This window comes from Oncorhynchus gorbuscha, linkage group LG13 (assembly GCF_021184085.1).
Source record: "Oncorhynchus gorbuscha isolate QuinsamMale2020 ecotype Even-year linkage group LG13, OgorEven_v1.0, whole genome shotgun sequence".
In the NCBI taxonomy this organism is placed as follows: Eukaryota; Metazoa; Chordata; class Actinopteri; order Salmoniformes; family Salmonidae; genus Oncorhynchus; species Oncorhynchus gorbuscha.
The window spans coordinates 51,507,366-51,651,544 of record NC_060185.1 but is presented as its reverse complement, the minus strand read 5'-3'; the positions used below and the strand labels follow the sequence as shown (position 1 = coordinate 51,651,544).

The following is a 144,179-nucleotide window of genomic DNA, read 5'->3' as shown; positions in this document are numbered from 1 at the left end:
ATATTTGGTGTAGCTACATTTAGCAACCATGTACATAGCTATATACAATATTTTGTTACTATGCATACATATTATATTGCATTAAAAAGCATTATCACCATATTCACTGTATCTCACCACTATTTGCAGTTCAACTAAAAAAGTTAAGCATTAAAAATATTGCCTAGTCAGACCATTACTACTGTTCCAGCTGGCTGATGGGTGTTATTATTTAGGTAGTGTAAAGCGTAGCAGAGAATTTTCAACCAACTTGTCTATACTTTCTCAATTCCCAACATGGAAGACAACGCATTGCTTGTTGCAGATGGTTCATTTGAACTTAGAAGATGCTCCGTTATTAAATTAAATCCATTTTTTTTGCTCCATTAGGTAATCCAACAATGTGTACGCTGCCATTACATTACATTTAAGTCATTTAGCAGACGCTCTTATCCAGAGCGACTTACAAATCTTGCCATCTTGTCTATTTCAAATCTTCTTGAGACAGGTGGGTGTTATGCATGTCATGAGTGCGACTCAGAAATCTTGAATGGGTTGAATTGGGCTGGGTCCCAAACCCTGCACCTATGATCCAAATTAGAGCCAGGTGGGGCACCTGTACCTTTGGTAATGGTACTTTTGAATTATATAATGGAAAATTGTCCACATTTAATATTTCCTCAATCAACCCCATAGTAGAATAGTTTACCTATTCAAGCATGTCGCATTCTATGGGAGAAAATAATACTCTTCTGGGCGCTTTCAAATTGCGAGTGGCACTGGGGGAAAAACATGCATGCCCAGTCATTACACAGGTGAGCTACTAGCCCTTCTCATGACACCAATTTCAGTTATGATTAGTTAAGGGACAATGCAACGACCGCTGACGGAGCGCCGAAACTCTCTAAACTCACATAGGCCTATAGGGCCCGGCCTACACCTCACATGCGATAGAGGATTGGAAATATTTTGAATTTGACTTTCATATAAGCAAGAAATAATTGTAAAAATACTAAATATATTTACTGTATGTTGTTTTGCAAAGTTGCTTTCTGTTTACACCCGGCAATTTTATTTTCAACACCGACTAACAGACTACACCTCCTCCTCTTTAACTTAACTGGGGAGGACGTTTCTTACCTTGGTTTGCCTAGTGTTGTTACATTCTGCCGGGAGCAACCAGGACGCAACTTTGCTAAACTGCCTACAGTAAGTTTGCCTTATGTATTTACAATAGTTTTTCTCACTGATGTGAATGTTAAAGTTCCAAAGGTTTCCAAACCCGTATCAGAAGCAGGATTGGTAACGTTACAACAGAGCGTCAGTATTGTAGTTCATTGATCCAGCTGTTATATGCCGGATTGATTGAGAACTCTAACGCTGGGTAAGGCTTGAGTTCTAGAGCAAGTCAGCTGGCTACAACCTTGGCTGAGTGCCCCCGAACTAAAGACGCCCCCCACCTCACAATTTAACTACCGGTTGAATGACACTCACCCGTCTCAATCAATGGTAATATTTGAAATAGACAGATGGCAGCGTACACATTGTTGGATTACTGGAAGGATCGCCAAGTAAAGGTTGGTCGAAAATTCGCCTTTCCCCCTCAGTGTGGCAGTGAAGAGACCAGCCTGACCAGCCATTGTGACGAGCTCATGTAAACAAAACGTGGAGTACCTGGAGGCTTTCTTTTAATTGTGGAATAAGCATTTTGAATCGATGAACAGGGTCAAAATCTTGCTGTTGACTCAACTGCTGTTGTTGAAGTGTAGCAGCTTGCTGCATTCCAACTTGGGGAATCGGTCCACCGGGTTGTTGCTGCGCTGCCATTTTTGGTGAACTTCTTCTTCGGGGAAATTTTGCGGGGGACTACATTCTTTCATGGTGTATTGCCACCACCTACTGGGTGGGGTGAAAAATTAATGGCGTTTTGGGATAAATGCACAAAATAAGGTCTGTGGTAAGTAAACACGGCATAGGATTTGTTATACGTTTTGTTCTATGATATTTATCATCAGCTAACTTTTCACATTGTGAATGTAGAAGAATTAGTGTAATAATAAAACAGAAACCGCAAAGGCTTCATAATTCATAAAGGTCATATTATCTCATAGAACAAAGGGTATAAGATCTCCTGAACCTGTGTTAACCTCAAAACTTATTTTTTAGTGTTTATTCCAAAATTATATTCTTTCGCCTTTCATTTTTCCCATATGGATGGCTGAACGAACCAGATAACTTATTTCCTGATTTTAGGACTAAATATATTTGCTACAAGTGAAAAACATACCACAGTTTAAGTAGCTGCTCTAACAAAATAAACGTCCTCAAAAATAGGAGGCAAGAGCAGATGGCACCAGTGTGTGAACAACTCAGATATAAAGTGTTTTTTTCCCCCTCAAAGTTACCTGGATATCCTACGTATGTCAGTACACTCTTACCCTAAGCATTATGTAGCAAATAAGTCATCTCATTTGTTGTTAACCAAATACAGTAACAGTATAAGCCATAATACCCATAAAACCCAGCAGTCAAACTGGGAAATGGTTCTAATTGTTTTTCCACCATTCATTTTATCCATATGGGATTTTAGAAACACTTAAAATAAGTGCTGTGTTTCGTGATGGCTTACCCCGGTGTGACGTTTTGATAACTGTAAATCTCTATTGGACAAGGTGGTTTATCAATATACTTGCCTGTATTTACCCCCAACAACTGAAATGCTAATAAGTCTATCATAAAGAACTACAGATGCCATGGTGATCTGGATGAGAATGCTGAATCGAGGCAAAGGTAAGAATCTCTGGATTAACTATCTAATGCTAGGTAATGTAGTGATGAATAAATTGTCTAAATGTACACTACTGTTCAAAAGTTTGGGGTCACTTAGAAATATCCTTGTTTTTGAAAGAAAAGCCAAAAGAAATTTGCCCATTAAAATAACATCGAAATGATCAGAAATACAGTGTAGACATTGTCAATGTTGTGAATGACTATTGTAGCTGGAAATGGCAGATTTTTTTATGGAATATCTACATAGGCGTACAGAGGCCCATTATCAGAAACCATCACTCCTGTGTTCCAATGGCATGTTGTGTTGGCTTATCCAAGTTTAGCATTTTAAAAGGCTAATGTACCATTAGAAAACCCTTTTGCAATTATGTTATGACAGCTGTTGTGCTGATTAAAGCAGCAATAAAACTGACCTTCTTTAGACTAGTTGAGTATCTGGAGCATCAGCATTTGTGGGTTCGATTACAGTCTCAAAATGTCCAGAAACAAATAACTTTCTTCTGTCAGTCTATTCTTGTTCTGAGAAATGAAGGCTATTTCATGCAAGAAATTGCCAAGAAACTGAAGAACTCGTACATCGCTGTGTACTACTCCCTTCACAGAAACTCGCAAACTGGCTCTAACCAGAATAGAAAGAGTAGTGGGAGGCCCCGGTGCACAACTGAGTAAGAGGACAAGTACATTAGTGTCGAGTTTGAGAAGTCAATTGGCAGTTTCATTAAATAGTACCCGCAAGACACCAGTCTCAATGTCTACCGTGAAGAGGTGTCTCCAGGATACTGGCCTTCTGTACACCTATGTAGATATTCCAAATCCAATGGTATTTATCACATACACGTTATAAACATCTTTATAAACGCACTCACAGAGTCAGCAGATGTTAATGTGTGTGTAGCGAAATGCTTATGCTTCTAGTTCCAACAGTGCAGTAATATCTAACAAGTAATCTAACAATTCCCCAACAACTACCTAATACACACAAATTTTAAGGGGTGAATGAGAATATGTACATGTAAGTACAGTGCCTTGCGAAAGTATTCGGCCCCCTTGAACTTTGCGACCTTTTGCCACATTTCAGGCTTCAAACATAAAGATATAAAACTGTATTTTTTTGTGAAGAATCAACAACAAGTGGGACACAATCATGAAGTGGAATGACATTTATTGGATATTTCAAACTTTTTTAACAAATCAAAAACTGAAAAAATGGGTGTGCAAAATTATACAGCCCCTTTACTTTCAGTGCAGCAAACTCTCTCCAGAAGTTCAGTGAGGATCTCTGAATGATCCAATGTTGACCTAAATGACTAATGATGATAAATACAATCCACCTGTGTGTACTCAAGTCTCTGTATAAATGCACCTGCACTGTGATTGTCTCAGAGGTCCGTTAAAAGCGCAGAGAGCATCATGAAGAACAAGGAACACACCAGGCAGGTCCGAGATACTGTTGTGAAGAAGTTTAAAGCCGGATTTGGATACAAAAAGATTTCCCAAGCTTTAAACATCCCAAGGAGCACTGTGCAAGCGATAATATTGAAATGGAAGGAGTATCAGACCACTGCAAATCTACCAAGACCTGGCCGTCCCTCTAAACTATCAGCTCATACAAGGAGAAGACTGATCAGAGATGCAGCCAAGAGGCCCATGATCACTCTGGATGAACTGCAGAGATCTACAGCTGAGGTGGGAGACTCTGTCCATAGGACAACAATCAGTTGTATATTGCACAAATCTGGCCTTTATGGAAGAGTGGCAAGAAAGCCATTTCTTAAAGATATCCATAAAAAGTGTTGTTTAAAATTTGCCACAAGCCACCTGGGAGACACACCAAACATGTGGAAGAAGGTGCTCTGGTCAGATGAAACCAAAATTGAACCTTTTGGCAACAATGCAAAACGTTATGTTTGGCATAAAAGCAACACAGCTCATCACCCTGAACACCCTATCCCCACTGTCAAACATGGTGGTGGCAGCATCATGGTTTGGGCCTGCTTTTCTTCAGCAGGGACAGGGAAGATGGTTAAAATTGATGGGAAGATGGATGGAGCCAAATACAGGACCATTCTGGAAGAAAACCTGATGGAGTCTGCAAAAGACCTGAGACTGGGACGGAGATTTGTCTTCCAACAAGACAATGATCCAAAACATAAAGCAAACTCTACAATGGAATGGTTCAAAAATAAACATATCCAGGTGTTAGAATGGCCAAGTCGCAGTCCAGACCTGAATCCAATTGAGAATCTGTGGAAAGAACTGAAAACTGCTGTTCACAAATGCTCTCCATCCAACCTCACTGAGCTCGAGCTGTTTTGCAAGGAGGAATGGGAAAAAATGTCAGTCTCTCGATGTGCAAAACTGATACATACCCCAAGCGACTTACAGCTGTAATCGCAGCAAAAGGTGGCGCTACAAAGTATTAACTTAAGGGGGCTGAATAATTTTGCACCCCCAATTTTTCAGTTTTTGATTTGTTAAAGTTTGAAATATCCAATAAATGTCGTTCCACTTCATGATTGTGTCCCACTTGTTGTTGATTCTTCACAAAAAAATACAGTTTTATATCTTCATGTTTGAAGCCTGAAATGTGGCAAAAGGTCGTAAAGTTAAAGGGGGGCGAATACTTTCGCAAGGCACTGTATATGGATGAGCAATGGCCGAGCAGTATAGGCAAGGTGCAATAGATGGTATAAAATACATTATATACATGTGATATGAGTAATGTAAGATATGTAAACATTATTAAAGTGGCATTATTTAGAGTGCATTGTATGAAGTGACCCATTTATTAAAGTGGCCAGTGATTGGGTCTCAATGTAGGCAGCAGCCTCTATGAGTTAGTGATTGCTGTTCAGCTGTCTGATGGCCTTGAGATAAAAGCTGTTTTTCAGTCTCTCGGTCCCAGCTTTGATGCACCTGTACTGACCTCGCCTTCTGGATGTTAGCGGTGTGAACAGGCAGTGGCTCGGGTGGTTGATGTCCTTGATGATCTTTTTGGCCTTTCTGTGACATCGGGTGCTGTAGGTGCCCTAGAGGGCAGATAGTTTGCCCTCGGTGATGCATTGTGCAGACCGCTCCACCCTGTGGAGAGCCTTGTGGGCAGCGCAGTTGCTTTACCAGGCTGTGATACAGCCAGACAGGATGCTCTCGATTGTGCATCTTTAAAAGTTTGTCAGGGTTTTGGGTGACAAGCCAAATTTCTTCAGCCTCCTGAGGTTGAAGAGGTGCTGTTGCGCTGCCTTCACCACACTGTCTGTGTGAGTGGACCATTTCAGTTTGTCTGTGATGTGTACGCCGAGGACCTTAAAACGTTCAACCCTCTCCACTTCTGTCCCTTCAATGTGAATAGGGGGGTGCTCCCTCTGATGTTTCCTGAAGTACATGATCATCCTGAAGGCGGTCTCGTTGTTGTTGGTAATCAAACTCACTACTTTTGTGTTGTCTACAAACTTGATGATTGAGAGTGAGGCGGGCATGGCCACGCAGTCGTGGGTGAACAGGGAGTACAGGAGGGGGCTGAGCACGCACCCTTGTGGAGCCCCGGTGTTGGATGGTCAGTGAAGTGGAGATGTTGTTTCCTACCTTCACCACCTGGGGGCGGCCCATCAGAAAGTCCAGGACCCAATTGCACAGGGCAGGGTTGAGACGCAGGGCCTCCAGCTTGATGATGAGCTTGGAGGGTACTATGGTGTTGAAGGCTGAGCTGTAGTGAATGAACAGCATTCTTACATAGGTATTCCTTTTGTCAGATGTGATAGGGCAGTGTGCAGTGTGATGGCGATTGCGTCGTCTGTGGACCTATTGGGGCGGTATGCAAACTGAAGTGGGTCTAGGGTGGCTGGTAAGGTGGAGGTGACATGATCCTTGACATGATCCTTGACTATCTCTCAAAGCACTTCATGTTGACAGAAGTGAGTGCTACGGGGCGGTAGTCATTTAGTTCAGTTATCTTTGCCTTCTTGGGTACAGGAACAATGGTAGCCATATTGAAGCATGTGGGGAAAACAGACTGGGATAGGGAGCGATTAAATATGCCCGTAAACACACCAGCCAGCTGGTCTGCACATGCTTTGGGCCAGCAGCCTTGCGAGGGTTAACACGTGTAAATGTTTTACTTAAGTCAGCCACAGAGGAGGGGGCACAGTCCTTGTTATCGGACCGCGACGGTGACACTATTACCCTCAAAGCGGCCAAAGGTGTTTAGTTTGTCTGGAAGCGTGACATCAGTGTCCGTGACGTGGCTGGTTTTCTTTTTGTCGTCCATGATTTCCTGTAGACCCTGCCACATACGTCTTGTGTCTGAGCCGTTGAATTGCAACTCCACCTTGTCCCTGTGCTGGCATTTCGCTTGATGATTGCCTTGCAGAAGGAATAGCTACACTGTTTACATTCAGACATATTCCCAGACCTCTTTCCATGGTTAATTGCGGTGGATCGCGCTTTCAGTTTTGTGCGAATGCCGCTATCCATCCATGGTTTCTGGTTAGAGTATGTTTTAATAGTCACAGTAGGTACAACATCTCCAATGCACTTCTTTATAAAAGCACTCACAGAGTCAGCGTATAGGTCGATGTTGTTCTCTGAGGCTGACCGGAACATATTCCAGTCTGCTTGATCAAAACAATCTTGAAGCGTGGCTAGCTTTGAATGGTTCTTATCACTGGTACATCCTGTTTGAGTTTCTGCCTATAAGACGGAAGGAGAAAGATGGCGTCATGGTCAGGTTTGCCGAAGGGAGGGCTTTGTATGCATTGCGGAAGTTCGAGTAGCAGTGGTCGAGGGTTTTGAGCATGGGCGTAGCTCAATCAATATGCTGGAAGAATTTAGGTAGACTTGTTCTCAAATTTGCTTTGTTAAAATCCCCAGCTACAATAAATGCAGCCTCAGGATGTATGGTTTCCAGTTTGCATATAGTCCAGTGAGGTTGCTTGATGGTGGTCTTGGTGTCTGCTTGAGAGGGAATGTACATGGCTATGACTATAACTGATGAGATTTGTCTTGGTCAGTCAAATGGCCGGCACTTGATTGTAAGGAATTCTAGATCGGGTGGGCAGAAGGACTTGAGTTCCTGTATGTTGTTATGAGTACACCATGAGTTGTTAATCATAAAGCATACACCCCACCCTTCCTTTTCCCAGAAAGGTGTTTATCTCTGTCGGCGCGATGCATGGAGAAGCCCGTTTGCTGAACCGATTCTGACAATATACCCAAGAGAGCCATATTCCATTTTTTTTTAATCGGCTGTTTCCAGGTACAATAGTAATTTACAACATTAACAATGCCCACACTGTATTTCTGATCAATTAGATTTTTAATGGACAAAAAAATGCTTTTCTTTCAAAAAACAAGGACATTTCTAAGTGACCCAAACTTTTTGAACGGTAGTATATTTAAATGGACAATTCTGTGAACTGTTTTGGGCCAGTTTTAAATTGACATAATACATGTTAGTAAAGGTGTCAGCTAGAGATGACATGCAGGGATTTGCAGTCTTGCATGGTGTCTACTTTGATGCTAATTTGCATTTTCGAATCTGAGTAACTAGAGCTGAATATATTGATAAGTCACCGTGTCTGAAAGAGATTTGCATGGTTATCAAAACATCATGTCATGGTTAAATCAAATCTTATTTGTCACATACTCATGGTCAGCAGATGTCAATGCGAGTGTAGCGAAATGCTTGTGCTTCTAGTTCCGACCATGCAGTAATATCTAACAAGTAATCTAACCTAACAATTTCACAACAACTACCTTATACACACAAGTGTAAAGGAATGAATAAGTGATGGCCGAATATATGAATGAGTGATGGCCGAACGGCATAGGCAAGATATCCAATAGTTCCTCCAGACTGTATGTAATAAAACCTAAGATTTCCTGGGATAACAATGTAAAAATAACACAAACCGGAAGTAGCCTTCATGAAACACAGTTCTTATTTATTTGTTTCTAAAATCCCATATAGGAAAAATTCATGGTGGATAAAAGATTGGAACCGTTTTCCTGTTTGACCGCTAGGTGTATGGGTATTATGACACTCCCACCATTGGGATCTATTAAACGCTCTCTCATTGACCTACAAACAAAAACTCCTGGCTAGGTATATGGGAAAAAACGCTACCTACTGGAGAATATAGATTTCGGGCCCAATCATCCCCATTGCTTCGCCTCTTCCTATCTAAATATGCTCATAATACGTAAACTAAGAAACTCAACAAAATGCTCAGTCTTATTCAAATTACTTCCCAGATCTATACACAGGTTCCGGGGCCTTTTTGGTGAACATGCAAATCCAGCGAGAACATCAACTATCGTACTCTCGCGCATCAAAGCTACAGTCAAAATGGTCTATATCGTAAAAATTCATGAAAATAAAGTGCTTTTTGGGCTTAATTTAAGTTTTAGGGTCAGCCATGAAGTTAGCAGTGTGGTTAGGTTTAAAATCTGATTTTAAAAATGGTAGAAACGTGCCTAGTAAAATAAATAGGCGGGGTTTATGAATTTGTAACTGTGGTAACTTGTGACGACGATACAAGTCCGTGGAGAAAGGAGGCCCCTGGTGGTGGTTGTTTATAAGAAACCCCGTAGTGAATCGCTTTTCGTTTAATGCAACATAAATCCAAAATGGCAGGAGCTGATGGAGACGATTCTCTTTACCCCATCGCGGTTCTCATTGACGAGCTTCGTAATGAGGATGTGCAGGTAATCACCGATGCTCTGATCATAAGACGTTCGTTTGGGATATTATATTGGTGGTGTTTATTTTACTTAAACATGTCTGATTTAAAAAAGGATCGTTAACTAACGTTAGGCCTTTTGGCCTGTTCATGAAATCTCAGCCCTGGCGCACCCAGTCTGGCTAACGTTAGTTGGCTATAAGCGTGTTACATGGTGTGATAAATATCAAACGGAATAGCTGCATGTCGTATTTAGTTACTGTCAAAAATGTATAGCTAGGTAACTAACTAGTTTTTTTTGCGGTGTGTAAAAGTAACTGGTGCTAGCTAACGTTAGCTAGTTACTACTGGGTCACTTGTTTAGCTAGCTATTGTGCCGGGCTATCTATGCTACAGTCAGTAGTTAGCAGCGAACTAAGTAATTAACGTTAGCATGCGAATTGGAGCTAGATATAGCTAACTTGTAAATTAACCTAGCTACTTGTTTGTTATTGAAGTATTAAAATGTACAATGTACACACAACCTTACTGTATGCTGATTAGCAAGCTCATATATATATATATATATATATATCTGCTAATGACATAATTACATAAGGAACATTGGTTCCATAATTACAAGGAAGCATCCTTCCTTCATGTCCCGACAGTCATCCAGCTCCACCCTGGTAATGGAAGTGAGATGATCATTATTTTCATGTTGTAACTAACTAGTTAACGTTAGTTAGCTAACTACTGACATGGTTAGTTATGTAATATATCTGCATCTGGCTTTGGTGTCTGAAAGCATTACAAAACACACTTGTTATCTATACTCTAGAAAAAAAGTTATGTTGAGGAAGGCACCTAAAAGGGAATTAATTTCTCTTTGAAATGCTCATATCTGAAATAGTCTTCATAGTTCGCCTCACTGAAATGTGAAGAATCTTTTTATGGCTAATGGTGGCCTCTTTGTAAGTTTAATGTAATAACATCATCTGGCATTGTTTACTTTCCAAGTTGCGACTGAACAGTATCAAAAAGCTGTCTACCATCGCATTGGCCCTTGGAGTGGAGAGGACCCGCACTGAACTCCTCCCCTTCCTCACAGGTATGTCCTCACCTTAAGTCCCCAGTTACAGCCATCATGAGTCCAGACGTGTGAAAGGCTAATAATTCTGACTGAGTCAACACTCTTTAAAGAGATTCACAGGACGTTGCACAACCAGCTTTAGCATTGTCACTTTGCTGGAAATTGTTCTGAGATAGCATGCGTTGAAGCCAGTAGAATTGATCTATCTAATTGTGTTGTCATGCCAATCCCCCGTGCCCCCACTCTTTCAATTATGTTCAACACCTGACCTCTTGTAGACACCATCTATGATGAGGATGAGGTGCTTCTTGCCTTGGCTGAGCAGCTGGGCAACTTCACCATGCTGGTGGGAGGCCCTGAATATGTTCACTGTCTTCTGGTACGTATCTGTTAAAAAACAAATTTGGTATTGAGCATATAAGATGCATACAGATAATCAACATATAGACCTTACAACACAATTTTACAGAGTTAACCAATGCATATACACCCATCTCAACATATCCAGTCAGCTACGCTACATACACATACTTATGTCCCTGTGTTTTTCTCCGGCAGCCGCCGCTGGAGAGCCTGGCTACTGTGGAGGAAACGGTGGTGCGAGACAAGGCTGTGGAGTCTCTGCGTAAGATCTCCCAGGAGCACTCTCCTGTGGACCTGGAGGTGCACTTTGAGCCCCTGGTGAAGAGGCTGGCCAGTGGTGACTGGTTCACCTCCCGCACCTCTGCCTGTGGCCTGTTCAGCGTCTGCTACCCCCGCGTGTCCAGCACCGTCAAGGCTGAAATTCGCCAGTGAGTAGCTAGATCAGGAGAGTTGTAGTTTAGACATGATTAGCGATTGAAATATGGTCTTTATGTGTCCCCCACTATAATCACTAGGAGCATAATATTAGAATTGCGGACATTACTTTGTCTCATATCAGGGGTCCCGTGCCCCCAACTCCTGTAGTCACACATACTAGCCTTCCAGTCCCAAGTCAATCAAATCGGGATGTTTAGCTACTCTTTTTGTGTAGAGGAGATACAATGGAGTTATGGTCTGATGGTGGGTGGCATGTTCTCTCCACAGGCATTTCCGCACTCTGTGCTCAGATGACACTCCCATGGTACGTCGCGCCGCAGCCTCAAAGCTTGGGGAATTTGCCAAGGTTCTGGAGCTGGACTATGTCAAGAGTGACATCATCTCGCTCTTCACTGCACTGGCCTCCGATGAGCAGGTACATGCATGTACTCTACAAGCACACAGGGCGTTCTGTGACATTGTGGTGGGAAGTGCCTGGAGTTCTACCACACAATTCCTAAATCGACTGGCCAATAGAAATAACATGGCCATACATATTAGCTGTTTTTGAATGGGGATGGATTAATATTTCTGCGAATTCAGTAGGTAGCCCCACCTGGGACTCAAAACTGGGTCTAGCTATTGTTAACCCCAACGTCTCAGCAGTTACACCATTTTATTAAATTGGCACAGAATGAGAAATAATCCCATTGTCCCCCTGCCTGTAGGACTCAGTGCGCCTGCTGGCTGTGGAAGCCTGTGTGAGCATCGCCACACTGCTGCCCCAGGAGGACCTGGAGACGCTGGTGATGCCCACCCTGCGCCAGGCCGCTGAGGACAAGTCCTGGAGGGTCCGCTACATGGTGGCTGACAAGTTCTCTGAGGTGAGCATGTGGAAACATTGATATGCTGCATTTAGCCATAATGCCTCAAATATTTGCTGCTTTACCCAACCTGGAATTGATGCAATGGGGGACGACATTCAATGCTTCACAAGTGGTCACTTTAAAATGGTTATTTTAGTAGTTTTTAGAATGCCCATTTGTAGAGAAAAAAAAGGGGCATTTTGAGAGAATTTTCTAATTTGTCAGATATTTGCATGATATTTGCTGTCATTTTAGTCTAGGCGTTTATATTTTACGTTGCTTTACTGTATTGAACTTAATACAATGCTGCAAGGGGAAAGTAGGGTGGACATGGATAGCAGGACTGTTATGGGGCCCTGTAATGTTCTTAGTCCCCCAGTGTAGAACATTCTTAATGTCCTCATTGCCACTTAACTTCATTACACTAACACATTGATTGCTAACTCATATGACCTTCTGTTGTCATTTAGTATAAAATGGGACATATTGCCACTGTTCAATAATATGATGTAGAAGTTCAGTCAATCAATGTGAAAGCTTTCAGGATACCTCACACATTTTTTTTTTGTGCACCACACTTAACTGAAAGGTTTTCTACCACTTTCCCCCTCACCACCATGGTCTTTGGTAGCCTGGGTTCCCGACCTGAAATCCCATTAGTTTAGTGTGTTGATCAGCAAATCTCAGAGTAAGGTTTGAAGGTGGGATCATGTCAGAGCTGTAGATGGAGATGTCTGCTGGATGTTAATCGCTATGTCTGTGGTAGTTCCCTTGTCCAATTCAACAGTTTGCAGGAAACTTACACACAAATTAAAGCCTGGCAATGGCAAATAGTTTTGTGCACTTTCCACCTTGCCACCATGGACTTTGTAGCCTGTGTGTTCCCAACCTGAATCCCATCAGTTGAGTGTGTTGGTCATGGAGTCTCACACAAAGGGTTTAGTGGTGGATGTTAATTGCCATGTCACTGATTCCACAGCTCCAGAAAGCGGTGGGCCCAGAGATCACCAAGAACGACCTGGTCCCAGCCTTCCAGAATCTGCTAAAGGACTGCGAGGCTGAGGTCCGAGCCGCCGCTGCCAACAAGGTCAAGGGTGAGTGTATGGACTATATCCGCCAGTCAAAGAAAGCCTCAGTTGAAATAACAAATAACTGTTTGAATGAGAAGCTTTAAACGTCTAAAAGACCACAGTATTTATAAACCCCATTTCTTTCCTCAGAGTTCTGTGAGAACCTTCCAGAAGACAGCAGAGAGACCATTATCATGACTCACATTCTGCCCTGTGTCAAGGTATATATAAAAAAACAGCCACGGTTCACTTTTATCCCTCTTTTATTCTGCTAGCTTGTCCTGGTTTATTTGACCTGTCAATTTCTCACTTGATGGAAGTAACTCCTAGCACCCATGACTTACGAAGAGGCTATTAAAAAAGCATTCTTCTTAAAACATTGTTATTATTTTTTAAATCAAGCTGTCATGCTTTAGGTGAACAGTCATGTGTTCTGAAGTCGCGACAATGGAGTTAAGCTAATTATTTTGTTCAGAAGTGCAAATGCGCAGGCAGCGGATATTTTTAGACACCCGCAAATCAATTTCTAGCATGAGTGTTAAACTGATTAACCTGTTTTTGGCCATACTTTCTATAAGTGAACTTGGAGGATATTATGCATTGTAGTTTGGGGGCTTGTGAGGAGATGAGGACTTGAGCTCAGTATAGCCTTTGGACAGCAGGGGGCAATGTTGTATTTAAAATGTCTACCAAATCACCACAACTCCTATTCACTGTCTGTGTTGGAACACACTGGTTGGTTCCTGAGTTTAAATTGCATCCCTTTTGTTTAGGAAATATACATTTTGGGGAAACAGCTCTTCTAGGAACAACTCCAGCATAAAATGCAAAAGTACAATTTTAGCCTATACCATCTTTAGTCAAATCCCAAGTCCTTATTAACTGTTATGTAAAGCTGGTCCAAATATGACTGAAATATTGTATATGAGCTCGGTGCAGCTATTAACTTATGTCGGATAAATGACAAACTGTTTTCATGAAAGCAATTGAGAAAAGAACCAGTGGAAAAACACTAAATGACATTATATGGACACTGCTCATCAAATACAGTGGGGCAAAAAAGTATTTAGTCAGCCACCAATTGTGCAAGTTCTCTCACTTAAAAAGATGAGATGCCTGTAATTTTCATCATAGTTACACTTCAACTATGACAGACAAAATGAGAGAGAAAAAATCCAGAAAATCACATTGTTGGATTTTTAATGAATTTATTGGCAAATTATGGTGGAAAATAAGTATTTGGTCAATAACAAAAGTTTATCTCAATACTTTGGTATATACCCTTTCTTGGCAATGACAGAGGTCAAAACTTTGGTCCCAGCTCTCTGCAGGTCATTCACTAGGTCCCCCCGTGTGTTTCTGGGATTTTTGCTCACCGTTCTTGTGATCATTTTGACCCCACAGGGTGAGATCTTGCGTGGAGCCCCAGATCGAGGGAGATTATCAGTGGTCTTGTATGTCTTCCATTTCCTAATAATTGCTCCCACAGTTGATTTCTTCAAACCAAGCTGCTTACCTATTGTAGATTCAGTCTTTCCAGCCTGGTGCAGGTCTACAATTTTGTTTCTGGTGTCCTTTGACAGCTCTTTGCTCTTGGCCATAGTGGAGTTTGCAGTGTGACTGTTTGAGGTTGTGGACAGGTGTCTTTTATACTGATAACAAGTTCAAACAGGTGCCATTAATACAGCTAATGAGTGGAGGACAGAGGAGCCTCTTAAAGAAGTTACAGGTCTGTGAGAGCCAGAAATCTTGCTTGTTTGTAGGTGACCAAATACTTATTTTCCACCATAATTTGCAAATAAATTCATTAAAAATCCTACAATGTGATTTTCAGGATTTTTTTTTCTCATTTTTGTCTGTCATAGTTGAAGTGTACCTATGATGAAAATTACAGGCCTCTCTTATCTTTTTAAGTGGGAGAACTTGCACAATTGGTGGCTGACTAAATACTTTTTTTTGCCCCACTGTATCTCGTTCTTAAATCTTGGGCGTTAATAGGAAGTTGGCCCCTCCCCTTTGCTGCTATAACCGCCTCCACTCTTCTGGGAAGGCTTTCCACTAGATGTTGGGACATTGCTGCGGGACTTGCTTTCATTCAGCCACAAGAGCATTAGTGAGGTTGGGCACTGATATTGGGCGATTATGCCTGGCTCGCGGTCGGTGTTATAATTAATCCCAAAGGTGTTTGATGGGGTTGAGGTCAGGGCTCTGCAGGCTAGTCAAGTTCTTCCACACTGATCTAGACAAACCATTTCTGTATGGGCCTTGCCTTGTACACAGGGGCATTGCCATGCTGAAACAGGCAAGGGCCTTCCACAAAGTTAGAGGCACAGAATGCTGTAATGTTAAGATTTCCCTTCCCTAGAACTATTGTGCCTAGTCCGAACCATGAAATGGCCCTAAACCATTGTTCCTCCTCCACCAAACTTTACAGTTGGCACTGTGCATTTGTGCAGGTGCCAGATTAGTCTATCGGTCTGCCAGATGGTGAAGCTTAATTCATCACTCCAGAGAACGAGTTTCAACTGCTCCAGAGTCCAATAGCGGTGAGCTTTACACCACTCCACGCCGATGCTTGGCATTGCGTATGGTGGGCTAAGGCTTGTGTATGGGTGCTCAGCCATGGAAAAAGCTCCCGACGAACAGAAGCAGTATGCAACTCTGTAGTGAGTGTTGCAACCGAGGACAGACAATTTTTATGAGCTTCAGCACTCTGCAGTCCCATTCTGTGAGCTTGTGTGGCCTACCACTTTGGCTGAGCTGTTGTTCCTAGACATTTCCACTTCACAATAACAGCACTTACAGTTGACCGGGCAGCCCAAGTAGGGCAGACATTTGACAAATAGACTGGGTGGAATCCTGTGACGGTGCCACGTTGAAAGTCACTGAGCTCTTCAGTCGGGCCATTTTACTGCCAATGTTTGTCTATGGAGATTGCATGGCTGTGTGGTTGATTTTTATACACCTGTCAGCAATGGATGTGGCTGAAATGGCCAAATCCACTAATTTTGAAGGGGTGTCCACACACAGCAGTTTTGTGTGTGTATATAGTGTGAATGCCTGGTCTGTAGAGCACATTATGCTTCACAGCGCCGGGTCAGCTTGTGTAAACATATGATTCATTTCAACACAGAGGCTAGTTTGCACTTACCCTGTCCACAACGGCACCGTATTCTATGGGCAGGATGTTTACTTTATACGCCTCTTGAGGAACATTGTCATAGTGCTTCTAACTTTTTTTTTTCGATGCCACTTTTCTCCCGAGGGAAATATCAATGTAGCAGTAATATTGTCATATAATATTGCCCTATTTGAAAATACTTGATTTGCTGTCCCTGTCCACTGACATGTCTGACTCTTTCTCTCCTGACAGGAACTGGTGTCTGACACCAACCAGCATGTGAAATCTGCCCTGGCCTCTGTCATCATGGGCTTGTCCACTATCCTGGGCAAAGACAACACAGTGGAGCACCTGCTGCCTCTGTTCCTGGCCCAGCTCAAGGACGAGGTAAACACCAGTCACTACTTCTCCTATTCGTTCTGTTCATTAGGCACCAAATGGCAGAAAATAGGCTGAAACTGGTAGGGACTGGTTTCGACTTGGAGTTTGATCTGATCACCCCCTTAATATCCTCTAATGCTATTGGCCTTGTTCAGGATCAGATGAACCTGACTGGCTCCCTACCGGAGTATAAACCAAGGGATGACCCTGATAGGGTTTGAATCTTTTTCCTGGTGATAGTTGTTGTAGTGGTGTTAGGCTGTTTGAGGTTTTCATTCTATGTGGTTTCATTCTGACATATCCTTCCTAAATGTGGCCTGTATCACAGCCAAAATCCACATGAAGTAGGATTTACATACAGTTCCTTTGGAATTATTCAGACCCCTTGACCTTTTCCGCAGCTTGTTACGTTGCAGCCTTATTCTAAAATTGATTAAATTGTTTGTTTTTCTCATCACTCTACACACACTACCCCATAATGACAAAGCAAAAACAATTTTTTTGAGTAATGTTTCCAAATATTTTCAAATTAAAACACTGATCACATTTACGTAAGTATTCAGACCCTTTATTCACTAGTTTGAAGCACCTTTGGCAGCGATTACAGCCTCAAGTCTTCTTGGGTATGATGCTACTAGCTTGGCACACCTGTATTTAGGGAGTTTTTCCCCATTCTTCTCTGCAGATCCCGTCAAGCTCTGTCAGGTTGGATGGGGAGTGTACCTGCACAGCTATTTTCAGGTCTCTTCAGAGATGTTAGATCGGGTTCAATTCTGGCCTCTGGCTGGGCCACTAAAGGACATTGGGACTTGTCCCAAAGTCACTCCTGCTTTTTCTTAGCTGTGTGCTTAGGGTCATTGTCCTGTTGGAAGGTGAACCTTCACGCCGGTTGGAGGTCTTGAGTGCTCTGGAGCAGGTTTTCATCAAGGATCTCTCTGTACTTTGCTACGTTTATCTATGCCTCGATCCTGACTATTCTCCCAGTCCCTGCTGCTGAAAAACATCCCCAAAGCATGATGCTGCCACCACCATGCTTCACAGTAGAGATGGTGCCAGGTTTCTTCCAGACGTGATGCTTGGCATTCGGGCCAAAGAGCTTATTCTTGGTTTCATCAAGAATTGTTTCTCATGGTCTGAGTCTTTAGGTGCCTTTTGGCGAACTCCAAGTGGGCTGTCATGTGCATTTCACTGAGGGTCTTCCGTCTGGCCGCTACCATCAAGGTCTGATTTGGTGGAGTGTTGCAGAGATGGTTTTCCCATCTCCACAGAGGAACTCTAAAGCTCTGTCAGTGACCACTGAGTTCTTGGTCAACTCCCTGACCAAGAACCTTCTCCCCCGATTGCTCAATTTGCCCAGGTGGTCAGCTCTAGGAAGAATCTTGGTGGTTCCAAACCTCTGTTTAAGAATGGTGGAGGCCACTGTTGTTTGGGACCTTTAATGCTGCAGAAATCTTTTCAAAATGTATTCGAGCTCTATTGAGGGAGGCAGTTTCAACCCCATGGCTTGGTTTTTGCTCTGAAACGCGCGCGGTCAACCCTGGAACCTTTTATATAGACACGTGTGCCTTTCCAAATCATGTTCAATCAATTGAATTTGGCACAGGTGAACACCAATCAAGGATGATCAACAGAAACTGGATGCACCTGAGCTCAATTTCAAGTCTCATAGCAAAGGGTCTGAATGCGTATGTAAATAAGGTATTTCTGTTTGTTAAAAAATATATATATTTCTAGCCTGTTTTTGCTTTGTCATTATGGGGTATTGTGTGTAGATTGAGGATTGTTATTCATTTAATCCATTTTAGAATACGGCTGTCATGTAACGATGTGGAGAAGGTCCAGGGGAATATTTAAGGCACTGTATTTCTGGTGGCTTATTGATACTGGAGTGGAAAGGTTTGGGCAGATGACGCAAACTGCCCTGCAACAGAAATAAAGGTGCACAAATACACAGATACGATTGGCTGTCATCTATGGCAGCCTTACTATTAAAAGATGTTCTAGTTTGCCTTGCAGCCAACGCTGAGTTGACAGGGTTTGTGTCATAAAGGATTACAGTCAAAACGGACAACTGAGTTGCAAAACAGCCCGAATGACTCACGGATATAAAAAATAATCTGTTTTCGTCAATATTTCTACTCCAAATATTTAGTTATTGGGTTTTGTACTGTCCCTCAGCTGGCTGCCAACTCTGTCGTATCCTATTTGTTTCACAAAAAGCTTGATGTGAAATGTGTCTGCACATTTGGAGGCTAAGAACCAAGGGTCTGGGACTGGCAGCAGGAGTTGGGAACGAGCGCAATGTCTTTGGCAATTCTTTTAGCCGTTGTTGCTAATGTCATGTTGCGATTGGAGCCAAGAAAGGCGTCATTACAAGCAGATGGGGAAGCATAAGCAATAGCCCAGATTTTCTGTCGCAAAGATTTTTGCCACTGAAGAACACTTGAAATAAAAGGGCTTTCATTCTTGAAGGACATATGACATGTAATGTTCCCTAATGTAATTATCCCCACAACTCGTACAAGAGATCCCTCTCACTGCTCTCTCTTCTCTCACCCTCTCTTTCTTGCTCTTTTTCTCCATCCCCCTCTTTCTCCCTGCAGTGCCCTGAGGTGCGCCTCAACATAATCTCCAACCTGGACTGTGTCAACGAGGTGATCGGCATCCGCCAGCTCTCCCAGTCGCTGCTGCCTGCTATCGTGGAGCTGGCTGAGGACGCCAAGTGGAGGGTCCGCCTGGCCATCATCGAGTATATGCCCCTGTTGGCCGGACAGCTGGTGAGTCCTCGGTTGTGTCCCAAACGGCACCCTATTCCCTACATAGTGCTCTGCTTGTGACCAGAGCCCTTTCACCCTATTCCCTACATAGTGCACTACTTTTGATCAAATGTGCCATGCGTGTGTTCTGCAGTTCATGGTGGGCAAGTGCTGGTCACCAACATCATTATAAAAAAAATTCAGCTAGCTTTATTTGTGATTTCTATGTAGAAAGTAACACCCTCAATTACTATTCAGTAATAGTGTTTCTTCCACTGCGATGTTTGGATGTTATTTTTGGGGATTTTATTTGAAAATTCTTTAGAAATATATTCTCTACTAATCTCTACCCCAGGGAGTGGAGTTCTTTGACGAGAAGCTGAACACCCTCTGCATGGCATGGCTCATTGACCACGGTAAGATCCCCCCCACTAATACACACTACTCTCTGTTCAATGCATTTGACTTCTGTGTCCACACCGTGAGAAGTCGGCGGGAGTAGAAGGACTCCAACATTGGACAGAGGTGGGTCACGTCCCAGACGGATCATGTCCCATGCTGCTGTCTCAGCTAGCAGTTCTTCTCCAGCTTCCCTCCTCCCCCGCATCCTCTGGTTTGGGGGGAGAGAGAGACGTGTCAGGCTGCAGCTCTCAGCCTCACGGCTGTGCCAATGACAAAGGTCTGATAAGAACCCAGTGACTTGGACTGGGAGAGGCCAGGGAAATGCGCTCTCCTTAATGTCTCTCCTGCCCTCTCTGCTCTAGCTGAGCAAGTTAAATTCAATGTTGTGCTACCGCACGGCAAGGGATACCGGAGCATCAAGTCTAGGTCCAAGAGGCTTCTAAACAGCTTCTACCCCCAAGCCATAAGACTCCTGATCATCTAATCAAATGGCTACCCAGACTATTTGCAGTGCCCCCACCCTCTTCTACGCTGATGCTAGTCTGTTATTATCTATGCATAATCACTTTAATAACTCTACCTACATGTACAAATTACCTCGACTAACTGGTGCCCCCGCACATTGACACTGTACCGTTACCTCCTGTATATAGCCTCGCTATTGCTATTTTACTGTTGCCCTTTAATTATTTGGGGGGTCTGAATACTTTCCGAATGCACTTTGTCTGTGAGTAACTGGCAAATATGGGGGGGGGCGTGTTAAACTATGGGGACTGCTTTAAATTAGTGGCAATTTGATTATAGGGGAAGCACTGCAAAACATCAGTCAAAACAACACACGTTACCAACGAGCCACCTGTGGTTCTCCACTTGGCAGCTTCTTGTTATTGTTAAACTATCTGACCATTCAATCATAACTCACACCTTTCAGCCAAATCGATGCGCGCATCATATTCGTGACATTGTCAGCCAACCAGTCTATAAAGCCTTGAACCGCAAGATTGAATCTGTTGTTGGCCTATCGCTCGAGTGCATCTTTAGTAATCCTGTTTAGAAATAAATGTCTTCTGAGAGCTGTCCTCAGTGTTTAGACTAGGTTCTGTTTGTCCTCAGAAAACCTGCTTAAATTTCAGCATGGAAGACTTTAGCTCTGGTCAACAGTTTTTCCAAGCTACAGATCTAGGATCAGGATTTCCTCCCCCAATCCTAACCTCCTAAATGCGAAATTGACCCATTGTCAGTGTCGAAGCATTTTCTCCGCTATGCATAACGCAATCTACCTTACATTACCATATCCCCCATTTCCCTTCTGGCTTTATGGACAACCATCATGGCTGTAGAATAGAAGAAACCGGATGCAGATGCGTCAATAGTTGAACATTCCCTATACATTTGTCAGACACAGTCCAAATACCTGTACTTGAATTTTAAATAGTAGGCTAAATATACTGAACAAAAATATAAGTGCAACAATTTCAACAATTTTACGGAGTTCATATAAGGAAATCAGTCAATTGGAAAATTCACAAGGCCCCAATCTATGAATTTCACATGACTAGGCAGGGATGTGGTCCAGGGAGAACATAGTCCAACTCACTTGAGAGCCAGACCCAGCCAATCAGAATAGGGGTTTTCCCCTCAAAAGGGCCTTATTAGGTGGAGGTCCCATGCCTGCGTGGTCGGCGTTTGTGAGGCCAGTTAGACGTACTGCCAAATTCTCTAAAATGACGCTGGAGGCAGCTTATGGTAGATAAATTATCTGGCAACAGCTCTGGTGGACATCCCTGCAGTTAAATCAAACAGTCTGTGTAGCTATTTGATTAGATGTTCAGGAGTCTTATGGCTTGGGGGTAGAAGCTGTTTAGAATCCTCTTGGACCTAGACTTGGCGCTCCGGTACCGCTTAACGTGTGGTAGCAGAGAGAACAGTCTATGACTAGGGTGGCTGGATGGCAGGAAGCTTTGCCCCAGTGATGTACTGGGATGTATGCACTGCCCTCTGTAGTGCCTTGCAGTCAGAGGCTGAGCAGTTGCCGTACCAGGTGGTGATTCAACCAGCCAGGTTGCTCTCTGGTGCAGCTGTAGAACCTTTTGAGGATCTGAGGACCCATGTCAAATCTTTTCAGTCTCCTGAGGGGGAATAGGTTTTGCCTTGTCATCTTCATGAATGTTGGTGTGTTTGGACCATTCTAGTTTGTTGGTGATGTGGACGCCAAGGAACTTGACACACTTGACACACTCAATATGCTCCACTGAGCTGTTGTCAATGAATAGCATTCTCACATAGGTGTTCTTTTTTGTCCAGGTGGGAGAGGGCAGTGTGGAGTGCAATAGAGATTGCATCGTCTGTGGATCTATTAGGGTGGTATGCAAATTGTAGTGGGTCTAGGGTTTCTGGGATAATGGTGTTGACGTGAGCCATGACCAGCCTTTCAAGTACTTCATGGTTACACGTGTGAGTGCTACGGGTCGGTAGTCATTTAGGCAGGTTGCCTTAGTGTTCTTGGGCAAAGGGAATATGGTGGTCTGCTTAAAACATGTTGGTGTTAGACTCAGACAGGGAGAGGTTAAAAATGTCAGTGAAGACAGTTGCCAGTTGGTCAGCGCATGCTCGCAGTACACGCCCTGGTAATCCGCCTGGCCCTGCGACCTTGTGAATGTTGAGCTGTATGAAGGTCTTACTCACATCGGCTGCGGAGAGCGAGATCAGTCATCCTGAACAGTTGGTGCTCTCATGCATGTTTCAGTGTTATTTGCCTTAAAGCGAGCATAGAAGTAGTTTAGCTCCTCTGGTAGGCTTGTGTCTCTCGGCTGTGCTTCCCTTTTGTTCTTGTAATGGCTTGCAAGCCCTGCCACATCTGACGAGCGTCGATTCGGTCTTAGTCCTGTATTGACACTTTGCCTGGTTGTTGGTTCATCGGAGGGCATAGTGGGATTTCTTATAAGCTCCCGCTCCTTGAATGCGGCAGCTCTGGCCTTTAGTTCAGTGCGGATGTTGCCTGTAATCCATCCCTTCTGGTTGGGGTATGTACGTACAGTGCCTGTGGGAACTACGTCATCGACGCACCTATTGATGAAGTCAATGACTGATGTGGCGTACTCCTCAATGCCATCGGAAGAATCCCGGAACATGTTCCAGTCTGTGCTAGCAAAGCAGTCCTGTAGTTTAGCATCTGCTTGATCTGACCCCTTTATTGATCCAGTCACTGGTGCTTCCTGCTTTCATTTTTGCTCGTAAGCAGGAATCGAGAGGGTAGAATTGTCACATTTGCCAAATGGAGGGCGAGGGATCGCTTTGCACACGTCTGTGTGGAGTGAAGGTGGTCTAGAGTTGTTTTGTCCTCCCCCCTCTCCTCTTCTGGTTGCACATTTAACATGCTGTTCGAAATTTTGTAAAACACATTTAAGTTTCCCTGCATTAAAGTCCCCAGCCACTGGGAGTGCCACCTCTGGATGAGTATTTCCTGTTTACTTATGGCGAAATACAGCTCATTGAGTGCGGTCTTAGTGCCAGCATCGGTCTGTGGTGGTATGTAGACTCCTATGAAAAATACAGATAACTCTGTAGGTAGATTGTGTGGTTTACAGCTTATTAAGCGATACTCTACCTCAGGTGAGCATAACCTGAACTTCCTTAGACCTCGTGCACCAGCTGTTAACAAATATGCATAGTCCCCCCCCCTGTCTTACGAGTCGATGCTGTTTTATCCTGCTGATACAGTGTGTAACCAGCCAGCTGTATGTTGATAATGTCGTCGTTCAGCCACAACTCTGTGAAGTATAAGATATTATTGGTTACACACTTTATTGATGACCGATAGCGTAAGAGAAAATTACACCCAAAACGGTTACCCTTCCATGTCCATTTGGCCCTTTTGTTGATATTATGGACTTTTACATTAGCTGGTCATGTATATGGTGCCATACAAATCTTCTTCCTAACGTGATCAAACGTCGCTACCCATGTCACTTTTTCCCCCATTTTCTTTATTTTTATAAATCTCGTTGGAAGTGTTTTAAGTCTGAGACAATCAAGCCTCTAAGATAAAAAAAAAATTAAAACATAGCCATGGCTACCCGCTTGGCCCTCAAATCCGAGTTTACGCGGAAAAAGTCAATCCACCTGCCAGGTGGATGGATTATCTTGGCAATGGAGAAATGCTCACTAACTGGGATTTAAACACATTTGTGCACAAAATTGAAGAATAAGCTTTGTGTGTGTTTGGAAAGTGTTGGTGATCTATTTCAGCTCATGAAACATGGGACCAACACTTTACATGTTGCATTTTATATTTTTGTTCAGTGAAGAAAGTTATGACATTTCAACAATAAAGATGTTGCTTTTAAATGTCAGGATGTCCTCATTTTGGCTTCATCTAGTAGAATTCGCTGCACATTAAGGAAGAGAAGCGTCTTTTCAAACCCACTTGTTTGACAACAGCTGATAAGAGGATGGGCTGTACCAAAATGAAAGAATTGTGGGAAACGGCGCAATTAAGCATTGGATGACATTTCTCAGGATGGGTGTGCCTAGTTTGTGGCTTACTGCATTTATACCGAACAGTACGTTCAAAGTAGTATGATTAGTACACCGTATGTAGTTTTAGTAAGAAGTTGCCCAGACAGATTTCTGACATGGCCAGAGTCACGCACAGGTTTTAATATCTCATTGTAGCGCCAAAGCCTTGGGTTCCACAGGCCAATGGCAATGCTCTTCTAGCGCCAGCTAGGCTCTCTAGCAGTCTCTTTATGGCTGTATCAGGAGCCAAAGGGCCAGGTTTGTCAGTGGGTTAGAAATGTGTTTTACCCAGGCCCTCGCTCTGTTTATAAGCCAGTATTGAATATCGGGTAATCAGGCTTGTGTGTACCCAGATGTTATGTCACTGTATTCTGGGCACAATTGAGTGTTTTGGGCAGTTCTGCAGTCACTAGCCTCTCAAGCCACGATTACTGATGGACATGTTTTCCATGCAAATGGGAGATTTTTCCATGTTATTTGGCAAACAAACTGACAATAATCCAAAGATGGCTGCCAAATGGCTAGAAAAGCGCTCAAAAGAACCAAGAAACCTAGCAATGTTTGCAAGTGCCGGGTACTCAGGTTTTTCCTGAGTAGTGTACTGACGACCTACTCCCTTGTAGAGTTTGAATATGTTTATCTCTGTGTAATTGAGTTTTGTACACCATTTTAGATCGCAATTTAATTTGAGTAACGCTAAGTCAATAGGTCCACCTAGTTCTATTAAGGAAAACATAACACTTTTTTTTTTCCTGACCACTTGTTTTTCTTGACACCTACTACTAGAAATAGTTGGGCCTAGTAGTTTATCTAGTGCTACAGGCCAATGTCTCAAACTGTGTGTGTTTTCGACAGTATACGCTATCCGCGAGGCAGCCACCTGTAACCTTATGAAGCTGGTGGAGAAGTTTGGAGCCGAGTGGGCCCAGAACACCATCGTGCCCAAGGTGCTGGGCATGGCCAACGACCCCAACTACCTGCACAGGATGACCACGCTCTTCTGCATCAACGTGAGTCCTCCTGACAAGTACACCACACACAAACCCTTAGACACTAGGCGTGTATACCAAGGTGGATATTGATCAAGTAGCTGCCGCCATCTCAAGCAGGCTTGTAACTTTGCATGCATGTCGCACATGGCTAGTTGAACGCCAAACTATTCGAGTTGATGCTGAACCATCAATCCATGGGAGAGTCGGTGACGACTTTTGCTGAAATCAACATGAGAGACGCTCTTGCAAATTTCGCAGGCTATGGTATAAAGTACTATATTAAAGTGCATATTTTTATTACATATCGTTAATGCCGACTTTGGGGTGCTTATCGATGCACAAACAGCTGTCCCCCCCATCTATAAAGTAATGGTATTATGTCATATAAACCTTTTTACTATGCGTGAACTTTCTTATGCTTGCTGTCATTACTAAATGTTTAGTGAGATGGGTTTTTTAATATGACTATAACCCATTTCATTCATAAAATGTGTGATCATTCGTCTCTCACAAATGAGGTGAATGATGACGCAAACTTTGCGAAAGGGAGGGAATCTGATTTCATTGGTCCTCACCTCGCAGCTCAGTCATTTCATTCAGGGTAAGTGGAGTTAGTGGCCTGCCTTGGAGCAGGTTAGTTCTGAAGGATCAGTTGACATAGAAATGGCTAAAAGGTGAGCCACTTTTGTATGACCAGTTATCCCGATTTGAACCCTGAGTTGATCAAAGTTACCTCGCTTACACTTCTAACCTGATTCGTAGTATAGGGTTAATCTCCTTAAACCTCAGATGGATTTAAACCAAGTAATTTTCGGCCAACATTTTACTCCTAAAACAATTATACTATTTTAGCAGGTACCTTACTGTCCCCGTCATTTATTCTGGTAATTTATCATGACTTTTAAATCTGATATTTTAGGCATTTATCAGATGCTCTTATCCAGAGTAATTTAGTCACTTGTGTCTAACGATCATTTGTTTATGCATTGTTGGTTTTTATGTCATCCACCCAGGCTCTGTCTGAGGTCTGTGGCCAGGACATCACCACTAAGCAGATGCTGCCTGTGGTCCTCAAGATGTCCAACGACCAGGTGGCCAACGTGCGCTTCAATGTGGCCAAGTCCCTCCAGAAGATCGGCCCCGTCCTTGACAGCAAGTACGTCCTCCTCGTCAATCACAAAGCCCTCGTTCATCTCGTTCAGGCCTACCTGAACAACCATCTCCGATGACTTGACCACAGTCTACATCAGGGTTGTGTTCAGTGGGCACAAAACAGGAGTAAAAATTATGAAACCGATGAGGCTCTTGCCTGAACTGGCCCAGTAAGGATGCTCATTTGAGTTATTCTGTGTGTTTTGCGTCTACTGAACACGGCCCAGATCTCCATGTCCAACCGTAATTCCTTGCAGTCAGCTTATCCATTATGGCACGGGAGGGTGTGGAAAATGTGTGCCCTGTGTGAAATGTTTCGTTTTTCTCAGTGCTCTGCAGACAGAGGTGAAACCAGTCCTGGAGAAACTAGACACAGACACAGATATGGATGTTAAGTACTTTGCCCAGGAAGCTATAAGCGGTAAGTATAGTACTCTGTCCATTTTCTTCTTGTATGAAGTCTCCTCACTAGGGCCACGTTCAGTTAGGCACATGTTGTGGAACATTGCCAATAGAAATGTCCAGGAATAGAGCTGCTGGTAGTCATTGTGCTACGTCAAACGCATGTTTGTTAGAAATGGCCTATATTATGTGTATCTGAGCATTCTACAATGTGCCCTGCTGAATGCGTTTCCCAATGTGAACGTTAGTCCATCTTGTCATTCTGATTCATTTCTCCCCTTAGTTCTGGCCCTGGCATAAACCAACCCAAGCTTGGCTATCCAGATGAAACAACAACAACCCAAGATGTCGTGACATTGCAAACACTTCACAATATATTTATTGATGTTCAAGAGCAACTGGTGATGTACGGAGACTTAACGGAGCCTATTAACACCTATTTGTCTGTTTTTTTTCTTTACACTCAGAGATAATAAAATTTTCAGGAAAAGCACATGTTTCTAATTTCCCCTCGCTGTAACTCTTTTGCTTCTCCAAGTGTGATGAAACATGCATTTAAACATTGCATGCTGACCACTGTGCATAAGTAGCATTGCTGGTTTGACCCACACATTCCTCTCCTACATACATAGCCACCGACGATAACGTTACTATTAGCACGGCCCCATTCGCTGCCACATTTCTCTGTACGAAACACCCAGAACACGCGAGCCTGCTCTTGGTTGCATGTCCAAGTGCTAGACAGATGCTATTGCTGCAGCAGATGGTGAGGAAGGCTGTTTTATTTGCTCGTGAAGAACTGCTAGGCTAAGGCACCCGCATATTTTGTTTACATGTGCTGCCCCCTCCCCCTCGGTGTTGTTCCTCATGTATTCATAAAAGCAGTTTGCGCAACACCCCATCCTCGCTTTCTGTCCTGCGCAGGTGTTCTGTGTGTGCAATGAATTACAATTTAATTTGTCTGAGAAATGAGTAATGCACACCGTGTTCTATCGAAATGTGAAGGGATACTTCGGAATTTTTGGCAATTGCCCTTTATCTACTTCCCCAGAGTTAGATGAACTTGGGGCTACCATTTTTATGTCTCGATGTCTAGTACAAAAGGAAGTTAGAGGCAGTTTTGTGAGCATTCGTTAACTAACGCTAGTTAGCAATTTAGCCTGTAGTATTTAGTAACTTCCTTCAAACTGCATGCAGAGCCATAAATATGGTATCCACATGTTCATCTGACTGGGGAAGTAGATAGGGGGACCTCATTGCCCAAATCATGAAGTGTCCCATTAGTAATGGGGACCACCACCACCCATCATTTGATTTGTTATTATAGATTTGTTAATGTATTCAGTTCATCACTGGTGTTTATTTTTCTGAGTCATTTGACACGGGGGGGCATTGGGTGTAATTGTTCAATCTCTTGCTCTTAATCTTTGTGCCAATTACTGATGAGCAATGTTTTTTTTTTTGTAAGCTTTCGTAAGGTTTAGCTCTTGATTGCCCTAATCTTATGTCGTAATGATGTTTTGTGTTCTCTAAAGACTAGGCATCACTCCTCACGGGTTGTCATTCAGTCAGTTGAACAAGGCTGACCACTGAGGTTAAAAGGACGGGGAGCACTGAGAATAGCAGGGCTCTGTGTGTGGGTGGTTGTATAATATGGGATGGGAAGGGTGTGTGTGAATGATTTGGTTGAATACAGTCAAAAGAAACTTGTCTTTCCCTCCTGTCTCCCTCCCCATTTTCTCATCGGTCTCTTAAATAAACAAACCTTGATTGGCCCATAACATTTATACCCTGCTTTGGTTTTTATTAAGTTCTCTCTACAATTGTGACGCTGTACTTGAACTGAATACACTTTTGCATTGAGTGTTGTAACTGTTTAGTTGTCTGCACACCCTTAAGTTTATAGATCTTGTTGCCTTAAAGGTATTGAGCGAAATGACTTTGCACAGCATCACCGCAACGAGCAAGATTAGACTGCTGTCACACAGTGTCTGTACATGTGCACCAGTTTGCTTCAGGCTCTTATGTGAAAGCCACCGGACCGAAACTGCAGGGAAGTTTAGCCTGGCACGCCAAAGCTCCTAATTCTGACCTGAGTTAAGCGTGTGTAAATGGGTGTAATGTAAAGGTCGGTGACCGTTATACACAAGAGTATACGAAACATTAACACCTGCCCTTTCCATGACAGACGAACCAGGTGAAAGCTTTGACCGCTTATTGATGTCACTTGTTAAATCCACTTTAAATCAGTGTAGATGGAGACTGGTTAAAGGATTTTTAAGCTTTGAGACATGGATTGTCAGAGGGTGAATGGGCAAGACAAAAGATTTAAGTACTTTTGAACAGGGTATGGTAGTAGGTGCCAAGACTTGCAAAACTTATTGGTTATTCACACAACAGTTTCCTGTGTGTATCAAGAATAGTCCACCACCCAAAGGACATCCAGCCAACTTGACACAACTGTGGGAAACATTGGAGTCAACATGGGCCAGCATCCCTGTGTAATGCTTTCGTCCCCTTGTAGTCCAAGTCCTGACGAATTGAGGCTGTTCTGAGGGCAGAAGTGGAGGGGTTCAACTCAATATTAGGAAGGTGTATATGCACAGTACCAGTCAAAAGTTTGGACACCTATGCACACCTTATACATTGTATAATAATAGTGAAGACAACTATGAAATAAAACATGGAATCACGTAGTAACCAAAAAAGTGTCAAATCTAAATCCATTTTATATTTGAGATTCATCAAAGTATCCACCCTTTGCCTTGACAGCTTTGCACACTCTTAGCATTTCTCAGGCTTCATGAAGTAGTCACCTGGAATGCGTTTCAATAAAAAGATGTGCCTTAACAGTTCATTTGTGGAATTTCCTTCATACATTTAAACTATTCAGTTGTGTTAACAAGGTAGGGGTGGTATACAGAAGATATCCCTATTTGGTAAAATACTAAATCTATATTATGGCAAGAACAGCTCAAATGAGCAAAGAGAAACAACAGTCCATTACTTTAAGACATGATTGTCAGTCAATCCTTTGAAAATTTCTTCGAGTGCAGTCGCAAAACCATCAAGCGTTATGATGAAACTGGCTCATGAGGACCGCCACAGGGAAGGAAGACCCAGAGGATATGTTCATTAGAGTTAACGGCACCTCAGATAGTAGCCCAAATAAATGCTTCACAGAGTTCAAGTAACAGACACATCTCAACATCAACTGTTCAGAGGAGACTGCGTGAATCAGGCCTTCGTAGTCGAATTGCTGCAAAGAAACCACTACTAAAGGACACCAATAATAAGAGACCCGTTTGGGCCAAGAATCAGGAACAATGGACATCAGAGTGGTTGAAATCTGTCCAAATTTGAGATTTTTGGTTCCAACCACTGTGTCTTTGTGAGACACAGAGTAGGTGAACGGATGATCTCTGCATGTCTGGTTCCCTCCTGTGAAGCATGGAGGAGGAGGTGTGATGTGTTTTGCTGGTGACACTGTCAGTCATTTATTTGGAATTCAATACACACTTACCCAGCATGGCTACCACACACAAAAGGCTGCATGCATACTAAAACATATGCCCTGCAGATGTAACATGGAAAGAGACACGAGTTCTGTGTGAAGGAGACGAAGCGCAAAGAAATACCTGAAGAATGCAAATGAAGTGCATTCGGAAACTATTCACAGCCCATCACTTTTTCCACATTTTGTTAAGTTACAGCCTTCTTCTGAAATGGATTTGCCGGTGACACTGTCTGTGATTTATTTAGAATTCAAGGCACACAACCAGCATGGCTACCACAGCATTCTTCAGCGTACGCCATCCCATCTGGTTTGCGCTTAGTGGGACTATCGTTTGTTTTTAACAGGACAATGACCCAACACACTTCCAGGCTGTGTAAGTGCTACTTGACCAAGAAGGAGAGTGATGACGTGCAGCAACAGATGACCTGGCCTCCTCAATCACCCGACCTCAACCCAATTAAGATTGTTTGGGATGAGTTGGACCGCAGATGGAAGGAAAAGCAGCCAACAAGTGCTCAGAATATGTATGAACTCCTTCAAGACTTTTGGAAAAGCATTCCAGGTGAAGCTGGTTGAGAGAATGCCAAGAGTGTGCAACGCTGTCATCAAGGCAAAGGGTGGCTACTTTGAAGAATCTCAAATATAAAATAGATTTAGATTTGTTTATTAACACTCTTTTGGTTACTACATGATTCCATGTGTTATTTCATAGTTGTGATGTATTCACTATTATTCTACATTGTAGAACATAATAAAAACTAAAGAATAACCCTTGAATGAGTAGGTGTGTCCAAAACTTTTGACTGGTACTGTGCATATACACCTGTGCATGAAGACCTTCCTAATATTGAGTTGTACCCCTCCACTTCTGCCCTCAGAACAGCCTCAATTCGTCAGGGCTTGGACTCTACAAGGGGACGAAAGCATTCCACAGGGATGCTGGCCCATGTTGACTCCAATGTTTCCCACAGTTGTGTCAAGTTGGCTGGATGTCCTTTGGGTGGTGGACTATTGATACACACAGGAAACTGTTGTGTGAATAACCCAGAAGTTTTGCCGTTCTTAGCAAAAAACTGTGCACTTGGCACCTACTACCATACCCAGTTTAAAGGCACTTAAATCTTTTGTCTTGCCCATTCACCCTCTTAATGGCACACATACACAATCCATGTCTCAAGGATTAAAAATCCTTCTTTAACCTGTCTCCTTCATCTACACTGATTTAAAGTGGATTTAACAAGTGACATCAATAAGCGATCATAGCTTTCACCTGGTCAGTCTATGTCATAGAAAGGGCAGGTGTTAATGTTTTGTATACTCTGTGTATAACTGTCACTGACTTTTGCCTCATTCCACTCCATTGTTAGATGAACCTTTATTTCTTCAAACCATCACGGTCACCTAATAATCCCCAGTTTACAATTGGCTCATTCATCCCCCTCCTCTGCATTCCCCAGGCCGTTGTTGCAAATGAGAATGTGTTCTCAGTCAACTTACCTGGTAAAATAACGGATAAATAACATTTAAAAAATAAATACATAAAAAAAAATGTGTTACAAGTTGTGCAATAATTTGGGATATATAGCCTATTTGAATCATTATGGAATGCAGACCATACGTAGCAGTTTAAACCTTTAGCCTAGCGCACGGTTTACGACAACTGGACTGTTGTCGTCACATATCCATGATTAGTGAGGATTATTAAGGGTCGATTTATAGTACTACTGTTCAACCCCAATTGCACACTTTTCTCACCTTCCAATATTTCATGTATTGAACAATTGTGTATGTCAACCTTCCGGATGAATCAAACCATTGTTTTTTTACTTACTAATATATTTTGTGCTTAAAGGCTCTCCAAAACTGTTTTTGTATTTTTCATAAATACAGTGCATTCGGAAAGTATTCAGACCCCTTCACTTTTTCCACATGTTGTTACGTTCCAGCCTTATTCTAAAATGGATAAAATACAAATAAATCCTCATCAATCTACACACAATACCCCACAATGACAAAGTGAAAACAGGTATTTAGACATATTTACACATTCATAAAACATTCAAATAAACATACCTTATGTACATAAGTAATCAGAGCCTTTGAGACCCCTTTCCATTGATCCTCCTTGAGATGTTTCTACAACAAGTCTACCTTTTGTAAATTAAATTGATTGGAGATGATTTGAATTGGACATGTCTATATAAGGTTCCAAAGTTGACAGTGCATGTCAGAGCAAAAACCAAACCGTGAGGTTGAGCTCCGAGACAGGATTGTGTCGAGGTACAGATCTTTGGAAGTGTACCAAAACATTTCTGCAGCATTGAAGGTCTCCAAGAGCACATTGGCCTCCACCATTCTTAAATGGAAACAGTTTGGAACCACCAAGACTCTTCCTAGAGCTGGCTACCCGGCCAAACTGAGCAATCAGGGGAGAAGGGCCTTGGTCAGAGAGGTGGCCAAGAACCCAATGGTCAACCTGACAGAGCTCCAGAGTTCATCTGTGGAGATGGGTGAACCTTCCAGAAGGACAACCATCTCTGCAGCACTCCACCAATCAGGCCTTTATGGTAGAGTGGCGAGATGGAAGCCAAGACCCTAACCCTAAGCACACAGCCAAGACAACGCAGGAGTGGGTTCGAGACAAGTCTCTGAATGTCCTTGATGTCCCAGATAGAGCCTGGAATTTAACCCGATCCAAGATTTCTGGAGAGACCTAAAAATAGCTGTGAAGCGACGCTCACCATCCAACCTGACAGAGCTCGGAAGGATCTGCAGAGAAGAATGGGAGAAACTCCCCAAATACAGGTGTGCCAAGCTTGTAGTGTCATACCCAAGAAGACTCGAGGCTGTAATCACTGACAAATGTGCTTTAAAAGGTCTGAATACTTATGTAAATGTGATTTTTCAGTTTTACATTTGTATTACATTTGCTAAAATACACTGCTCAAAAAAATAAAGGGAACACTAAAATAACACATCCTAGATCTGAATGAATGAAATATTATTGTTAAATACTTTTTTCTTTACATAGTTGAATGTGCTGACAACAAAATCACACAAAAATTATCAATGGAAATCAAATTATCAACCCATGGAGGTCTGGTTTTGGAGTCACACTCAAAATTAAAGTGGAAAACCACACTACAGGCTGATCCAACTTTGATGTAATGTCCTTAAAACAAGTCAAAATGAGGCTCAGTAGTGTGTGTGGCCTCCACGTGCCTGTATGACCTCCCTACAACGCCTGGGCATGCTCCTGATGAGGTGGCGGATGGTCTCCTGAGGGATCTCCTCCCAGACCTGGACTAAAGCATCCACCAACTCCTGGACAGTCTGTGGTGCAAAGTGGCGTTGGTGGATGGAGCGAGACATGATGTCCCAGATGTGCTCAATTGGATTCAGGTCTGGGGAACGGGCGGGCCAGTCCATAGCATCAATGCCTTCCTCTTGCAGGAACTGCTGACACACTCCAGCCACATGAGGTGTCTTGCATTAGGAGGAACCCAGGGCCAACCGCACCAGCATATGGTCTCACAATGGGTCTGAGGATCTCATCTCGGTACCTAATGGCAGTCAGGCTACCTCTGGCGAGCACATGGAGGGCTGTGCGGCCCCCCCAAAGAAATGCCACCCCACACCATGACTGACCCAGGAGATGTGTTGATAGAACTTCGGTAGCGTTTTCCTCAGATTTTCTTTGTTAAAGTCCCAAACTGCAATAAATGCGGCCTCAGGATATACGGTTTACAGTTCGCAGAGTCCAGTGTAGTTCTTAGCGAGCCAAAGAAAATTATTTTGGAAGGTAATGAGGTCGGCATTTGATGGTGGATATTCCAGATCAGTAGGAACAAACAGACTTGAGTTCCTGTACACATTACCACAATCACACAATCTCCACCTTTTTTCTCCCCCAGGAGTTCTTTCATCCTGTTTGCGCGATGGAGGAGAACCCTGCTGGCTATATGGACAGGGACAGTATATTCGGAGAGAGACGTGATTCAGTGAAACAGAGTATGTTACAGTCCCTGGTGTCTCTCTGGAAGGAGATTTTCACCCTGAGCTCATATGCTTTGCTGTCCAGAGACTGAACGTTAGCGAGTAATATACTCGGAAGCGGTGGATGGTATGTATGCCCCCTGAGTATGACTAGGAGCACACTCCTTATTCCGCTGTGGTGGCGTCATGGAGCAGCCCCCAGGATGAATGGAACTGCTTTGGGGAGTTCAAATGAAGGCTCCAATTCAGGGAAATCTCATTTCTGGTCAAAAAGCTGGTAAGTGATCACTGATCTAATATCCAGAAGTTCCCCAGGTGGTGAAGATAGGCAACACCTCCACCACGCTGGTCCTCATCATGGGGGCCCCACAAGGGTGGGTGCTCAGCCCTTCCTGTACTCCCTGTTCACCCATTATTGCGTGGCCACTAACGTCTCCAACTGCATCATCAAGTTTGCTGACGACAACAGTGGTAGGCCTGATTACAAACAACGACAAAACAGCCTACAGGGAGGAGTCGAGGGCCCTGGTGGAGTGGTGTCAGGAAAATAACCTCTCCCTCGGCGTCAACAAAATGTAGTAGCTGATTGTGAACTTCAGGAGACAACAGAGAGAGCATGCCCCCATCCACATCGATGGGGCCTCAGTGGAGAGGGTGAAAAGCTTCAAGTTCCTCGGTGTGAACATCACTGACAACCTGAAATGGTCCATTCACACAGACAGTGTGGTGAAGGTGTTTACCTCAAGAGGCTGAAAAAATGCGTCTTTGCCCCTAAGACTCTCTTAAACCTCCACAAGTGCACCATTGAGAACATTGGCACGGCACCGCCTGGTACGGCAATTAAACCGTCCTCAATCAAAGGGCTGTCCAGAGGGTGGTGCGGTTAGTCCAGTAGTTGGGCTCAACCATTCCGACCATAACCATGCTGATTGGCTAGACTGGCCAATCTACAATGGAATGGTTCAAAAATAAACATATCCAGGTGTTAGAATGGCCAAGTCAAAGTCCAGACCTGAATCCAATCGAGAATCTGTGGAAAGAACTGAAAACTGCTGTTCACAAATGCTCTCCATCCAACCTCACTGAGCTCGAGCTGTTTTGCAAGGAGGAATGGGAAAAAAAGTCAGTCTCTTGATGTGCAAAACTGATAGAGACATACCCCAAGCGACTTACAGCTGTAATCGCAGCAAAAGGTGGCGCTACAAAGTATTAACTTAAGGGGGCTGAATAATTTTGCACCCCCAATTTTTCAGTTTTTGATTTGTTAAAAAAGTTTGAAATATCCAATAAATGTCGTTCCACTTCATGATTGTGTCCCACTTGTTGTTGATTCTGCACAAAAAAATACAGTTTTATATCTTTATGTTTGAAGCCTGAAATGTGGCAAAAGGTCGCAAAGTTCAAGGGGGCCGAATACTTTCGCAAGGCACTGTATATAGTTAGTTTTGTATACTGTGTAGATTTGTGAGAATATACACTGCCGGGTCACTTATACATTTCCAGGTTTTCCATGAAAACATACCTGAAATGAGATGCAAAATGTATAGGAAATATAGTCAAGATGTTGTCAAGGTTATAAATAATGATTTTTAGTTGAAATAATAATTGTGTCCTTCAAACTTTGCTTTCATCAAAGAATCCTCCATTTGCAGCAATTACAGCCTTGTAGACCTTTGGCATTCAATTTGTTGGGGTAATCTGAAGAGATTTCACCCCATGCTTAATGAAGCACCTCCCACAAATTGGATTGGCTTGATGGGCACTTCTTATGTACCAAATGATCAAGCTGCTACCACAACAGCTCAATAGGGTTGAGAGCCGATGACTGTGCTGGCCACTCCATTATAGACAGAATACCAGCTGACTGTCATGTTTTGTCTTATATTGTCTTGTCATTATGCTTTCCCTTCTGTTCGTTTCCCCCTGCTGGTCTTATTAGGTTCGTTCCCTTTTTCTATCCCTCTCTCTCTCCCTCCCTCTCTCTCCTCTCTCTATCGTTCCGTTCCTGCTCCCAGCTGTTCCTCATTCTCCTACTCACTCATTTAGTCTTTCCACACCTGTTCCCTATCTTGCCCTCTGATTAGAGTCCCTATTTCTCCCTTGTCTTCCGTTTCTGTCCTGTCGGATCCTTGTATATTGTTCGCCATGCTGTGTCTTCGTCTCGCCCTGTCGTGTCTTGTTTCCCTCAGATGCTGCGTGTGAGCAGGTGTCTGAGTCTGCTACGGTCGGTGCCTTCCCGAGGCAACCTACAGTTTATGGTCGAGTCTCCAGTCTGTCCTCGTCACTACGAGTGGAATTAGTTTTTTATGTTTAGTTTTCTGCTCCGATTTGTCTAGGAGTATTGCATATTTCCTTTACTGGAATAAAGACTCTGTTTTCGCCAAGTCTCTTTTGGGTCCTCATTCACCTGCATAACACTGACTGCTTCTTCCCTAAATAGTTATTGCATAGTTTGGAGCTGTGCTTTGGGTCATTGTTCTGTTGTAGGAGGAAATTGGCTCCACAATTAAGCGCCGTCCACAGGGTATGGCATGGCGTTGCAAAATTAAGTGAAAGCCTTTCTTTTTCAAGATCCCTTTTACCCTGTACAAATATCCCACTTTACCACCACCAAAGCACTCCCAGACCATGACATTGCCTCCACCATGCTTGACAGATGGCGTCAAGCACTCCTCCAGCATCTTTACATTTTTCCCGTGTCTCACAAATGTTATTTTTTGTGATCCGAACACCTCAAACTTAGATTTGTCTGTCCATAACACTTTTTTTCAACCTTCCTCTGTCCAGTGTCTGTGTTCTTTTGCCCATCTTAATCTTTTATTTTTATTGGCCAGTCTGAGATATGTCTTTTTGTTTACAACTCTGCCTAGAAGGCCAGCATCCCGGAGCAACTGTTGACGTTGAGACTGGTGTTTTGCGGGTACTATTTAATTAAGCCACCAGTTGAGGACTTGTGAGGCGTCTGTTTCTCAAACTAGACACTCTAATGTACTTGTCATCTTGCTCAGTTGTGTACCGGGGCCTCCCACTCCTCTTTCTTTTCTGGTTAGAGCCTGTTTGCGCTGTTCTGTGAAGGGAGTAGTACACAGCGTTGTAAGAGATCTTCAGTTTCTTGGCAATTTCTCGCATAGAATAGCCTTCATTTCTCAGAACAAGAATAGACTGACGAGTTTCAGAAGAAAGTTCTTTGTTTCTGGCCATTTTGAGCCTGTAATCGAACCTGTAATCAAATGCTGATTCTCCAGATACTCAAATAGTCTAAAGAAGGCCAGTTTTATTATTTATCTTTAATCAGCACAACCGTTTTCAGCTGTGCTAACATAATTGCAAAAGGGTTTTCTAATGATCAATTAACCTTTTAAAATATAAACTTGGATTAGCTAACACAACATGCCATTGGAACACAGGAGTGATGGTTGCTGATAATGGGTCTCTGTATGCCTATGTAGATATTCCATGGGGCGGCAGGTAGCCTAGAGGTTAGAGTGTTGGACTAGCACCCAAGAAGGTTACTACATCGAATCCCTGAGCTGACAAGGTAAAAATCTGTCGTTCTGCCCCTGAACAAGGCAGTTCAGTTCCTAGGCTGTCATTGAAAATAATAATTTGTTCTTAACTGACTTGCCTAGTTATATAAACAAATAGTCATTTACAACAATAACACTGTATTTCTGATCATTTTAATGAAACAAAAATGGTATTTTCTTTCAAAAACAAGGACATTTCTAAGTGATCCCCAAACATTTGAACGGTAGTGTATATATTTTTGACATTTTATCCAATTAGAATTCAGGCTGTAACACAAACTGTTGAACTCATCAAGGGATATTAATACTTTCTGAGGGCACTGTAGCTTTTAGCTAGGTGTTGATAGCAACTGGCTGACTCATTCAGTGCTAATGTAACGTTAGCAGGCTAGTAGGGCTAACGTTAGTTGGCTATTTGGCTAGCAACCTTGTAAGTTGATTTGTAACAATAAATTCATAAAGTATTTGCTTGTAAGTTGATTTGTAACAATACATTCATAGAGTATTTGCTTGTAAGTTGATTTGTAACAATACATTCATAGAGTATTTGCTTGTAAGTTGATTTGTAACAATACATTCATAGAGTATTTGCTTGTAAGTTGATTTGTAACAATACATTCATAGAGTATTTGCTTGTAAGTTGGCTGAACATTTCATTGAAACGAGTAGTCATGAGTGCCAAAGATTTGGTTTCATTTGAAGTTATACATTTGAAGTTATTTCTGTTGGAGTTTTACATGATAGGAAATAGGCTGGCTTGCAGATTCTCCATATTACACCACACCCCGGAAATATTTTCCCCGACATGACTTTGGCATTCTTCTGAATTCTGATTCTGAGATGTAACTTTGCATTGAGACTTTTGATGCGTGTATTAATGCAAATCCATATGTTACATGTGGTTAGGAAGAGTTAACAATATGTGTGTTATTGTCTTGGAAGGAATTAGAATATATCATTATGTAAATACATTTCCTGGAGACATACCAATTCTGTAGATTCACCCAGAGCCCTATGGGCCCTGGTCAAAAGTGGCACTATAGGGAATAGGGTGCCATTTGGGATGCAGACAGTTTTTGTATAATAGTGGTAATTACTGCTGACTAATGCAACCAGATCATTTATATTGTATAGATCTCAAAAACAAGTTCTAATCTAACATTTGCTAACTAGTAACCAAATCGACAACACGTTTTAATCTAACGTTCAATGCAGAGCTATTCAGTTATGGGCCTCAAGAGCTACTGGTTAGTGAATTGATCAATTAATCAAATAATGTAATTGATTGGCCAGATAGCTCACTCAACACCAGATCTGAAACAGTCCTTTATTAGAAGAAAAAATGAAAACCAGCAAAGTGAATCACCCTCTGGCCTAATGGTTAAAATGGATGACCAGATGAGCTGCTGGCCCTCTTAATGGCAGTAAGAGTCAAGCCAGGTGCTTTCTTTCTCTCCACAGAGGTCCATCCATGCCTGGGCCATGGCCGACCTGGTGTCATATCTATCTACATGTGTCAGTGCTTCAAAGTGTGTTTGCACAGCTCACTCAGTGATCAACCAGCTACCTCCAGTCCATCCATGGAGACCCATTGCGGTCAATTGTTTTCAGATGTTTCTGTGCTCATGTTTCAGCATTATGGAATGGCAGCTGCTGTGGAGATGAAATATAAATAACCGGCAGGTTGTTTTGGCAACAGGGAATCATGCAGACAGGAGGAACTGGAGCCTAACTACTTATACCTTGTGTCAACTCTGTGATGTGTGCCCTACCCACAGGGCAAAAACTGGTTGCATCAATGTTGTTTCCACCTCAAAAAAATGGATGACGTTGAATCGATGTGGAAAACTGATTGGATTTGCAAAAAGTCATACATTTAAGGGAATTTTGTATTTCTTTCACCCAACTTTTTACATAAATCCAACATGGTGATTTTTTGTTGATTTCATATTGAATTCACATTAGTTGACCACTTGACATCTCAACCAAATGTAAATCAAAACTAGATGTTGGAATGACATCTGTGTTCAGTGGGTAAACCCTGTTCACTGAGGTGAATCGTTCAGGGGCTGGTTTCCTGGACACAGATTAAAGGGATAGTTCACCCAAGTTCCAAAATTACACATTGGTTTAGTCAATGAACTTCTTACAAGGGGCTGGATTCAATCCATATCGCTGAAGTTCAGCACTCTAGCGCGATTGAAATTTTAAGGTCATTTCTGATTGAGCCAACATACACAGTGTTTACCGTGAATGCAGTCTCTGCTAACGTGGGAACATGGCCTTTAAATTTCTAATCGCCCTGTAAAGCAGCACTATTGATTGAATCCATCCCAAGGTAAGGAAACCAGTATGTTATTTTGTAATTTGGTTGAACTATCCATTTAAGCCTATTGCCAATGGTGGAAAAGTACTCAATTATCATACTTGAGTAAAGATAAAGATACCTTGATATAAAATGACTCAAGTAAAAGTCATCCAGTAAAATACTACTTGAGTTAAAGTAAAAAACGTATTTAGTTTTAAATACACTTAAGTATCAAAACTAAACGGAATTGTTAAGATATACTTAAGTATCAAGAGTAAAAATCATTTCACGTTCCTTATATTTAGGAAACCAAACGGCACAAATGTCCTTTTTTATTTTTATTGACGGATAACCAGGGGCACATTACAACACTCAGACATTTACAAATGAAGCATTTGTGTTTAGTGAGTCAGTCAGATCAGAGGCAGTAGGGATGACCAGGGATGTTCTCTTGATAAGTGTGTGAATTGGACCATTTTCCTGTCAAAATGTACCCAAGTACTTTTGGGTGTCAGAGAAAGTGTATGTAGTAAAAAGCACATACTTTTCTTTAGGAATTGTAGTGAAGTAAAAGTAGCCCAAAATATAAATAGTAAAGTACAGATACCCCAAAAAACAACTTAAGTAGTACTTTAAAGTATAGTTACTCAAGTACTTTACACCACTGCCTTATTGCCCTAAAAATAATGCTTAATAGCAGTTCTCATTTGAAAGTGCTTTATAGACCAAAACTAGCCTTTTAATCTTTGTCTGGGAAACCTGCCCCAGAACGTTGTAGATAGACTTATAATACATTAAAGTGACACATTTCCTATTCTACAAGATGACGATCATATTTGTTCTGGGTGGGTCATACATCTCTCTCTGAATGTTCTGTGCTGTTGCTGATCCTGAACTGGCCCCAGAGGTGTATTCATTAGGAACCAAACAGAAGCAAACTGTACAAAACAGGCAGGGATGTAACTGCATTTGCTCAATTAGAATCGCTCTGTTGCAAAACGGTTGTCAATCACCTCAAAGTCAATTCAGGGATGAATTGATTGGGACTTAATGCAACTTCACTTAGATGACGTCAAATAAGAAAAGGTGTATGATGATAATGATTCTGGAATTCAATCAATTGCAGATAAACGATTTCCAAATTTGTACAACAGGATGAAATGAGTAGACAGTGATAAGTGATAATATAAAAATGAAATTCTTTAGTGATGACTATGCTTTTTGAGGCTGTTCTGACTTAGCGCAGCAGCATAGTGAATGAACTATGTTTCAAGTTGGCCTTCATATTCAACAGTTAGCAGAGGGCGAATTCACGTTGAAGGAGATCGTTGTTTATTTGCCACTTTCACTTGGTTGTCACACTGAAGGGTTACACAGGGGGAGACCTTGGCGGCACATCACAAACACCACTTCCGTTGTTGTAAAAAGAGCACTCAGGCATTTAAACACTAAACAAAGCCATCGCATGAGGGATCATTAGAATGGGAACGCTTTTTAATCTCTCAAAATCTCCATCAGCCTACATAACCCACGGCCCACCCCCGATTATAGCTCATCGCTGTTATAGGCCTACACGTTATGCAAAGGTTAGCCTTTACGTCACATGGTCGCATAACAGTACTGTACTAGTACATGTGAGGAGTGTTGGTGGTTTATAATGGCATGATAGGGAGCCTGGAGCAATGAGGTCACAGCTGGACACTGTTCAATTTATGCAATTATCCTCCGCACTTGATTGCCGAACATAGACTTATTTGGAGATTTAATGTGCCTGAAGCCTAGATAACAGTTAAATAAGACCTTTTTAAAAGTATGTTTGTTTTGATTCAATAGTATTAGCCATAATTCATACAGGAAGCCCAGCGCTACTGAATGGAAGGGTTATGGATTCTGTTATCTCTTGGATACCAGTAATTGAAACCGTCAAACAGTCAGAACAGCTGTAAACTTTGAGAAAACTAAAACAATGTCACTGGCTCCTCTGGAACTAGATAAAGTAATGATGACAGGTACTTCAGATCAGTGGGGGAAGAGACGTCCTCCAGTTGGTTTCTCTCAGTGACAAAGGACAAAGGTAGAATTTTTACTAAAGTCACTCTGCCCTCAATCTGTCCTTTCTTTCTCACGCAACTGTATGGAGTAGGTTATTCTGTCTATCTCGCACGCTCAACCATCACAAGCAGAAGTGCCTTGCCTCTGTTTCTGTGGGGGCACTGATGGACAAATTCAATATCTTACAGATCATTCGGTGTGAAATAAACCATACAATATTTACTGTATAATATATTTAATTAGAAGTTGGGTGGTTCAAGCCCTGAATGCTGATTGACTGACAGCCATGGCATATCAGACCGTATACCACAGGTATGACAAAACATTTATTGTCACTGCTCTAATTACCTTGGTAACCAGTTTATTATAGCAATAAGGCACCAAGGGGGTTTGCGGTATATGGCCAATATACCACAGCTAAGGGCTCCGCATTGCGTCGTGCATAAGAACAGCCCTTACCCGTGGTATATTGGCCATATACCACACCTTATCAGGCCTTATAACTTAATCCTACAACTGTATCTAAGTAAGGGTGCCCTGATCAATAGACATGACGCTTCTGATGTGTTTCTCCTTATCGTGTATAGACTACAGTTTTAATACATAAGTCATAGCCAAGCATATGTTCTCGTTCCACGTAAAATAAGACACAGACCTCTTCCATGTACTAAGGATCTTGTGTAACTGATGAGCGGTAGTCAGTGTAGGTCTCGGTCGGTCTTAAGGTGTTCTACTTTATCTGGCCACCAGAAGGTCAGAGGCAACCCTAATCCCAGCAGGCACATGACCTAGAATGAACAACCTTGTATGGTCATGTCTGCGACTCTATAACAGACATATCGGTAGTAGGTCAGGCTAAAGGGATCTTGGTCAGGCTAGACAGGTATTTTTGATCAACTATCTTCTCATGTGGAGGTTTCTTTTTTCATTGTCAGCTATATCCATCTTCCATCGGGCCATGTTCATTATGGCATGCGACAGAACATTTAACGTTTCGGAATGGGGAAACTAAAATGTCCAGGTAGTCTTTCCCTGTTTCCGTCTGTTTTCTTTTGACTGGTACCCTCTTCTCAGTGTAGCTTCAACTGACCCCAGAGGGTTAAACTGATGAGTACTCTGACCTCAGCTGGAGAGCAGAAGTATGCTATGGTCCTTCACCCGTCGTCATGGCAACCATTGATTTCAGTTTTACCAGCATGATCAGAGGGTAGAGTTCTGATTTGGAAGACATAATATTGAAAAGCCCCGTTTATACCTGGTGTTAACATGTGTCCTGTGTCATCTTGTCCCTGTTCTGATTGTGCCCACATTTTTAGACCGGTACAGACGATCAAAATAAACGGCTGTGATAATATTTTGGGTAAGAATTGATTGGTTATGAAAGCTCAGTTGGCAGACCTTAGTGACAGTCCAGTGGGTAGATTTTACAGGTTCAAGTCAAATAAAGAAAAGGCTCGCAGGGAGATGGGTTGGAGGTGGATGGAGAGCATTAAATGCAGGTTGGAGGTGGATGGAGAGCATTAAATGCAGGTTGGAGGTGGATGGAGAGCATTAAATGCAGGTTGGAGGTGGATGGAGAGCATTAAATGCGGGTTGGAGGTGGATGGAGAGCATTAAATGCGGGTTGGAGGTGGATGGAGAGCATTAAATGCGGGTTGGAGGTGGATGGAGAGCATTAAATGCGGGTTGGAGGTGGATGGAGAGCATTAAATGCGGGTTGGAGGTGGATGGAGAGCATTAAATGCGGGTTGGAGGTGGATGGAGAGCATTAAATGCGGGTTGGAGGTGGATGGAGAGCATTAAATGCAGGTTGGAGGTGGATGGAGAGCATTAAATGCGGGTTGGAGGTGGATGGAGAGCATTAAATGCAGGTTGGAGGTGGATGGAGAGCATTAAATGCAGGTTGGAGGTGGATGGAGAGCATTAAATGCGGGTTGGAGGTGGATGGAGAGCATTAAATGCGGGTTGCGACACACAAGGTTGACCAGTTCAAATGCTAATGCAGCTTTTGCTTTCCAACCTTACCCAACATACTTAACAAATCACATTTCTATTGACAATCTAAACAATTGACTAACTGAACAGCTTTATGTAACTGAAAGAAATAAAAAACAGTGGTTCATTCCCCCCTGCTAGCGCAGTGGACTACGCACTGTGATAGGGACCAGAAGGTCACAGATTCTAATGTTGCTGATGGCTTTAAAAAATAAAATAAAAACACATTGTGATGGACATTGTGCCGTGAGACAGTACCTTTAGAGGGGACCTACTTTTATCTGTTGAGTGTTTATAATCGTGACAATTTAGTGTAGCTTACACTTACATCAGTGAATGAAGTAGTCTGTTTGGAATGTAATCTATTTGAAAAAGGTAAAATGGGTATATTCATTGAGTTTCGAGTGTGCTTTCACAGAATAGCATTGGCTAAGGCACAAATAGCCAATTAGATGTGCTCATCTAGCATGCACATGGATTGTGTCCAGGAATACCTGATGGATCTCAGATTCCTTGAGCACATTAGGTTGTTCTGCGTGTTCCTACAGGTAACACAGGGTTTCTGTACATCTTAACTAAAGGTAACTGCCAGAATAATGGAAACACTTGCATAACTGAGGGATACAAAGTACACTACATGAACGTCTCATTCCAAAATCATGGGCATTAATATAGAGTTGGTCCTCCCTTTGCTCTTCTGGGAAGGCTTTTCACTAGATGGGTGTTTGATGGGGTTGAAGTCAGGGCTCATTGCAGGCCAGTGAAGTTCTTCCACACCGATCTCGACAAACCGTTTCTGTATGGGCTTCGCTTGGTGCATTGTATATAGACTTGTTTATACTGTATTATTGACTGTATGTTTGTTTTACTCCATGTGTAACTCTGTGTTGTTGTATGTGTCCAACCGCTTTGCTTTATCTTGGCCAGGTCGCAATTGTAAATGAGAACTTGTTCTCAACTTGCCTACCTGGTTAAATAAAGGTGAAATAAATAAATAAAAATTGTCATGCTGAAACAGGAAAGGGCCTTCCCCAAACTGTTGCCACAAAGATGGAAGCACAGAATCGTCTAGAACATCATTGCATTAAAGGGCCTAACCTGAACCATGAAAAACAGCCCCAGACCATTATTCCTCCTCCACCAAACTTTACAGTTGGCACTATGCATTCGGGCTGGTAGCGTTCTCCTGGCATCCGCCAAACCCAGATTAGTCTGTCGGACTGCCAGATGGTGAAGCGTGATTCATCACTCCTGAGAACGCGTTTCCACTGCTCCAGAGTCCAATGGCGGAAAACTTTACATCACTCCAGCTGACGCTTGGCAATCTTAGGCTCGTGTGCAGCTGATCGGCCATGGGAAACCATTTCCCAACGAACAGTTCTTGTGCTGATGTTGCTTCCAGAAGCAGAACTTGGAAGTGAGTGTTGTAACCGAGGACAGACATTTTTTTCCTTCTGATGGTCCCATTCTGTGAGCTTGTGTGGCCTACCACTTCACAGTTGAGCCGTTGTTGCTCCGAATTGTTTTCACTTCACAATAAAAAAAAACTTATTGTTGACTAGGGCAGCTCTAGCAGGGCAGAAATGTGACTTTTTTGGAAAGGTGGCATCCTGTGTGCCACATTGAAAGTCACTTAGCTCTTCAGTAAGGCCTTTCTACTGACAATGTTTGTCTATGGAGATTGCATGGATGTGCGCTCGATTTTATACACCGGTCAGCAATGGGTGTGGCCGAAATAGCCAAATCCATTAATTTGAAAGGGTGTCCACATACTTTTGTATATATAGCGTATATTGAAAGCAGGTGCTTCTGCACAGGTGTGGTTCCTGAGTTAATTAGGCAATTAACATCACGCATAAAAATGCTTACTAGGCCATTATTTTGGCTACCATGGCTATGCCCTCATAGGATGACAATGACCCCATTCACAGGGCACGTGTGGTCACTGAATGGTTTGATGATCATATGCCACAGCTGTCTCAGTCATCAGATCTCAACCCAACTGAACACTTATTGGAAATCCCGGAGCGGTGCCTGAGACAGCATTTTCAACTATCAGCAACAAAACACCAAATGATGGAATTCCTCGTGGAAAAATTGTCACATCTCTCCAATAGAGTTCCAGACACTTGTAGCATCTATGCCAAGGCGCATTGAAGCTGTTTTGGCTCGTGATGGCCCAACGCCCTATTAAGACACTATGTTGGTGTTTCCTTTATTTTGGCAGTTACCTGACATTGTAACTTGTCTGAATGGGATTACAGGCCTGATTGGATTAACTGTATTCCTGCTCTAGTTTTATGGAAAATCTGTACTGTAAAAGCCAAGTGATCTCATCATCCACTTATGTGGAGGTCCTCACAACCGGTAACTTTTCAACTGCACTCTAGTCATGGCTCAGCAGGCTCACTCTACTGTTCTGGTATATACAGTCGTGGCCAAAAGTTTTGAGAATGACACAAATATTCATTTTCACAAAGTTTGCTGCTTCAGTGTCTTTAGATATTTTTGATATATCGATGTTTTGTTCCCCCAGCCACCTAGTTATCACTTTTGCCTTATGGCAAGGTGCTCCATAATGTTGGAAAAGGCATTGTTTGTCACCAAACTGTTCCTGGATGGTTGGGAGAAGTTGCTCTCGGAGGATGTGTTGGTACCATTCTTTATTCATGGCTGTGTTCTTCGGCAAAATTGTGAGTGAGCCCACTCCCTTGGCTGAGAAGCAACCACACACATGAATGGTCTCAGGATGCTTTACTGTTGGCATGACACAGGACTGATGGTAGCGCTCACCTTGTCTTCTTCGGACAAGCTTTTTTCAAGATGCCCCAAACAATCGGAAAGGGGATTCATCAGAGAAAATGACTTTACCCCAGTCCTCAGCAGTCCAATCCATGTACCTTTTGCATAATATCAGTCTGTCCCTGATGTTTTTCCTGGAGAGAAGTGGCTTCTTTGATGCCCTTCTTGACACCAGGCCATCTTCCAAAAGTCTTCGCCTCACTGTGCGTGCAGATGCACTCACACCTGCCTGCTGCTATTCTTGAGCAAGCTCTGTACTGGTGGTGCCACGATCCCGCAGCCGAATCAACTTTAGAAGACGGTCCTGGGGCTTGCTGGACTTTCTTGGGCGCCCTGAAGCCTTCTTCACAACAGTTGAACCGCTCTCCTTGAAGTTCTTGATGATCCGATAAATGGTTGATTTAGGTGCAATCTTACTGGCAGCAATACCCTTGCCTGTAAAGCCCTTTTTGTGCAAACCAATGAAGACGGCACGTGTTTCCTTGCAGGTAACCATGGCTGACAGAGGAAGAACAATGATTCCAAGCACCACCCTCCTTTTGAAGATTCCAGTCTGTTATTCAAACTCAATCAGCATGACAGAGTGATCTCCAGCCTTGTCCTCGTCAACACTCACACCTGTGTTAACGAGAGAATCACTGACATGATGTCAGCCGGTCCTTTTGTGGCAGGGCTGAAATGCATTGGAAATGTTTTTTGGGGCGGATTCAGTTAATTTGCATGGCAAAGCGGGACTTTGCAATTCATTGCAATTCATCTGATCACTCGTCATAACATTCTGGAGTATATGCAAATTGCCATCATACAAACTGAGGCAGCAGACCTTGTGAAAATGAATATTTGTGTCACTCAACTTTTGGCCACGACTGTATAGGCTACAGTAGACTTGAGTGGAGCAATAGGAGGGAAATTCAGCAATGTGGGGGGCAGTGCACTAATGGGCGGACATGGCATCTCTGGGTTCACTCAACAAATAGCAAGGGCATCAGCCTAGTAAGGGGAGCAATGCTTGAACAAATTGAATCATAACCTCTGAAGCTTGTTTGTGTTGACAACAATCCAGTTAGAAACCGAGACGGACACCGATGGGAACGGGAACTGGTTGGTCTAGTTATAAGTGGAACTCCTGTAGGCAATCCTGATGTAATTCTAGACAAGAGAACCAAGAGGGATATAGAGTACAGTCATGTCGAGAGACCTTTTTGGGAAAAGTGGAACCATTCACTCAGTCCGAGTCTCTATTCACACCCATTCCTGGGCCACCTTCATAAAGCATCTCAGAGGAAGAGTGCTAAATCCAGGATCAAGCTTGGCCTTTTAGAGCATATGAATATTATATTGACAGGGGGACCTGATCCTAGATCAGCAGCATTATGAATACAGGCCCTGATTTACTCCACACCTAGCGATGACAAATGTACCGTGCTGGTGAGGGCGGACATTTCACTCCAGGAGTTTAGACCATTAACTCTGGTCCAATCATGTCATTAATTAATTACTCACATCACTAGGAGTGAGTCAATGGTGTTAAAAAGAACCCTGAACATATTTATCAACACCATAATGGCCATCGGTTAAGAGTGTTTTTACAAAACCCATGCCACATTACCGATCAATTTGGATGTTGAACCGAGTTTGAGTAATGAAGTGTTATTAATAACTGACAATGGAGACCTTGGATATTTTAGCTGAAACGATTTCAGGCTCATGTACTGTGTGACTCAACTGTTTATTATAAAAGGGCTACGTGTGATTCACCCATCCAGTTCATTACTTTACGCCTACACAGGTTATACTGGTACAATAGAAGATCCGCTGGTGTCCCTATTTGGGCTGTTGTAATGGAATCTGAAATAGTGAGCTGTGTTTTGGGGAATGACAGTGCCTATTATTCAACCATGGCCATAAATATATCCATCATTGGATCCAACGCAAGAGCTGCGTAGTCAGATTATTTTGGGGGAAAAAGTAGATGAAGAAATACTCACACGCACGTTGTTCGATAAACCTTTTTTTAATCTCAACAGCAAGTTAGCTTATGTGTGGTCAACATCAATGAAGGTAAATATAAAATTGGATTTTCTAAAGACAGGCGTTTGTCAGCAGGAAGTGAAATTATGATACTGAAACACATCCACTCCTAATCTTAATTATTTTCTTTACATCTTCAACTATTACTTAGAAATATTGCTATAATACTTTTTTTAAATGGCATATACTGATGGACCAAAAAAAAGCACTGTCAAGAAGCTAAAACCAAGAAGCTCCTAACTCCACATGGTGTGGTTGGACAGGGAAACGTCTGAGGGGACTTTGGTTTCGTACCTTTGTAAAAACCTGGGTCTACTTATTTCCGGAAAGGATACTCCAAAATAAAAACATAACGGGAATTAAAACTAGAAATACAACGCTAAAATACTCTAATCTTCAACAAAGCAAGTTAAAAAAGGCACACTGAACACTATTCACACTCAACACAATATTTGTTGCATCTTGAGAGCACTCAAGTCTCTAAACCCCAATTTTCTTTTACAAAGCACAATGAACAACCAATAGTGTTATTCTCTGTTCTTTCTTTGATAGAACCAAATGTTTTGGGTCCATTTATTGGGATAACAGAGAGTGAATGGTTCCCTCGCTTTTGCTTTAGTCTCCCGGGGAAGCAGCAGACTAGGCTAAACACCATTCTGACTACCACCACCACCTCGCTCTCGCTATATTTCCTTTTTTTTACCTCGTAAAAGTGCTCCAGTAATTCAGCATCCACAGACAATCCTGTAGTCTAGTCTATGGCAGTGTCCCAAATGGCACCCGTATACCTATATAGTGCACTACTTTGACCAGAGCCCACAAAAGCAGTGTAACTATGTAGGGAATAGGCTGCCATTTTGAGAAGCAGACTTTGCCTCGGACCTCGACCACTTCTGTTTTTCATCCTATTTCATGCAAAGTAGAGTTCTATGTCTTCATCAGAGACCTGTATGCTTCAAGTAGATTCAAAAGTGAAGTGTTCATTCTAAGCTTGCTGTGAGAGAGCCATTGTGAAACTTGACACGATTAATCCAGTGTTGTGTGACTAACATTCCGTTCTTACGCTTGTCTTTTCCTTCATCTCATTATATATATATTTTCTACAGCAACCTTTCGTTTAGAGAAACACATTCCTTCAGAAACCCAGTAGGTATTTAGGTCTATTACACCACAGAATCATGATTAGACGTTTTCTACCTCAACACGGTTTGGGCCCACATCAGCTGCACATCCCAGAAGGTATAAGGACACGATCTGGAGATTAAAACCCTCACCTAACACTAGTGCAGCAAATTGATTTGATGGGACTTAACTTATTCCTTTTAGCACCTAGTGAAGGGCTTCCCAAACTGATTTGTGTGGTTCGTTGGAAATAACTACCCCATATAAGGAACATGAACATAAATAGTGTTTCTCTTCATTAAATATAGATTGGAGTTCTGTTTTTGCATTCTTTTCTTCCCTTTTATCTGCTTCGATGGGGATTGGTGGGGGGGGGGGATTATCTCACGATTATGTCATCGCTGTCTACGCGGTGATGAGCTGTCACTGTGGATATGTTGGCTGTGAGTCATCATACTGGATTTTTCCCGAGAAACGTCACATTAAAGTACGACTTTCGGGTGAGGAAGTCGCCCGTGCGGCTCCCTAGTCCCAGATGGATATATTGCTTCAATATTGCCACGATAAAATATTGACGAACACTGCACTTATCACGCGCGCATTAATTCATTACTTTGTCTCTTGTTCGTTTCTTGTTTTACTATGTCAAACACGCAAATGTGTCTTTGAGAGTTCTTGTCCTATTTCAATACAAAACAGCATGGTTGTCGTTTGGATTGTGCTTCCGGTAAGCCAAGTTCCGTTGTGCATGTCTTCCAAACGACCAAACTGTGCTAAGTCCAGCTCTTCTCGACGAGGCTGCTGCGGCTGCTGTCAGCTTTGAGGCAATTTGTGTTCCTGTGGAGCGATATCACTTCACACGTGACACCTCCCATCACGGCAACATCCATCCACATATACCCAGCCAGCCAGCCATGCTGGCACGCCCTTATCGCCCAGGCAGCCACCAGGCCTGGGTCCTAGCATAGGGCTGATGGGAACAGAGGAGTAGGAAGAAGGGAGATGGGGATGATTTTGGTAGAAAGGTTCTGAGGTTGGTTCACCACAACAACAAAAATAGTATTCATTGATACAAAAAAAACACAAAAAAAAACACTTTCCCATGTACCTTGACCCCCATCTCCACTCCATCATATCTACGACATAATGCTGTGTAGGTTTTCAACTGTCGGTAATACCGCTTTCTCCCCACAGTTCCACCGGCTTCAGTTCACTAGTACGAAGCCGTGCTGCGAGTCTACAGTCTCCATCATCTCGCTGTCCAGAAAGGAGTCCTGGAGTTCGGCGGGGAGTGCCAGCCCCTCGTACCCGGCCACAGGTGCCTCTCCTGGGCCAGGCGGGTGTGGCTGCCCGGGCTCCAGGGGGAACTCGTATTGTTCTGGATAAAGTGCCTCTTGAGGGGAGTGAAACTGTCCCTGCTGGTCACACAGCTGGTAGCTGTAGCCCAGGGCCTCGGGGGGGTGATTCTGCAGCTGGCCGGCCAGGCCGGGGGGCATGAGTACTGGGCTGAGGTGGGAGTGAGGGTGGGGGTAGTGGTGGGCCAGGTAGGTGTCGTAGACCAGGTTGTCGCTGGGCTCCATGAGGGGGCTGAGGGCCTGGGTGTAGGGAGGAGAGGACTGGGAGCTGCCCTGCTGCTTGTGGGCCCCAGCCATTGCCCCCAGCTGCTGTGGAGGCGCCCCTGGGTCCCCTGGATAGGAACCCTCTACTATCTGCATCTGGTTGAAGTAGGTTTGGAGGTGAGTCTGCTTCTGGAGGTACATCCTCTTCTGGTGCAACCTGAAGATAAAGCGATATAGGTTAGAGAGACAACCAGGAAAACAAGAAGTCGGTGGGATCTGTTTGATAAGTGTGAATAGCTAATAATGTACCTATGCTCCTGCAGCTGTTGCTCTAGACTCCGAGGATTCTCCTTACAGAAGAGCTGGCAGCTAGCAGGACTCACATTAGCCATGACACTAGCTTTCTGTAACGGAGAGAGAGCGACATATGAGGGATTCAATAACTATATCTTACCAGTCTCAAAATGTGCCATCCATAATCATTGGTAGGTATAAAATGACAGTGAAATTGAGAAAATCTTACAGTGATGCAGACAAACGAACATTTTATTAGTCATTGTTTAATTGTAATTGATTACTCCTTTAATAAATATTTGAGATACATACAGTATAAGACAGATGGAATGGTGTAGTACCTGTAGTCTGTGCGTGAGATATTGCGTCTCGAGACTTTGTCTTCGGGACAGTAGAGGTTGGGCGCCACCCTGGTATGAAGCCAAGTTATTCTCGTGCTTGGATGCCTCTCCCTGAAACGCATAATACACACAGAAGAGTTCAGAGGAGGTTACACTCACAATCTCACTGGGTTACAGACGAAAAGCAGATCAAATTGTTGGCGACCAAATTTACCCGGAGGGGGAAAAAAACAATCCCGTTGTAAAAGATTGCTTTTTATTCAGTCAATGGAAATACTTTTGACCGTCATGCTTATCGGTCTTTAGGGTAATTTGCTAAATTTAGGGGAATTCATTTGGGAGTGTGCATTTTCGTTAGTCACAATTTATCACACGAGCACAGCATACACAGCCTAATCTCACTTGTCAGACAGCACTAGACCTGCTGCTGCGGTTCCTCAAGCACGTTGCTGCTGGAGTGAAGCATGCTTTTATAAGCCCAGTCATTGCACAATAATTCTATATGCAATCGCATGTTAAAAACAGTTTTGATCGCAATGATTAAAAAAGAGCTACTATTTTTATTTCTCAACTGGTAATTGAAGCACGCCTTCCAATTCGCCATTCAAGTGCATAGGTAACGGTAGGCAGGCTATCAGCACATCACCCACCACTTTGCAACGTGAGCTGGAGGCAGTATGCATTTTGAAAACATATACTTCATTGTTTGAAACCTGAATGTTTTACGTCATATTACGAGGCATGTCTTACTTTGCTTCAAAGTAGCCTGGGCAAAATCTGTCAATTGAAACCAGCATTTCTCACCTGTTCTACTGGTTTTCATATACATTTACATTTACATTTAAGTCATTTGGCAGACGCTCTTATCATTTTCTTTCACTGGTCCAGAGGCCTCCTTGTCATATTAGCAATACATCCTAGTTGCGGCATCTTTAGAAACTTAGAATGAGGGGGAATCTAACTGAGATTTTGATCACCGTTGATCACCGCTGTTTAGAATGGCGTTTCATCACAGGAGTTGCATGTTCTGTCAAGATGAATTATCATAAGATAAAAGTGATCTCTGTCATCCTGAGCACCGTTGGTGGACGCCCATGGGTCTGGTACATTTTCTCAAATGGAAAGAAAATCCAAATCTTCCCGGTCACGTTGTCCCAGGGGAAACCCTGACGTGGAGACGCGCACCTTGAAAACACACACTCACACAGCTCCACTGAGTAATGAAGTCATTGCCACTCTTGTATACAGGGCCAGTGTGTTGCTGTTGTTGTTTTAATGTTGTTGCTGACTGTGTATAGTGATTGTGTGGGAAACAACTATAGGGACCTTGTGGACAGACAGGCATGCTGCCAATAAGCCCTTTCGACCACTAGGGCTTTGTCCCAAATGGCACCTATTCCCAATCCCTATTAGTGCACTATTTTCACCCAGAGCCCTGGTCAAAAGCAGAGCACCAAATGGCTAGGGTGCCATTTGAGTCACAGACTAAGCCTCTGTGTATATACCACCACCACAACCAACCAACCAACCAACCACACACACACAGGCCTTGTGTTGACACGCAGCAACCACAGGACGCACTGTTCTAGGGCAAGGGAGATGGATGTACCGATTCACAGATGGATCGTGCCCTCTCTCTGTCCGTCTTAGTGGCCATTCAATTGACTCATTGTTGTTGCCCGTTTACAAGCGGCAGCCGGTACATTCTACTTCCCAGATTTGGCGATTCAGATTCAGTCAGTCACACAGTTACTTCTAAGATAACTCGATTGCCTTTCTCTCTCACAGGCACGACACTTTCCCTCTAACCTCACTCTCCCTCTCTGAGCGAGTGAAGGCCCAGTGGGCACCGGTCATTGCTATGGGCAGCAGTATTACCTCAACAATGGCTGTATTCACTCTGTGCAGCTCCAGGGGCTGACTGACAGTCAACAAGGAGACAATTGGCCTCTTCGTCCGGACGGATCATTATATAACCAGCCTGGTCTGTGATTCACCGGCTGGCTGGCTAACTAATCACTGGTGAGGTCAGGAGTGGTGCTGCTGGGTGGGATCTCACTCTCGGTCACTGTGGAGCCAGTACTGACCTGCAGCTTGGGGTCCAGCAGGTTCTGCAGGTTTGCATGGGGCCCCAGGGTCCTCATGGAGGATGGATCCTCCCCAGAGCCCATCTGCTCATACATCTGTTTGTTCAGCTCTAGGATGCCTTTGGTCCGCGCCAGGTTCTGGAGATGCTGCCGGAACGCAACCAGACCTGACAACATAGAGTTGGGATTATAGCATCCAAACTAATTGTTATAACCTGGTTCCCTTGCATCTCCGACTGAAATGACATGGCCATCACTTCTAGCCCTACCTTCACCGCCTGCAGGGAGAGAGTATGTACGTCATGAGTGTGTGTGTGTGTGTGTGTGGGTGGGTGGGTGGTAACAGTGTGTGTGTAATGGTGATTGTAATAAAAATCCATCTCCGACTCCTAAAAGGCTGGCTGACTGTTCATGATGGCGTGAACCATGGGACCTGACTCATCCTAATAATAAGGCTATATAAAGATTTGAGAAGCTTCTCCACATCTCCTCCTTGCAGCGGCACGCAGAACCCAGCCGCTTCAAACAGCCATTACAAAGAAGTGGGGCTCCGGTGACTCTTAGCTCCTGCTGTGTGTGCGCGCAGACTGAAGAGGCAGCTGGGGGGAGGGGAAACACACACACACCTCCTGTATATACATTTTAAGCGCTATTAACCAAGTTACCTTACAGGGTGCTTTTTCTGCTGCTACGGGATTAAACATTAAAAACAGAGCTATGTGGGCCAAACCTTCAAAGCGCAGTCTGATTCACAAAATGAATCATCAGAGAGAGAAAGAGAGAAAAGCGAAAGACAGAGTGGGTGGGTGAAAGAAGAAAATAAAAGAGAATGAGAGCCAATTTCAGCTTGAAAATGTGTGTGTACAGGGGTGTGAATGAGCTGCGGTTCACAGGGGTGTCATGTCGTCTGTGCAATGATTAGAGACCGAGACCTTGATGATGGCGTCTCTCAGGGGCCTCATGTTCAGGGGTTGAGGGAGGACAAGATGCTCAGATGGAGACCTGAAGTCAATTGTATTTTTCATTTAGCAAATGACACCCTATTCCCTGGTATATATAGTGCTCTACTTTGGAGCAAAGTCACACCGGGTGTCTTATGAGACGGAGGCTGACGACAGAGAGAAAGATGGAGAAATGTAGAGGGAAAGACGGAGTGAAAGAAACAGGAAGACTGAGAAGGAGATGAGTAAAGATCGAGAGACAACCAGTGGATCTCACCTTGTGTGAGGGAGGTGTCGGAAGCGCGACGGCCCTCCCTGAAGCTGATGGGCGAGCGATTGTGGGCCTCCCTCCTTTGGGAGCTCAGGCCCTGCATGGTGGGGTTGGGGGGCCGCTGGCTCATGAAGGGGCCCTGGGTCATGTGGGGCCCCGAACTGTGGGTGTTGGCCAGGACCACCTCGCTGAGAGAGGGAGCGTCCTCCAGCAGACCCAGGTCACTGTGCAAGGAGCCCATGTCGTAGCCCATGTCAGAGTCCACGCTGCCCAGGGACGGGTTGTGGCCCATGGTGAACAGTTTACCTGTTGGTTCACAGCAATACAGGGTTCAGGGTACAGGGTTCATTGACAATACTACTGGTGTATTGGATATTGCTCTAATTAGGGCCACAGGTTTTTCCAGGTAGGCCTGGCACAATTATCATATAAACGTGTAACCGACACTATGGACAATAACCGTGAACAAAAAAGAAACGTTGTTGTCAATCGTTTTTCATACAGTCATGTTATGATAAGAGGGGATTGAACTTTTACATTCAAGTAGATATAGTTTACCCAATAGGAATTTCATTTAATATATATATATATATTTTTTTTTTTTTTTACATGAAGTGGGTAAAGTTAGCAATCATTTTACGAGCAGAACGACATGGTTGGGTGGAGACGCTTCATTTCAAAAAGCTCAAAGCTGTCAAAATCTATAGGTAGAGACAAGGGTGTCACTGAAGGTGTCTTGTATTCATTAGGTATGTGATAGCTACATTTTCAAATAATGTATTAAGATGCATTACAAGCTAAAATAAATAAATAATAATAATTCTGAATATAACAGTGACCATTTGCATGACAATTAATCGTTACCCCAAATTCCATAATCGCCACAGCCCGTTTCCCGGGTAAGGTAAGAGGTATGCTACGAAGCAAGACCAATGACTTAGCCAGTTAACTTACCAGAATATTCTGAAATAACTATTTATTTTTTAAGAAGATTAAATGGTCTAATTGCCTCAATAACCAAAACACACTAAGGTTAGCTTTCTTAAATTAACCAGAAATCAAGTTATTTCGGTTTTTATTAACCGATTGATCCTGCCTCAGCTCGATACAATAAATAAATAAAACCAGTCCATCCACTCATTCATTTATCCATTCATCCACCTATGAATAAATGTGGTGCCTTTAAAATAACCATTTGCACTGGAAGCGCACATTTTCACCATTCACATACGCAATACTTGCTGGCTTAGCAGGCCTATGTCCCCTATCTAGCCAATGACCTATATGATTCGCTAATGTCCCAAAGCCTTGGTTCAGATCTTACCTTGGTTGATGACGGGGCCCAGCTGGTTAGTGACCTCGGACAGGGTGTGTCTGCGCTGGCCGAAGCGGGCCGTCTGGAAGGCGGAGAAGAGGTGGGCGGGGTCGTCCTCGGCGTCGGGCTCCTCCGTCTCTATACCCTCGTCGATGGACGTCTCCATCATGTTACTGGGTGACGACGCGCTGGACTTGCGCAGCACTGTGGGGGGCAGGGGGTCCAGCATGCAGCCATTCACCTAAAGGCAAAGACCGGTGAGTTGTTTGCTGGAGCAATCCATTTATGAAATGTATTTCACAGGGACAGTGGACATTAATTCCCTTTCCACATCAATGCTCAAGTGCCAGTTGTTTGCAAAAGAGCTCATTTTCATCCCATAGTCCTTGGGAACTCGCTATAGAGTTCAAACTGGGTTATCAACACAGACTCTCAGGGCATTCTCTCTGGGGAGCACCCAGGCAAGGTTACTCATCATGAGAGAGGGTCTCACCTAAACACTTCCATTACACTTTGCTCTCCCCATTTATCTTCATGCCTATGGGTAGCATGAGACTATGACGTGAATGGGACCTCCTCGGTCTCACACACACACACACACACACACACACACACACACACACACACACACACACACACACACACACACACACACACACACACACACACACACACACACACACACACACACACACACACACACACACACACACACACACACACAGTAAATGGCTCCTCTATTAATTCATGACCAGGCAGCTTTCCCCTAATGTGCACATCCAGAGGGCCCTCTCCACTTGTGTTATTGGAGTGGACAGCTCTGCACCTACAATCCTGCAAGGCTTGGGGACTGGGTGAGTAAACCAAATGTGTCTGCCATTTCTTTCTCCCCCCCCCCCACACACACCATTGCTCAGACACTGTAAGAGGGGAGAGGGGAGGAAGTCTGGTATGCATGTACAGGAAGTGTGCTTTGGCCGAAAGTGCTGCAAGGGACTCTTCCACAGAGACAGACGCAATCAGGCTCGCTCGTCACACACGCCTCTCGCTCAGTGTCTCTCTCGCACACAAATGTCTCCCTCTGACACAAATCTCTCACGCACTCGCACGCACACACTCTTGTCTGCCTCTCTGACACACCCCCTCGCTGACACGGATCATCTGGATGAGTTGCCGGGGTAACCAGAACCCCGGGCTCCTCCAGTCAGAGCCGCTTCGTACAATTCCTGAACCCAGTCCCCTGAAGCGTGCTAGGCCAGGAATGCTGCCTGTTACTCAACACACTGGGGACGGAGAGGGGCTGGCTGCACGAACCCAGGCCACACCAGCCTATTACTGCACTAGTGCCTAATGTGCATCCAAAAGGGGCGGCAGGCAGGCTAGTGGTTAGAGCGTTGGACTAGTAACCGAAAAGGTTGCAAGATCGAATCCCCGAGCTGACAAAGTAAAAATCTGTCGTTCTGCCCCCTGAACAAGGCAGTTAACCCACTGTTCCTTGGCAGTCATTGAAAATAACAATTTGTTCTTAACTGACTTGCCTAGTTAAATAAAGGTGGGGAAAAAAGGCACACTATACCCTTATTAGTGCACTAGTTTGACCAAAAGTAGTGCACTAAAATAGGTAACAGGGTGCCATTTGGGATTCATTCCTAGTCCCTACAGTGCATAGAGCCAGCAGGGGCTCATAAAGAGTGAGGGAGGGCAGAGGGAACGGCCTCAACAAGCAGCATCCTGGTCATGTGTTCTGCTGGTGCTACTGCTGCTGGTGCTCCTGCTGCAGAGATCAGGCTAGTTCCTTGTTTTTGAGGGGCCACGCCGTGTTCCCTCACCAAGATAACACTTGAGCGTTATTTTGATTTAATCTCTCTCCTGCTCTCTCCTCTCTCTCCTACACAGCATTTTTTAATGAGGGTTAATATATATATTTTTTAAGTATAGTTTGTAAGTTAAGAAAAAAATTGGTTGTAAAAGTGATAAATAATGGTCAGAATAAAACTAAGGCAGCTGTTCAACACACAGCAGAAAGCAGGGGAATGGTAGATTGCTCAACGTAGAGTGCTGACGTCAGGAGCGAAGTCGAATGCTAAAGCCTGGCCAGGCTGGAAGAAAAGGTCACAGTCTGGCACAGATAAAGACAGACACTTAGCGGAGGAGGAGGAGGAGGAGGGAGTAAGGGAGAGAGTCTGGATCCAGACGTGCAGGGACAAGAGTACAGCAGATGTCACATGGTCCAACACTAAGTGTGTGTGTGCGAGAGAGGTCTCTGATTGTGCCCGAGCTGTAAAGAACTGGCAGCTGTCATATCAGATGTGTGGCCCCAGCCAGTGACAGACAGACAGACAGACAGAGGGGACTGAGTGTAGTGGCTTACGTAAACTAGCGAGGGGCAGCTGGCCTTGCGGTTACTGTTAGACCCAGCCAGCCCAGTGCCTAAGCCTTAATGGCTCTGGGGACCTGCTCACAGGGCAAGACCCATCCCTCCATTCCCCCTCCGATAACCAGGCTGTGGCTAGGGCAGGGTGCACAGACAGAGTGCATCTCAAATAGCACCCTGTTCCCTATATAGTGCACTACTTTTGACCATGACCCATAGGGAATCTATGGGACCTGATCAAATGTAGTGCACTATATAGGGAATAGAGCGCCATTTGGGATGCAGAAGAGAGAATGGGGGCCAGCCAAGTAGCATTAGCAGCAGGTCCAGGTCAGGAGGGGTCAGAATAGGACAGGGGATTTGAACGAGGTTAACACACAGACACACTGTCACGGTCCCAGCTTATGTACTCTCCCTGTGGAGCCCCGACCTCAGTGAAATGTGAGTCAGAGCTCTTTCATAACATAACTGTGACGCAGTTACCACCATCCATCACTCAGGCAGCATCCCATATGGTACCATATTCCCTTTATAGTGCACCACTTCTGACCAGGGCCCAGGTCAAAAGTAGTGCACTACTAAATAGGGAGTCGGGTGCCATTTAGGATGCAGCCTCAGGTGGAATTAACTAGAAGTTCCCACACAAGGTATAAAAGGGGGTAAGAGGGAACTGGGGCTGGACTGTGTCAGTCCTCAGCTGATTTTGTGTTGTTGCTCTATAGAGTGCCAAACTGGCAACGCTCTGTTCTCTCGCTGCCTGGCTGTGGGGCATTGGGGACAGCCTTGAACAAAGAGCCCCCTGGGGAGGAAAGGAGGGAGAAAGGAGAAGGCAGCATGAGTGGGCTAAACTAAATTAAATACAGACAAGAGTCCCCTCTTGGATAACTCAACTGCAGTGGCCAGTCGGGCTTGGGGTGGCCTGGGATCGGTCCTCTGTAGCGTCACCACTGTCCAGTTGCAATAAGTGCACCACAGGGTCGTGTTCAGTAGGAGAAAACCTTTTGCAACGTTTTCAAACAGGGGAGGTTCTCCCTGAGTTTGTTCAATATGAACATCAATTTGTTTGTATCCAGCTGGAAAACTGGATAACACTCCACATAGTGGGTGTCCACAGGCCAGGGTGGTTCAGAATAGCTCGTAACCTTAGATTACATGTTGTTTGGCGTCGTGACTTACTTTAGGAGTGGCCACGTCCTCAACCATGAAGCTGTGCTCAGGCAGAAGAGGCGACTGCGGGAAGTTAAAGGCATCGGCCGAGGCTTGGGGCAGGGCCGGGGAGCGTAGGAGACCCCGCACCCCCTGGGGCAAGAGACCCACCTGGGGGGTGCCACCGCTCGGCTGTAGGGGACATAGATGGAGGGGTACAGAGAGAGCGAGAGAGAATGAGAGAAGAAGATCAGGAGAAAGAGATGAGGATAAAAGTTGGAGAGAGAGAAAGAATCAAAGAAGGAGAGGAAGAGGGTGAAAGGAATGGATAGAGAGCAAATCAAAGAAAGAGGAAGAGGGTGAAAAGATTGGATAGAGAGCAAATCAAAGAAAGATGAAGAGGGTGAAAGGAATGGATAGAGAGCAAATCAAAGAAAGAGGAAGAGGGTGAAAAGATTGGATAGAGAGCAAATCAAAGAAAGAGGGTGAAAGGAATGGATAGAGAGCAAATCAAAGAAAGAGGGTGAAAGGAATGGATAGAGAGCAAATCAAAGACAGAGGGTGAAAGGAATGGATAGAGAGCAAATCAAAGAAAGAGGGTGAAAGGAATGGATAGAGAGCAAATCAAAGACAGAGGGTGAAAGGAATGGATAGAGAGCAAATCAAAGACAGAGGGTGAAAGGAATGGATAGAGAGCAAATCAAAGAAAGAGGGTGAAAGGAATGGATAGAGAGCAAATCAAAGACAGAGGGTGAAAGGAATGGATAGAGAGCAAATCAAAGACAGAGGGTGAAAGGAATGGATAGAGAGCAAATCAAAGAAAGAGGAAAGGAATGGATAGAGAGCAAATCAAAGAAAGAGGAAGAGGGTGAAAGGAATGGATAGAGAGCGAATCAAAGACAGAGGAAGAGGGTGAAAGGAATGGATAGAGAGCGAATCAAAGACAGAGGAAGAGGGTGAAAGGAATGGATAGAGAGCAAATCAAAGAAAGAGGAAGAGGGTGAAAGGAATGGATAGAGAGCGAATCAAAGACAGAGGGTGAAAGGAATGGATAGAGAGCAAATCAAAGAAAGAGGAAGAGGGTGAAAGGAATAGATAGAGAGCGAATCAAAGACAGAGGAAGAGGGTGAAAGGAATGGATAGAGAGCGAATCAAAGACAGAGGGTGAAAGGAATGGATAGAGAGCAAATCAAAGAAAGAGGGTGAAAGGAATGGATAGAGACCGAATCAAAGACAGAGGGTGAAAGGAATGGATTGAGAGCAAATCAAAGAAAGAGGAAGAGGGTGAAAGGAATGGATAGAGAGCGAATCAAAGACAGAGGGTGAAAGGAATGGATAGAGAGTGAATCAAAGAAAGAGAGGAAGAGGGTGAAAGGTAACAGAAAGAGAAAAAAAGGAAGAAAGGAAGTTGAATGGATAGAGGAGGAAAAAAAAGATGTCAGCGAAAGGAAGAGAAAAGACGCTTCATTAATGAATTAATGAATACATGTTCTTTGAAAAGCCAGGTGTGTGAATGGAAATGTCTTTGATCATTAGGACCACAGACAACCATACTAATGCACCACACAGACAGATCTGCTTTGTGGCACTGAAAACCGGCGACGAAGATAGCGGGGGTTACCTTGACGACAGTCTGCTCGGCGCTGGTGCTGGGCCGGCGCTGGTGTACGTCAAGCCGCTGCTCCACAGGAAAGCTGCAGCGGTGGGACTTGAGACGCTCCACCAGCAGGTAGTAGATAGCAGCAAAGTGGTTGTAACTCTTGTTCTGGAGCGACTTGGACACAGGGAGGAACAAACCATGTTAAAGCTGCAATATGTAATTTTTTGGGAGACCCGACCGACCAAATTCACATAGAAATCTGAGTTATAGATCTGTCACTCATTGAAGAGGTAGATTTGTTCTATGTGCACCACTTCTATGCATCCCGTACTTAAGTTTATTTTTTTTTTTTGTAAAAAATATATTTCACAGCGGTTTAGATCAGTGGTTCCCAACCAGGAGTACTTGGCCTATCCACAGGGGGTACTTGAGAAGACTCAGGAGATCATAGGCCTGCTGGTGAAATGCACGAGCGGGGAGTACTTCAGGGGTACACTGGACAGAGCAAAATTCACTTGGTGGTACAGTAACCAAAAAAAGGTTGGGAACCACTGGTTTAGATGGTACAATGGAGTCTCTACACGACACTTGCTTGTTTTTGTCACAAACTGAAATAAGGCGAACTATTAGAATTTCTGGATAGTGCATCTTTAAAGGGATAGTTCAGTATTTTATAACTTGATGTTAGATTGTTCCTCACCCTGAATGTAATATATGGTTTGGTTTTCTTGAAACAGCCACTACACATAGGGCAGCAGGTAGCCTAGCCGTTGGGCCAGTAAGCGAAAGGTCGCTAGTTCGAATCCCACTATCCTGGCATTGCAAGAGCCATGTTTTACCAGCTGAGCTAGAGGACCACAGCTGTGCCAACATCAATACTCATAATAAGGTGTGATTAAGAGATACAGCCAATATCCACTCTGGCACACTAGTTTGAATCCGTGCACAACACCAGTATTTCTACTTGCACATCATCATCTGCTCATCTATCACTCCAGTGTTAATTTGCTAAATTGTAATTACTTCACTACTATGGCCTAGTTATTGCCTTACCACCTCACGCCATTTGCACATACTGTATATAGACTTTCCCTTTCTCTATTGTGTTATTGACTGTACACTTGTTTCTTCCATGTGTAACTGTGTTGTTTGTGTCGCACTGCTTTGCATTATCTTGGCCTGGTCGCACTTGTAAACGAGAACTTGTTCTCAACTAGCTTACCAGGTTAAATAAAATCTAAAATAAATAAAGTAACACATTGCTTCATTCTCTTTAGTTTGCTAGTGTAGGGGTCGGTTCCAGACATAAGCGACTAAAAAAGGAACAGTGTTGTTTTGCCACGAGGTGGGTGCCGTCCAACCAAATCTTGCTTAGGGCCACCAAAAGGCTAAAGCCGGCTCTGCTAGCGTAGATATTGCCTGCGTTCTAAAATGGCACCCCTATTCCCTTTACAGTGCACTGCTTTTGACCAGAGCTCTATATAAGAAACAAGGCGCCATCTCTCGCGGTCATCTTTCACCTCGATTGTCTTGTGTTGGTCGATGCCCAGGCTGTGCATGAGCCGCAGAACCTGCTCGCTGTACTCGCCCACGCCCAGGTCGCTCTCCTGCTGGTACAGCATGGGCCTCTGCACCGGCACGTCCAGCGCCATCCACTTGTGCTCCTTGATCTGGGCTACCGACAGACGCTTGGACGGGTCCAGCACCAGCATCCTCCGGATCAGGTGCTCGCAGTCTGGGAGAGGGAGGACGAGAGGGAGAAGGGGAGAGAACAAAATAATAAAGATGGAGACAGAGAGAGAAAGGGGAAGAAAATGTATGTACAATCCCTGGTACTCGGAACCATTACAGAGAGCCCTCACTTGAGACATTGTCTGATGACAGAGAGGAGAGTGTTCTCTTGTCACGTCTGACTTTACACATTTTCCCCTGACACATCAGACCATACACAACAACACGCAGCCCGGGACAGTGATACTGAGTGTACTGTGTGTACCATGTACCGAGAGTACAGAGGGAAGAAAACCCTCATTTGAGTGAAGAGAGAGCTCCAGCTGAAACGTTACATTGGGGGAAACAAAGCGGTTCTATTGAAGCAGGGCAGGCCACAGGGAAGGAGTGAAGGAGCGCCTCCACTACTCATGCTAAGAAAAACAAATGATCTCAGGCAGGAATGCACAGTGGGCTCGTCCCCTCTCCTTTCACTAGCCCCATCCCCCGTTGTCCTCTTTCTATCCCCCTCTTATTCGTACTCTCTCTGACTTCTTAACTCCATCCCTCTCCATCTCTCCTTCTCCCTCGTCTCTCATAGAGGAGGATGGAGAGGACTCTTAACCTTCAGTTAGCGGCTAAATGAGCTTGACGTCACTAACCGCAGGGTCTTAATAGGATTACCGCCCACTGGGCTGAGGCTGTGCGTGTGTTTGCATCTGTGTGTTTCTGTGCGCGTGCGCGCCAGTCTGCGTCTCTCCTCTTCTCACCTCTTCAGCCCGAGCAACCTACTCATCCTCATCCTTCGATCTACGGTCTTATTCATGATGACTGCTCTGCTGCCAAATGAGCACTTCTCTGGGAGAGAAAGCCAGCAAGAGAGAGGTATGAGAGAGAGAGGGATGAGCGAGAGAAAGAGAAACTATGTAATCCACATTGACCCTCTTCTTTTCTCTTTTGTACATTATGACACTACCATGGAAATATTCAGGGCTGGGACAGTTAACACTCCCCCCCCCCCCCCCCCCCCTGCTTTCTTTATCTCAGATTTATGTTACACCCAATAGCCCAGGGCAACTTCAATACTGACTTCAAAGAATGTACAGTACTGGAGGTAAAACAAAGCAGTGTACCAACAGTACAGTGCTGCCTGATTTGTTATAGAGAGCCTCTGTACCGTACTGTGTGTGTGTGCGTGCGTGTAGCAGAGTGTGAGAACATGTAGGGAGGAAATGGAGGAGGAAACGGCACTCTGTTCTTCTCGTCTGAAGCAAAAGGAGGGTACAGGACCGGAGTGGGCCAGGGGGCTGCAGGCAGGCAGGCGAGGGGGCTTAAGTAACACTCCTACATTCTCAACAAGGACTAAATAGTTCCCTGAACAAAGCCTGTTGACCCCCACAACAATAATATTAAGGGGTTAGAACTCCAGGGCTTAAAAACAAAGGTGTCATTGTACGCTAACGATTCATGTTCTTTTAAATACACAATTTGGATCCCTCCACGGCATAATAGAGGATCTAGATACTTTTTCTAACCTCTCTGGATTCAAATCAAATTATGATTGGTGAACTTTATTACATACAAAAAAATGCAACTTTTACATTACCGTGTAGTTTACCAATAAAATGGTCTGACAGGGATGTGGCCATACTCGGTATACATATCCCGAAAGAAAGAAATGATCTCACTCCAATACCTTTTTATAGAAAGTTAGCAAAAATAGATAAGATCTTGGAAAGGAAAATACCTGTCTATTTGTGGGGGGGGGGGAAATCACCCTGATTAACTGTAGTCATATCGCAGTTTACCTACAAACAATAGTACGCAAGTGTAATAACCACCGGACCACGCAGCCATCATACCGTTCTGTCTCCTAGAGATGAACGTTTTTTTTTGGAGCGAAAAGTGCAAATCGGAACAACAGCAAAGGACCCGGTGAAGATGCTGGAGAAAGCAGGTACAAAAGTATCTATATCCACAGTAAAACGAGTCCAATATCAACATAACTTGAAAGGCCGCCCAGCAAGGAAGAAGCCACTGCTCCAAAACCGCCATAAAAAAATCCAGACTACGGTTTACAACTGCACATGGGGACAAAGATAATACATTTTGGAGAAATGTCCTCTGGTCTGATGAAACAAAAATAGAACTGTTTGGCCATAATGACCATCATTATGTTTGGAGGAAAAAGGGGGAGGCTTGCAAGACGAAGAACACCATCCCAACCGTGAAGCACAGGGGTGGCTGCATCATGTTGTGGGGGTGCTTTGCTGCTGGTGATTCTCTGATCCACTTCTACGCAGACGACGCCATTCTGTATACTTCTGGCCCTTCTTTGGACACTTAACTAACCTCCAGACGAGCTTCAATGCCAGACAACTCTCCTTCCGTGGCCTTCAACTGCTCTTAAATGCAAGTTAAACTAAATGCATGCACTTCAACCGATCGCTGACCGCACCTGCCCGCCCGTCCAGCACCACTACTCTGGAAGGTTCTGACTTAAAATATGTAGACAACTACAAACACCTAGGTGTCTGGTTAGACTGTAAACTCTCCTTCAGCATCTCCAAGCCAAAATTAAATCTAGAATCAGCTTCCTATTTTGCAACAAAGCAACCAGGCAACCATACCGTGGTAAAACTGACCATCCTACTGATCCTCGATTTCGGCGATGTCATTTACAAAATAGCCTCCAACACTCTACTCAACAAAATGAATGCAGTCTATCACAGTGCCATCCGTTTTGTCACCAAAGCCCCATATACTACCCACCACTGCGACCTCAACGCTCTCATTGGCTGGCCCTCGCTTCATACTCGTCACCAAACCCACTGGCTCCAGGTCATCTACAAGTCTTTGCTAGGTAAAACCCCGCCTTATCTCAGCTCGCTGGTCACCATAGCAGCACCCACCTGTAGCACGCACTCCAGCAGGTATATTTCACTAGTCACCCCCAAAGCAAATTCCTCCTTTGGCCACCATTCCTTCCAGTTCTCTGCTGCCAATCACTGGAAATAACTGCAAAAAAAAATCACTGAAGCTGGAGACTCATATCTCCCTCACTAACTAAGCACCAGTTGTCAGAGCAGCTCACAGATCACTGCACATCTGTAAATAGCACATCCAACTACCTCAACCCCATACTGTATTTATTGATCTTGCTCCTTTGCACCCCAGTATCTCTACGCACATTCATCTTCTGCACATCTATCACTACAGTGTTTAATGGCTATATTGTAATTACTTCGCCACCATGGCCTATTTATTGCATTACCTCCCTTATCTTACCTCATTTGCACACACTGTATATATGCTTTTTCTACTGTATCATTGACTGTCTGGTGCACTTCCCAAATTAGATGGTATCACGAGGCAGGAAAATTATATGGATATATTGAAGCAGCATCTCAAGACATGAGTCAGGAAGTTAAAGCTTGGTCGCAAATGGGTCTTCCAAATGGACAATGACCCCAAGCATACTTCCAAAGTTGTGGCAAAATGGCTTAAGGACAACTAAAGACAAGGTATTGAAGTGGCCATCACAAAGCCCTGACCTCAATCCTATAGAACATTTGTGGGCAGAACTGCAAAAGCGTGTGCGAGCAAAGACTTCAAACCTGACTCAGCTCTGTCAGGAGGAATGGGCCAAAATTCACCAAATGTATAATGGGAAGCTTGTGGAAGGCTACCCTAACCGTTTAACCCAAGTTCAACAAATGAAAGGCAATGCTACCAAATACTAATTGAGTGTATGTAAACTTCTGACCCACTGGGAATGTGATGAAAGAAATAAAAGCTGAAATAAATAATTCCCTCAAATATTATTCTGACATTTCACATTCTTAAAATATAGTGGTGATCCTAACTGACCTAAGACAGGGAATTTTTACTAGAATTAAATGTCAGGAATGTGATAAACTGAGTTTAAATATATTTGGCTAAGGTATATTCCAGCACATTCCCAGTGGGTCAGACGTTTACATACACTAAATTAGTATTTGGTAGCATTGCCTTTAAATTGTTTAACTTGGGTCAAACGTGCCTCACGGTTGGGATGGTGTTCTTCAGCTTGCAAGCTCCCCCACTTTTCCTCCAAACATAATGATGGTCATTATGGCCAAACAGTTCTATTTTGTTTCAGAGGACGATCTTTGTCCCCATGTGCAGTTGCAAACCGTAGTCTGGCTTTTTTATGGTTTTGGAGCCGTGGATTCTTCCTTGCTGAGCGGCCTTTCAGGTTATGTCGATATAGGATGTTTTTACTGTGGATATAGATACTTTTGTACCGGTTTCCTCCAGCATCTTCACGAGGTCCTTTGCTGTTGTTCTGGGATTTATTTGCACTTTTCGCACCAAAGTACGTTCATCTCTAGGAGACAGAACGCGTCTCCTTCCTGAGCTGTATGACGGCAGCGTGGTCCCATTGTGTTTATACTTTAGTACTATTGTTTGTACAGATGAACGTGGTACCTTCAGGCATTTCGAAATTGCTCCCAAGGATGAACCAGACTTGGAGGTCTACAATTTTTTTCTGAGGCTGATTTCTTTTGATTATCCCATGATATCAAGCAAAGAGGTACAGAGTTTGAAGGTAGGCCTTGAAATACATCCACAGGTACATCTCCAATTGACTCAAATGATGTCAATTAGCGTATCAGAAGCTTATAAAGCCATGACATAATTTTCTGGAATTTCCCAAGCTGTTTAACTTCTTCACGCACCCATCCCTTTAGCGGGATCATTTTCATCAACACTTGCTGATATACAGCGAGACAAATTCAAATGAAATTACTACAAATATATAATTATTAAATCACAAGTGCAATATAGCAAAAACACAGCTTAGCTTGTTGTTAATCCACCTGGCGTGTCACATTTCAATACAGTTTTCGGCGAAAGCATAACAAGCGTTTTTGTAAGAACATCTCTCTCAGTAGACAAAATATTACAAACACTAGCAGCCAAGTAGATTGGTCACGAAAGTCAGAAAAGCAATACATTAAATTGCTTACCTTTGATGATCTTCGGATGTTTGCACTCACGAGACAATAAATGTTCATTTTGTTCCATAAAGATTTTTATATATCCAAAATACCTCCATTTGTTTGGCGCGTTATGTTCAGAAATCCACAGGCTCAAGCGGTTACGACATCGCAGGCGAAAATTCCAAATAGTATCCGTAATGTCCACAGAAACATGTCAAACGTTTTTTATTTACTCTGCGAACACCCAGCCATCCACTGACACGATGTTATCTTTCTCGCTCATTTTTCAAAATAAAAGCCTGAAACTATCTATGTCTAAAGACTATTGACACCTTGAGGAAGCCATAGGAAAAGGAATCTGGTTGATATCCCTTTAAAATGGAGGCAAGGCATCCAATGGAACAGAGCGCTTTCAGGAAAAACAGCACTTTCTGGTTTAATTTTCCTCAGGTTTTCACCTGCAATATCAGTTCTGTTATACTCACATACAATATTTTGACAGTTTTAGAAACTTTATAGTGTTTTCTATCCTAATGTGACAAGTATATGCATATTCTAGTTTCTGGGCCTGAGAAATAGGCAGTTTCAAATGGGTACGTTTTTAGCCAAAAACAAAAATCCTGCCCCCTACACTCAAGAAGTTAAAGGCACAGTCAACTTTGTGTGTGTAAACTTCTGACCCCCCGGAATTGTGATACAGTGAATTATAAGTGAAATAATCTGTCTGTAAACAATTGTTGGGAAAATGATGTGTGTCATGCACAAAGTAGATGTCCTAACCAACGTGTCAAAACTATAATTTGTTAAAGATACACTTCTTGTTAATCCAGCCGCTGTGTCAGATTTCAAAAAGGCTTTATGGTGAAAGCAAACCATGCTATTATCTGAGGATAGCACCCCATCAAACAAAGACAGACAATCATAATTCAACCCGCCAGGAACGACACGAAACTCAGAAATAAAGATCTAATTCATGCCTTACCTTTGACGAGCTTCTTCTGTTGGCACTCCAAAATGTCCCATAAACATCACAAACGGTCCTTTTTTTCCATTAATTCCGTCGTTATATATCCAAAATGCCCATTTATTTGGCGAGTTTGATCCAGAAAAACACTGGTTCCAACTCGCGACACATGACTACAAAATATCTTATAAATTACCTGTAATCTTTGTACAAACATTTCAAACAACTTTCCTAATACAACTTTAGGTATTTTTTAACGTAAATAATCAATCAAATTTAAGACGTGATAACTGTGTTCAATACCGGAGGAAAACAAAGTGTAGCGAGCTTTCAGGTCGCGTGCCTCTATCAAACAGTACACTTCACTCGACCCTCGTTCTGGACAGCCTTAATTCTTCATTACTCAAAAGAAAAACATCAACTGATTTCTAAAGACTGTTGACATCAAGTGGAAGCGAAAGGAACGGCAAGCAACTGCCTTAGAATTCTAGATTCCAAATGAAAACCATTGAAAAGAGAGTGACCTCAACTTTTTTTTGTTTCCTGGATGGTTTGTCCTCGGGGTTTTGCCTGACAAATAAGTTGTTATACGCACAAACATCATTCAAACAGTTTTAGAAACTTCAGAGTGTTTTCTATCCAAATCGACTAACATATGCATATCCTAGCTTCTGGGCCTGAGTAGCAGGCAGTTTACTTTGTGCACGCTTTTCATCCGGATGTGAAAATACTGCCCCCTAGCATGAGAGGTTAACAAGACATTTGTGGAGTGGTTGAAAAACAAGATTTAATGACTCCAACCTAAGTGTATGTAAACTTCCAACTTCAACTGTATATATTTACAAAAATAATATATGGGGGATTGGAAATGATGCAGCCAACTACATTGATGGAAGCTACAATCTATCTGCAATAGTAAAGCTGATCTTCCGCCTAAAAAATAAATATAATACAAAAAAAATATATATATATATCTCAAAATAAAGTTGAGGTCACTCTCTTTTCAATATTTTCATTGGGAATCTAGAATTCTAAGGCAGTTGCTTGCAGTTCCTTTCGCTTTCACTTGATGGCAACAGTCTTATATATATATATATATAGTATCATGATGTCCCTGGCAATTCCCTGCCCTAGTAGTAGATGGGTTCCATTTTGGACAGGTGTTTCGAACAGGTATTTATGCAATGCAGTTGAGCCTCATGTCAAAAGCTATTCCTTACATGCTAGACCCCTGTGCAGTGGTGAGACACAACAGAGTGGATTCTGAAGAGCTCCAAGCAGCCATTTAAAGGGGTAATCCGGGATTGGTATATACATTTTTGGGGACTATTAAATTATGTCGCCATTGATTCGAGGAGATTAAAATTCTACAGCCCCATCCCTCAGCAGTTTACCAAAACAAGCGATGGAGTGACCATTTTGTTGTTTTTCATATCCCGTATTGCCCCTTTAATGTCCTCTACTGGTATCCACCAACGAACAAAAACCTTTCCAACAACACAGACTGCTTTTTGGCTTCGGATGGTGTTTTTCCATAGGAGCATTGGTGTTACTTCAGGCTTTTTTTGGGGTGTAAGCACTATGTTATTGAGTCTCACCTTCTGTCATGAAGTAGGGGATGCGGAAGCGACCCTCCAAGACGCGCTGTCGGAGCACGGGCAGGGTGGGGCCATCGAAGGGCAGGGCGCCACACACCAGCACGTACAGCACCACCCCCATACTCTACATTGAGACAGCCAACCACGCAGGCATGCACGCAGACAGACAGACACACACTAGGTCAGGGGCTGCAGTGGAAAAAATCTTTACACTCACATAACGAGATCAATCATGTACAAAGGTACCTAGATGTATGCGAGGGCGAGTTCAATATGCCGTAAAACAGGGAGGGCTATAAAAAGAGGTTGGGAAATCTTATGCTCGCACATGATGTTTTCACGGCACCTTTGAAAAAAGAGGGTAGGTAGGGCTATTTGGTTTATGGCAAGATGTAATTATCATAAACTTATCACTGCAAGGTTTAGAGGGAAAGCAAACAATTGATCAGCAGACTAGGGTTGTTGATTCACAATCAGATCCCCCAACGCAATCATGTCCAGTATCTTTAAAAAAAATCTCACCTCTCAGTTGAGCACCTTGGCTGCATCCCAAATGGCAACTTAATCCCTATACAGTGCACTGCTTTTGATAGGGCTCTGGTCAAAGGTAGTGCACTATGTGGGGAGTAGGGTACCATTTGGGACGCAGCACTTTGCCCCAGTTTTCTCTTTGTTTAATCTGATCGGAAGCACATTGGTTGGCCTCAATATTGCTTCTAATGCCCATGATTAGAGTAGGTCCAGTTTCAAAGACAATGTACAGTCAGTTCGGGGACACTCTGTGTGTAATACTAGCAGTACTAGTAGCAGTATTTGTGACTCCTCGCAGAGCAGGTGTGTCCCCAAAATGGACAGCCCATTCCTTATATAGTGCACTACTTGGGAACAAGGCCAATAGGGCACTATTGAGGGAATAGGGAGGCCATTTAGGATGCAAACAAGAGCATTGTCTTACCCAGATGTCCAGCTGGGGGCCCTCGTACTGTTGTCCCTCGAACACCTCCGGAGCGGCGTAGGGTGGGCTGCCGCACCACGTGGCCAGGGGCTCTCCGGGCTGGAAGAAGTTCCCGAAGCCAAAATCTAACAAAGGGGAGAATGACACGGTTAACTTCATTATTACACACCTTCACCTTGAGTTCTTCTGACCATAGATAGTATGGAGAGTTCTGCCTGGGCACATTTGGCTGGCTGAGTAAGTGAGCAACGGATGGTAAGAGGTGAGGGAAGGATGGAAGGGAACGGCTCGGAACAGAGGGAGATGCAGACAGAACAGTGACTACTCAGGGAGAAAGAGAGCGAGGTAGAGGGAGAAACAGCAGACGGGTCAGAGGATCAGAAGGTGGCTGATTCACTGACTACCTATAGCACAGGGGTAGCTTTAAAGCTAGATCCAGATTAGAACAAACAAATGTGTGTGTGCATGCGGTCAAAATATAGTGTGCACTACTCTGGTCAAAAGGAGTACACACTATTTAGAGAATAGGGTGTTATTTAGGACGCACTGTAGAACAACCTGACGTTGCTTTTTTTTTGCCAATGCGATATGTAATGCGCAATATGTAATGCACATATTTGTGTGTTGCGGCCATTGATGGGCTAGCTGGGCCTTCATGAGGTCATCTCACAGGAGACTGACTTTAGCTCATAGAATGACTGTTTTGATTGTTCCAAGGAAGGAAGAGAGAGCGAGAGACAAACTTACAACTTGATCTTAATCATAGCTTCAACTTCCAACAACGTGTTGCCAAATCTTTTACCAGTATGAAGCCGCTCGCTTTTACTTTTGCAAATTGCCCCCCCCCCACCCCCCTTTCATTCTCTATCTGTCTCACTCCCTCACTTGTCTGTTCCTTATGTTTAAGATTCTATTTGAATACATTTCAGTGTCGTTGCCCTCGAGTATGAGAATGGAGAGACCGTTATCTGTGGAGCCCGACGGTGTTAAAGGACCCTGTTGTAACAACTAACATTTATCAGATGAATAACTATTTTTAGTATTTGTTTTTAATCACCATCATCACAGCTATATAAAGCCAAGGGAAGAAGATGCGTTTCGACAAATACAAATATTAATAATCTGGTTTACGTAATGGGGGCAGGTAGTGTTGGACCTCGTGGCACAAAGCAGTGTTCAACAGCTTTTCAAATTGATTTAGTCTCTTCATTGCTCCGGCCAAATGATGCGCTCACCCCTCCCTGAGTGATTGTCGACCCTGTGAGATCCAATGTCCAAGATCAACCCATATCAAGCTGCAGCAGTGTCCCTGTCTGCATCCTAAACGCAAATCTATTCCATTTCTAGGGCACTACTTTTGACCAAGGCCCAGTGGGAAGCCCATAGGCAGTACTTCAGACTAACATTTGACTAACTCGAACAGGAAGTACCATTGACACGATCAATATGGAAGGGTTCCAATGAAGTGGATGCTAAGCTACAGGACTGTTTCGCTAGTACAGACAGGAATATGTTCCCGTGATTCAAACGATAACATTGAGTAGTTTACCACATCAATCACGGACACTTATAACAAATCCCGCTAAGACTTCCGACGAGCCATCAAAGAGTAAAAATGTCAAAACAGGACTAAGATCAAATCCTGCTATGCCGGCTTTGACGCTTGTTGGATGTGTCAGGACTTACAACTATTACGGATTACAAAGAGTGAGCATGATGTGAGCATACCAGACAAACTAAATTCCTTCTATGTTCACTTTGAGGCAAGCAACACTGAACCATGCATGAGAGCACCAGCTGTTCCTGGACGAGTGTGTGACATTGCTCTCCGTAGCCAATGTGAGCTAAACCATTAAACAGGTTAACATTCACAAGGCTGCATTGTCAGAAGAATTACCAGGACACATACTCAGAGCATGCACTGACCAGCTGGCAAGTGTCTTCACTGACCTTTTCAACCTCTCCCTGACCCAGTCTAACACCTACATATTTCAAGCAAACCACCATAGTCCCTGTGCCCAAGAACGTCAAGGTAACCTGTCTAAATGACTGTCGCACCGTAGCACTCACATCTGTAGCCATGAAATGCTTTGAAAGGTTGGTCACAAGTTACATCAAAACCATCATCCCAGACACCCTGGGCCCACTCCAATTTGCATACCGTCCCATAGACGACACACTCTCTATTGCGCTCCACACTGCCCTCTCCCACCTGGACAAGAGGAACACCTACATATGAACGCTGTTCATTGATTACAAATCAAAATAACATTTTATTGGTCATATACACATGGTTAGCAGATGTTAATGCGAGTGTAGCGAAATGCTTGTGCATTTCAAAATAGTTCCGACAGTTCAGTACTGTCTAACAAGTAATCAAATAATCCCCAACTACCACCCAATACAAACAAATCTAAAGGGATAGAATAAGAATATGCACATAAATATATGGGTGAGTGGCATAGGCAAAATGCAATAGATGGTATAAAATACAGTATATACATATGAGATGAGTAATGTAAACATTATTAACGTGGCAATGTTTAAAGTGACTAGTGAGTTTATGTAGGCAGCAGCCTCTGAGTTAGTGATAGCTGTTAATCAGTCTGATGGCTTTGAGATAGCTGTTTTTCAGTCTCTCGGTCCCAGCTTTGATGCACCTGTACTGACCTCGCCTTCTGGATGGTAGCGGGGTGAACAGACAGTGGCTCGGGTGGTTGTTGATCTTGATTCTCTTTTTGGCCTTCCTGTGACATTGGGTGCTGTAGGTGTCCTGGCAGGTAGTTTGCTCCCGGTGATGCGTTGTGCAGACTGCACCACCCTCTGGAGAGCCTTGCGGTTGAGGGCAGTGCAGTTGCCATACCAGGCGGTGATACAGCCCGACAGGATGCTCTCGATTGTACATCTGTAAAAGTTTGTCAGGGATTTAGGTGACAAGCCAAATTTCTTCAGCCTCCTGAGATTGAAGAGGCGCTGTTGCGCCTTCTTCGCCACACTGTCTGTGTGGGTGGACCATTTCAGTTCGTCTGGGATGTGTACACAGATGTCTACGATAATCTCCTTTGTTTTGTTGAGTGAGGTCGTTTTCCTGATACCACACTTCGAGTGCCCTCACAACACACCCTTGTGGGGCCCCAGTGTTGAGGGTCAGCGAAGTGGAGATGTTGTTTATTACCTTCACCACCAGGGGGCGGCCCGTCAGAAAGTCCAGGACTCAATTGCACAGGGCAGGGTTGAGACGCAGGGCCTCCAGCTTGATAATGAGCTTGGAGGGCACTATGGTGTTGAATGCTGAGCTGTAGTCAATGAACAGCATTCTTAAATAGGTATTCCTCTTGGGATAGGGCAGTGTGATGGTGATTGCATCGTATGTGGACCTGTTTTTTGTGGTATGCAAACTGAAGTGGGTTTAGGGTGGCAGGTAAGGTGGAGGTGATATGATCCTTGACTAGTCTCCCAAAGCACTTCATGATGACAGAAGTGAGTGCTACAGGGCGGTAGTCATTTAGTTCAGTTAGCTTTGCCTTCTTGGGTACAGGAACAATGGTGGCCATCTTGAAGCATGTGGGGACAGCAGACTAGGATAGGGAGCGATTGAATATGTCCATAAACACACCAGCCAGCTTGTCTGAGCATGCTGAGGACATATTCCCAGTCCTCTTTCCATGGTTAAATACGGTGGTTCACACTTTCAGTTTCGTGCGAATGCCGCCATCCAAAGGTTTTTGGTTAGGGTCGGTTTTAATGGTCACAACATCTCCAATGCACTTCCTTATAAACTCACTCACAGAGCCAGCGTATGTATAGATCAATGTTATTCTCTGAGGCTGCCTGGAAGATTTCCCAGTCCATGTGATCAAAACAATTTTGAAGCGTGGTCAGACCAGCGTTGAATGGTTCTAGTCACGGGTACATCCTGTTTGAGGACGGTAGGAGCAAGGTTGAGTCGTGGTCAGATTTGCCGAAGTGAGGGCTCCCTATAGCTCAGCATTCAACACGATAGTGTCCTACTAGCTCATCACTAAGCTCAGGATACTGGAATTGAACACCTCCCACTGTAACTGGATCCTGAAATTCTTGACAGGCCGCCCCCAAGTGGTGAGGGTAGACAACAACACATCCGCCATGTTGACCCTCAACACGGGCCACTCAGGGGTGCGTGCTTGGTCTCCGCCTGTACTCATTTGAGATTTAGCAGACAGTGTTATCCAGAGCAGCTTAGTGCATTCATCTTAAGATGAACATCCCCCGTTTCTCTGTACTGATAAATGTTTTAGGGAGCCTGAGCACGCAGGTACGACTACCTGGCCTGCTGCTCGGTAATGTAGGAACGTTTTTTTAATTTAAAAAATACTTTATTATTGAAATGGAACAGTTCCATGAAAATGCACATATAAAATAATAACTGGTACACAGAACAGTAGAATAAATTGTAATTTTCCCCAACCTTGAAACTCATGCACCGCCTATGAAATCTTTATAAAATAATTACCTTCAAGTCCATGGTCGTATTTTGCCTATAGGCGACTTTGAAGCAAGGTAAGACATGCCTCATAACATGAAATAAAACTTTCAGCTTTCAAACAATTACATATAATTTCAAAGTGCATACTGCCTCCAGCTCACATTGTAAAGTGATGGGTGACACGCTAATATGATAGCCTGTTGCCTGTACTTTAATGGGAGGTGTGCTTCAATGAATAGTTGAGAAATAAAACATAGAATTTTAATTGTGCACCAAAACTGTTAACAACATGCCTTTAGAATGGTTGCGCAAGGAATTGGCTTATAAAAGCACGTGTTTTACACCAGCAGCAATCAACTGGGAGCTGCAGCAGAAATCACACTCAAAATTGTCTCTGTATGCTGTGCGCGTCTGATAGTTGTGCTGGATAAATAAGATATGCCTACATTATGACTAACGGAAATACACAATTTAATTCCTCTAAATTATGCAAATTACCCTATAGACTGAAAAGCATGACGGTCAAATGTATTTATATCAACTGGTATTTCCATAAATGAATAAACAGCATTTTTCTCCCAGTCATTTTGGCCGGCAACAGATTTATTTAAATGGCCTTTTCATAAAGGCAAAAACGGGCAATTGCCAGCTAAAGGAAACACTGTGATGTATTTTTTAAATTGATTTTTATTTCACCTTTATTTAACCAGGTAGGCTAGTTGAGAACAGGTTCTCATTTGCAACTGCGACCTGGCCAAGATAAAGCATAGCAGTGTGAACAGACAACACAGAGTTACACATGGAGTAAACAATTAACAAGTCAATAACACAGTAGAGAAAAAAAGGGGAGTCTATATACAATGTGTGCAAAAGGCATGAGGAGGTAGGCAAATAATTACAATATTGCAGATTAACACTGGAGTGATAAATGATCAGATGATCATGTACAGGTAGAGATATTGGTGTGCAAAAGAGCAGAAAAGTAAATAAATAAAAACTGTGGGGATGAGGTAGGTGAAAATGGGTGGGCTATTTACTAATAGATTATGTACAGCTGCAGCGATCGGTTAGCTGCTCAGATAGCTGATGTTTGAAGTTGGTGAGGGAGATAAAAGTCTCCAACTTCAGCGATTTTTGCAATTCGTTCCAGTCACAGGCAGCAGAGTACTGGAACGAAAGGCGGCCGAATGAGGTGTTGGCTTTAGGGATGATCAGTGAGATACACCTGCTGGAGCGCGTGCTACGGATGGGTGTTGCCATCGTGACCAGTGAGCTGAGATAAGGCGGAGCTTTGCCTAGCATGGCCTTGTAGATGACCTGGAGCCAGTGGGTCTGGCGACGAATATATAGCGAGGGCCAGCCGACTAGAGCATACAAGTCGTAGTGGTGGGTAGTATAAGGTGCTTTAGTGACAAAAACGGATGGCACTGTGATAAACTGCATCCAGTTTGCTGAGAAGAAAGAGTGTTGGAAGCAATTTTGTAGATGACATCGCCGAAGTCGAGGACCGGTAGGGTAGTTTTACTAGGGTAAGCTTGGCAGCGTGAGTGAAGGAGGCTTTGTTGCGGAATAGAAAGCCGACTCTTGATTTGATTTTCGATTGGAGATGTTTGATATGGGTCTGGAAGGAGAGTTTGCAGTCTAGCCAGACACCTAGGTACTTATAGGTGTCCACATATTCAAGGTCGGAACCATCCAGTGTGGTGATGCTAGTCGGGCAAGCGGGTGCAGGCAGGGATCGGTTGAAAAGCATGCATTTGGTTTTACTAGCGTTTAAGAGCAGTTGGAGGCCATGGAAGGAGTGTTGTATGGCATTGAAGCTCGATTGAAGGTTAGATAGCACAGTGTCCAATGACGGGCCGAAAGTGTATAGAATGGTGTCGTCTGCGTAGAGGTGGATCAGGGAAACGCCCGCAGCAAGAGCAACATCATTGATATACACAGAGAAAAGAGTCGGCCCGAGAATTGAACCCTGTGGCACCCCCATAGAGACTGCCAGAGGACCGGACAACATGCCCTCCGATTTGACACACTGAACTCTGTATACCAGACTGCACATCACACACTTAACAGCAGCAGGGCAGCATTGCCATTGACCAGCCTATCTAAAACACAAGGTTTCTTAACCGTCATCTAAAATGTACACAAAATCCATCCCATGCACGTCTGGATTATAGTCTAGTAATACTGTGAATCTGGGTTTACTGAATGATAGTAATCTGAAATATGCTTCTCCCCCCCTTTTTTATACCTCACATGACAAATTGGCTCTAGCAATGCAATTGCATCAAGGTCAAAATGTGACAATGAGAGGCAAAGGCATGGTACACGTACGTCTAGATTTAGCCTTGGCTTTAGCCTACATTTGAACTAGAGACAAAAGAAGCGGTCAATCCTACACCTCAAGCCTATAAGTAAGTTGTAGATTGAGGCGGCAGGTAGCCTAGTGGTTAGAGCGTTGGACCAGTAACCGAGAGGTTGCTAGATCAAAATCCCTGAGCTGACAAGGTCAAAATCTGTCGTTCTGCCCGAGACCGTCATTGTAAGTAAAAATTTGTTCTTAACTGACTTGCTTAGTTAAATAAAAAAAATAAAAAAATAGACTAGGTGAGATAATGATATGACGGTGAGAGTCACGGCAAGGCAGACTAAGGAAGGAGTGAGGGTTTATCAGAGGAGCTGACCCACTTTGCGGGCTGCATACTGAGCAGCGCGGCTGGCTGACGTCAATGTTCCCAACAGGCCAGGGGCTCGCTATGTGTGGACGGTGGGCTGTGCAACGCCGCGCCCAGCCCCGATCACTCTGTGTCCCAAATGGATCCCTTTTTCCTATTGAGTGCACTACTTCGGAGGAGGGCTCTGGTCAAAAGTAGTGCACTAAATTAAGAATAAAGTGTAATATGGGATGTAGACACTATCTAGACTACTTACTGTTCCAAATATTGGGGGGGGTCAACGCTAGCTAGTAGCCAACAGTGGTTGTGTGTTTATAATGAGGGATAATGCGATGTGTCCTTGCGCAAGTTGATACAAGTGCATAGAGAGCTCAGCTTACTATGGAGATTTATACAGCTGGGGAAATGTGTGTGTGGTATTATCCTGTCTGAGGTACAAAAGCATACATTTTGGCCATATCAAATGACTTCCACCACTGGGGAGGATGAATGAGGGGGTGGCTGAATGATGATATAACACCTGCACCATGAACATGTTATTCTGTGTAGCGGGTGGCCTTTCAGCTTGGTCCATGAACAATAAAACAAGACATACTATGGGGGGGGTGTACCCCTGTGATCAAATGTTTTCTCAATCCATTTAAGAGGCTTCCTGATAAGTGCATGATCAGGCTGCTTCTTAGAACGTGCTGAGCTCGCTTACACACACACACACACACACACAGACACAGACACAGACACAGACACAGACACAGACACAGACACAGACACAGACACAGACACAGACACAGACACAGACACAGACACACACACACACACACACACACACACACACACACACACACACACACACACACACACACACACTCTTTGAAGTGGAAACAAAGGCAACACCCCCCGCTGCCTGGCACTTGGGTGACCTTTCCTTGACTGACCATCAACCACCACAGCACCACAGAGCTTCTGAGCGATTGACCACCAGGGCAGTTCTGGGTATACAAAAGGAGACCTTTAGAAAGGGGGACTAATGTGGCAGTAAATCCTCTTATTTGAGGATGAAACATGAACCACACAATGTCCTTCAGTGAGGTAAAACAGGGGTTAAATATCACTGGGGGAATATTTATCTGTTTCTCTGTGCAGTGAGTCTCTTAAATCCAGAGAGACTCGAACAAAACAACAAACTTCCTCATCTAAGCCAAGCAAAGCACAGGATGTACCAATGTTCTTGTGTGCCTGCTTGATGTATTTGTAATCCTAGGTTAATGTCGTTTCATTGGTCAGTTTCTCAAAATAAGTACCTTCCCCAACAATTGGATCGGAGTTATTGTGGTGGCAATATTGCCTTTGGTAATAACAGCAACCACCCGCCACCACTCACAACAACTGATCATCTTCTCTTACACCCAGAGAGACAGACTGGTTTGTGTTCATTAGACATCAAACAGAACAAAACTGACTAAAACCGAGGGACTACAGGGACTCATTTTCATTTTCAGCTGAAAAATGTTTGGAAACGATTTCCATTCCTGCCCTAATGAACACGGCCAAGGAAGGAAAACAGGCTTCTTAGGAAGCCCCGGGCCACGTCTCTCTCTCCATCAGTCACTGTCCGGAATAGCCTAGATCTAACACCCCTGGAGCAGGAACAGGGGGACTCTGTGGGCATGCGCACATCGTATCACCGTGTCTGAAACTCAGAACACTCCTTCTCGCCTGGCACTCTCCCAGATGCTCGATGACATTTTTCACTGGCCCGCTCAAAATGCCATCTTCCTGATAATGCAACAGCAGCCCAGGGCTCTGTGCAGTACGGCCTAGCTTCAGCTCCCGCTTCCCTCATCTAGCTGGGGGACTTTGGTTGCCTCTCAACACAGTGCAAATGGCCTGCTCTGGTCGTTAGACATTTCAGAACTGAACTGTCGCTGAGGTCATTGCTCCTGGCCATGTAATCCAACAGCAATGTTCTGATCAAAACAAGTTGTGAAGTTGTTCTCACTGCAATATAAAAGACTTGGTTTCCATTTTCTAGGCCTATGTCGATTTACAGGTTCTTCATGACTTTGTGAAAATCTCACACAGTCCATCCCGCTGGCAATTCCAAGATTATTCTTAGGTTACCCTGAAACACTAAGAGTAGGGTTGCAAAATTCATGTAACTTTGTCAAAAACGTCACAGGTAATTGGATCAGGAAAAAACAGACAAAACTTCTGGCTTTAATGCACCGACCGCCTACCTGCTATCTTGATGTTCATGTGTCCGTCCAGCAGCAGGTTCTCAGCCTTCAGGTCTCGGTGGACTATGTTGCGGTTGTGGCAGTACTCCACCGCTGACAGGATCTGCCAGAACTTGCGCCGCGCTTCCAGCTCGCTCAGTCTCCCGTGTTTGGCCAGGTAGTCTAGAGAGGGGGAGAGGGTCATAAGTTCAGATGTCTTACATTCAAATCAGGGGTGGCTAGGATGCAAAGGCCTCAAACATGTAGACTTGTGTTCTCAAAGTCTTCTTCCTAGCTAAGGCTTGCTAGACTACATATTAGACCAAATCCATCAGTGTAACTAATAGAATCACCACTCTGCTCATGCCTGAACAGTAATTGGCTAGTACAATTCCATTTGGGTTTGTTTAGCCAATTCCATGTTTGTAGAGTACAATCACAGAGGCATGGAATACCTCAGCTCGATCAACTACTCTTACAGTAACCACCCTTCTCCCAGCCAGACAGCCAGCCGACAGAGGATAGGACAGTGATGAGCCACAATCAGGAGCCTGGCCTGTGATTGGGTTGATGAAGCAGAGTAAACATCCCCCCGCATGGATGTAATCATGCGGTCAGTCACCACACCCAGGAGTGCTGGGTCAGCCCACGGGCCCTGAGCCAGCCAAGCCCACAGACCCAGCCCTAACAGGCCCAACTAACACAGACACTGCTCTGCTGGGTAGTAACAAACACATTATAGCCTATGCCTACTTTAACACACAGAAAACATTCAAAATGAAGGGATTGACCAATTTATTTCCTCATCAGCCAACTAGGAGGGAGGTTACTCAGAACTGGCCTGTTTGTGCATGAGGAATTAAAGGGCTCCTGAGTGGCGCAGCGGTCTAAAGCACTGAATCTCAGTGCTGGAGGTGTCAATACACACACACACACACACACACACACACACACACACACACACACACACACACACACACACACACACACACACACACACACACACACACACACACACACACACACACACACACACACACACACACACACACACACACACACACACACACACACACACACACAGTCGGAAGTTTACATACACCTTAGCCAAATACATTTGCAGCGCAGTATTTTTTATATATATATTTTTTTACAATTCCTGACATTTAATCATAGTAAAAATTCCCTGTCTTTGGTCAGTTAGGATCACCACTTTATTTTAAGAACGTGAAATGTCAGAATAATAGTAGAGAATGATATATTTCAGCTTTTATTTCTTTCATTACATTCCCAGTGGGTCAGAAGTTTACATACATTCAATTAGTATTTGGTAGCATTGCCCTTACATTGTTTAACTTGGGTCAAACGGTTAGGGTAGCCTTCCACAAGCTCCCACAATAAGTTGGGTGAATTTTGGCCCATTCCTCCTGACAGAGCTGGTCGTGTTTGTAGGCCTCCTTGCTCGCACACGCTTTTTCAGTTCTGCCCACAAATTGTCTATAGGATTGAGATCAGGGCTTTGTGATGGCCACTTCAATACCTTGACTTTGTTGTCCTTAAGCCATTTTGCCACAACTTTGGAAGTATGCTTGGGGTCATTGTCCATTTGGAAGACCCATTTGCGACCAAGCTTTAACTTCCTGACTGATGTCTTGAGATGTTGCTTCAAAATATCCACATAATTTTCCTGCCTCATGATGCCATCTATTTTGTGAAGAGCACCAGTCCCTCATGCAGCAAAGCACCCCCACAACATGATGCAGCCACCCCCGTGCTTCACTGTTGGGATGGTGTTCTTCGGGTGGCAAGTCTCCCCCTTTTCCTCCAAACATAACAATGGTCATTATGGCAAACAGTTCTATTTTTGTTTCATCAGACCAGAGGACATTTCTCCGAAAAGTACGATCTTTGTCCCCATGTGTAGTTGCAAACCGTAGTCTGGATTTTTTTATGGCGGTTTTGGAGAAATGGCTTCTTCCTTGCTGAGCGGCCTTTCAGGTTATGTCGATATAGGACTCGTTTTACTGTGGATATAGATACTTTTGTACCGGTTTCCTCCAGCATCTTCACAAGGTCCTTTACCGTTGTTCCGGGATTGATTTGCACTTTTTGCAACAAAGTACATTCATCTCTAGGAGACCGAACGCATCTCCTTCCTGAGCGGTATGACGGCTACATGGTCCCATGGTATTTATACTTGCGTACTATTTTGCGTTTGTACAGATGAACGTGGTACCTTCAGGCATTTGGAAATTGCTCCTAAGGATGAACCAGACTTGTGGAGGTCTACAATTTTCTGAGATCTTGGCTGATTTCTTTTGATTTTACCATGATGTCAAGCAGTTTGAAGGTAGGCCTTGAAATAAATCCACAAGTACACATCCAATTGACTCAAATTATGTCAATTAGCCTATCAGAAGCTTCAAAAGCTATGATGTCATTTTCTGGAATTTTCCAAGCTGTTTAAAAGCACAGTCAACTCAGTGTATGTAAACTTCTGACCCACTGGAATTGTGATACAATGAATTATAAGTGAAATAATTGGTCTGTTGGACATAATTGTTGGAAAAATTACTTGTAACATGCAAAGTAGATGTCCTAACCAACTTGCAAGAACTATACTTTGTTAACAAGAAATTTGTGGGGTGGTTGAAAAACTAGTTTTAATGACTCCAATTTAAGTTTATGTAAACTTCCTGACTTCAACTGTGTGTGTGTATATAAATATATAAAAATTGCTCATAAGAGGGGGAGGGAGTTACCTAACTCCAACGTCCCTCTGGCTGCTGCAATGTTGCGCAAAGAGCTGTATCACACTCTTCTGTCCTGACGTTTACGCTGCCTCTCTGAGGGACAAACAGGAGGAAACTATTTGGGCCACGCACCCTTTCCCTGAGACAAAAGCTTACATTTGAATCTATTTTGGACTTGGCTTATCTTGTTTTGGTTGACAACTAGAATAGTCTACATGTTAAAAAAAAATAAAAAATAATAATAAATAAATATATATATAAAAAACTCCCGCTGTCCATCTCTAACGATCATGGACCCATCATGGCTCGATTCTGTTTATATTTCTTTAATCAGTATTCAATGATGCTAATAGTCTATGCGAGCGCACACAGCAACTCCAAAAATGATTCTCGCTGCATAATCCACACTGAATTCCCTATCCAAGAGGTAACAGAGCACCAAGTCTGGGACCAAAAGGCTTCTTAACAGAGTCTACCCCCAAGCCACAAGACTGCTGAACAATTAATCAAATGGTGCAAATAAGAATTTCACGGTAAGATCTACACCTGTTGTATTCAGTGCATGTGGCATTTAAAAATAATTTGTAACTATCCGCAAATGTCAAATCAAATCAAACTCGTTACGCCAATTACAACCTTCAAATCCTGCAGGCCCATGAACAGATATAATGGGGGAGAGAATTAATACTTCCTAATTCATCGTTTCTCATCCAGCCTCATCAACAGCCTCTGAGGAACACTTTTCATGGCGGCCTCTTCACACCTCCAACCAGCAGGCAACCGTGCATGCAGGCTTGTACTTCACACCCTCACATAGCATGGAGGGAAGGAGACGGAGAGGAATGAGCACCCATATCCCTCTATCTACAGTAGGGCAAAATTACGTTGAAGAAATTCAGGTGCCCAACCAGAGTTTGGGTTTTTAGAGTCCGAGTCATTTCAAGTAATTTAGGTGGGGGTCGATGTTCCTCACAATAACACAGTTGACCATCCTGTGCTTAAACAAGAGGGCTTGATAAAAAATTACAGATGGAGCAAGGGCAATAGCAAGCATTACATTTACATTTACATTTAAGTCATTTAGCAGACGCTCTTATCCAGAGCGACTTACAAATTGGTGCATTCACCTTATGACATCCAGTGGAACAACCACTTTACAATAGTGCATCTAAATATTTTAAGGGGGGGGGGTGAGAAGGATTACTTTATCCTATCCTAGGTATTCATTAAGATTAAGAATTATAATCCACTCATATACAATGAGATCATCATGCAGATGGGAATGAACACGGCTAAAGTTCCAGGAAACTGTGACATAGATAGACAGTGCTTCTGATAAATGGTTAACTTCAGAGGAAATGAGAAAAACATTACACTGATTAGAGAGGGTGCCACATTTCATATTGTTACCCTTCTTGACTGAGGCTTGTCTTTGTGGCGTGTCACTACTAAAAAAAATGAAAAACGCACTTGGCATGGGAATGTGGTGAGGTGCTCTGAATAGAGACTGGGTGGGCTAGGGCTGCTGCAGCTACACAGCTATGCGATAAACCTCTCTGCATACACCGAGTAGTAGGCCTACAGCGGCCTCTTGCTCTATCGTACCTGACCGATCCCTCGCTAGAGAAAGTTTGGACTTTGGATCCTGGATATCTGTCTGGCTGGAATTAGCTGACACCATGACATTGGATCCTGGATACCTGTCTGGCTGGAATTAGCTGACACCATGACATTGGATCCTGGATACCTGTCTGGCTGGAATTAGCTGACACCATGACATTGGATCCTGGATACCTGTCTGGCTGGAATTAGCTGACACCATGACATTGGATCCTGGATACCTGTCTGGCTGGAATTAGCTGACACCATGACATTGGACAATAGAAGTGTTGTTCACTGTGTTACATACTATTTCTATTGCGTTGAAATAGACATTACGAGAAACACAACACAGAGGTTGACATGATTTTTGAAAGTTAATAATTATGCTGTGGCTGATGTACTAAACCACCCAGACACATAACATATACAGTCGTTCTGAACTGAGCTGCAGGACAAGAAGGAAACTGCTTAGGTGTCACCATGAGGCCATTGGGGATTTTAAACAGCTATAGAGTTCAATGGCTGTGATGGGAGAAAACTGAGGATGGATCAACAACATTGTAGTGACTACACATTAACTTAAATGACAGAGTGAAAAGGAGGAAGCCTATACAGAAAATACACATATACAGAATACAAATATTCCAAAACATGCATGGCACAAGTCACTAAAGTAATATTGCAAAGCCTTATGTTTGGGGCAAATCCAAAACAACACTCAGCCCCCTTATTTTCCAACATGCTGCAGCATTGTATGTGTTTGCCTGACATTGGCAAAGACTGGGGAATTATTCAGGATGAAAAGAAATGGGATGGAGCTAAGCACAGGCAAAATCCTAGAGAAAAACCTGCTTCAGTGTGCTTTATACCAGACACTGGGAGAGGAATTCACCTTTCAGCAGGATAATAACCTACAACACAAATCCAAATCTACACTGGAGTGACTTACCAAGAAGACAGTGAATGTTCCTGAGTGGTCAAGTTACAGTTGACTTGAATCTTCTTGAAAATCTATGGCATGACTTGATCTCCAACACCTTCACATAGCTTTAAGAATTTTTAACATAATAACGGGCAAATATTGCATAATATAGGTCTGCAAAGCTCTTATGAGACTTACCCAAGAAGACTCACAGCTGTAATCACTGCCAAAAGGTGTTTCTAACATGTATTGACTCAGGGGGGAATACTTATCTAATCAAGGTATTTGTGTGTTTTTTTTCTATTAATCTTTATAAAATCTTAGAATTCTTCCACTTTGACAGAGTATTTGGGTAGATCGTTGACACACACAAAAAAAATGTTTAATCCCTATTTGTAATGCAACAAAATGTGAAAAAAAGTTAAAGGGGGCGTAGACATTCTATAGGCACTGTACTAGCTAGAAGGTAAACCAGCCCTGGCAAGCCAGACTTTCAGCATCAGTGTTAGCCTAATCTGTTCCTTTCACACACTAGCAACAGCGTTTGGTTCACTCCAGAGCGCTTCCGCTAAGGGCTAATGACACAAAAAAAGCACATTCATCACACCAGTAGATGTATGAGTAATGCACTGCTTGAACGTCAGAAGGGACAAGGAGGAGGACCGACAACATGGCAGCACAGTCAGGTGTACTCAGTCAAAGAAGTGTTGCATTTTGGGAAAAAGAGGGGGAGTGGGGGTGAATGATGAATCACAGATCTAGGACAGGGTGTTAAAAACAATGAGGAAAAAGCTCAGAAGAGCACCGAGTTCCAGGTCTGTTGGGGAGATGTGTAATCTTTTAACAGCTGCTCAGGTTTAGAAGAGATTGGATAGCCGAGCGAGAGCAGGACCCGGCGTCCATAAATTTCTGTGCTGGCCAGCATCCAGACAGCCAAGCAGAACCTGCCCACCGAACAAGGGCAATAACGACGCTCTCCTGCCTTCAACGTCTCAGCTCCAAATGTATTTTCCTGAAACTTAGTGCTGAAGTAAAGACGTACCCATAGGCTACACAATCCAACACTTACCGAGCATGACCCAGGTCAAATCAGCCAGCAAAGAGATGATACTAGTGTCAGGTGAGTCAACAGTGGAGCCAAGCCTTTTCAGCTCAGAAAAAAAACAGATACCTACTGAGTAACAGAAGAATAAACATTATAGACCCAACTATTGCAGCAGACAAAAGAAGTTGACAGGCAAAATTAATCTCGCCGGGGCACTCTATCAAGAAGACAGATGTGTTCAGGCCTAGTCAATAAAACCCATCCACCCACTCTCTGGCAGTTAATATGCATGGCCTACATTTTTTCACCCTCTTTCCAAATTCAAATGGACATCCCCTTCCTCTTTCCCCCCTCTCCTCTGCCTGGAGGTTCTGTTCCGCCGCTCCTTCTCATTATTTTTGGTAAGCCAATTTCTCCAGGTTTGAACCACTCCTGCAGGGCTGGGTGGGTGAGGCTCACTAGCCAGCAGACAGGTTGGAATGGCTGCTTTCACTGTGTCCGGCACCCACTACCCTGCCAGACTCAAACTCCATAGGGCTGGGATGGACCGTAGAAATAGACCTATTGAGAACAGTTTAAGTCATTGACTTGTATAGGAATGTCTATTCTAGTAATTATATGGGATGGACAGACTAGATCTGCTCCCAGACAACTAGCTAGTTGACACTCAAGAGTCTAGGACAAAGCTGGATGGACACAGACCGAGAGCAGTAAGTAGGCTTATAAATAGGACTTCTAAACAGCGGTTTTTTTTTTTTACATGCATCTTTTTATTTCACCTTTATTTGGGGGAGGCTTGGGAAAGTTGCTGTGGGGGGGGGGGGGGGGGGGGGGGGGTGCAGGGCTGTTGAAAGGGGTAGGGGTAGATGGGTGAAGTGCTTTCTGGTGATTGGGTAAAGAACTGTGGCTTTAAACGAAGCTACTTGACAGCCAGCTACTCAGTCAAGTTGTACAAATGTAGCTTGGTGGCTCTTTAGATTGATGTTAAGTGGAAGGGATGTCTGTTTATAGTGGAAGAAAACAGAACATTATAATCCTGTTTACTTACGTGTCTGTCAATCTCAGTGATGATGTTGATGCATTACCTAACCATATTACACTGCGCAATCAGGACTTACAGCACAATAAGTGGGGACAAAAATGGCTCTGTAATACCTAGACATGATCTGCGAAGCAATCTAAGGATTCTTTGAAATGAGGTTACCCAATGTACTGAGCGCACAATCAAGTCCAGTCTATTTCTATCATAATAGGCTGATTGCAAGACAAGTCTTCCAAGTGCCACAGAAGCCAATACGGCCCCGGAAAAGAGTCCCAAATGGCACCCTATTTTCCTATGTAGTGCACACATTAAGGGCCCTGGTCAAAAGAAGCGCACTAAAAAGGGAATAGGGTGTCATTTGGGATGCGGACCCGGAATCAATGCAGTCGTCTTTGTCCCATTCACTCGCCCCTACTCTGTACCCTTCATTATCAGTCGTGGTGAAAAAAAGATGGCTGTTGTTAGAATCAACACCAGTGTCAGCTCTGAGCTTGGCCCTGGCATAACCCAGGCACGGGGAGACGCAGTGTCAAACACACAGTCTGTTTATTTAGTGCAGTATCGCTGCTTTGTGCACACACACACACGATGACCATCCAAAAGGCATCAACCGTTTGATTTGCTACATTTCCCTCCTCCTGAACCTCTGTATACATGCATTACTCTTACTTGGCAAAACCACACACCCTAAGATGTGAGTGTGTGTGTAACAAAATGTTTAGAAAAATGGAACATGAAAAACTAAGTGTCTTCAGAAAGTATTCACACTACTGGATTTATTCCACATTTTGTTGAGTTACAGCCTAAATTTAAAAAAGGTATTGTATTGAGATGTTGGGTCACTGGCCTACACACACACACCCACCCCACCAATAATGGAATTATGTTTTTAGAAATTGTTACAAATGAATTAAATTAAAATCTGAAATGTATTTAACACCTTTGTTATGGCAAGCCTAGATATGTTCAGGAGTACACATTTGCTTAACAAGTCAAATAATAAGTTTGCATGCAATAAAAGTGTAGAGGATCGGACCCTTTTTCTCAACACTGACGTTAGTGGAAATGTGAAAATAAGGTAGGAGAACACATTAGATCTGGTAAAATATAACCTGTTCCATCAGCTTTGAAATGCAAGAGAAATTATATCACTTAGAAGTCTAGATGTAATTTAGATTGCAGTGTATGTGCAAAGTGATCCAATGAACCATTGCATTACTGTTCAAAGTCTGGTCAATTTATATATTTTCAAGTACATAACTATAGAGAACATACACAAATGATATGATAATAATCACATATGTGTGGGGGTGGGGGGCAGACACAGCAGGGGTTCAAACTGTAGAACGGATCAAACAAAACTATGCTACATTTGATCTCTGGGACCCTCAGGATGACAAATCAGAGCAAGATTACTCAATGTAAGTACATTATTTACCTTCAGAGGTGAATGTATCAAACCAGTTGTTGTTGTGTACTCTCCTCAAACAATAGCATTTTTCCCCCACTGTAATAGCTACTGTAAAATTGTATAGTGCATTTAGATTAGCAAGAATTGAAGCTTTCCGCCCATATAAGACATGGACATTTTCTTGTTACTCACAGCGTCATGCTAATCACATTAGCACATGTTAGCTCAACCGTGGGGAGGACATCGATCCCGTAGAGGTTAACAGGATTTCTGAATGACAACCTAATCTCTGTAGCATACGCATACAATTATCTGTAAGGTCCCTCAGTCGAGCAGTGCATTTCAAACACAGATTCAACCACAAAGACCAAGGAAGTTTTCCAATGCCTCACAAGGGCAGCACATATTGGTAGATGGGTAAAAATAAAAAGCAGACATTGAATATCCCCTGGAGTATGGTGAAATTCTTACTTACCCTTTGGACGGTGTATCAATACACCCAGTCACTACAAAGACACAGGCGTCTTTTCTAACTCAATTGCCAGAGAGGAAGGAAACTGCACAGATATTTCACAATGAGGCCAATGTTTAAAACAGAGTTTAATGGCTGTGACAGGAGAAAACTGAGGATGTCTCAACAACATTGTAGTTACCTCACAACAATAACCTAAATAAGTGAAAAGAAGGAAGCCTGTACAGAATAAAAATATTCCAAAACATGCATCCTGTTTCCAATAAGGCACTAAAGCAAAACTGCAAAAAAAAGTTAGCTTCATGTCTGGAATACAAAGAGTTACCTTTGGGGCAAATCCAACACAGTGTCACTGAGTACCACTTAATATTTTCAAGCAGGGTGCCGGCTGCATCATGTTATGGGTATGCTCGTCATTGGCAAGGAATATGGAGTATTGTAGGATTAAAATAATACAGCTAAGCACAGGAAAAATCCTTGAGGAAAACATGGTTCAGTCTGCTTTCCAAAAGACACTAGGAGACAAATTCACCTTTCAGCAGGACAAACCTAAAACACAAGGCCAAATATACACTGGAGTTGCTTACCAAGACCACATTGAATGTTCCCGAGTGGCCTAGCTACAGTTTGGACTTAAATTTGCTTGCAAATCTATGGCAAGACTTGAAAATGACTGTCTAGTAATGACAGAGCTTGAATCATTTTCAAAAGAATAATGTGCAAATATTGTAAAATCCAGGTGTGCAAAGCTCTTAGAGACTTAGCCAGAAAGACTTGCAGCTGTAATCACTGCCAAAGGTGATTCTAACATGTATTGACTCAGGGGGCTGAATACTTATGTAATCAAGATATACAGTGCCTACGGAAAGTATTCAGACCTCTAGACTTTTTTCACTTTGTTACGTTATTTTATTCTAAAATGGATTAAATAAATACACCTCAGCAATTTACACACAATACCCCACGATGACAAAGTGAAAAAAGGTTTTAGTATTTTTTCATATTTAGAAAAATAAATAACTTATTCACATTCAGACCCTTTGCTATGAGACTCAAAATTGACCTCAGGTGCATCCTGTTTCCATTGATCATCCTTGAGATGTTTCTACAACTTGATTGGAGTCCACCTGTGGTAAATTCAATTGATTGGACATGATTTAGAAAGGCACACACACAAACCGACACACCTGTCTATATAAGTTGTGCCAAGGTTGTAGCGTCATACCCAAGAAGACTCAAGGCTGTAATTGCTGGCGGAGGTGCTTCAACAAGGTACTGAGTAAACGGTCTGAACACTTATGTAAAATGTGATACTGCAGTTAATTTTTAATACATTTGAAAACATTTAATACAAGTTTTTGCTTTGTCACTGTGGGGTTGTGTGTTGATTGATGAGGAAAAAACGATTTAAATCTATTTTAGAATAAGGCTGTAACGTAACAAAATCTGGGAAAAGTAAAGGGGTCTGAATACTTCCAAACACACTGTATTAGTGTAATTTTGTATTATTAAAATATATATATATATTTTTTAAAGTTAGAAATGTTGTATTTTGTTTAGATCCTTGACAATTAAATCAATTTTAATCCCACCATGTAACACAACAAATTATAAAAAAGTAGATTTTGAAGGCACTGTACTTAATATCTGCCTGCACTCATGTTACCAGCTCCATCATGGACAAGCAAAAAACTCAACTGCACTCTGTGCATCGTCAATGGGCATGGATAAGGCAGACAACGTTGCGGCAGGCCTTGTCTCTTCACTTTGTTCACGGGTAAAGAAATGTCATCATTCACGTGTCAAGCAAGCACTCCCTTTGCTCCCTCTATACAAAAAAATACAGTTGAAGTCAGAAGATTACATACACTTAGGTTGGAGTCATTAAAACTCATTTTCAACCACATTTCTTGTTAACAAACTATAGTTTTGGAATGTCGGTTAGGACATCTACTTTGTGCATGACACAAGTCATTTTTACAACAATTGTTTACAGATTATTTCACGGTATCACAATTCCAGTGGGTCAGAAGTTTACATACACTAAGTTGATTGTGCTTCTAAACAGCTTGGAAAATTCCAGAAAATTATAACCCGAAAGGCCGCTCAGCAAGGAAGAAGCCACTGTTCCAAAACCGCCATTAAAAAAAGCCAGACTATAGTTTGCAACTGCACATGGGGACCAAGATTGTACGTTTTGGAGAAATGCAACATCTCAAGACATCAGTCAGGAAGTTAAAGCTTGGTCGCAAATGGGTCTTCCAAATGGACAATGACCCCAAACATACTTCCAAAGCTGTGGAAACATGGCTTAAGGACAACAAAGTCAAGGTATTGGAGTGGCCATCACAAAGCCCTGACCTCAATCCTATAGAAAACTGAAAAGGCGTGTGCGAGCAAGGAGGCCTACAAACCTGACTCCGTTACACCAGCTCTGTCAGGAGGGATGGGCCAAAATTCACCCAACTTATTGTGGGAAGCTTGTGCAAGGCTACCCAAAACAGTTGAACCAAGTGAAACAATTAAAAGGCAATGCTAGCAAATACTAATTGAGTGTATGTAAACTTCTGACCCACTGTGATGTGATGAAAGAAATAAAAATATATAATTCTCTACTATTATTCTGACATTTCACATTCTTAAAATAAAGTGGTGACTAACTGACCTTAGACAATTTCTTACTAGGATTAAATGTCAGGAATTGTAAAAACCGTAGTAAGTGTATTTGGCTAAGGTGTATAAACCTCTGACTTCAACTGTATAAAAAATGCAAGAACCAGAAAATGCTGCTCATCTAACCAAGATGGCTGGTGGCAGCAGTGCTGGTTCATATTGGAGCAGACCAGAGAGCCTGGCGCGTCTGTTGGTGATAGAACATGCGCCTCCTACCGCAATGGTACATCAAGATAGGACTTACAGAACCGAATTAGGTTATTTCTTCTGGTTTTTCCCTCCTTTCATGACCACTTTCTTATTAATTCTTCACAGCTAGTATACCTCTCGCTTTTTCATATCAATAACTGCTGCAGTCCAGTAGTAAAATCCCAAATGTTTGTCTTCCACTTTTTAATGGGGCAAAGGTTAACCAACCCACTCACCTTGTGCACACCCTCAATCACACAGAACAAGAGGATCACTATACACAGCTCTGCACTGCCTACAGTACAATGATGTGTCAAACATCATGCAAAACAACTCAAAATCACTTTACATAACCATTGGGAAATGGCTTGCGTTGGGAAGAAGGCCTGTCTGTGACATCATGTACTGTAGAAAAGCTAACTTTGCTAACATGCTTTTCACATCTTGACCTACATCATACGATATTATCTTAGGTTTAGATTCCACCTTATATGGTGGGCATATAGAACGGACAGGTAAGCCGGTATCATCTCTGTACAGATACAGAAGGGTATTGAAGAAAGCCTGTTGTTGACTGACTTCTAAACTGAATATGGAGGTCAGACAAGCGCGATTAACCCGTGCCGCCTCCTTGCCCTCTCCCTGCTCCGGTGGGTGCCATCCAAGTGGCACGACAATGTAAACGATGGCCTTAGGACAAACTACCAGATTTGTTAAGTCAAAACATAATGAATTTGGAGATGATTTCCTAGACTATCTACTCGACTCACAATCATAGAATTCTAATTACATGGTTTTAACGCAATGGTTCTCACCTATGACAATCTTCACTGAAAGTAAGCTTTGGGGCAAGAAATGCAAATGGTGGGGAACTCAAGAGAACATTTAATCAAATCATCTCACAACAGGTGGAGGCATTCCTTTTCCCTACGGCCTGTCCTTCAACAGACAAAAGATTACGTAAAAGCCAATCAGTAACATACAATGCATTTGGAAAGTATTCAGACCCATTTACTTTTTCCACATTTTGTTACGTTACAGCCTTATTCTAAAATACCCCATAATGACAAAGCAAAAAGTGTTTTTTTTTTAGAAAATTAAGTAAATATCACATTTACATAAGTATTCAGACCCTTTACTCAGTACTTTTTTGAAGCACCTTTGGCAGCGATTACAGCCTTGAGTCTTCTTGGGTATGGCACTACAAGCTTGGCATACCTGTATTTGAGGAGTTTTACCAATTCTTCTCTGCAGATCTTCTTAAACTCTTCCAGGTTGGATACAGAGCGCCGCTGCACAGCTATTTTCAGGTCTCTCCAGAGACTCCAGTCTTTGGTCCGGTCCACTCAAGGACATTCAGAGACTTGTCCCGAAACCACTCCTGCATCGTCTTGGCTGTGTGCTTAGGGCCATTCTCCTGTTGGAAGGTGAACCTTCGCCCCCCCCCCCAGTCAGCGGTCCTGAGCAAGTTTTCATCAAGAATCTCACGGCACTTTGCTCCGTTCATCTTTCCCTCGATCCTGACTAGTCTCCCAGTCCTTGCCGCTGAAAAACATCCCCACAGCATGATGCTGTCACTACCATGCTTCCCGTAGGGATGGTGCCAGGTTTCCTCCAGATGTGACACTTGGCATTCAGGCCAAAGAGTTCAAGCTTGGTTTCATCGGACCAGATAATCTTGTTTCACATGGTCCGAATGTCCTTTTAGGTGCCTTTTAGCAAACTCCAAGTGGGCTGTCATGTGCCGTTTACTGAGGAGTGGCTTCTGTCTGGCCACTCTACCGTAAAGGCCTGATTGGTGGAGTGCTGCAGAGATGGTTGTCCTTCCGGAAGGTTCTCCCATCTCCACAGAGGAACTCTATCAGAGTGACCATCGGGTTTCTTGGTCACCTCCCTGACCAAGGCCTTTCCCCCCGAATGTTCAGTGTGGCTGGGTGGCCAGCTCTAGGAAGAGCCTTGGTGGTGGATGATGGAGGCCACTGTGTTCTTGAGGACCTTCAATGCCCTCAGAACAGCCTCAATTCATCGGGGCATGGACTCTACAAAGTGTCAAATGTTCCACGGGGATGCTTGCCAATGTTATCACCAAATACTTCCCACCGTTGTGTCAAGCTGGTTGGAAGTCCTTTGGGTAGTGGACCATTCTTTATACACACGGGAAACTATTGAGCGTGAAAAACGCATCAGTATTGCAACTCTTGACACAAACCGGTGCACCCGGCACCCATTACCACAGGGTTCCCGAACCTTTTCACTCAGGCCACCCTTCCAGCATTGGGGAACATTTTGCGCCACCCCTGTGTGTGTGCCACATTTATTTCTATGGGCACAAGCATGGTTCATGACACACCCCTCTGGTTGGCGGAGAGAAAATGTTGCCGGTTTAAAGCCTATTTCAAGCAATTCTACCCATTTTGGCATGGGCTGCAGAGAACATTCTACATTTTGCAATATATAATGTGTATTCATGTGACATTTGAGTGACTACAACATTATAAATAAAATCTATGGGCTAAAAAACATTAGCTGACATGGGTTAGATGATCCAGACATTTCTTACACGTTATAAAAGCTCTCGAACGTATGCAATGACTGACCAGACAAGAGGAACTGATGATGCACTACCCAATTTTGAAAGTGCACACCTTGTGCATTCTACTATTACAACTTTCAAGAGTATCTTGGAAGCCGGGCTGAGTTGCAAAAAATTAAATACAATTTTAAAAAGACCCCCACACCCCGCCAACACAGTTTGGGAACCACTGCACTACCATGCCCCCGGTTCAAAGGCACTTAAATCTTTTGTCTTGCCAATTCACCCTCAATGGCACAGATACAGTGGGGCAAAAAAAGTATTGTCAGCCACCAATTGTGCAAGTTCTCCCACTTAAAAAGATGAGAGAGGTCTGTAATTTCCATCATAGGTACACTTCAACTATGACAGACAAAATGAGAAAATAAAATCCCCAAAATCACATTGTAGGATTTGTTATGAATTTATTTGCAAATTATGGTGGCAAATAATAAACATTTCTCAATACTTTGTTATATACCCTTTGTTGGCAATGACAGAGGTCAAACATTTTCTGTAAGTCTTCACAAGGTTTTCACACACTGGTATTTTGGCCCATTCCTCCATGCAGATCTCCTCTAGAGCAGTGATGTTTTGGGGCTGTTGCTGGGCAACACAGACTTTCAACTCCCTCCCAAAATTTTCTATGGGGTTGAGATCTGGAGACTGGCTAGGCCACTCCAGGACCTTGAAATGCTTCTTACGAAGCCACTCCTTCGTTGCACGGGCGGTGTATTTGGGATCATTGTCATGCTGAAAGACCCAGCCACGTTTCATCTTCAATGCCCTTGCTGATGGAAGGAGGTTTTCACTCAAAATCTCACGATACATGGCCCCATTCATTCTTTCCTTTACACGGATCAGTCGTCCTGGTCCCTTTGCAGAAAAACAGCCCCAAAGCATGATATTTCCATCCCCATGCTTCACAGTAGGTATGGTGTTCTTTGGATGCAACTCAGCATTCTTTGTCCTCCAAACACGACGAGTTGAGTTTTTACCAAAAGGTTATATTTTGGTTTCCTCTGACCATATAACATTCTCCCAATCTTCTTCTGGATCATCCAAATGCTCTCTAGCAAACTTCAGACGGGCCTGGACATGTACTGGCTTAAGCAGGGGGACACGTCTGGCACTGAAGGATTAGAGTCCCTGGCGGCGTAGTGGGTTACTGCTTTGTTACTTTGGTCCCAGCTCTCTGCAGGTCATTCACTAGGTCCTCCAGTGTGGTTCTGGGATTTTTCCTCGCCGTTCTTGTGATCATTTTGACCCCACGGGGTGAGATCTTGCGCGGAGCCCCAGATCGAGGGAGATTATCAGTGTTCTTGTATATCTTCCATTTCCTAATAATTGCTCCCACAGTTGATTTCTTCAAACCAAGCTGCTTACCTATTGCAGATTCAGTCTTCCCAGCCTGGTGCAGGTCCACAATTTTGTTTCTGGTGTCCTTTGACAGCTCTTTGATCTTGGCCATAGTGGAGTTTGGAGTGTGACTGTTTGAGGTTGTGCACAGGTGTCTTTTATACTGATAACAAGTTCAAACAGGTGCCATTAATACAGATAACAAGTTCAAACAGGTGCCATTAATACAGATAACGAGTGGAGGACAGAGGAGCCTCTTAAAGAAGAAGTTACAGGTCTGTGAGAGCCAGAAATCTTGCTTGTTTGTAGGTGACCAAATACTTATTTTCCACCATAATTTGCAAATAAATTCATAAAAAAATCCTACAATGTGATTTTTTGGATTTTTCTCTCATTTTGTCTGTCGTGGTTGAAGTGTACCTATGATGAAAATGATAAGCATCTCTCGAGTGGACCGGACCTCTCATTTTAAGTGGGAGAACTTGCACAATATTTTGCCCCACTGTACACAAACCATGTCTCAACTCTCTCAAAGTTAAAGAAGGATTTTAAGCCTGTCGCCTCCCCTCCATCTACACTGATATAAATATATTTAACAAGTTGCATGAATAAGGGATCATAGCTTTCACCTGGTCAGTCTATGTCATGGAAAGAGCAGGTGTTAATGTTTTGTATCTCGCGTCTTGTGACGGCCGGCCGCCCAACAACCTGCCCGCTTGACCCTATCCCCTCCTCTCTTCTCCAGACCATTTCCGGAGACCTTCTCCCTTACCTCACCTCGCTCATCAACTCATCCCTGACCGCTGGCTACGTCCCTTCCGTCTTCAAGAGAGCGAGAGTTGCACCCCTTCTGAAAAAACCTACACTCGATCCCTCCGATGTCAACAACTACAGACCAGTATCCCTTCTTTCTTTTCTCTCCAAAACTCTTGAACGTGCCGTCCTTGGCCAGCTCTCCCGCTATCTCTCTCTGAATGACCTTCTTGATCCAAATCAGTCAGGTTTCAAGACTAGTCATTCAACTGAGACTGCTCTTCTCTGTATCACGGAGGCGCTCCGCACTGCTAAAGCTAACTCTCTCTCCTCTGCTCTCATCCTTCTAGACCTATCGGCTGCCTTAGATACTGTGAACCATCAGATCCTCCTCTCCACCCTCTCCGAGTTGGGCATCTCCGGCGGGGCCCATGCTTGGATTGCGTCCTACCTGACAGGTCGCTCCTACCAGGTGGCGTGGCGAGAATCTGTCACCTCACCACGCGCTCTCACCACTGGTGTCCCCCAGGGCTCTGTTCTAGGCCCTCTCCTATTCTCGCTATACACCAAGTCACTTGGCTCTGTCATAACCTCACATGGTCTCTCCTATCATTGCTATGCAGACGACACACAATTAATCTTCTCCTTTCCCACTTCTGATGACCAGGTGGCGAATCGCATCTCTGCATGTCTGGCAGACATATCAGTGTGGATGACGGATCACCACCTCAAGCTGAACCTCGGCAAGATGGAGCTGCTCTTCCTCCCGGGGAAGGACTGCCCGTTCCATGATCTCGCCATCACGGTTGACAACTCCATTGTGTCCTCCTCCCAGAGCGCTAAGAACCTTGGCGTGATCCTGGACAACACCCTGTCGTTCTCAACTAACATCAAGGCGGTGGCCCGTTCCTGTAGGTTCATGCTCTACAACATCCGCAGACTACGACCCTGCCTCACACAGGAAGCGGCGCAGGTCCAAATCCAGGCACTTGTCATCTCCCGTCTGGATTACTGCAACTCGCTGTTGGCTGGGCTCCCTGCCTGTGCCATTAAACCCCTACAACTCATCCAGAACGCCGCAGCCCGTCTGGTGTTCAACCTTCCCAAGTTCTCTCACGTCACCCCGCTCCTCCGCTCTCTCCACTGGCTTCCAGTTGAAGCTCGCATCCGCTACAAGACCATGGTGCTTGCCTACGGAGCTGTGAGGGGAACGGCACCTCAGTACCTCCAGGCTCTGATCAGGCCCTACACCCAAACAAGGGCACTGCGTTCATCCACCTCTGGCCTGCTCGCCTCCCTACCACTGAGGAAGTACAGTTCCCGCTCAGCCCAGTCAAAACTGTTCGCCGCTCTGGCCCCCCCAATGGTGGAACAAACTCCCTCACGACGCCAGGACAGCGGAGTCAATCACCACCTTCCGGAGACACCTGAAACCCCACCTCTTTAAGGAATACCTAGGATAGGATAAGTAATCCTTCTCACCCCCCCCCCCCCTTTAAGATTTAGATGCACTATTGTAAAGTGACTGTTCTACTGGATGTCATAAGGTGAATGCACCAATTTGTAAGTCGCTCTGGATAAGAGCGTCTGCTAAATGACTTAAATGTAAATGTTGTACACAGCATATAGGCTACAGCATGCAAGTACACAATATAACTAACAGGAGAGGAGAGGTGACAACTCATGACAAAAAAATCTTTCAGCTAAATTTGTTTGACATCTTTTCCAGTCGGGAATAAATTCACTTGGTACGTCTGCTTCACTTACCAAAAATCTCCCCCGTTTTTGGCATACTCTGTCACCAAGTAGAGCATGTTCTTGGTCTCCATTACCTGTGAAAAAGGGAAGGAAACAATGAGTAAGCAATAAGCACAGAGCAAAACGGATTAAGGCCAACCTCAGCAATGACCTTGCTGCTGTTAAGATGTAAATTCATCTGATAATCCTCGTGCATAGATTCCTGGAAGTATTAGGCTGGCTGACGTGGGTGTACTGAGAACAGCAGAACAGTCTTAAATGAAAGGATCATAAAAGAACAAATGAATTAATACAAACTTGCATTGATCAGCAGAGTAAATGTTGCAAATGTCACACCGTAAACGCTCAAATATGATGCTCACAGCAAAAAAAAAAAGCTTTATTCTTTGGAATTACAAAAATGACACATGGAACACATGAGAGAATGGGAACGAAGTTCTGGTTGAACGGCTCCGCTATTCCCAGTAGAGAGAGGGTACTGATGGTGCCAGAGGTGTGTGTGGGAGGACACCAGGGCAGCATCCCAAATGGCACACTATTCCCTATGTGCACAGCATCCCAAATGGCACACTATTCCCTATGTGCACAGCATCCCAAATGGCACACTATTCCCTATGTGCACAGCATCCCAAATGGCACACTATTCCTTATGTGCACTTCTTTTTGACCAGGGACCTATGGGAAGTAGTGCACCACATTGGGAATAGGATGCCATTTGGGACGTGACCTAGAATTAGCCAAAGAAAACAAAGGGATGAATAGAGAAAAAAATATATAAACACATTATTTATTATTAACACAAACGCATCAGATACATTCACATAGAAATCCCACAAAGTGGTTATTTCATGTAAATTCCCATCTGGGCTAACTTACCCTTTACTCTGCACCATATCTGACCAATATGCCCCTGTCTCCATGACTTTACAAAAAACCCTGTAGGGATAATCAATGTCACTTATCCCAGTGCTTTCCATAACATGCCGATCACATGGCACTTACTATCCAAATTCTGTCACAGTACTTGGTCAATGATGCAAATGGAGAAATGACATGGATTGTTATCCCATGCAAATATCAACATTATAGCCTACAACTTCTCTGAGTTGTTGAGAACGCTTGATGGGGACAAATAGGCCATATATTGATGAAGGTGGGGATGAGGAGTTCATTGGAAACAGTGAAGAGCTGTGTATGTGACTGTGGGAAACTTGGGCCTCTGAGTCCGCTGAGGGGGCATCCTGTGAAGCAAAGACCCCAAGACAAACTGAACAGGGGGGGGTTGTTTGGAGATGAGAGAGCCAATGCCAAGCCTACTGCCCTCTGTTTATGAGGCCTGAAAGGAAATGACTAATTGACCCATGCCGTTGGTATGGAAGAGCTGTTGGAAATAATGATACACTGTGATTACACAGCAAAGCCTGGACCAGAGCCATTTGGTTGTGTAATAATAATTAACTGCTATTCACATTCCCAACGACCAAAGTGACCTGAAGTCTTATGTAAGAAAAGTGAAGTCTGGGGTGGGATTTTCGGGATGACAGGTAGAGGACCTCCTCTGATTGTGGCGCTTGACAGCTGAACATTGCTCCCCCCCCCCCCTTGCTATTAACACGAGAGGCTGAACCCTACAATACAGTTTGTGTGAAATTTTGTTAAGCACCTTGACACGTTGCTTGGTTGGTTAGTTATTAACTCCGTCAGACGTCACTTCTGATATCTATGAAGGTCTAGGACTGTGAAGGCCAGGTAGATTGGAGATGTTTGCTCACCCATTAGAAAATGTCCTGAATGACCATAGGCATTGCACATTTATACAAAAACCCAGGAGGAACAAATAAAAATGGATTATATTTTGAATACTGGTGTTTTAAAAAAGGAGAGGTTTACCTGGTACAACTTGATGATGTGCGGGTGGTCCAACATTTTCATGATCTGTACCTCCCGGTAGATCTTCTCCAGGTTCACAGCATCTAGTTGGCTCTTGTCGATGATTTTAATGGCAACCTGTAGAACACAGAATACAGTGATGAGTCCCTGGACAAAACATTCAAAAGGATTCCCTTGAGGTCTTTTTTGTGTAAAGGAATAATAATATATATATATTTTTTTTATGTGTAGGCATACATTTTAAAGTGTTGCTTAGACTGAGGCAGATAATTCTAAGAAAATACAAAAGCAAAAGCGGTAAGCAGGCCTAGGCCTAGCTCTCCCTAATATAATTCCACAGCACTCTTAAGTTCTTGCAAGGCGAGCACAGACAATAAAACTCAAACGCTATCCTTTGCACAAAAAACTGTTTGCTAGGGGAAATCATAAACAGCTTTTATATTCTGTCATCCACACTGGGTGAGAGGTAAGGGGGGCAGACACGAGCAGAAGCTGCTGGAAAACAGGCAATTTCTTCATCCTTGCAAGAGTTGATTAACAGTGTCCATGTAATGATAACATGCAATATCCCAAGCCTCGCTCTCTCATAAACAGCATTTCATCACCACCAGGACTTGAAGAGATACAAGTGTCTGCAAGCCAAGCTCTGGAGTAAACGAAAACGAGTGGAGGCCTTTAAATCATTCTACTCTAATCTTACCCAATACAATGCTTGATTACATCCATATCACAGCACTAATGTCCATCTTGATCACACCTACATCATTGCGCAAAATGGTACGCAGCATTATCTGGATGTGTTCAACATTCACCTCCTGCTACCATTTCTGTCAAGCCGTCTACGCATATTGTTTGACGCATACGTTCAATATTTCCAATGTATGCATCACACAGAAGGCAATGCAAGGCAAACGCAGTGTTCCATTGGAAATTAATGTACTTCTGGTGCACCAAAACACAAAGACGCTTTCGGAGTAATGAGGCGTTAGGCCTACAGCCAGCCCCTACAAGGAGGTCAAGTAAGGTCGGGGGCATTCTTGAACTGAGGACCTACTGACCACAAGATCACTAAGACGATATGTGTAACGAGAGAGATTTTAAATCTTGAAAAGTCAAGAATCCAGGACAGTGGGCTGCTGCTAATACCATATCCAAGCGGTTAACACTCAACAGGGGCTGACGGATTTGCTTTGCAATTACTAGTTATGTACAGAGTAGCCCCATAATGGACTAAAGGAGCCTAACAATACTCATTATAATCCAAGGACCTAAAAATATTCTAGTTAAAGGGGAAATGGCTTTGGAAGCCAAAACAGACAAATACTCCAACTAAATGTGAATTGATTCTCAAATGCGGTACAGTTATAGAAACATAAATCCCCAAACTTTCAGATCACATCAAAATAATTCCACAAATACACATACACTCTACACAGTTGCAGCCAACGGTATTTTTCATTGACAACACGTTTGTGGCATACGTCTGTTTGTGGCATACGTCTTCTGTTTACATACAGCTGTGGAGACGCACGCATATACAGTACCATTCAAAAGTTTGGACACCTACTCATTGAAGGGTTTTTCTCTATTTTTAATATTCTCTACATTATAGAATAATAGTGAAGACATCAAAACTATGAAATAACACATATGGAATCATGTAGTAGCCCAAAAAAATTTAAAATATATTTGTAAGCTATGCAACCTATTATTAAATAATGGCTATAAAAGATACTTTTAGATTTGTATCATTTAGATAGAATATTGATTAACCACGACATTGATTTTGAGATATGAAGACGTATAAAATTAAATGAAACTGTTCCACGAAAATGTGCATCTGAATAATCACAACTGGCACGCAGATCAGTAGAAATGGTACGACTTGACACTCCAAATTGAAAAGGTTGCCGACCGCTGGTGAAGTCTATTACCAGCAACTTCAGGAGTGCAAGGGACAGAATCTGATCAAGAACAGTTTTTCTTCTTCTTCTGGTTAGGCTATAGTGATCTCTGGCTCCCTGTTGTAATGTATGTCTTTTTAAATCGCAGTGCCTAAAGCGTCAGACAAGCTCAGTAGCCTATGTATAGTTGATTTTATTCAAATATAGGGTGTGTGCCTATATATGGAAACATTTGTCACCATCTGGATGTCACCTTGACATGCCAATTAGCTAGCGTAACGAGTTTGTATCGAGGTTCTTCTCACTGTTTCGCTTCACCGGGCAGATGTATCATGTTGCTGGCAGCAGCTAACGTAGCCAATTTGTTCCATCCCGCTTGATTATATTTTGAGTAGGATAGCAGCCTACACAAAAAAATAACTTGTAGTATTGGTAGTCACCGTGATACAGTCTACTGCTCAATGAGAGTTTGCAATGCAAGCAGGCAACACAACATCACCGGGCACAGTGTGTCCTTAGTTCCTGCTTGCCGGCTAATGCCGAGCCCTGCTGTCCTGCAGTAAGGAGAGGGAAGTGGCTAGATTGTGTGGCCAATATCATGCCAGGATGACAGCTAAAGCACATTTATTGTAGTGATTTGTATCGAAAATGTACAACTACGGCATTAATATCTACATAAAAATAAACAATTACCCCGATAGAAATGGAATGACTCTCTCAAGTCCCAACTTTGGCAGACAAGTTTCTAATTCTCATTGAACTCACAAGAATAAATTAGCTAGCTGGTGATGGCTCATTAGCACAACTGACTGAAACGAATCCATTCAACTCTTGCTGCATGACGTGCGTCATACATTTTGAGCACCTGGCGTCTCCGTATAGTCTCTCCCAGTGCCCTACCTGTGCTAATTACCTAGCTAGAGTACCAGTTAAAAGTTCGGACACACTCATTCGAGGGTTTTTCTTTATTTTTACTATTTTCTACATTGTAGAATAATAGTGAAGACATCAACACTATGAAATAACACATATGGAATATGTAGTAACCAAAAAATCCTTTCAAATTGTATTGGTCACATACATGTGTTTAGCAGATGTTAATGCAGGTGTAGAGAAATACTTGTGTGAAACAAATCTAAATATATTTTATATTCTTCAAAGTAGCCACACTTTGCCTTGATGACAGCTTTGCACACTTTAGGCATTCTCTCAACTAGCTTCACCTGGAATGCTTTTCCAACAGTCTTGAAGGAGTTCCCACATATGCTGAGCCCTTGTTGGCCGCTTACTTCCTTCTGTAAATAATCAAGTACGTGTCCTCCCTCCAGATTGACAGAAGCGCTCCAAACAAAAAGACAATGAATAAAAATTGACAACTCGTAAATGGAATGAAATCATAATTTTAATCACAAGTGTAGTCTACTGTAGGTTGTGCACTCTAAAAACAACGTGTCCACATCTACAATAACAATGGTAAGACTAGAATAATAATACACTGCTCAAAAAAATAAAGGGAACACTTAAACAACACAATGTAACTCCAAGTCAATCACACTTCTGTGAAATCAAACTGTCCACTTAGGAAGCAACACTGATTGACAATACATTTCTCATGCTGTTGTGCAAATGGAATAGACAACAGGTGGAAATTGTAGGCAATTAGCAAGACACCCTCAATAAAGGAGTGGTTCTGCAGGTGCTGACCACAGACCACTTCTCAGTTCCTATGCTTCCTGGCTGATGTTTTGGTCACTTTTGAATGCTGGCGGTGCTTTCACTCTACTGGTAGCATGAGACTGAGTCTATAACCCACACAAAAGTGGCTCAGGTAGTGTAGCTCATCCAGGATGGCACATCAATGCGAGTTGTGGCAAGACGGTTTGCTGTGTCTGTCAGCGTAGTGTCCAGAGCATGGAGGTGCTACCAGGAGACAGGCCAGTACATCAGGAGATGTGGAGGAGGCCGTAGGAGGGCAACAACCCAGCAGCAGGACTGCTACCGCCGCCTTTGTGCAAGGAGGAGCAGGAGGAGCACTGCCAGAGCCCTGCAAAATGACCTCCAGCAGGCCACAAATGTGCATGTGTCTGCTCAAACAGTCAGAAACAGACTCCATGAGGGTGGTATGAGGGCCCGACGTCCATAGGTGGGGGTTGTGCTTACAGCCCAACACCGTGCAGGACTTTTGGCATTTGCCAGAGAACTCCAAGATTGGCAAATTCGCCACTGGCGCCCTGTGCTCTTCACAGATGAAAGCAGGTTCACACTGAGCACGTGACAGACATGACAGAGTCTGGAGACACCGTGGAGAACGTTCTGCTGCCTGCAACATCCTCCAGCATGACCGGTTTGGCGGTGGGTCAGTCATGGTGTGGGGTGGCATTTCTTTGGGGGTCCGCACAACCCTCCATGTGCTCGCCAGAGGTAATGGCAGTCAGAGGTAACCTGACTGCCATTAGGTACCGCGATGAGATCCTCAGATCCCTTGTGAGACCATATGCTGGTGCGGTTGGCCCTGGGTTCCTCCTAATGCAAGACACCTCATGTGGCTGGAGTGTGTCAGCAGTTCCTGCAAGAGGAAGGCATTGATGCTATGGACTGGCCCGCCCGTTCCCCAGACCTGAATCCAATTGAGCACATCTGGGACATCATGTCTCGCTCCATCCACCAACGCCACGTTGCACCACAGACTGTCCAGGAGTTGGCGGATGCTTTAGTCCAGGTCTGGGAGGAGATCCCTCAGGAGACCATCCTCCACCTCATCAGGAGCATGCCCAGGCGTTGTAAGGAGGTTTATACAGGCACGTGGAGGCCACACACACTACTGAGCCTCATTTTGACTTGTTTTAAGGACATTAAATCAAAGTTGGATCAGCCTGTAGTGTGGTTTTCCTCTTTAATTTTGAGTGTACCTCCATGGGTTGATAAATTAGATTTCCATTGATAATTTGTGTGATTTTGTTGTCAGCACATTCAACTATGTCATGAAAAAAGTATTTAATAAGAATATTTCATTCATTCAGATCTAGGATACTCTTTTTGCAAGCTAGCAAGCATAAACTAAGAAGCTGGGAAGGGTGTATCAGGAGGACTGACTGAACCGAATCCATTAAGCTCCACCCGACTCAACTGCGCAACATGTCATCAATTTGGGCACTAGGTGTGTCCGTATAGCCTCTCCCTAATCCGCCCGTCTTCCGTCTGTTTCCCTAAACAAGCGATGTAACATGTAAATACGGCCGTGTTTGAACCCTAACCCTATAAAAAGGTGTGTAGTAATTTAACCTTTTTTAAAATTGTATTTTTTATTATTTCTTGCCGTTATGAAAGATAAGTTCCTTATGTTTCCAGAACTGTACCACAAGGACGCGTGTTAACATTTAGAGCAAGCATCGGGGATCAACAAAAAAAACTCACCCATTCATTAAATTCTACCGTCAAAGGCACTAAAGCAGATTGCTCTCAAACTCTAGGCGGCATTCTGCCTTCTCCCTACAGTTTTCAGCCATGCAATACGTTTTGCACAGATCAATAAAGCTATGGTTGCCTCCATCTGATGAAATGTCACTTCTGCTACACTTCCTGAGTTACACACAGGTGTTCGGAGTATGCTAGATACCGTAGCTAATTAGCACAGGTGGTCGCCTCGTCTTCCGTCTGTTTTCCATAAACAAATAACATTTTATTTGTCACATGCGCCGACTACAATACATGTAGACCTTAGTGAAATGCTTACTTACACAACCTTAACCAACAATGCAGTTAAGAAAAATAAGTCAAAGATAAAACATTAAAGTAACAAATAATTAAAGAGCAGCAGTAAATTAACAATAGTGAGGCTATATACAGAGGGTACCAGTAAAGAGTAAATGGGTGGGCCTGGTCTGGGAGGCCATTTGATTAGCTGTTCAGGAGTCTTATGGCTTGGGGGGATAGAATAACAAGTGCTGTAGCATGGAGATATGGCGTGTAGAATGGCGCCGGAGGGGATGGCTGACGTTTTACGTGCTCCTAACCAATTGTGCTATTTTGTTAGTTTTTCCGCGTTGTTTGTAACTTATTTTAAAAACGTATTTTGTACATAATGTTGCTGCTACCATCCCTTATGCCCGAAAATAACTTCTGGACATCAGAACAGCAATTACTCACCTCGAACTGGGAAAAAATAATTTAACGAGTCCGACATGAAGGATATACTGCTTTCTCAGGAACGGGCCCAAATCCCTGTCATTTGCGTGAAGAAAAGACGGGGGAAAAGGGCAGAGGTCGGGCTGCCTTCTGAGAATTCGTAGGCGAGTGAGTAAACTCCCACTGCTATCCGTTCTATTGGCCAAAGTGCAATCATTGGAAAATAAAATGGACAAGATTATACTTCCAACGGGACATTAAAAACTAATATCTTATGTTTGACCAAGTCGTGGCTGAACGATGACAGATAATATAGAGCCGGTGGGATTTTCCATGCATCGGCAGGACAGAGAAGCTACGTCTGATAAGACAAGGTGCGGGGGAGTGTGTCTATTTGTCAATAACAGCTGGTGCGAGATGTCAAATATTAAAGACGTCTCAATGTATTGCTCGCCTGAAGTATTGCTCGCCTGAGGTAGAGCACCTTATGAAAAACTGTAGACCAAACTATCTACCAAGAGAGTTCTCATCTATATTATTCGTAGCCGTCTATTTACCACCACAAACTGATGTTCCTGAATCCCGCTTACAAGCAAAAACTAAAGCAGGAATTACCAGTGACTCGTTCAATACGGAAGGGGTCAGATTACACAGATGCTACGCTACAGGACTGTTTTACTAGCACAGACTGGAATATGTTCTGGGATTCATCAAATGGTATTTCGGAGTATACCAGTCATCGTCTGCATCAATAAGTACATTGACGTCGTCGTCCCCACAGTGACCGCAAGTACATATCCCAACCAGAAGCCAAGGATTAGAGAAAACATCTGCATTGTTTCAGGTTCCTTGGTTTCCACATCCCCAACAAACTGTCATGATCCAAACACACCAAGACAGTCATAAAGAGGGCACGACAACACCTTTTCCCCCTCAGGAGACTGAAAATTTGGCATGAGTCCCCAGATCCTCAAAAAGTTCTAAGGCTGCACCACCGAGAGCATCCTGACCGGTTGCATCACTGCATGGTATGGAAACTGCTCGGCCTCCGACCGCAAGGTGCTGTAGGGGGACGGCCTAAGGGTAGTGCGTACGGCCCAGTACATCACTGGGGCCAAGCTTCCTGCATTCCAGGACCTAAACTCTGCAAAAAAAGAAGAGTCCCTTTTTCAGGACCCTGTCTTTCAAAGATTATTTAGATTTTTACAAATTACTTCACAGATCTTCATTGTAAAGGGTTTAAACACTTTCCCATGATTGTTCAATGAACACGCACCTGTGGAGCGGTCGTTAAGACATTAACAGCTTACAGACGGTAGGTAATTAAGGTCACAGTTATGAAAGCTTAGGACATTAAAGAGGCCGTTCTACGGACTGAAAAACACCAAAAGAAAGATGCCCAATGTCTCGGCTCATCTGCGTAAACGTGCCTTAGGCATGCTGCAAGGAGGCTGATCGTCTTTGCAGTGGCAGACCACGTGTAACAACACCTGCAACAGAATCGGTACACCCGAACATCACACCTGCGGTACAGGATGGCAACAACAACTGCCCAAGTTACAGCAGGAATAAACAATCCCTCCATCAGTGCTCAGACTGTCCGCAATAGGCTGAGAGAGGCTGGACTGAGCGCTTGTAAGCCTGTCATAAGGCAGGTCCTTCCTTCACAAGACAGAGGTCGACCGATTAATCGGAATGGCTGATTAATTAGGGCCGATTTCAAGTTTTCATAATCGGAAATCGTTATTTCTGGACAACAATTTGGCCCATTTTTTTTTTTACACCTTTATTTAATCTATATTTAACTAGGCAAGTCAGTTAAGAACGTATTCTTATTTTCAATGACGGCCTAGGAATGGTGGGGTAACTGCCTTGTTCAGGGGCAGAACAACAGATTTTTACCTTGTCAGCTCGGGGATTCAATCTTGCAACCTTACAGTTAACTAGTCCAACGCTCTAACCACCTGCCTCTCATTGCACTCCACGAGGAGCCTGCCTGTTACGCGAATGCAGTAAGCCAAGGTAAGTTGCTAGCTAGCATTAGACTTACCTTATAAAAAACAATCAATCAATCATAATCACTAGTTAACTACACATGGTTGATGATTTTACTAGTTTATCTAGCGTGTCCTACATTGCATATAATCAATGCGGTGCGTATTGTTGCTCCAATGTGTACCTAACCATAAACATCAATACCTTTCTTAAAATCAATACACAGAAGTATATTTTTAAACGTGCATATTTAGCTAAAATAAATCCAGGTTAGCAGGCAATATTAACCAGGTGAAATTGTGTCTGACTGAGCGATGGTAAGCACCAACAGGCTCGTAAGCATTCATTCAAACAGCACTTTCGTGCGTTTTGCCAGCAGCTCCTTGCGGTGCTTCAAGCATTGCACTGTTTATGACTTCAAGCCTATCAGTTCCCGAGATTAGGCTGGTGTAACCGATGTGAAATGGCTAGCAAGTTAGTGGGGTGCGCGCTAATAGCGTTTCAAACATCACTCGCTCTGAGACTTGGAGAAGTTATTCCTCTTGCTCTGCATAGGTAACGCTGCTTCGAAGGTGGCTGTTGTCGATGTTTTCCTGGTTCGAGCCCAGGTAGGAGCGAGGAGAGGTACGGAAGCTATACTGTTACACTGGCAATACTAAAGTGCATATAAGAACATCCAATAGTCAAAGGTTAATGAAATACAAATGGTATAGAGAGAAATAGTCCTATAATTCCTATAATAACTACAACCTAAAACTTACCTGGGAATATTGAAGACTCATGTTAAAAGGAACCACCAGCTTTCATATGTTCTCATGTTCTGAGAAAGGAACTTATACGTTAGCTTTCTTACATGGCACATATTGCACGTTTACTTTCTTCTCCAACACTTTGTTTTTGCATTATTTAAACCAAATTGAACATGTTTCATTATTTATTAGAGGCTAAATTGATTTAAAATAAGTGTTCAATAAGTGTTCATTCAGTATTGTTGTAAATGTCATGATTACAAATAAATGTTTGTTTTTTAAAACCGGCTGATTAATCGGTATCTGATTTTTTGGTCCTCCAATAATCGGTATCGGCGTTGAAAAATCATAGTCAGTTGACACCTACAAGACATCACCGGCAACAACGTCGCCTATGGGCACAAACCCACCGTCGCTGGACCAGACAGGACTGGCAAAAAGTGCTCTTCACTGACTACTCGCGGTTTTGTCTCACCAGGGGTGATGGTCGGATTCGCGGTTATCGTCAAAGGACTCTGGAGCGGGATCGATTTGGAGGTAGAGGGTCCATCATGATCTGGGGCGGTGTTGCACAGCATCATCGGACTCAGCTTGTTGTCATTGCAGGCAATCTCAACGCTATGCGTTAAAGGGAAGACATCCTCCTCCCTCATGTGGTACCCTTCCTGCAGGCTCATCCTGACACGACCCTCCAGCATGACAATGCCACCAGCCATACTGCTCGTTCTGTGCGTGATTTCCTGCAAGACAGGAATGTCAGTGTTCTGCCATGGCCAGCGAAGAGCCCGGATCTCAATCCCATTGAGCACGTCTGGGACCTGTTAGATCGGAGGGTGAGGGTCAGGGCCATTCCCCCCAGAAATGTCTGGGAACTTGCAGGTGCCTAGGTGAAAGAGCAGGGTAACATCTCACAGCAAGAACTGGCAAATCTGGTGCAGTCCACGAGGAGATGCACTGCAGTACTTAATGCAGCTGGTGGCCACACCAGATATTGACTTACTTCTGCTTTTGACCCCCCCTTGGTTCAGGGACACATTATTCAATTTCTGTTAGTCACATGTCTATGGAACGTGTTCAGTTTATGTCTCAGTTGTTGAATCTTGTTATGTTCATACAAATATTTACACATGTTAAGTTTGCTGAAAATAAACGCAGTTGACAGTGAGAGGAAGTATTTGTTTTGCTGAGTTTATATACTAGGCGGTGTCTGGGGAAAGCCCAAAAAATGTCAAAGACTCCAGTAACCAAAGTCATAGACTGTACTCTCTGCTACCGCACGGCAAGCGGTACAAGAGCGCCAAGACCAGGACCAAAAGGCTCCTTAAAAGCTTCTAAGCACAAGCCATATGACTGCTGAACAATTAATGAAAAGCCCACTGGATTATTTACATGGACACCCCCCCTCCATTTGTTTTCTACACTGCTGCTACTCATCATTTATTATCTATGCATAGTCACTTCACCCTTATCTACATGTACAAATTACCTCAACTAAACTGTAACCCCACACATTGACTCGGTACCGGTACCTCCTGTATATAGCCTCATTATTGTATTGTGTTACTATTTATTATTGTTATTTGGTAAACTCTTTCTTCAACTGCACTGTTGGTTAAGGTCTACAATTGTCGTATTTGGCGCGTGTGATAAATAAAGTTTGATTTTATCAATTTAACCTTTTGGAAATTGCTGATATGAAAGATACGGTCATTACGCTTGTTAAAGTTCAGATTGAGTGTCAGTGCACTTAAAACTCCCTTGAACAGAAGATGCCTTCGTCCAAAGACTTATGTGTAATGTAATGGAAATGAGAGTCGTGATCAAGGACTATTAGCGTCTGAATAGTGTACACAACAGCTACACACTGATTGTCCCAAGAAGAGGCAACAAAGTTATATTTTTATTGGGTTATGTAACCAATGCATTAACCCATGTTGCATGCCCTAGATATTTATATGATTGTTTACACCATGGTTGTTTACAACAGTGCAGGCTTTCCCAAACTTGGTCCCGGAGTCCCCCCTGGGTGCATGTTTTGGTTTTTCCCCCTAACACTACACAGCGGATTCAGATAATCAAAGCTTGATGACGAGTTGGTTATTTGAATCAGCTGTGTAGTGCTGGGGGGGGGGCAAGGTCTATGGGGTGGCTTGTTGACCACATTATACATAACATTATACAAAACTGCACACAATTGTTAGTGAGAGTAATGAAGCAAGGTATTGATCCATGGTAAAAGAAAGGCAGTGTATTGCACAACATTGAGGTTGCCTTAACCCATCTGGACAAGAGGAATACCCATGTGAGAATGCTGTTCATCGACTACAGCTCAGTATTTAACACCATAGTACCCTCCAAACTCGTCATCAAGCTCGAGACCCTGGGTCTCGACCCCGCCCTGTGCAACTGGGTACTGGACTTCCTGACGGGCCGCCCCCAGGTGGTGAGGGTAGGTAACAACATCTCCACCCCGCTGATTCTCAACACTGGGGCCCCACAAGGGTGCGTTCTGAGCCCTCTCCTGTACTCCTTGTTCACCCACGACTGCGTGGCCATGCATGCCTCCAACTCAATCATCAAGTTTGCGGACGACACTACAGTGGTAGGCTTGATTACCAACAACGACGAGACGGCTTACAGGGAGGAAATGAGGGCCCTTGGAGTGTGGTGTCATAAAAATAACCTCACACTCAACGTCAACAAAACAAAGGAGATGATTGTGGACTTCAGGAAACAGCAGAGGCAGCACCCCCCTATCCACATCGACGGGACAGTTTTAAGTTCCTCGGCGTACACATCACGGACAAACTGAATTGGTCCACCCACACAGACAGCGTTGTGAAGAAGGCGCAGCAGCGCCTCTTCAACCTCAGGAGGCTGAAGAAATTCAGCTTGTCACCAAAAGCACTCACAAACTTCTACAGATGCACAATCGAGAGCATCATGTCGGGCTGTACGACCGCCTGGTACGACTGCTCCGCGCAACTGCTCCGCCCACATCCGTAAGGCTCTCCAGAGGGTAGTGAGGTCTGCACAACGCATCACCGGGGGCAAACTACCTGCCCTCCAGGACACCTACACCACCCGATGTTACAGGAAGGCCATAAAGATCATTAAGGACAACAACCACCCGAGCCACTGCCTGTTCACCCCGCTATCATCCAGAAGGCGAGGTCAGTACAGGTGCATCAAAGCTGGGACCGAGAGACTGAAAAACAGCTTCTATCTCAAGGCCATCTGACTGTTAAAAAGCCACCACTAACATTGAGTGGCTGCTGCCAACACACTGACACTGACTCAACTCCAGCCACTTAAATAATGGGAATTGATGGGAAATGTAAAATATATCACTAGCCACTTTAAACAATGCTACCTTATATAATGTTACATACCCTACATTATTCATCTCATATGCATACGTATATACTGTACTCTATATCATCTACTGCATCTTGCCATCTTTATGTAATACATGTTTCACTAGCCACTTTAAACTATGTCACTTTATGTTTATATACCCTACATTATTCATCTCATATGTATATACTGTACTCTATACCATCTACTGCATCTTGCCTATGCCGTTCTGTACCATCACTCATTCATATATCTTTATGTACATATTATTTTTCCCCTTACACTTGTGTTAATAAGGTAGTAGTTGTGGAATTGTTAGGTTAGATTACTCGTTGGTTATTACTGCATTGTCGGAACTAGAAGCACAAGCATTTCGCTACACTCGCACTAACATCTGCTAAACATGTGTATGTGACAAATAAAATTTGATTTGATTTTGATGAGATAATGTGAATCTCATGGCATGAACACACATGAATGAATCAACTTCACAGTTAGGCTAACGTCCAATTTGTACGTCGCTCTGGATAAGAGCTTCTGCTAAATGACTTAAATGTAAATGTAATGTAAATGTACGTTGCCTAAATGTAAAACTGGGTGACACACAATTTTGCCAATCATAGACATTTTGATTATCAAGTTACATAATAGTTGGTCAATTTCTAGTCTTTAACTTTCTTCGTGTAAGGTTCAGAATCTTTGCAAAAAAAAAGACTGTTTGCAACATAGTAAACTAGGTAGGTGTGAAATGGTCTAAACATGCCAATGTCAAATGTGAACCGAATGAGACAACTACAGAATAAATGTGCAAATATAACTTTAGATAACTAGCTAACTTACAACTGCAATGCAGGGGGCAAGTAACCACTAGCGTGTTAGTTAAAAGACAAGGTTAGTGCCCTTTGCAAGAGAATCACACGCTTAGCTCACTGTTAACTAGCACGCTAGCCAGCCAGCTAGCTAATTCTCAGCACTCACCTCCGTCTTGGTAATGCGATGTCTAGCCAGCTTCACAACTGCGAAATTACCCTTTCCTAGAGTACGTTCGATATCGTAGAAGCCCACTCGGACAGGACCCCGGACCATCGGTTTTTGGTGATTGTCAGCCATGACCATGCTTTATTAAATGTGGTTTGTGGGTGAGGACCTAGGGACTCGCGACTTGAGCCTACAGATGTTGAAGGGAAAACAAACCGCCCGCTAAAATGTTGTCTATTCAAAATAGACAAAGTCCATTTCTCGGTCGCCCGGCCAGTTTGAACGTTAACGACCCTTCAGACCAACGAGACGACAGAATACATTTTACGGCTGTCACGCCACGTTCTCCAATACAATAGAGCTATACTGTTTCAGCTAGCTACCTATATTAGCTAAAGTATATGAGTTGAGTTGCAGGAGGCATCATATTCTCTCGTTGACGTACATTGACGTCAGAGCCATGGGGGTATTTGTACAGGGGGCGGGCCTCTGAAGCGGTTCCACGCTTCAGTGCCAATTCGTTTCCAAGCCAACCGGACCCACCTCTTACGTCAACCGGTTACATTGCTATTCTGATATCTGTTTGCTCGCCGCCCTGAGTGGAGGGTTGACTTTGAAGTTTGACCTGCAGGTGCACAGAAAAAGCTTTTGTTACTCTGAGTCAAAGTGCAGGGATTGGACTGGTGAATTATTTATGTACATTTATACTAGCACATTAATCCATGCATGCATGTTGTTTTGATGTGTGAAGGTGTGTGTGCAGCTGGTCTCTGACTATGTAATGTGTACATGCTTGTGCACAAAGCAAATGATGCATGCAAGTGATGCAACCACGAATACACGTTTATTATAACTTTTGTTGGTTGCAATTGCCCTTTACGGCTGTGGTAAAATAATCATACATTTTGAGAAGAGAGTGTGAGATGCTTGCCAGGTTTCCCATCTACGGACAATAGGCAACATTAATTTGGATTATGCTGGATGGTGTGTGTTCTGCAATTCAGGGTTGTACACTGAACAAATATATATACAAAATATGTTAAGTGTTTCATGAGCTGAAATAAAAGATCCCAGAATTGTTCCATATGCACAAAAAGTGTATTTTTTCACAAATGTTGTCCACAAAATTGTTTACATCCCTGTTAGTGAGCATTTCTCATTTGCCAAGATAATCCAACCACCTGACAGGAGTGGCACATCAAGAAGCTGATTAAACAGCATGATCATTCATCAGGTGCACCTTGTCCTGGGGACAATAAAAAAAACACTCTAAAATGTGCAGTTTTGTCACACAGTACAATGCCACAGTTGTTTCAAGTTTTGAGGGAGCATGCAATTGGCATGCTGACTCCAGGAATGTCCACCAGAGCAGTTGCCAGAAAACTGAATCTTAGTTTCTCTACCATAAGCCGCCTCCATCGTTTTAGAAAATGTGGCAGTATTTCCAACCGGCCTCACAACCGCAGACCATGTGTAACCATGCCAGCCCAGGACCTCCACGTCATGCTTCTGCACCTGTGGGATCGTCTGAGACCAGCCACCTGGACAACTGATGAAACTAAGGAGTATTTCTGTCTGTAATAAAGCCCTTTTGTGGGGAAAAAAACTCCCCAGTGGATGGGCCTATACCTTCCCAGGCCCAACCATGGCTGCACCCCTGCCCAGTCATGTGAAATCCATAAATTAGAGCCTAATGAATTTATTTCAATTGACTGATTTCTTTATACTGTATGAACTGTAACTCAGTAAAATAGTTGAAATTGAAGTTGTTGCATGTTGCGTTTATATCTTTGTTCAGTATATTTTTGTTCAGTATACATTTTAGATACATGTTATTAAGCCAAATCAATTGTTTTGAGAATAATACAATAATATGACAGAATATTAGCACATTGTTATCCTTTTTTTAACATACCCATTGCACATCTAGCGATCAACATAGAATTTGAGTGAAACTGCTGGAGTTCGAGACCAATGGAAAGAGTTGAAATATGACATGAAACAGCACCATCTGCTGGTCAAACAAACAATATGGAAGCCATAAGTATGTACTGTTTGCAATAGTACAGTAAAGTAAGCTATATCTTACCAAAAGTTTTACGGCTTATAAATGGTATATTTTTCTTTCTTCTTGTACAGAAAAACACAATAAAAGGCACATTATTATAAAAAAAATTAAAACAAAACATTTATTTGTAGCCAGAGCGGTGCGCGATATTTGAAATATCACCCATATAGGCCTACAGGTCCAGCAAGTACATGTTTTGTTAATTAACCTATCGTGACAGCCTTACATGGAAAACTGTTGAGCGCAGCACCCCAAAAGCATCTGCTGTCACTGCTAGATTTCCTGTATGTGCGAGTTCCAGATGTGCTTTTGGTATTTCCTGTCTGACATCCTCCAAGAACACTCAGCTTTAGCTCGTTAAGACTACTTTTTCACAACACTCTAGTCAGGCCCACTTGAATCTACCATGTACGCAAAACATGTATTTTCTTGATTTTTCTCACGACATTGTGATAAATACAAGATTATAAGACAAAGACACAGGAATAGGCAAATAAACAAATGCTACACTGTTATTCAACCAGGACTTTGGTTTAGCCATGAAAAGGCACATTATGACTTTATCCAGCCAGCTCAAACTGGTGTCATAGCAGTGGAGGCTTTGTTAAACATCACTGGGAGGATCATCTCTCACAGGCAGCCATTGCTCAGAGGTGTCGTGGGGTCAGACTTCTGTTATCCAAATTTCCGAAGATATTGTCCTGTTCCCTGACATCAACTTCCACACAGGAAACCTCAAATGGGGGTGACACCATAGGCCTCTTTGTACGTTTAGTGGGCGTACCCTAAAGCGAACACAATATAAGGATGGATCTGTCCATCCTGTCTCGCATCACATGGTGCCATACAACCCACCAGCAGGAGATATGAAAGATGAATGGAGACAAAAAGAGTCAGATGCCCAGATGGCCCAGTGAACATGTGGTAAAGAGAGAGGCACTGCAGGGCCGCGACATTACTCATAGATCTCATTCTCCACCCATCCAGTCTCGTTGAGATAGTGCCGACCCTGGTTTTGCCAGTCCTCGTAGATATCGTTGGTCACAAAGCCACTCTCTGTCACTGTCTCCATGTTTGAAACGTTCTCGTAATCATCACACTGGGAATCAAAAGAGGAGGCACAGAAGGACATCTTCTTGATTGATTCAGGTGCCATGCTCTCCAGTTCGGCAGGTTGAAGCTTGGTGATGTCCTGGTAGGCATAGGGTCCTTGGATGTTGCAGGCCACAGTGGACATTGTACCCCATTGCTCTTGCTTAGGGTAGCTGTCTGTTGGAGACTTTCTCCTGCATAAAGAGTTGCACTATCAGTTACAGAGGCATGTAGCGCGCCACAAACACCTCCATCATTGCTTATTTCAAGTACGGCATTTAAACCAACCTCAAAACAAAACATCTCTTATGCTCTGTGACGTCTGATGTTGATTGTGTTTCACAAGCCCCCTCTGTTTTGCCCCTCTTACCCGTGTCATTTTTTACCTATAGATTCTTTTTGACATACTTTTAAATCATGTTTGGTGACGTTGACAGGTGCCTAACATACAAAATGTATTATTACCTGTTATTATTCAATGAAGCGAACAAGTATTACCTTTTGGCAGCCCGTTTATAGCAGAAGACTCCTGTAGCCACAAGCAGCAGCAGTAGAATAGGGATAGTAGCAAATAGAATGTAGGAGACATACAGGACATTATCTGAAAGAGATACTGAAGGGAGAAAAAAACACCAGAGGTAAGACAATGGCATTATAGCCTGGGCCCAGATCTGTTTGCGCTATCATGTCAACTCCTTGTCAGTTATTGTCAATGAAAAGGAGCTGACATAATAGCGCAAACACACAGATCTGGGACCAGGCTAATGACAGTAAGTTGGCACCTCACTATGAATAATTTTGGAAAGAGACTTTGGAAAATAAATGAGGAGATCATGTATTGTATTTGGGACACAATTAAGCAATAAGGCATGAAGGGGTGTATACCATGGCTAAGGGATGTTCTTACCCACAACGCAATGCGGAGTGCCTGGACACCGCCCTTAGCCATGGTATATTGGCCATATATCACAAACCCCAGAGGTGCCTTATTGCTATTATGAACTGGTTACCAACGTAATTAGAGCCGTAAAAACAAATGTTTTGTCATACCCATGGTATACGGTCTGTTGTACCATGGCTGTCAGCCAAATCAGCATTCAGGGCTCGAACCACTCAGTTTATAATGTACAATATTTCATAACCAAGGATCAAACTCGATAGACATGAAGAGTGCAGATGTTTTACCTGATGATTCAGACAGTCCTAGTTTTGTCTTCTCATCACTCACTTTAGCTGATGGGAGGATTGGTATTAAAGATATAATTGGGGCAACTGGAAAATAGATAATGAGCAAAATGTGTAAATAGACAGACACTGTAAATTGGATTGATATACAAAAACGTCATATTGCCCAAATATAAATGTGCAGACCAAAATAAGCAACATTTGTCTTCAACAGAGAAGAAAGATTGAGCATGTGTGATTCAGCAATGTGTAAACAAGTACAGTATGACTAATATGCAAATAAACTCTCTAGGAATAAACTCAATCAGAGCAACAGTTTCAAGCAACTTCACTGGTAATCTGTAACTGTACTATAGCCTACTGTATTTGTCACGCATAGCCTCTATTATCTGGTAAGAGGATTGATTCAATGACACTGATGAGGTTTTTATGTTCTATTATATTATCTTCTATTATATTGTGATTCATACCTCTTTACCACTAGATGTCATCCTTTACATAGACACTTCGGAGATTGAGAATTGTGATGTCATAACAATGTTCAAGCTGTTGATCTCAGTATCAACAAATCACTCATCTCAAGGATTCACATATTTGACCTTAAAAAAATCTAAATGTTAGTTGCAGGGTTGGGTTTACCTGTGTATAATGAATTCCACACCACAGTAAACACTGGTAACTTTTCTGTAAGAGAGAGAAAGAGAATCGTCAGCTGCAAAAGTATATGGACTATATTGACTGTGAATTATATTTTCTATGGTTCCTTGTTGATAAACTGGTATTCAATCAAAATCATACCATGCAATATTATCTCCTTCAGCGGAGATAAACTACAGGATTGAGATAGGATAAATGTAATGTAACATTGCCAAATTCATTAGTGCACACTGTTGCAATCTGTAACAAAAGAACTTGTCAACAAAAGAGATTCTAATTGGACAAATTCAGTTAGTCCCTTCCTGTTTAGGCCCCTTTATTTCCATTTGCTGTCTGTTGAATACACCCCTTTTAATCTGTTCATGTCTAAATATGAACACTATCAAGGACACCGGGGCCATGTTTTGCAGGGCACAATGTTGTGGATCGTTCAGATAGAAAAACACGATGTGAAACAAACATAACTCTCTGACATGTAGAATAACAAATCATGTCAACTCTATTCATAACATTTCTATCTGCAATGTTCCACAACGTTTGTCTACTCAGAACATATCCAGGGTACAGTTCACCTTCGGAGTACTTGCAGACAAAATTGTTCCTGGTGTTGCAGTTGTCATCGTTCCACTGGAACATTAAGCGCCCCCCCTCATCAGGGGGGGCAGAAGGCTGGTGGTACAGCACCACACACATCTCGTTGCCACACGATGGCTCGTCCCAATGCCAGTTTCTGCAACAAGCGTGTTTTCCATAGGTCAACAACTTTATCAGAGATCCTTTGATAGTCAACAGCATGCCTCTGAAAATGGACTCTCATCCTACTGATACCCAGTGTTGGGGAGTAGTGAACTATGTAGTTCAACTAGTAATTGAACTACATTTTGCAGTAGCTTGGTGGTAGTTTAACTAAATTCAAATCAAGGTCGTGTTTTCAGTAGTTAATAACTTTTGCCATGTAGTGGTGTAGCTAACAACTGGAACTACACACTACTCTTTTTGCAATCCTTTTTTCGGCCTCAGACCTGCCTAATTCTCACTTGAAGCATTTTATTTGTGTGATTAATAGGGTAAATAACATCTGTTAACATCTGACAACATCTGGCAACTTGTCGTCTTATGACATTTCAGATTTAGACATCATATTTTTTCATTAAGTAGTTTGGATGAAGTGAACTACTTTTTCAAAGTAACTTTAGTTAAGTCGACTATATTTTTTAAGGGTACCTTTAGTGTAACTTAACTTCTTTCAGTGTGAAGTAATTGGTAGCTGGGTAAACTATATTTCAGAGTAGCTTTCCCAACACTACCAATACCACAACATTCATGATAATACAAATTGTACCGATAAAATAGCAATGACTCTCAAAGCATGTAGACACCAACATATGTTAATCCCTGATGCTCTTTGATGACTCTCAGATTACTGTGAGTCATGTGAGGTATCTCTATGTATTTTCCTGTGGTGTGCATGCCAACAGCTGCAGGGATCTCCTAGACTTGAAACCAAAGTAAAACACAAGAACACCTGAATCTGGCCTTGCTGCCATCCAGCCAGTAGTACTGCGAAGGGCATCCTATGGTAGTCACCCAGTGGCGTGGGCTTCTGTGCAGTCCGATCCAGAAGTCCCCATCAGTGGCCTGCAACTGTTGGATGAACCTCTCGACCAGACGCTGCTCATTGTCAGTCTCGATACTGAGGAGCTCTGCCCCATCCGTCCTGCAGGCCTGCCTGGCATCATCGAAGGTCACCCTCCGCCGTGGGTCCTGGAAGTAGTTGATCCTGTAGCAGGGTCGCTCTGTGCCACGCCGGCAGATCCTCTGGCCTACAGTGCATCGCATTGGAAAACAAGAAATTGCAAATCAAGAAAGCAAATCAAATTGCAAATTCAATTGGAAAATTGCAAATCTAAACGTGGGTAATAAATAACGTCAAATCAGAATGGTCATTCAGGAGGACATAAGGCACATGTATTAGCATACATGGATTACATGATAATAGGCCTATGTGCAAGATCTCTTGATTTTATGTAGACCTATTGCCATATTTTCTTTATTATTAGGGCTTTTACTAATAATGTTGCAAACCACAGTGAATAAGCTGTAAAGTAATATGGCCCACCTTGATATTTGCACCACCTTTATGCTATTACATACCACATTGGTCTTCTAAATCTGTAGCCTACTTCTGAGCATAATGGCCCATCTCAAAACGAATCATAGGTTCCCAACACACAAACCAAAACAAAAAGCCTGCTCTGGGCAATGTCTAGGCCTATTGAAGAGAAATATTGCAGTGACTGTTTTTACCATCTAGCTTACAAAAGCACTCGATTTTGGGTGACATTTGAAGTTTCTATTTAAACATTTTAACGTTCCAAAATCTTTCTTCTTTCGTTGGGTACTACATAATACCATTTTCGTTCGCACAATCAAAAGAGCGCAATATTGCAATGCATTAGATAACCTTTGGTTAATCATACAGTTAACTTTTGACAACGGGCTTTGACAAGTTTGACATTGTTTCCCTGTCAACACTCACCATTGTGTTCAAATTGGGTGAATCCTAAGTGGCAGAAAACGGCGAGAACAGTCCCGAGCAGTTTAACAAAATCCATTTCTTCATCTTCACTAAACTTTCGTGTAAATTCGAGAAAATCCGTAACCGCCCGTCAAAGCCTGAGAGAGGGGCGAAAATTCGCATATGGTCCAATCAGAATGAGGTCGAAGTATTTTTGCAGGATCCGGTAAAGCGTTTTTTAAACCCCTCTCACTGCGAAAGGCTCATTATTTTGAGTAAATCCATCGAAGATAAAAGGAGGAAAGGAGGAATGCTTGTCATACCTTGCTATGTTTTTTTTGCACTCATAGGCATAATGAAATTAGGCTACTCCATGCTGCACCCGCACAATAATCTAATCAAAGTCACATTTATTTGATAAGAATGGAAGAGAGACTGAAAAGATGTCTTTGAGTGATATGCTATACTGATCACGAGAATTGTACATGTTTAGCAAACGTCTATTTCATACACGCACACGCACGCACGCACACACACTACTTTCATTGAATATCAAACATTCATATACAAATGTTCCTGCTATTATAGCCTAGATCTACTGTGTGCTGGGGGAAAGATTTGACAACCAGGGCAGGAAATAAGAAATAAAACAGTTAAGAGAAAAATTGGGAATTAATTATGTAAAGGTCAAGCATTAGCCTGAGGAGAACATTGTGTTCTTTCACTTGAGGAAATTAGGAAATTCTAGGGCCGGGTGGTGCGTGTTAATTTAGCCAGTAATGAGGCTACAACATGGAAAACTTTGGTGAGACTGTTCCAGGCAGCAAACTCCAGACAACACAAGACAGTTTTTGTGAGGTTGTTTTGTGATTACCGACTGCAAGATGGCGCTGACAGAGATGTTTGCCTCGCTTTGAGTCCTTTGAAAACTTAATTTTTTTTTTTTTTAAGTATTATTTCTTACATTGTTAGCCCAGAAAACAATGTCAATTTTCCTACATTATGACCTGAAACACGACTTTCCTGAAGCGGATCCTTTGTTCTGACCCCAACCCGGTACAGTGGATCTAATCCCAGAAGCCGAGCCAAAACAACATCGCCGCAGACGAAGCCTCCTGGTCAGGCTCCGTAGGCGTGCACACCGCCCATCGCTTCCGAGTATACTACTCGCCAATGTCCAGTCTCTTGACAACAAGGGTAGACGAAATTAGAGCAAGGGTTGCCTTCCAGAGAGACATCAGAGATTGTAACATTCTCTGTTTCACAGAAACATGGCTCTCTCGGGATATGTTGTCTGAGTCGATTCAGCCACCGGGCTTCTTCAAGCATCGTGCCGACAGAGATAAACACCTCTGTGGGAAGAAGAAGGGCGGGGGTGTATACCAATAACATTTGATTTGATTTGATATGATAACCAGATAGCAATGACCCTGAAATCTGTATCAACATAACTTACACATTGTCAGTCAGTAAAAAAGCCTGTTTTATGCCAGAGCAGACCTGAGATAGGATTGAATGTTGATGCTAATCTGGTAGTCTCAGAAAACCAACATCAGTCACTTCAGACTCTACCATAATAACACAGTTGATTATATGCTGTGGCCTAGGCTACATGGGAAGGGGTTGGCTAACCTGGAAACAAACAGCAAAGGGTTGCCAGATATGTTAAACCTGGAAACCTTAATTACCCCTATAGTGAACAGTTTTCAGTTAGTGTTTTGACTGTAACTATCAGAAATGGAAAAGTCCAGGGCCTGTGTTCATAAAGGTGCTAGACACAGGAGGGGGGGGGGGCTCGTCGTAATGACTGGAGCGGAATGGGTGGAATGGTATCAAACACATGGTTTCTATGCCTCCACCGGTCTTAGAGTAGGAGTACTGATCTAGGATCGGATTGCTTGTGAGGAGAGTTGATCGGGTGGAAGGTATCGGGTTCACGTTCAAGAGTTTTGGAGAGAAAAGAAAGAAGGATACTGGTCTGTAGTTGTTGACAGTGAGTTCATGGGCTCAGAGGAGTGTGCAAAGCATTGGCCCCTGACATTAAGCCAGAAGGGAGGAAAGGGAAGAGCTGATTTTCCAACACTATATTTCCTTTCCCTGTCCTTTCTCATTTGTTTTTCAGGCACTTCCACTAATTTCCCTTTTCTCTCTAGAAAAATTATGCATAGGTCTATTGAAGAATATGAAGAAGAATGTAGAGGCTTTAAAAAGCTTAAAATAGAGTAATCAATAACAGTATAATACACATTCCATGCAGCAAATATAACTCTCATCTCTCATCCAATAATATTAGTTACATATAGCCTAATGTAGTAAGAACATATTTTTTACAATATAGGCAATGACAGATTATGCCCAAGCAGAATCAGGAAAGAACAAATACAATCTTCTATGAATGAAGACGTAGCATACGTTTTCTCATATACCATAAATAGTATTGTCGGTGTCCTGGAATTTTTATTTAATTTTTGTTTAACCTTTATTTAACTAGTCAAGTCAGTTAAGAACAAATTCTTATTTACAATGACGGCCTACCCCAGCCAAACCTAACCCGGACAGTGCTGGGCCCATTGCGCGCCGACCTGTGGGACTACCAATCACGGCCGGTTGTGTAACGGTGTTCGTCTGTTGAAGGAAGAGAGTCGGACCGAAATGCAGCGTGTTTGTTAATCATGATCTTTAATAAATGAAAACGAAACGATACATGAAATAACTCATAAATACAAAAACAACAAACGGAACGAAAACCTATTACAGCCTATCTGGTGAACACTACACAGAGACAGGAACAATCACCCACGAAATACAAAGCGAAACTAAGGCTGCCTAAATATGGTTCCCAATCAGAGACAACGAGAATCACCTGACTGATTGAGAATCGCCTCAGGCAGCCAAGCCTATACAACACCCCTAAACAGCCGCGATCCCAAATACGAAAAACAACAATATAAACCCATGTCACACCCTGGCCTACCCAAACAATATACCAAAAACACAAAATACAATGACCAAGGCGTGACAGGTTGTGATACAGCCTGGAATCGAACCAGGGTATGTAGTGACGCCTCTAGCACTGAGATGCAGTGCCTTCGACTGCTGTGCCAATGGAAAAACCTATTATTTCCAAAAAGTCAACTCATGTTTTGCATCGCAGTGCTAGAGGTGTCACTACAGACCCAAGTTCGATCTCGGGCTGTGCTGCAGCCGGCCGTGACCGGGAGAGCCATTAGGCGGCGTACAATTGACCCACCATCATCCAGGTTAGGGGAGGGTTTGGCTGGCTGGGATGTCGTTGTCCAATCACGATCTAGTGACTCCTTGTGGCGGGCCGGGCGCATGCATGCTAACTTAGCCAGCTGTACGGTGTTTCCGCCGACACATTGGTGTGGCAGGCTTCCGGGTTAAGAAGCAGTGCGGCTTGGCGGGGTCGTGTATAGGAGGACGCATGACTCTCGACCTTCGCCTCTCCCAAGTCTGTATGGGAGCGATGGGACAAGACTGTAATAAATATATAAATGCATTTATTTTCAGATACATTTCCATGTAGACTAGTCAAGGACATTCACAATATTTTTTTTATGACATTTGTTGGTTCTAGAGTCATGTGCCTTTATCAATAAACGGAGGGGAATGTATGCCAAATATTTACATCTAAATAGAAAATACTATCCTATTTGGCCCAGCACACACAGAAGTCAGCCACAAGTCAGCCACAAGACCGAGACTCATCGCCTCTCTTCGTGCTGTCTCAATAAGTCATCAGCAGATGGTAAACCCTGCAACACATGCTTTCTGGGAGCAAATGAAGAGCTCAGACAAGCCAGGATGTGTTCCACAACACATTCATTTTATGTGAGGCACTTTTGTGCTGTCTGGCTGGCTCTGGGCCAGAGGTTCACTACTCGTCTTCCTGGAATGTAACTCTCTATCATGTCTCTTTATTAGTGACACGAGTCTTGGCCCCATGAGAGGGTCGTCATCTGAGCGAGGCCAGGGTAGTGTTACTCAAGTCAAGCAAAGGCATGCACTGTCTCTATGCGAGGGGGTCCACCTCTGGTGTAACTCAGGAATGGAATAGGCCTTTTTTTAACTTCAAGGCATCAGTTGATTTCTTTGACAGGGAAGCAATGTATGTTATATAATGTTAAATATGGTCTTACTGGAGCTGATACAAGTCTGTGATTTGGGACTGCATTCTGATCATTTTTAATAATCATACTTGAATTTGCAGGTATTTTCAAATAATAAGAGGAACAGTTGTGTCAAGTTGGCTGGATGTCCTTTGGGTGGTGGATCATTCTTGACACACAAGGGAAACTGTTGAGTGTGAATACCCCAGCAGCGTTGCAGTTCTTGTCACACTCAAACCGATGCGCCTGGCAGCTACTGACATACCCCGTTCAAAAGCACTTACATATTTTGTTTTGCCCATTCACACTCTAAATGGCAGACATACACAATCCATGTCTCAATTGTCTCAAGGCTTAAAAAAACTTCTTTAACCTGTCTCCTCCCCTTCAAAACTTCTCCCCTGTCTCCTCCCCTTCATCTACACTGACTGAAGGGGTCATAACTTTCCCCTCGATTCACCTGGTCAGTCTATGTAATGTAAAAGAGCAGGTGTTCAGAATGTTTTGTATACTTTGGTCCACGAGCACTGATAACAACCCAAACTTGGCCAGCAAATGACAGCAAGAGACTACTACTCTTACGACAATCTTTTTTTACTCATCACCGTGTCTTGACCATCATTGCATTGTCTTATTCAAGCAATGACAGTGACCAATAATCAAGCTATTTCTACTTTCACACTAGTTCTACTCCAACATCTCCAACACAAAAGAGTCTTCTCAAGGACACACCATGTACCATAACACTTAGATAATGGCCCTTGTATGGCCATAGAGCCCCACAGTGGAGGTGTCATAATACCCATAAAACCTAGCGGTCAAACAGGGAAATGGTTGCAACAGTTTTTCCACCGTTTTAGACACACTTAAAATAAGGGCTGTGCTTGGTGTAGGCTCACCCTGGCGTGACGTTTTGATAACCGTGTAAATTTATCCCGGGCAAGGTGACTTTTATCAATATATTCGTCTCTATTTACTCTCAGATTATTAAAAAAAAATCTAATTAGCATCAAAGTATACATCGTGAAAAACTACAAATCCCTGCAAGCTCCTGCTCCTCATATCTTCTCAATGCCTTTGCTAATATGTATTGTGTCAATTTCAAACTTGCACAAGACAATTCTGTCAATTTAAAGAAATCTATCCTCTTTATTCATTTCTACATTTAGCTAACATTAGATAGTTATAATCCAGAGATTCCTACCCTTGCCTCGAGTCTGCAGTCTCGTCCAGATCACCATGGTATTTGTAATTCTTTATGATTGCCACATAATTAGCATTTCAAATTTGGAAGGGTAAATACAGTTGAATGTATTGATAAAAGTCAAGAGATATTTGCATGGTTATCAAAAGTTCACGTTCACACCAGGTAAGCTTACAAAAAAACACAACCATTATTTTAAGTGTTTCTAAAATCCCCTATGGGAGAAATTAATGGTGGAAATACGATTGGAACAATTTCCACGTTTGACCTCTAGGTTGTATGGGTATTATGACTCATACTATGGTACTCTATAATAGGTCCACCTTGCGAGCTGGCATGATGAGAAAGGAGAGATAAACTAGTTGCGTGACGCAGGGGTAGTCAACTCTGATAGACAGGTACTATAATGAATTCTTGATCTCTCCACTATACCCTTTGTGAGAGTTCAGTTATCAGCCGGAGGAAGACGACACGACAGCACCCTCCTCAGGGGATAGGTATTCAGTGTAAAGCAAATTAGTACACAACTGGGCCCACTGATTGGCTTGGTGTCTCCCTCTATATAGGTGTAACAGGAGAGGAGTGGATTGGGAGCAGACACGGGGACATGTGAGGACGTCAGACTTTCCTACCGCAGAGAAAGCGGCTTCATCTAACGCATCTTGGCTCCATGTTAAACAAGGCAGGTTATAGATAGGGGGAAGAATTCCCCCTGTAAATATTATGTGTAGACGATAGTCTAAAGATGAGGGGAGTCGTTTGTTGTTTTGCGTTCCCTTTTTGGCCACGGCCTTTTGGTCAGCTGCTTAGTTTGTTTATTCTTTTCAATCAAATCAAATTGTATTTGTCACCCACGCTGAATACAACCTTACAGTGAAATGCTTACAAGCCCTTCGCCATCAATGCAGTTTTAAGAAAATACAACAGAAATGTAAGAGACAAGAATAACAAATAATTAAAGAGCAGCAGTAAATAACAATAGCCGGGCTATATACAGGGGGTACCGGTACAGAGTCAATGTCAATGTGCGGGAGCACCGGTGTCAAGGTAATTGAGGCAATAAGTACATGTAGGAAGAGTTATTAAAGTGACTATGCATAGATAATAACCGAGAGTATCAGCAGCGTTCCAGAGGGAGGGAGGGGCAATGCAAATAGTCTGGGTAACCAATTGATTAGATGTTCAGGAGTCTTATTGCTTGGGGGTAGAACCTATTTAGGAGCCTCTTGGACCTAGACTTGGCAGTATGGTACCGCTTGCTGTGCGGTAGCAGAGAGAACAGTCTATGACTAGGCTGGCTGGAGTCTTTGGAGTCTTTGACAATATTTAGGGCCTCCTCTGACACCGCCATATATAGAGGTCCTGGATGGCAGGAAGCTTGGCCCCGGCGATGTACTGGGCCATACGCACTACCCTCTGTTTTGCTTTTTGGCGGAGGCCGAGCAGTTGCCATACCAGCGGCAACCCGTCAGGATGCTCTCGATGGTGCAGCTGTAAAACCTTTTGAGGATCTGATGACCCATGCCAAATCTTTAAGTCTCCCGAGGGGGAATAGGTTTTGTTGTGCCCTCTTCACAACCTCCCTATCCAGTTGCATAGGGAGGTGTTCAGTCCCAGGGTCCTTAGCTTTAAGAATGAGCTTTGAGGACACTATGCTGTTGAATGTGCTGTAGTCAATGAACAGCATTCTCATATAGGTGTTCCTTTTGTCCAGGTGTGAAAGGGTAGATTGGAATGCAATAGAGATTGTGGATCTGCATCATCTGTGGATCTGTTGGTGCGGTATGCAAATTGGAGTGGGTCTAGGGTTTCTGGGATAATAGTGTTGATGTGAGCCATGACCAGCATTTCAAAGCATGTCATGGCTACAGATGTGAGTGTTCATGGGCAAAGTGCCTATGGTGGTCTGCTTGAAACATGTTGGTATTACAGACTCAGATAGGGAGAGGTTGAAAATGTCAGTGAAGACACTTGCCAATTGGTCAGCGCATGCTTTCAGTATACGTCTTGGTAAACCGTCTGAACCCTGCGGCCTTGTGAATGTTGATCACACAGTCGTCCGGAACAGCTGACTCTCTCATGCATGTTTCAGTGTTACTTGCCTCGAAGCGAGCATAAAGTTATTCAGTTCGTCTGGTAGGCTCGTGTCACTGGGCAGCTCTCGGCTGTGCTTCCCTGCCACGTCCGACAAGCGTCTGAGCCGGTGTCGTAAGATTCGATCATAGTCCTGTATTGATGCTTTGCCTGTTAGATGGTTTCGTTGGAGGGCATAGCGGGATTTCTTAGAAGCTTCCGGGTTAGAGTCCCCCTCCTTGAAAGCGTCAGCTCTACCATTTAGCTCAGTGCGAATGTTGCCTGTAATCCAAGGCTTCTGGTTGGAGTATGTACGTACAGTCACTGTGCGGACGACGTCCTCGATGCACTTATTGATAAAGCCATTGACTGATGTGGTGTACTCCTCAATGCCATCGGAAGAATCCCGGAACATATTCTAGTCTGTGCCAGAAAAGCAGTCCTATGGTTTAAGCATTTGTTTCATCTGACCACTTTTTTTATAGATCAAGCTTGTAAGCAGGAATCAGGAGGATATAATAATGGTCAGATTTGTCAAATGGATGGCGAGAGAGCTTTTCACACTGTTTCAGCATTGGATTCTACCTTGCACAGGAACTATTTTGTCGGGCGAAAGAACCCGTTTAGTGACAATACGAAAGCTAAGGAACCACAACCACTGCCTCCGGTCTGTTCATTTCATGCCTCACACCTGTTTTTAGGGGGTTTTGGACTAGCTGATCTGTCACACCTCCTAAAGTCTACAGTATCATTCCCTTACCTATTCCCAGCATATTTTCTTTCCCAACTCAAATCAGCATCTTAAACAACCCTAATTGCCCTCGGTTATTGCCGTGACTGAGATCAAATTTCCGCCACCTTTGTTGAGCGCTGAGAATGGATATTGTAAAGAAGCACAATGGTGATTACTGTGTTGGAGTATGTTGTCACTACAGTATAATCCTGGCTGACATGTCTTGGTGTTTTTTTACACTGGTCATGTCTGGCTGGGACTTTTTCTAGCTCGTTTTCAGTGGTGAAGGTTACAGCTGCAATGTTTAACTTTGTGAAATGTTAGGTTTCCTGTATTGGTGATTGGATGGACGAATACCTGTATTAGAAAAACTGAATAGAGAAAGATTCCACGTTAAACAGCTACACTGAACAAAAATATAAATGCAACATGCAGCAATTTCAAAGACTTTACTGAGTTACTGATCATATAAGGAAACCAGTCCATAGAAATACACTCATTAGGCCCTAATCTATGGATTTGCATGACTGGACAGGGGTGCAGCCATGGGTGGGCCTGATAGGGCATAGGTCTACACACTTGGTAGCCAGGCCCACACACTTGGTAGCCAGGGCCCAGCCAATCAGAATTGATTGTTTTTGCCACAAAAGGGCTTTATTACAGACAGAAAACTCACCCCCCTATCTAGCTAATTCATTTCTTTCTTCGCATCATATAGCATGTAAGGCAAGCAACATGCATTTTATTACTATGGTATTTCCACATGTCCAATATTGTTCTTTCATTCATTTCCAGAATCAATCAACCTTGATTATCCATTGATTTGAAATATTAGTAAACAGCTTAGCTTGAAACTACAAGGGTCCACAGTTTTGCATAATCTGGAATTGTCCCATTGAATGACCCCAGCAGCCATTAGGACCACATGGAAATACAACCCGTGCTGAAGACTAAACAATTGTCATTGGAGAAATCTTGGGCAGAGGCAAAAAAGTGAAGGGACTGTCACCAAGTGATGCATCCGTATAGTGTAACAAATCTCTTCTCTCGCCAAGGGGCTTTTGGCAGAAACATATTTTGATTCTATATTTCCCGCTGAACAATAGGCCTTCACAGTAGCAGTTGTAGCCTATAGCAAAGGCTACTTTCAAAGTAGCTCTTGGAACAAAATAGAATAGACGGATGACATGCGAGTGAAATTAACAATGCCTATTTTTTTGAGTCTGTGTGTTTCTTACCTTGTGCCTTCCGTTATCACATTTCCAGCATTCATAGTGTTTCATTCTCAAGACATGAATCCACTCTTCTACATAGGACATCCCAAGGGCCGCTTTGTCCCTCGTATAGACTTAACTTCTCACTTTTAGATGGAAGTTTGATAAGAAATGCAAAAGGAACCCCAGGGATTGTATGGCATTTTGATGAATAGGTTTTGTGTGGAGATTAATGTTTATAAAATTTGAACCGACCCCGCCCCCTGTTCCAAACAAGGTTATGTAATGAAATGCCAGTGCATGCCCAACCCGTGAAGCTCTAAGGGCCTGTTTCTTAGACAGAGGTTAAGCCTGGTCCTGGGCTAAAAACCATGATCAAAGGAGAATTTCGTATTTTCTGGATCATCTCATTGGCTCAGAATTCATATTACTGCATATTCTACACAATATCGCAACCTATCAAATAAAAAATACAATTATAGTGCAAGTCATTGATAAAGCCTACTCATTCAAGGGTTTATCTTATTTCTTTTTTGACTATTTTCTACATAGTTTACGTTTTCACAACTACAATGAAATAACACACATGGAATAAGTAAGCATTTCACGGTAAGGTCTACACTTGTTGTATTCAGGACATGTGACTAATACAGTTTAACTTGATTTGAATCATGTAGTAGCCAAAAAAAGTGTTAAACAAATCAAAATATATTTTATATTTGAGATTCTTTAAAGTAGCCACCCTTTGTTTTGATGGCAGGTTTGCAAACTCTTGGCATTCTCTCAACCAGCTTCATATAAGCTGGTCACCTGGAATGCATTTCAATTAACAGGTATGCCTTGTTAAAAGTGAATTAATGCATTTGAGCCAATAAGTTGTGTTGTGACAAGGTAGAGGTGGTATACAGAAGATAGCCTTATTTGGTAAAAGACCAAGTACATATTATGGGAAGAACAGCTCATATAAGCAAAGAGAAACGAGTCCATCATTACTTTGAGATATGAAGGTCAGTCAATCCGGACAGTTTCAAGAACTTCGCAAAAACCATCAAGCTCTATGATGAAACTGGTTCTCACGAGGACCGCCACAGGAAAGAAAGACCCAGACTTACCTCTGCTGCTGAGGATAAGTTAATTCGAGTGACCAGCCTCAGAAATTGCAGCCCAAGTATTTCAAGAGTTCAAGTAACAGAAACAACATCAGCTGTTCAGAGGAGACTGTGTGAATCAGGCATTCATGGTTGAATTTCTTCAAAGAAACCACTACCAAAGGACACCAACAAGAAGAATAGATTTGCTTGGGCCAAGAAATACGAGCAATGGATATTAGACTGGTGCAAATCTGTCCTTTGGTCTGATGAGTCAACAATCACCCGACCTCAACCCAATTGAGATGGTGTGGGATGAGTTGGACAGTGGGAACTCCTACATATGTTGAAGCCGGTTGAGAGAATGCCAAGAGTGTGCAAAGCTGTCATCAAGGCAAAGGATGGCTACTTAGAAAAATAGAAAATATATTTTGATTTAACACTTTTTTTGGTTACTACATGATTCCATATGTGTTATTTCATAGTTTTGATGTCTTCACTATTATTATTATTATACAATGTAGAAAATAGTAAAAAATAAAGAGAAAGCCTTGAATGAGTAGGTGTCCAAACCTTTGACTGGTACTGTATATTAAAACATGATATATAGTTATTACTAATTGTTTCCACAGTTAGCAAATCACCGAAGAATATTGCATTCAAGTGGGTTTATGAAAGTGTTAAAAAAATCCTGTTGTTGAATGGAATGAATCTAATATGATAAAACAGATATGAATACAGTGTACAATATGTCCCTGAAAAGCAACAACGCTCAATCGTTCTTAAAACATCCCCTATTTGACTCCAAGAAAGATGAAATATCCTGTGCAGGTTAACCTTTGAGATCGATGTCAAACCCCACTAACACAGTCCTCTCAGTGGTTGTTTGATGGCTTTCACTTTAAAAAAACAACCTTGGTGTGTGTGTGTTTGTTGGTGGGGTGGATGTGTGTTTCACTCCCATGTGATATTAGATGTCAGTGAGGTCTAACACCTGCAGTATATGAGACACACCCCACCACCACCTGCTCACACAAACACCTGCTCAGGAACCTCACAGGTAGGATGGGATGACTTGAGACTCAGCTCTCCTTGCTTTAGTTTTGAAAGGTCAAACCAAACTGATTTGGAGTAGGGAATCATTTTTTGGGGGAAGTTGATCATTTTAGACATGTAACAGATTTTCTTTGGTGGCACATTTGACATGTTTACTTCCTATGTGGGATAACAAACCTCAAAACCACCTCTGCTTTATCAACTTCTGTCCACTCTGTCCATGGATGCCGACTGTGGTTCTTTCTGTTCTGTGAATGTCCTCTGAGTGTGTCTCTCATCCTCTCTCTCCATAGTAGTTAAGATGCTCTCCCTGTGCTATGTCTCCGCTGTGATGGCTATTCTCCTCCAGCCTGCCCTCTCCATTACCTACAACTGTTCTGATCTGTACAAGAGGGTCCCAGGTAAGTCCTGAGGGTTGAACCTCGTGGCTATTCAGGGGTGAAATTCTCCATGTGAAAATCTCAGGGGGAACATTTTGAGCTGAACGATAATTGAGACACGGTAATCAGACAATGGTGAGCTCACTGATTGATTCCCCTCAGTAACTTGCCTGGCTGGGCTGAGGAGACAGTGGATTGCGCAGTCAAGTGGAACAGAGTCAATAGGCATTTTAACGGCATAGATTTCGCCAGTGGTAACTTCTGGAATAGACACCGGCTAGAATGCACTTTTAACCAATCAGCATTCAGGATTAGACCCACCCGTTGAATGAACAGTGGTAAGATCCCTGAGTGATTCCCCCAGCAGCTACTGTAGTCTAGTAATGATTCTGTATATGTTTTAACCTCCACTCTCTCTCCTCTGTGGCCCCTCAGACAACAACGACTTGACGGTGGACTGCGGGGCCAGTATGATCAACCTGAAGGTGAACCTGTGTACGGCTCAGTGGGCAGGCTTCGACCCCGCCGGTCTGGCTCTGAATGGAGAGCACAACAAGAGCCAGTGCCAGGGCTTGATTGACACCAGTGTGGATCCGCCTGTCATACGCTACCAGCTGCCTGTCAATCACAGCCAGGCGAACCCCTGTCGACAGTCACTGCAGGTGAGAGGGTTACTTGACATTCACTGTGACAGAGTGCCTTGGGTAAGGTGTACATTTGAGGAAATCTGCATATTACAGTTAATGCACAATGAGAGAGTGACTTAGTTACGGTGTAAATTAGGACATCATTAGGATTTGGGCTTTTTGACTGTATGTAATGTGAACTGTGTCCAAGACTATCCCGCTGGTGGTTATTTGGGAAATAGCTCATGGAAATAGGAAAATTGTGTTTAGCCTACTGTGAACTGTTCAGTTGTGTAAAAATGATACTACCTTACCTTATTATAGAATCGAATGTAAAACAAACCTAATATTGAAGGGCTGTGTTTGTGCACTGGCTAACTGTCTAATAGCAACGTGTTGATCCCCTATCAATCCAATAATCCACGATCTTACACTGATCCGTCATTGTGTGGACCCTACATAACTGATCTATCATTCATTGGGTCTTACATCAACAGCTGACTAGATGACCCCTTTCCCTTTCAGTCATCAATTCCTTAAATCCGTCATTGTGTTGATTGAGCCTAGATCTTGGACGAGGCCCCGGATGCTTCTGGTCCTTTCAACTTTTTCTCCAGCATCCAGTCGGTCATCATCACAGGTTACCTTAACACCCCCAAGTCCTCTGTGGGGATCATCAGTTACGCCACGGACCTCTACTATCACTTCTCCTGCCGCTACCCACTGGAGTACCTTCTCAACAACACACAGATTGTAGCGTGAGTCTCGGTCCTCTAACTGGTTATCTGTAAAAATGTACTTTATTGATCCCCAGAGGGTGAATTGGGTTATATAGCTAGTGAGGTAGCTACGTAGATGTAGATAGATGGAGGGGGGGGGGGGGGTTGATTACAAAATAATTCTGGTATCTTCGTCAGGTCCTTCTTCTCTAACGCCAGCTCTCTCCCACTCTCTCTATCTTAGGTCGTCAGTCTCAGTGGCCACCAGTGACAACAATGGCACGTTCATCAACACCTTGAGTATGAGTGTTTTTAACGTGAGTGCAGGATTCAATTCCTTATGTATAAAAAAATAGCATCCATGATTGGTCAGGGCTGTCTGAGAAGTATATAATATCTGCCTATAGAATGTACCTGCCTATAGAATGTTATTATTAATGTAGCTATATCTTAGCGAAATTATGAAGTGCTCATTTACTCTTATTTCACTCTACTATTAGTCTTTTGATTTGGATATTTACAGAACACATCTCACCTGTGATCTTCCTCACAACTCCTTCTCTTCTCTACTGTTTGTTGTGTAGGGCACTGATTATGGTTACCCATTGGTCGTTCCACCGACAGGACTTGAATTGCGTTCCAAGGTTTATGTGGAGGTCAAGGCCACCAACCTCACTGGGAAGTAAGACAACATTTTGTCTCTTAACTTATCTACTGGGTCAAATGTCAAGTCCACACTCATTTCATGTACAGTATTTTGTATTGTAGTTTTCCATATCCATTATATTCATATCTATTTTGTATATTTTATATTTTCATTATTGTGAACGGTGTACACTCTTTTTCTAACAAATTGACATGACTCTCTCTCCCTCCCTCCCTCCCTCCCTCCCTCCCTCCCTCCCTCCCTCCCTCCCTCCCTCCCTCCCTCCCTCCCTCCCTCCCTCCCTCCCTCCCTCCCTCCCTCCCTCCCTCCCTCCCTCCCTCCCTCCCCCTCCCTCCAACAGTTTTAATCTTTTACTTGACCACTGCTTTGCAACCCCATCAGCGTACAACATGTCAAACAATGAGAAGCACGACTTCTTCACAGGGTTTGACAAAAACCATCCTCTCATCAATTTCAAATATAGGGATATATGAATGATAAATTGCAGCCCAGAATATTGATCATAATAAGTATGTGCAAAATGACAAAGCGTTTTCTTATAATCCTTATTCACAGATGCACTGTTGATTCACGCTCATCCGTCACACAGAATGGGATTTCCAAGAATTCCCGATTCTCCTTTGAGGCATTTCGCTTTGTGACACACAATAACCTGGAAAAGTCCAGTATCTTCCTGCACTGCATCCTTCGACTGTGTGAGCCCAGCAAGTGTAGGAAACTAGTTGATGTAAGTGGAGTTCACATACCTACACCATTCTTAAAGTATCTTGTTCTTTACAATTAGCACCACCGATAAAACAGTGTTGACCTTGACCCATCACAGTAACCTTGTCAAGAGATCGGATCTCTTGGTATAGTGGCTAACTTGTTGGGTTGACAGTCACTGGACCAGGGTTCCAAGTTCCGGTTGGTGCTATCCCCTGAATTCGCTGCAATGCCATAAATGGTTCATATAAGCATAAGAACGTGTCTTTGTTACAGGCTTGCAATAGCAGGAGAAAGAGATCCCTGGAGCCTTTTGGATCCGAGTCAGCGGAATCAGCCACCGTTTCTGTGGGACCACTCTATACTAGCAGAGATGGTGAGACCTGGAGTCATCATTAATGATTTTGTTCAACATTATGTCCGAGATTCTGATATCCAGTAATAATGATCACAGGTAGCACTTCATTCACTGCTGTTTATAGAGATCATTGCTATTAGTACCACTGCTACTCAAATTCCATTTCAATGAATAATATGTTTTCCCTCCCTGTTGTTTATCCTACAGAGGAAAGACCTGCTGCGTTGGCATATAGTGAGTTAAATGTTTTTGCTAAATTAAAGTGTCAAATAATGAATATGTCTAGGTGGGAGGATAAACGTGCCATTTAAAGCACGCCAAAAACTATGCTCTACTTTTCCTCTGTGTGATCCAGGCAGCGGAGGGGTACAGTCAAGAGGTGACAGGGTTAACATCACAGGGCTGGTGGTAGGGATCCTCTTTGGCACTGCAGCCATAGCCCTGCTTGTCCTTGGCAGCTGGTTTGTCCTCAAGAAGTTCTACTGGGCAGGCGGTCTGTCCCACTCCTTTGACTGAAAGGTGTCTTGGCCAATGACCATCTACCAACCAACCTGTCCACCTCCGAGCTGCCCAATCTGCTTTGCCTAATAGTGTGTGTTTTAGATTTCTCGTGATGTCATTAATTTTGTAGCCAAAAACTACTAGAAGACCTTGAGTGTGTCCTAAGAAAATAAGTGGACACTAGTGTCTAATTCTCCTTTTGTTCATAGATAAAGTTCATCAATATCAATGACCTGTTACGAAGGAAAATGTGTAAACGCCTGAACCATCACAATACTTCACCTTTTGTACTAATATATAAGAATTTCTGAAAGTATGTTAAATGATTGAGCAATAGTGTAGTAGATGAGGCAACATAAATACTTCTTTGAATTTAAATTATTATTCTGGAATGTGGGAACTGATATATTAACTATGGCATTTATCTGACTACTATTAATAGCATTGCCTACGACTCCATAGATATACGCACGGAGTCTTCCACAATGCTATAATATATATAATATATGATATGGGTTTGGGGGATTTTGTTTTGATATATACTGTACTCAATACAGTTGACTTGTAACCGAAGTGGGCGGGGTTTCGCAACCCAGTTTTCGTGTCAATCATGCTCCAATTTCAGACCTGCTACTACTGCTCTGTACATAATTGGAAACAAATACTAAATAAAGTTCAACATGAATTCAATATTGTGTAATGGTGTCTGTTTTTTATGAGAATACAATACAAGTACTGCATATGAACTATCCGTTTACACTGTAAACTTCACACAAGCTTTATTTACAGTTGACAAAATAAAATGCCTTACAACAATCATCCACATGAAATAAACAACAGCAAAAACATAAATATACATGGATTACTTACTGTACTGTATATACAATGGTAGAGGAGTTGATATATATATATATATATATATTAGCACAAGGAGCAGAAACAACAATATAGTTTAAATGTACCCAAAAATGGGACACCATGTTCTTTCTCTCTCATTTTGCTACGAGGAAAGTTCTGTTCTGCTTTTACTGGACAGTGTGCAGAATGTCCTGGAGGAGAGCGCTTAGTTTCGCAGAGAAGTCCTCCTCCAATAAGCCCAGAGGTGGAGAGGGCTGCTCGCTGGGGCTCTGAACCTGTGACTCCTGCCCCAGAAGGTGCTTCTCTATTCTGGCATGGAACAACTGGTCCTGTAAGGTGGCACTCTGGCAGAACTGCTCCATGCTGGTGAACACCTCTGCCCTGACGGGGTGTGGAGCCAGCAGGAGACGGGCCAGCTTTGCTTTCAGCACCCCCACCCTGCCCTGGACCTCCAGACTCAACGCCTGCACCTCCTGCCCCAGCCGTACGTTCACCTCCTGCCAGAAGTCCCCCTGGAAGGTACCATTGAGCTCCCTGATCATGCTGGATGTCTTGGTTTTGAAGTCCTGGATGACGGAGGTCATTTTGGCACTGCTGTCATCCAAGGTCTGGCTGATCCACTGCACGGCCTCCAGGTATAGGGTGGGTCCGGCCGCCGCCTGGCTTTCCGCGGCCTCCAATCCCTGAAAGTAGAGCCTGAGGTGGCTACACAGCTCCTGGCTGTTGCTGTTCACGGCGCTCTGAAGCTGCTTGATCAGTGGGGCCAGGCGATCTCTCACGCTGGCCAGGGTGGACTCGCTGGACTGGGGGTGGACAGGGTACACGGCGAGCCTTTCCCTCAACTTAGCGAGCTCCTGGCGAAGGCGGACGCGCAGCCTCTCGGACTCCAGGGTAAGCTTGTGCCTGATCTCGCTCACCATGGGGTTGGGGCTGTCCTGGGTGTACAGGTTGCTGCTCTCCACATGGCTCTTCCACATCCCACTGTTCACATACAGGATCAGTTAAAACACTGTTATAAAGGCTGTTATGAGGCTGTTAAAATACTGTTATAATACCATCACAAAGCTGTTAAGAGAGCGTTATAAGCCTGTTATGGAACTGTTATAAGGCTTTATTGGACCGTTAGAAGGCTGTTAAAAGGCTCACCTGAAAACATGCATTTGTGATTCATGATTCAATTATTTATTGAATTAGTTATATATTGTATGAGGACATACTTGACATCCTTGTTGAGGTCTGTCTTCTCATGAGCCTGATTGGTCATTATGTCCTGTAGGGCCTGTGATGCTTCTCTGCTGGTACGGTGGAGTGGGTATGCTACAGTAGGAGATAGACGTTGACATACATGAACTCATTTTAAATCCTATTATTCTCTTTAATACATCTGCTATATATTATAAACACTATTCGATAGCAGATGCAATGATGTTTTTAATGGAAAGGAAAGAAAGCACAAACCTGTGGTTGTCAAAAACGACAAGGCGAAGATCACTACTTTGACATGCATGTTTTTTTTGTTTTGTTTTTTTACACTGAGGAGAAATGGGAAAATGAATTAGGATTTTTAACAGGAATTTTCAGACTAAATAGACCAAAAAAACAGAAGTAACGCAAGATCAATAAGTGAGAGAGTGGCCTGTCCTTACCTATGTACTAGGTTTGGCAGAATGACTCTTCATCAAGACCGTGCTTATAAAGGGATGGGTCCTTCTTATCATTGGTTGTCCTAAACTCTGCCTGTGTCAACACACAACACGTGGAGGGTCATGTTGATAACGAATAGCACCCGACACAATGCACAAAAACACTCCCTGTCACAGACTGCACAAGCTCCAACATTCCTTGCGACATCGGTTTAAAGAATTTCAAATGATGTCATCCTGTAATAAGGGAAATATCGTAAAAGCATTGTGGTCATGAAAGGAGTCATGTGGGGCGACAGGGTCAATAACAGGAAGAGTTTGTGGGTCAATGGAGGACATAAAGTTAATTCAATTCAACTACCATGGGGACAAATTATCAACAAAAAAAACAACACTTTGAATTATATTTAAATGCATTATTAAATGTATCCCCTTAGGTACACTACATGGCCAAAAGTACACTATATATACACACAAAAGTATGTGGACACCCCTTCAAATGAGTGGATTAGGTTATTTCAGCCACACCCGTTGCTGACAGGTGTATAAAATCAAGCACACAGCCATGCAATCTCCATAGAAAAGCATTGGCAGTAGAATGGCCTTACTGAAGAGCTCAGTGACATTCAAAGTGGACACATTTTAGGATGCCACCTTTCCAACAAGTCAGTTGGTCAAATTTCTGCCCTGCTAGAGCTGTCCTCGTCAACTCTAAGTGCTGTTATTGTGAAGTGGAAACGTCTAGGAGAACACTTCCTGTCCCAATGCATAGTGCCAGCTGTAAAGTTTGTGGAGGATGAATAATGTTCTGGGGCTGTTTTTCATGGTTCGGGCTAGGCCCCTTAGTTCCAGTGAAGGGAAATATTAACGTTACAGCATACAAATGACATTCTAGACGATTCTGTGCTTCTTTGTGGCAAAACTTTGAGGAAGGCCATTTCCTGTTTCAGCATGACAATGCCCCTGTGCACAAAGCAAGGTCCATACAGAATTGGTTTGTCGAGATCGGTGTGGAAGAACTTGACTGGCCTGCACAGAGCCCTGACCCCAACGAACACATTTGGGATGAATTGGAACGCTAACTGCGAGCCAGGCCTAATCGCCTAACATCAGTGCCCGAATCAACTCTATATTAATACCCATGATTTTGGAATGAGATGTTTGACGAGCAGGTGTTCACATACTTTTAGTGTATGTCAACTTGCAGGTCTCTGAGATCCCAGGCCACCACACAGACAAGGCTATATAGTTTACATTTTTAAAATGTTATTTCAAAAGTATCAGGGGGCTTCACACTATTCACACACACAGTCCCAAAATACTCTCTACGCTGCTGGAGGTCCTCGCCATGCTGGAGGTCCTCGGCCTTCGCCATCTCCGTCAGTCATCCAGCATTTGTCTGTTAGTCGTTGGTTGCAAGTTATTCCTCTTTGTCCATTGTCAACAAGTGTCTGTGGCACCAAGCCCATGGTATGCTCCATGCTGGCGACAGAGGAAGACATGCATGAGCCATTCTGAACAGAAGTTTTTGACCACACTCGCATGTTTAGGGGTCGACCATCCCTTATCTGCAGGATAGAGCGTTGTCGACTCAGGTCGCTCTGGCTGCATGTGACGTGGTGACTAATGCTGGTAGTGGTCGTGGTGGCAGCAATGGTTTCGCCAGAACAAAAAGTGAGCCGAGAGGGGAGTGATGTGGGGGTCTATGAGGTATGCATGAAAATTTTTCGCCTTTATAATCCACCATTGCATGCATTATCATCGCTTTGTGTGCTGGCATAGAGCATAGATCATAGAGCATAGATCATAGAGCATAGATCATAGAGCATAGATCATAGAGCATTTCATGCAGTTCTACATCCTTTTAGATGATTTGAGACTTTAGCAGAATCATATTTAATACCTCACAAATGATCGAAATGACAGGCTACTTTGACTGACAAACCGAGATCAATAAAAAGGTCCTCGTCTTGAATCCGTTAGTAGTCTAGGTGTGTGGAGATCTCGTACAACATGAGGAAATTATGGTCTTAAAACAGCTTTTTTAAACTTTGTGCAAAACAATGCTGTTCACTCAATAGGCCTATTTGGAAGTTGATAACATATTTAGTAGCCTAAAGACAGATTTGTCTTCTCTGTTCACTGAGATATTTACCACACGTTCACAACTGCATGCCATGTGATTGGGCTACACACAATTCACAGTTAAGCTATTTAAAAAATATACACTGCTCAAAAAAATTAAGGGAACACTTAAACAACACAATGTAACTCCAAGTCAATCACACTTCTGTGAAATCAAACTGTCCACTTAGGAAGCAACACTGATTGACAATAAATTTCACATGCTGTTGTGCAAATGGAATAGACAACAGGTGGAAATTATAGGCAATTAGCAAGACACCCCCAATAAAGGAGTGGTTCTGCAGGTGGTGTCCACAGACCACTTCTCAGTTCCTATGCTTCCTGGCTGATGTTTTGGTCACTTTTGAATGCTGATGATGCTTTCACTCTAGTGGTAGCATGAGACAGAGTCTACAACCCTCACAAGTGGCTCAGGTAGTGCTGCTGATCCAGGATGGCACATCAATGCGAGTTGTGGCAAGAAGGTTTGCTGTGTCTGTCAGCGTAGTGTCCAGAGCATGGAGGCGCAACCAGGAGACAGGCCAGTACATCAGGAGACGTGGAGGAGGCCGTAGGAGGGCAACAACCCAGCAGCAGGACCGCTACCTCCGCCTTTGTGCAAGGAGGAGCAGGAGGAGCACAGCCAGAGCCCTGCAAAATGATAATTTTTGTGTGATTTTGTTGTCAGCACATTTAACTATATAAAGAAAAAAGTATTTAATAAGAATATTTCATTCATTCAGATCTAAGATGTGTTATTTTAGTGTTCCCTTTATTTCTTTGAGCAGTGTATATACAGGCCTACTCCTGGTGTATTATTCTGAATTATGGTCATTTATCAGGGGTGACGCATGATGAATGCAACGCTGGAGAGCAACGACCACACCTTGTTCATAGGTTACAATGTTGCGCAAACCATAAACTTGGACTGAACCAACATGAATCCATTCTTAGAATATTAGGCCGTTTCACATGACGTTATTTTAGGTGGCAGGAGAATTAGAGGCCTCAAGTTGAATGAATTTGATTAGAATTGCAAACAGTAGAAATATTGTATTCATGCCACAAGATGTACTGGATCCTGACAAATGGGTTCCGGAACAAAACTGTCCAAATTCAGAGGTGCCGGATCAAATTAAGCGCTGGATTTAGCATTGGTGTGTTCTCCCTCCAGAAGCAGTCCCCAAACGGTCTTCGGTGGTGTTTAATCGGCAATTGGCATCCAAC

General features: G+C 43.3%; 6 protein-coding genes across 6 annotated transcripts in view; 2 read left to right on the top strand and 4 right to left on the bottom strand.

The window, feature by feature from the left end:
- LOC123993118 (mediator of RNA polymerase II transcription subunit 29-like) overlaps positions 1-1,846 on the bottom strand; it is a 4,066-nt gene extending 2,220 nt beyond the window's left edge. The window contains exon 1 of the mRNA XM_046294922.1: positions 1,654-1,846. Within this exon, the coding sequence (XP_046150878.1) occupies positions 1,654-1,806 (153 nt within the window). The 5' untranslated portion in view covers positions 1,807-1,846. The remainder of the gene's footprint in view (positions 1-1,653) is intronic.
- A 7,472-nt stretch (positions 1,847-9,318) lies between these two features.
- ppp2r1bb (protein phosphatase 2, regulatory subunit A, beta b) lies at positions 9,319-28,745 on the top strand. Its single transcript, XM_046294921.1, has 15 exons — positions 9,319-9,471; positions 10,446-10,536; positions 10,797-10,897; positions 11,077-11,309; positions 11,587-11,734; positions 12,027-12,182; positions 13,144-13,258; positions 13,385-13,455; positions 16,608-16,742; positions 19,340-19,513; positions 19,848-19,908; positions 25,268-25,422; positions 26,418-26,560; positions 26,886-26,977; positions 27,242-28,745. The coding sequence occupies exons 1-15, from the start codon at positions 9,376-9,378 to the stop codon at positions 27,256-27,258; spliced, it is 1,788 nt and encodes a 595-aa protein (XP_046150877.1). The 5' UTR covers positions 9,319-9,375; the 3' UTR covers positions 27,259-28,745.
- Positions 28,746-49,153: 20,408 nt separating this feature from the next.
- sik2b (salt-inducible kinase 2b) lies at positions 49,154-115,800 on the bottom strand. Its single transcript, XM_046294920.1, is given in 16 exon segments — positions 49,154-52,084; positions 52,177-52,271; positions 52,503-52,613; positions 54,590-54,756; positions 55,808-56,107; positions 57,126-57,357; positions 60,667-60,828; positions 62,258-62,410; positions 63,757-63,971; positions 71,494-71,617; positions 72,449-72,573; positions 81,826-81,987; positions 100,365-100,377; positions 100,379-100,429; positions 102,246-102,362; positions 115,354-115,800. Coding segments are annotated over 16 exon segments (2,736 nt in total). The 5' UTR covers positions 115,492-115,800; the 3' UTR covers positions 49,154-51,513.
- A 1,319-nt stretch (positions 115,801-117,119) lies between these two features.
- On the bottom strand, positions 117,120-123,237 carry laynb (layilin b). The gene is made up of 7 exons (XM_046296486.1): positions 122,895-123,237; positions 121,881-122,178; positions 120,928-121,085; positions 120,338-120,382; positions 119,699-119,785; positions 119,012-119,126; positions 117,120-118,707 (listed from the first exon to the last, which is right to left on the bottom strand). Exons 1-7 carry the CDS (start codon positions 122,968-122,970, stop codon positions 118,377-118,379), a joined length of 1,110 nt encoding a protein of 369 aa, XP_046152442.1. The 5' UTR covers positions 122,971-123,237; the 3' UTR covers positions 117,120-118,376.
- Positions 123,238-134,343: 11,106 nt separating this feature from the next.
- Positions 134,344-139,004, top strand: LOC123994253 (zona pellucida-like domain-containing protein 1). The gene is made up of 11 exons (XM_046296793.1): positions 134,344-134,375; positions 134,665-134,772; positions 135,187-135,413; positions 135,945-136,135; positions 136,341-136,413; positions 136,681-136,778; positions 137,104-137,187; positions 137,319-137,490; positions 137,745-137,844; positions 138,034-138,060; positions 138,182-139,004. Exons 2-11 carry the CDS (start codon positions 134,673-134,675, stop codon positions 138,340-138,342), a joined length of 1,233 nt encoding a protein of 410 aa, XP_046152749.1. The 5' UTR covers positions 134,344-134,375; positions 134,665-134,672; the 3' UTR covers positions 138,343-139,004.
- A 67-nt stretch (positions 139,005-139,071) lies between these two features.
- Positions 139,072-140,902, bottom strand: zgc:162608 (uncharacterized protein LOC100037332 homolog). Its single transcript, XM_046296561.1, has 4 exons — positions 140,832-140,902; positions 140,644-140,717; positions 140,403-140,502; positions 139,072-140,166 (listed from the first exon to the last, which is right to left on the bottom strand). Exons 2-4 carry the CDS (start codon positions 140,690-140,692, stop codon positions 139,353-139,355), a joined length of 963 nt encoding a protein of 320 aa, XP_046152517.1. The 5' UTR covers positions 140,693-140,717; positions 140,832-140,902; the 3' UTR covers positions 139,072-139,352.
- Positions 140,903-144,179: the final 3,277 nt, after the last annotated feature.

Excerpts from the sequence above, each read along its gene's own strand:
- ppp2r1bb (XM_046294921.1), top strand. The coding sequence starts at position 9,376 with ATGCAACATAAATCCAAAATGGCAGGAGCTGATGGAGACGATTCTCTT. Across the intron at positions 13,259-13,384 it reads CGCTGCCAACAAGGTCAAGG|AGTTCTGTGAGAACCTTCCA; the intron begins GTGAGTGTATGG and ends TTCTTTCCTCAG. Across the intron at positions 19,514-19,847 it reads CCCTGTTGGCCGGACAGCTG|GGAGTGGAGTTCTTTGACGA; the intron begins GTGAGTCCTCGG and ends TCTCTACCCCAG.
- laynb (XM_046296486.1), bottom strand. The coding sequence starts at position 122,970 with ATGGATTTTGTTAAACTGCTCGGGACTGTTCTCGCCGTTTTCTGCCAC. Across the intron at positions 119,786-120,337 it reads GTGGAATTCATTATACACAG|TTGCCCCAATTATATCTTTA; the intron begins GTAAACCCAACC and ends TCTATTTTCCAG. Across the intron at positions 119,127-119,698 it reads AGGACTGTCTGAATCATCAG|TATCTCTTTCAGATAATGTC; the intron begins GTAAAACATCTG and ends TTCTCCCTTCAG.
- LOC123994253 (XM_046296793.1), top strand. The coding sequence starts at position 134,673 with ATGCTCTCCCTGTGCTATGTCTCCGCTGTGATGGCTATTCTCCTCCAG. Across the intron at positions 136,414-136,680 it reads TGAGTATGAGTGTTTTTAAC|GGCACTGATTATGGTTACCC; the intron begins GTGAGTGCAGGA and ends TTTGTTGTGTAG. Across the intron at positions 138,061-138,181 it reads ACCTGCTGCGTTGGCATATA|GCAGCGGAGGGGTACAGTCA; the intron begins GTGAGTTAAATG and ends TGTGTGATCCAG.
- zgc:162608 (XM_046296561.1), bottom strand. The coding sequence starts at position 140,692 with ATGCATGTCAAAGTAGTGATCTTCGCCTTGTCGTTTTTGACAACCACA. Across the intron at positions 140,503-140,643 it reads GTCGTTTTTGACAACCACAG|CATACCCACTCCACCGTACC; the intron begins GTTTGTGCTTTC and ends CTCCTACTGTAG. Across the intron at positions 140,167-140,402 it reads GACCTCAACAAGGATGTCAA|TGGGATGTGGAAGAGCCATG; the intron begins GTATGTCCTCAT and ends GTATGTGAACAG.